The sequence below is a fragment of the Siphateles boraxobius genome, unplaced genomic scaffold (assembly GCF_051911475.1).
Source record: "Siphateles boraxobius isolate OS27281-9 unplaced genomic scaffold, OSU_SipBor_1 1, whole genome shotgun sequence".
Taxonomy (NCBI): Eukaryota; Metazoa; Chordata; class Actinopteri; order Cypriniformes; family Leuciscidae; genus Siphateles; species Siphateles boraxobius.
This window is the reverse complement of record NW_027508699.1, coordinates 17963883-18092500: the sequence shown is the minus strand read 5'-3', so window position 1 is coordinate 18092500 and position 128618 is coordinate 17963883. Positions and strand designations below refer to the sequence as shown.

Genomic DNA, 128618 nt, shown 5'->3' with positions numbered 1-128618 from the left:
TATTTTCTCCTTTGAGTTGTCTTCTATTCTAAGCCTTGTGATTCCTCTAAACAGCCCACAAAGCAGTTTATAGCTGATAGGTCTAAGATAACATGGTGGAGGCTGCAGGAATGGAGATATTCCAGTTTGACTCCCAGAGGGGTTGTTGGAGAAAAACAAAGTGAGAAAGCTCACTGTCAAATGGAAGATCACACTGCTAGGAGGTGCTTTGATGTGTTTCCATTTGCTTCCAGGAATGATTTTGTGGACGGCTCAGATTTTCACAGATTTGTACAGACTTGCCTATGACTGCTTCATTCATTCACACCTGCAATCAAGTAGTTACATGTCCACAACATGCATGTTTCCCATTGAGTCACTGTCTGAGCTGGAAATACCCTACTATCAGTCGAATCAAGAGGTGAATGTGTGGATTGCTCAATATCATAACAAGGGAGCAAATAAACTTTTCCTAGTTATTTTAAACATCATTCTATTTGACTTGCGCTCTTTCATTGGAAATCTGGTGCTTGATCTCAACGTACAGTCCAACCTGACGGATTAAACATTCCTATCAACTAACTCTATGCAATTCCACCCATGTCCATGAATTCAGTAGATGTTTTATTGGAAAAAAGTATCACAACCTTCTCCGTCTGCTCAGATAATGATAGTTTTTACACTACCAGTCAAAAGTTATTTTTCAAAAAATAATTTTTAATGTTTTTGAAATCAGTCTTTTATATTGATATCACCAAGGCTGCATTTATTTGATTACAGTAAAATGGTAATATTGTGAAATATTGTTACAATTGAAATGAACTGTTTTCTTTTTAAATATATACTCAAATGCAATGTGTTCCTGTGTTGGCAAAGCTGAATTTTCAAGCATCATTACTCCAATCTTCAGGGTCACATGATCCTTCAGAAATCATTCTGATATGCTGATTTATGGTGTCAGATGTACTTAAGAGCCTCTGTGTGTGAACATGTTTTTTGTTTCTTTAGAAATACCCCTAAAATTAATTTTCTCGCCACTGAATAAAAGTAACTTGACAGAAGGCCAAAAGAACAGCCTGAACAGATAAACTAAAGAACTGTGTCCTGAGAAAGCACAACTAACTTTTCATATGCTTAAATACACAAAGTTGATCTTCTCGCTCTGGTTATTGTATTCTTGTGTCAACATGTCTGCATACCTTTCGGATTGGGTCACACCTTTTGACACCTTTTCTCTGTTAAGGTGACATCACTGCTTAGCCTCTCTGTAGTAATACAGGGCTTTATGTTGCCATAGATTTCCTTCGACCACAACAACTGGACCATTTTCATTACAAGATTTTTTTGTTGGTGAAAACCTGAGCGCTCGTAGCTGTTGTGAAAGCCCCGGTGGACAAAAGCGGAACTGCAGCTGCTGTATTAAATGGCTCTTTTTTCTCTTTTCACTTTTGATCCCTGAGCTCACACATTCCGATCATTCCAGGCGCGCTCAGTTATTTATGAGAGGAGAGCGCGCGCCTACCAGCTCATAACCCAACCAGACCCGAACGCGCGCGCACAAAAAAACGAGGAGATAAAACACAAACAGAAGATATAAATTGGATTAGGCTACTTGGATTATTATTACACATGCCATTAACAGAATCCGTGTGGAATGAAAGTGTTAGTTGGTAAGTTGTTCTTCAATGTTCGTTCTACTACAGACATGGAGTTTAATGGTCATAGCAACGAACCCGTTAAATAGTGCATTTATTGGCAGAAAACACGAAAATATGTAACGTTAACTTTAAATGTGACGCCGATAAATCTGAAAGGCTTGGAGGATGATCCATGAAACGAAAATGTTTCATGTTATGACGTTTAATTAGGTTGGCACGTGTTATAGGAATAATGAATATTACATTGTGCTCCCTTTAGTGCGCTACCTTTCTATTGGGATGAAAACTAGTTATTAGCCCTATATTTTAATAGTTGTTGGTAAAGTTGCGTTGTGTTGGTTTTATTTTAGAAATTGTATTGTTTAAAAAATGGTTTGTAATAAAAAATTATTGAGTTATGTTCCAATATTAAACTTGTAGCCCTAATTATTTATAAATAATACAAATAGCTCTATTACAATGATAATAATAATTTCAATAAATTCAAATATACTGTAAAAAGTGTATCTAAAACATGTATCTATTGTCTTTAGCGTAACTCAATATAGTTATTAATAATATTATTTGACTTAGCCTAAGTAAAACCAGTTAAATCAGATGTTACAAAAAAAATAAATACGATTTATTTTGTTACTGTTGATTAAATATGTGCTCGTTGCACTTTCTGTAAACTGAAAAAAAATATTTTAAACATGGTTATTTTCTTTCTTTCTGTCTTTCTTTCTTTCTTTCTTTCTTTCTTTCTTTCTTTCTGTTCAACTGTAATATGTCTATATGGAATTTTAAAAATCATAATCATTTGTTGAATGGGTCTCTTGCCCTCTAGGTCCAGTTCAGTTCATAAATACACATCTTCATCAAATAAAATGAGAGGTGAAGAGGCATCTGGGACTGTCCTGCACAGACTAATCCAAGAGCAGCTTCGCTATGGAAACCCCACAGACGCCCGCACACTCCTTGCCATCCAGCAGCAGGCCCTGCGACGAGGAGGAGGTGTTGGAGCTGGCAGCGGAGGGGCTTGTTCTCCACAATCTTCATCTGAGAGCCTCAGCCAGGAGGAGCCCCAGTCTCCTCAGCTCTCTGCCCGCCAAGAACCCCAAGGCCAGGAGCACCAGGTTGACTACCAGCACTCTGAGAACTACACAACACACCCACACCATGGCGAGGAGCTGCCTACCTATGAACAAGCCAAGGCCCAGTCTCAGTTTTTGGCCTCCCAGTGGTGCCAACCGCACAGGGGCTGCTCACTAGAGGATAGTGTAACAAGGCAGATGCCCCGTGAGGAAGAAGACAGCTGGGACCCGAAGCGAGGCCACGCAAGGTCACTGAGTGAGCGGCCTCTGCAGTTTTCAATGGAGCACAATAAAATGCCTGCAACATGTTCTGCCAGTTACCCTCAGATACATGGATATCATGCAAACCAGCACTTACAATATAGCCAGCAAGGACTGGAGTACAATAAGCAGGTGGCTTATACTGAGTACCCCTTTCCACTGCAACAAGCCACGGAGTATGAACAGTGCTACAAGAAACCACCACCATTTCATTCCCAGCACAACAGGTAGAGAGGGCCAGAACAATTACACTTAACCACAGTGACACATTATATGCATTTTCCTGCAATTCTGACGTACTTTATTGGTTTAGTCATTATGACTAACAGTCTGTTGGCTGATGCTATGGCTGAGTATGCAATATGGTACATGCTTTTGTAGTTTGTCTTCTAACTATACTAACACACTGAGATAAACTAAATCCCATTGTTTAGTTTTTCATCAAACATGATGATTTTTACCTTGCTCTACTTCCAGACTTCAAACACCAGAAGTTTGCCATAGATTCTCCACATCTCCCCCTGCTGGCAGGGAGGTCGCAGCTTGCAGTCGCATTCAACTGGAAATGCTCATGAATGAGAATAAGAGACTAAGACAGGAGCTAGAGGGACACACTGAGAAGGCCCTCAGAATTCAGAAGGTAAAAGACCCTGACATTTTTAGCTGTACTGTAAATACGGTAAATACAGATCTTAATGGGACACCCATCTGAAGATAACAGGGTTTACTTTTTTAAAAAAAGGCTGTTTACAACAGGTTATATAATAACACTATTTCGCTGAATACAAATCTGAATACAGATCTGTATGGGACATCTGTCTGAAAAGAACATATATACAAATACAAATATTTATTATAATATATAATTAATATTTCGCACACACATATAGATACTATATTTATATACCAGAGAGTGATGACAACTATAAAATAGCTTTCTATTTCACTTTGGCTAAATTCCAAAAGGCCATGAAGTGTTTCCAGTGGATTACATCAGAGCAGTTAAGCTGTTGCTCACTCCGAAAGAATGATAATTACACAGGTTTGAGCATTTACCCATCAGGCCACTGCCTTGTGTAAACATGCCTGGGATGATGGAGTCATGGTTAATGCATCCTGGTCTTTCCATATGGCACTCCTGAACAGCTTCTTTGTTCTCTGCCCTTAATCACAACCAGGGACATTGCTAACCATCTTTGAGTATTTCTGAGGCCATCATTGTCCGACGGACACATCTGACATGCCATTTAATTGTCTTTTTATTCTTTCCGCCAGCTGGAACAAGAGATCGAAAGGATCTCAGAGGCCTACGACACTCTGATGAAGGGCTGTGCAAAAAGAGAAACTCTAGAGCAAGCACTAAGAAACAAGCTGATGGCTGAGATCAAGAGGCTGCAGCATTCAAGCATTCAAGCGGCAAAAGAAGCCGAAGCTGCTGACCAGAACCAGCATGTTATTGAGAAGCTCCTTCTGCAGAGTGAGTTCATGAACACGGCCACATTAAACCTCATTACTGTTTCACATGCTCTGGATACTTCTTAACCCAGAGTTGCACTACAAATGTGAGATTTGTTTTTCTGTTGAGTCATTTTGCTTAAAGAGGGAATGTGTTTCCAATTAGAGCGTTCCAACACAGGAATTTCAGTCACGTAACAGCAGATGAATAATCAGAAAAGAGGATTAAATGTCAGATGTGACCTTAGCTTTGTGGGGGAGAATGCCTGGGGACAGTTAACCACTGCCAAACACTGTCAATGCTCTCGTTTGATCCACATTGACAATTAACAAAATGTTCTGCTCAGCCTCACTTCCTGTTTGCTGAAAGTTGTTAGAGGCGGGGACGGTGATGAGTTTTGCAGTGATTGGTGGGAAATAAACAGAACAATCTGAAGCTCTGAGATTGTGGGTCAAAGGGAGAGTGGGTCGCTTCTCCTCCCCTCTGCATTCCTTGACCGCTTGCGTAAATGAGGCACTCCGGACTTTGCGATTGAATTCCTCTTGTTATGAGCAGGAAGTCAATGGGGAGTGGTGCTGGAGAGGGCCTGCATAAACATTCCTTCAGCCTCTTTCTCACGTCCTCAGATAAATGCTTATGCCTGTTATTACTGGACATAATGGCTTAGTATGTACAGAAAACATTAATGCAACATACATTGCCTTCAAGGCAATCATTTCCTCAGTTCATGCATTCCTACTAAGTTTGTCAAAAGGTCACCACCACTTACGAAATTGCACACAACAGAGAAATAATAATAATATAATACAACTTAATATAATATAATATATAATATAACAGCTGTAGAACATTTAGTATTTTAGTATAATTTTTTATACTATAATATTTTTTAATTAGTCCTTACGTCAATATTTTTAGTGTAAATTTTAGTAATTTTGTTATGTTCTTTATGTGTTATGTGCACAGAAAAACCGCCACTTTTTTATACCAAATAATACCCATGGACGTACTTAAACTTGGCATGTGGGGGCCATAAATTGGATTTCTTTGACTCTCTAAGCATCTGACCTGCTAATATCAATTTAATTTACAAACACAGATCTCAATTTTTTTGTTCTCTAACAGATGAAGAACAGCAGCTGCAGTGTGCGCGTCTGGAGCAAGAGGTTCAGCATCTGCGAAACGATGCGGAGAGCCAGCAGCGCAGGAGCGAGGCCCTGGAGAGCACCCTGAGGTCCACACAGACACGCAGCCTGCAGCTGTGGACGGAGCTGCAGAGGAAGAGAGCGTACGTGGAGAAGGTTGAGCGTTTGCAAGGGGCTCTGGCTCAGCTGCAGTCAACATGCGAGAAACGAGAAGGGTTGGAAATGCGCCTTAGGACACGGCTAGAGCAGGAACTGCGGAGCCTCCGAAATCAGCAGGTACTGAGACAAAACGGTGCTTTGTTTTTTTTATTTTTAACTGTTCAGATGTGACTTAGCATTGTTTGTCAGGGCTATTTCCTTCCAGGGAAGCTAAAAATAGCTTGAGACTTCAAATCGGTAGCCTATATCACAATTATCTTACACTTTCTTTTTCTTTTTCCACAGCGGCAGCCTCAGCCAGTTGGAGGAGCATCCGATGTGAGTGTGTCCACAATGCAGGAGCTTCTGCGGGAAAAAGAAGAGCACATTTTGTCCCTGGAGGCTGACAAGATGCGCTGGGAGCAGAAATACCTGGAGGAGAAGACCATGAGAGAGTTTGCGATGGATGCCGCCGCCACCGCTGCAGCTCAGAGGTAAAATAGGAGTTCGGTGTCAAATTCTTCAGAAAATATTGAGTTTAGAAGCAATTTCTTATTGTTTTCTTCATGTGCTTCATAGAGACGCAACCATCATCAACCATTCGCCCTGTCATTCCTTCATTGAAGAGCTTCCATCTTCTGAGCACAGAAACCAGGAAGTAGAAATCAGGTAAGAGAATCACACTCAGTGCATCTAAAATTAAATTTCAGTTATGTTTAATGAACCATTTTGGATTGAAAGATTGTTTAGGACTCATAAGTTCCATATTTTGTCAGGATCCGTGCCCTGTACACCCAAATCCTGGAGAAGGACACAATGATTAGCATCCTGAAGCAGAAGCTGCAGCAGGAGCAGAAGGGAGAGTCAGGTGACTTCCGCCCAGCTACAACTGAGCCTTCCATCCCCATCTCTCATTCAACGGTCACACACATGGCCCAAGGCAAAGGTTTGTGTCTGAGTGCTAACATTAACATTATGGTGCACTGCTAATTAACCTTACCAGTTAAGCTTTTACTAGTTAGGTTAGTGTCTGATTAATATTAGCAAAGCTTTTGCTAGGTAAGTTACTAGCTTTTACTTGCTAGGTTCTTGTCTGACTGACATTAGTGTTAGCATTTACTAGGTAAGCTTTTACTAGTTACTAGTTAAGCTTTTAAACTAGGCCTCAAATACTCCAGCTACAGCCCTGATGATCTAAATAACTTAAGCATAGTGTTCACTGCTAGTTAGCATTTACTAGTTAAGAGTCTGACTAGCAACAGTCTTCCCAGCTAGTTAGCGTTTACTAGTTAAGTTAGTGTCTGACTAATATTAGCATTAGCACTGTTAAGCATTGGGTTCTCAGATTGAAAAAATTAGCTGACTAAACTCTTATGAATCTTTTTTCCAGGGAAGAGTCAATCCAGTGACCAGGCGGCTGGTACGTCATTTTCCACTCTTACTCCTGTAGCAACCCGGAGACATACTGAGTCAGTCCTGTCAGAGAAACAGACAACAGATCAAGCCTCCTGCACAGAGCCCAACCCCAGTGAGTCAACTTTTAGTTGTTTCTGCATAATATGGAAAATGTAAAAGTAACTTAAAAATGACCATAAAAAAGCCCATTATTCATCTCAGAGTAAAAAATAAGCTAATTGAGAGACAAAGTTTAAAGTAAGAAATTAAGTCACATTGTGTGATAACTGCTTAATTTTTGTTACTGTTTTTCACAGATAGCATCCAGAAAGCATCATCTGCTGTGGACCTTTTTAAGGGCCTGGATGATGTGGCGGCTGATGCAGTGGAGATCTTCATTTGATGAAGAACACTTGGACAAGGCATGCAGGACAAACTGCCCTGCAAAATAAATACATCATACCTGTGTGATGAGGAGCTCTGGAAGATATTAAATGACACCACATCACTATACTGTTGTGAAGAAAGAGTCCAGCTTAATAACAGAGCAGCTCAAAATCTCATGTGAAAGAGGGAGCTGAGCTCTTGTCTTTAAAGTACATCTCCAGTCTGGTATGTTTTGACAGATTAGATAGTAAACTGCATTACATTTGCATTACACTTTTGCTTCTGGTGAGAATCCAGAAATTTTGGTATTTACAGCCATCCCGTACAGGAAGATGGGCACAAACTCCTAAATTGTCATTACTATTGCATTGTCCTTCCTCTCAGAAGACCTGTGGTAACTCCACCATATTCCAGTTCAATTGAGTTTCTTCTTGAGACGGAGGCCCTCGCATGTATATTTTCCACCCCAACTTTATTGATTGTTATAAGTGGTTAAATTTTTTTAATGTTTTTCAATTTATGGCTGCTACACCCTTCATCGAAGTTATTCTTTTACATTGCATGCTGTCACGTGCGAGATAAAAACCTTATTTAGACCTAAGAGAACTCTGTCAGAGAGAAAACCAGTTGTATTATATTACACATTTGAGTTCCTGTACTTTGTTTTTTAATGTGTTCGCTCTTAAATGGCACATTTGCTGGTCAAGGTGTCGTTTCAAATTAAATATTAATATATATTTTGTACAATTATTTTGTGTTGGGTTGGAATGTAATGTTGAAATGTTGAAAGAGCATTTCAGTTAAGTTGTGTAAACACATGACTAAGGGTTGACCTCTTCTATTTAATCCATGAAAGATGTGAATGTTCTGAAACATTTCATACATTTACAATAAAGCTATTAATATATAAAAATGTGTCTGTTGGTTTGTGAAGCCCTTGTGAAATATTTGTTGGTTCTCGCAAGTATGAACTACTGGATTTTATCCCATTTCGCACCTTCTCCATCACGTTATTCCGGGTTTTTACATACAGTCCGAGAAAGATGAGTAATTATAACTGAATGCCAGAGGGGCATTCCAGCTCTCATATTTCACCATAGAAAACCTCACACTATTTCCCTCAGGCTCACCTTTATCCGCATTTTAGACTCAGACTTCTGAGTCATTCAGACAAACATTCTGCTTTTGAGATACAATAGATAACTCGCTCAAAGCTGACTTAACCAACACCTGACTAACCCATCCAGCCTCCAATTCTGTGAATACTGACACTGACAGTCGACTCAATATTTCTTAGTGTAGTCGCATGCTTTTTAACATAGTGCTGATGTCACACTCTGTATCCAAATTTAGGACAAGGCTACTCTGTATTAGATGCATTGTTACGTTTTTAACTGATCTTTGTAAAAATGAATGAGAGGCATCTCAGACTTGCATTGCTCATGAGGAAGCTGTTTGTTGGTGATCTTACTGTAAGTCAGTTATTTAGATGGTGCCAAGGCATGCTAGCACTGAACTGTGTGAAAACTGGGCAGCTCACACATGCAATCCAGCATAATTTTGTATGTATATGTATTTGAACCAAGCCCTAAGCCTAAATGTTGTTAAATAATATTACACTTAAATATATAATTACATTGTATCAAGGACACCATAAACTAAATTGTGACCATAATTTGTAATGAAACAAAAATGGATCAAATGGAAAATGCCAAAATGAGGGATTTTCACTTTTGTTCTCAGACTTTTGAACATGTTAAAACCTCTCGAAAATGGACTTGTAAAAGAAGCCTCATAAATTAACTAATTATTGTCTTTATTACAAATGCCAATTTAAACATTTAAATAAAGTATTTGAAAGGGGAAGGTATGGTTTATGTTTTTAATAATACTTAAATTTAAATTTAAGAAGTCAATAGAAGGTTCAGAACTTTTAACAATATTTAGGGTGTAATGAGAGAGAAAACAACAACATTGATATCATCTAAAAGTAAGCTAAAGCTTGCCAATTTACAGGCTACAGTTCAAAAACTAGTCAAACTGCCCCCTTATAAATAGGGATACTTAAAAAGATACCGAAGGAAGCTAAAACTTTATAAGGTCGAGCAATATATTTGAGATTTTTCGGATTTAACATTAAAAAGAGTATTTATGAGAGTATGGTACAAGAAATAGAGGATATAAGCTCAAACCAAGTAAATTTACAATAAAGACAACCAATAAAGCAAACAAACAAATAAATATGTATCAAAAACATTAATAGCAGATTAATTTATTTTGCCAGAAAAATATTTTGTTAGGCTTTTTCTTCTAAATGCTTGAACAATTTCTCTAAAATTTTATTTAAACTACCCTAACTTACATCCATAACTGTAAAAAGATAAAAAGATAAAAAATTAAAATAAATAATAAATAAATATTTTCACAGGTTGAATTTCTTTAAGGAATGTCTAAAAGACATTTTAAATACATGTTCTTTCAAATTCAGTTCTTGAAACAGACATTCAACACAAAACAGTGTCATTAAAGACCAACATACTAGAACCATTGAAAGGTCAGACTTTTCTAAAAAAAATCTAAATATATAAAGTAGAAATAAATACAGTGATGGATTGTCATGTCTCAGAATCAGAACGTCTTAAGTACAGTTTATAAATCATAACAACATTGCCATTTAAACTTATAACAGAAAAAGAAAGGAAACAGTGGGGTAGTTCATGACCCTCGCATATACATTAACCATTATTCACATGTGCTTTCAATATTTGCTATAAACCGTCTCCCACCAAATAACAATTTAACAGGCAAATATGATGACGACACTGTGGCACTGGATCTTCATACCAACACAGGAACAAGCTTGGCTCCAGATGAGCTTATATATGCAGAGAAAATCCTCTTGGTTGGAATGAAAAGATTTCACCATTTCTATGGTGGTTAGAGCCTGTATGGGAACCGGGAAACATGTGATACACTGCCATTCATCTTGTTTATAAGCGCAGTGGAGGCCTTTTCCTCCTCACAGCCAGAAAAGCTGCCAACATTCTTTCGACTTTTGAGAAGCACTTGACGTTTTTTAACCTTGGGTTTCTTCCTCAACATGAACAAAATGGAGGGCCGTGGAGCATTTCAAGTTCAAAGGGCACATTCCTGATTTTTTTAATGATTTTTTTTAATCAAAGAAGTTGGGAACATTGGTGTTTGTCAAAAAAAATTAAAAAAATATTAGATGTTAGATTAATTTTGGGTCAGTCTAGTCAGGAACCAAACAATGTTGAAAACCAGATTAATTTGCAAACAAGCCCCGCGGTTTTCTAAAAGAAAAGGTTGTCCTGTTAGTCTTCTGACATGCTGGTTGGATGTTTTGTGCTCTCAGACAGTAGATTGATCACTTCAGCCGCACACGTTTCCAGCATTGATTGATGACTGGATGGAATAACCTTCAATTTGAACTCTGAATGATAGATCTGAAACATGCTGCAAGGCAAATGAATTAAAGCACCCTTGCCTTCATGTTTATACCACAATCTGAACCATACCTCGTGACTGCAGTAGTGCAATTGCAATGATGAAGAGCAGTAAAACCACAAGGAGCCACACATACTAAATGTGACTAAAGCTACCATTGTGTTTTCATGGTTAGGAATGACAACATTTCAAATGCTAGTCATGTGCATGGGTGCATTTTTCAGCTCCGCTGTCTTAATGTATCAGCATTTGGCCATGATTGCATTTGCTGCTATTTCTTTAGAGGAATGCACTAAAGCATTCCTTTATCAATTAAATGGCATGAGTAATGTGATAGTTCAGAACACAATGTAAGGCTTTCCAAAAACCTGCCTGTGTGAGGTCCCAAAACAAAACAGATTGAATCCACTCACTTTTTAATTATACTGAGCGATAAAGTAATGCACATAAGGAAGATATAGATAATTAATACAGGGGCTTTCAAACAGGGGTCCGGGGCCATAAATGGGAGCTATGGTGCCCATAGAAAAACTTCTCCCCTCGAGAAAAAAATATTTTAGAAAATGTATTTTATAAGGCTGTGAAAGTTAATGAATGTAAAATATCAGTTTAGTTCAATAATGTTTAACACGATTACTGAATTTAAAGTTGTGGGCAACTTTACAGGCCTTTTTTTAAAGGGATAGTTCACACAAAAATGAAAATTAGCCCATGATTTACTCACCCTCAAGTCATAGGTGTATATGACATTCTTCTTTCAGACAAATACAATCAGAGTTATATATAAAAAAAATGCCCTGGCTCTTCCAAGCTTTATAATGGCAGTGAATGGCTGTTTCTGTTTTGAAGTCCATAGAAGTGCATCCATCCATCATAAAAGTGCTCCACACGGCTCCGGGGGGTTAATAAAGGCCTTCTGAAGCAAAGCGATGCATTTGTGATTTTTTTAAAATGTTCATGTTTGAAAAGCTAGTCAAATTCTAGCTTGCGGCCAAACGCAGTCTACTGAAGGCTGATTTGTACTTCTGCGTCGGACCCACACCGGAGCCTCTATGCTCTAAGCTACGTGTTGGTTTTCATTTATACTTCTGCGTCATTGTCTGCGTTGAGGTGCAATTACACATGCAGAGGGAGCATGTGAATCCTCAGGGAGGGGTTATAGCAGACCAATCACAACACTTGCCGGTCCGTGTAGAATTAACGTGTTGCTACATTTTTGGAGAGGTGCACGTCAGGGTACGCGTGCTAGACAGAGCCTACGACGTAGCTACGGCGTGAGTTCGACCCAGAAGTATAAATTGGGCTTTACACCTAAAGCGCTACTTACGCAACTTATGACGTCAGAAGTAGCGTAGTGCGTCATGGCTTAGCGTACATATTAACCCCCCGGAGCTGTGTGGAGCACTTTTATGGACTCCAAAACAAGACATTTTTTTATATAACTCCCGATTGTATTCGTCTGAAAGAAGAATGTCAAATATACACCTATGAGGACTTGAGGGTGAGTAAATCATGGGCTTATTTTCATTTTTGGGTGAACTATCACTTTAAAATCCTTGTTTCATGTTCTGCAAATCCTTTCTATTTTTAAGAAGGGTCTGCTGACTGATACAACTGCTCCATAACTGCTCATAAACATAAGGTTTCAACAGTAAAAGCTCCAGACGTCAGATTTCAGATGTCAGCCTGGGTTAGTGAGTCTCCATGACATTGTGATATCAAGAACATGTTTCTAATAACATAAGGCTCATGTCAGTTAGAGAAAATGAAGCTCGTGGCTACAGAGAAATTTATACATTTCATTTGTTTTTTTTTTATCTCTCCCAAAGTGAAGTGTTGTGTTTCTGACGTCTCTTTCACTAGCCCAGGGTCCTGTGTTTTTATTTGGTAATAGTGAGCACATGGCAAAGAGTGCGTCAGGCCAAAAACCATGCTCTCGATTACCATGATTGCTGTGGAGTATTCATGCAGGATTTTCCCGTTTTAGCACAAGGCTTTCTTTCAGTTTCATGGAAAGTCTGAATTGCTGGTCAAGAGGCCAGGGGTAGAGAAAGGCACACTAAGATATTTTTGGTTTATTGGAAGAATGGCAAGAGAGGCTGTGAAAATCCCAAAAGCCATTGCATGTTTCTGTGGATTTGGAAAGAAAAAAGCAACTTTAATGTTCTATTCTGTGTCTTAACTAATTTAACAGTACTGTGAGGTTAACTAAAGTATGTTAACCTAAATCTTGCTGTTCAAAATCATAATGCTATACATTCATTGTGAGCAGTCTGACCAACATGCATAACAAAAATCCCTAAGAGTAAAATGAAACATCCCTGTAAGCACTTTAAAACAGTTGTGTCATGAGAAAAGAAATAGAAATGTACACAACCATTCAAAAGTTTGAGGTTAGGCAGAATTTTTAAAGCTTTTTAAAAGGAATTAATGCTTTTATTTAACAAAGATGCATTAAAATGATCAAAAGTGACAGTAAAGACTTTTCTAACGTTACAAAAGACATTGATAATAATAATAAATGTTTCTTATATTAATCAGTATATTAGAATGATTTCTGAAGGATCATGTGACACTGAAGACTGGAGTAATGATGCTGAAAATTCAGCTTTGACATCACAGGAATAAATAAAATACATTTAAATACAAAACAGTTAATTTAAATTTTAACAATAAACAAAGAGCTTGTTCAAAAACATTTTAAAATCTTGTCAACCCAAAACTTTTGAACAGTAGTGTAAAATGCCCTATATTTCATATTTTAAACCATCGAGAGTCAAATATTTCATATCTGATAAAATATGACCCATGTGTCTAGTGTGCAAAGAGACTTAATTATAAGCTATTTCTAAGAGTAACCAAACTACAAATACTACAAACTGCAAAATAGGAATCCCTCATTACACTGAGAACATATGTAAACATTATTTATTATTAATTAGAAATTGCTCAAAGTCACCATTCACTGACAATTAAATTCAAAACCAATTAGAATTTTACATTTTATTGTTAAATACAGTTGTTCCTACAAAGCAGTATTAGATAGATTAGAATTAAACTAAAAATACTGCCACCTAGTGTAACATTGCAAGGCAAAGTCAACGAAAAGGTGGAATATTGAAATAATAATAAATATTCAAGCCTATAAATTTATTATTTAAAACATATAAATGCACATAGAAGAAACAACAAGCAAAAACATGATTTAAAAAGCTGATTCACTGACAGATCTATAGTGACTTAGATATTAAAAAGTGATTTCCTACAGTAATCATAAATGTTAATTTTACTTACAGAGTACATCAAAATTACCAAAAACAAATCTATAGTAGAATTATTATGGTAAAGAAAAAAAATAAAGAAATACGCTACCAAAAATGATCATACTACATGGTGATTCAAGAGAACAATTGATTTCTGGGCCGCACCACTGCTATCTCCTTCATATACATGTTCTTGTAAGAGGACAGGAGATCGCTTATTTTATAACCCTGAAAGGAACAAACAGCCAGAGAGGATATTAACATACAAGCAGTGTGACACTTGCTGTAGTTGTGTGCGTGTGTGTGTGTGCTATATTTACCAGTGAGGTCTCACAGAGCAGAGTGTTGCCCTGCACTAGATTGCCAATGGTCATGTGAAAATAGGTGCTTCCGCTAGACCAGGAAGTGATCTTACTGAATAGATGCATCACAAGCACTTCCTGCAAGCAAGCCAGCCAAAACACTTTTCAACATCACACGCCACACAATGCTAAGGCGAGCTGTACATTATAGTTGTATTATGTATATACAGACAGATTGGTACCTTTGTCTTAGGGTTGATTAGGCTAACTCCTTGTTTGCTAATTGATATCATGATGACACCGGGGTAACTCTTCTCAGATGTTTGCTGGGAACAAAAGTACAGTCAGTATCAAGAAAACAACCTCCTTTTTAGCAAGCAGGTTTATTTTTAGTGTTGCTCTGGTTACCTTTACTTCGAAGAAAGCACATCCAAAGGTAGGCCACTGTGAGATGGTCTTCAGGAACTGGAGTTTGGCTTCCTCTATAGTTATGCCTGCCTGCTTGTTGTATGCATTGATCATGTGCTGCAAACCAAAGGCCAAAATCATTTATCATGATGTTAGGGTCAGGAGGTACTAAAATATATTATTAATTAACTTTTTATAGAGTACATACTGAAGCAACATCACTTACGAGTTTCCTCTCAGTTAGGATTCTTACCAAAGCTGCATTTATTTATTTGAAAAATACAGTTAAATAGTAATAGTAATAAGTTTTCTATTTTAATATCTCAAAATGTAATTTATTCCTGTGATGGCAAAGTTGAACTTTCAGAGTCCTCAGTGTCACATGATCCTTCAGAAATCATTCTAATATAAAATCTTACTGATCCTAAACTCTTGAAAGGTAGTGTGTGTTTATGTACACTTCACTGAGGTTTGAAACAAAGTCAAAATGCATAGAGCCATATATTTAAAAATGTATTCAGTAAATAAGAGGCATGAGGATCACCTTTTTCCAGTCCTCAGGAGTCATGATCCTCTGCTGATCAGCTGGCACTAGATCTTTCAGCATTTTAGGGATCATGACAAACTGTGACTTATCCGTGTCAATCTGAGTACGCAACAGCAGTCCTGCCAGACTCATCATGTCTTCCTTAGACACACTGTGATAACCCCGCAAATATTTCGGCAATTCCTAGGAAAATAAAAAAGACAGTTGCGCAAGGCACACTGCATAATAGAGTGCCACAGGAATGAGTCCTAAATTCCTGCACTTCTGTGCATAATATTTTTTTTTTTTTAAAGAATGTTGGTAACCAGACAGTGGCCGACACCCTTTTTGTTTTCCCAATATGGAAGTCAATGGGTGCCGTCAACTGTTTGATTACCAACATTCTTTAAAATATATTTTTTTGTGTTCAGCAGAAGAATGAAACTCATACAGGTTTGGAACAACATGAGGGTTAGATAATGACGACACAATCTTCATTTTTGGGTGAACTTTCTCTTTAAGCTTCAAAATCCATAAAAGCTGTTCAATTGTGATGAACAAAATGTGTGAGAATCATAAACTTCTGCTAGTCACAGCTTATTTTCCAAACGAAAAATCCTTTTGGCTTATTGTCGAAGGAAACAGGGTGATGCTAACTTCTGGGTTTGCCTACAAAATTACCTCATCTCTGCAGCACTCTATTCAGTTACACAGACATTTACTATACTGTAAGGTAGGTTACATTTATGTTGTTATAGAGTTCTGCAGTCAGTATCTGACTTAACCAGATCAGGTATGATCAGATTAACAACATACCTGAGGAAAGTGGAACGTTAGGTCAGCGGTTAGATCTTTCCCCGGGATCACGTTAAACCAGAGCTTCCTCATGAATAGCACCAGGTAAGGGACAATAGTTGGAGCAGCTGAATTCAGGATCAATGTTTATCACAGTGAGAGTCTGATTATAACACACACCTGAATATATATTGGATTAATTACAGTATTTAGCATGTTAGCATATACAGCTCACCCTCCTTGATTTTCTTTCCTTTTTTGGCGACATCTGTGAGTTGCCTGAGGTTGTCAAAAAAGTACTCTTCAGAATCCAGACTTTCTACCTGAAAGTATTATATGCAACACACAAAGATTAGCATGGACCTAAAAAATCACCTTCAGAAAAAAAAAGAAAGAAAAAGAAATCATATCTGAAACCTTATTGGCTGTTTTCACAAACAGACTGTATCCATCCGATGAGGAGAGGCGGAGGTCTTTGGAAATGTTGCGAATTAAATCTCTGATCCTTGTGGTGGTGGTCACCTCAAATATCTGAAATTAAAAAAAGAGTTTTTAAGGCGGATGAAAATAAGAATGTGTAAAATAGTTAAAACTGAAATGTTACTCCTTACTTCAGATGTATCGTTGGGAAAATGAACTTTATGGAAGATCTGAGTGCTGTTATTCTGAATGGCATCCACTTCCACCTGGTGAGGAGGCAACTTCCTTCCCTCGATGCTGTACGGGAAATTAAAAAATGCATTATAGTTCAACATCCGCCCTTCGTGTTTACAATAATCATACAATCTGTTTGAGTAGTAAAGTTGAACCTAAGCATAGCTTGCATCCTCTGCAAGCAGGTGGAAGCCAGTGGCTCTCTGGGTCTGGACTCCAGAAAACGCTGAGCATGCCTCAATAAAAACTGACTTGGAGGGAAGAGACCACAGCACAGCCACAACAGCTGCCAACCTCGCTCCATACTCAACCTTAGAGAAAAACAACACAGCAATTAAAACACACAGATAAAACAAATAAAGTGACATATCATATCTAGGTACTTAAAAGCAGTCGACAAACCCGTGTTTGTTATTAGTCATCTGCCTCATTATTTGGCAGTAGATCTCATCTCTTAGCTCGATGTGCGCTGTTGCTGGCCCAAAGATCTGGTTTGTTAGATCTATGGGTGTCCGCACATGCTTGACTGGATAATCTCCCATATATTTAAGGATAGGTAGAGACCATGTTAAAGAAAACAGCGAGCATCATTCATTCAAATTTACTGAGGTCACATGCAGTTAAGTCTTTATCACTTATAATTTACAAAATGCATAATCCGCTATTGTAGATATGTAAGTGGGAAGGATATCTGTGAAGGAGTCACAAGCGAGGTGGCAGAGCTCGGAGTTGCCCTGCAGGTTCCTGAGCAGAGGCTGTTTGAGAGGCTCTTTGCTTTTGGCCCACAGTTTCTCTTTGGCTCCTCCCTTGCCACGACCACCTTCCTTACCTGACTCCCTGTGAGCCATTGAAAAGAGGTACGTGATGACGTTATCACTTAAGGAGCTCTGACATGTTCTCAAAACTGGTAACTTACAAGTTGCTGCTTTTTTGGAGCAGTTTTCATTTATGTCAGTTGAGATGATTACAAACTGTACAATCGTCACCTGAAATAATCGAAAGAGAACTCCTTGAGCGACATGTGGGCGACTCTCTCTGTGCTCAGCTCCTCCTTCTGCGGCAACACTGGCATCACTGACTTTCTCCGTGCTGGGGTCAAATTCAGCAAATTCTAGAGGATAGAAACGACTCTATTTACATTTCTGTTCTTTACTTACAAAACAGCATATTTTGTCACTAAGAAAATAACCTCACTGATGGTTTTGTAAATAATTTCTAAATATTTTTAATGGTTGGAGGCTGGACCAAAGCTTAGTTGCTTTATTTTATTTGTATTTATCATTTTATACTCTCTCTTTAACTCTTGGAATTAAACTGTTAGATTTAAACAGTTTAAAATCTTTAAAGACATTTTAAAAACTTTAAAGGTACATTAATTATTTAAAGAAATTGACTTTAAAAATTTTCAACTGTCTTTACTTTACGCCATCAGGCGTCAAATACAGCGAGGAACAGCACAATGTCTGCTGGCCTTTCCATCATTTTTCTTTAGCTTTATTCTGGTATTTATTTCCAAGACAAAACCTCAAAACACTGGTAAAAAAAATGAATTCAATGATGGCCAGTGATAAGGAGTAATATCTTCGACAAATCAATGAGAAACAAGAGAAATCATGTTTACCAGTGTTTCTTCAGTAGGCCTAGTCAACATCGGTAGAATCAGAATAGAATCCAAGGAAACTGCTCCAGTTTGACTTGTCCTCTCATTCCTCGCTTTGATCCAGCCTTCTTCAATATTATATTCTCCATCCTTTATGATATACAGCACATCACCCCTTCTGAAGCTCAGGAATGTGGGATCCTCTGAAGGGAAGAAAAAAATCAGAAAGATAAATATCCAAGCACATTGACAATTTTAACGGTTAGAAGACCCCAAATTTACATAAGAGAGCTTCTTCAATAAGTGGAAACTTTGCCACATTGGATGGTTTTAAAGACAAAAATATTTTTACAAATATTTAAATTAAAAACTAAATTATAATAACTTTAACCCAATTTTCAGTATCTCATTTTTTACTTTACTAGCTGTTGTTTATTATCAATGTTATCAGAATTTCTACATGTGGTCTTGAACTCCACTCTGATTTTTAACTTTCCCTCTTTTCAAATTTTCTCCAAAAAGATAAAAATGTTATTAGCATTATATGTCATTACCATCACACATTATTTGTAAGGATTTTAAATAGTCAAAAGTGCTCCTACAATTGAAGAATCACCCTCATATGAAAATACTACAAGGAACACAATGAAGTAACCAATGTAAAAGAAGCACCTTGTCTGCTAAGGTCCTGTATTGCCACGACATACAGGGATCTCTCCTTAAGCCCTGAGATGAACATGTTGACCAGCTCCACAAATTCGTTTCCCTTCACAACCTTCAGCTCATACATCCCCTTTGGAGTTGTCAAACATACAATCCCACCAGACTTTTCATCGCTGTAGGAGACAGGTTAAGGAGGGAAGGAATAAAGGAAACAGAAATAGGAAAGAACTAAAAGGGGTTCATCTCACAAACTAGACTGGGAATCTGTAGAAATAGTATTTGGAGCATAATGCTCAGGTGTAATTAAGGTGCTTCTCCATTCAGAGTTATTTCTTACCCCAGCATTTCGATTCTTGACACCTCAGGATAAGAGAGCTGCAGAAATGCGGCTTCTGTCTCGTCCTGAAAGAAGACCCCTTTCCAGTTCACGACAGCTACAAACTGGTCTTGAGGCAGTGGGGGACCTGAATAAAATACAACAGTGAATTCCCAAATTCAATGCATTTAAGGGATAGTTCACCCAACAATAAAAATGGTCAACTTTTACTCGCCCTCATACCTCTAGAAACCTGTATGACTTCCGTGGGACGCAAAATTAATTCTAGCTGCTCTTCTAAAATTTCAGTCTGTTCCTTATACAAATCTCTAATATGGCTTCAGAAGACTTTTGCTTTTTTTTAAATTATCTTTACGGTCCTTGGTCCCCATCCACTTTCATAGAATAGAAAGAGCAGCATGAACTTTCTTCAAAAGCTCTCCTTTTGTGTTCCACAGAAGAAATAAAGTCATACAGGTTTGTAATGACATGAGGATAAGTAAAGACAACAAAATGTTCATTTTTGGATTAGCTACTCCTATGAGAACTTTTTTTTACCTGAAACCACGTTAACCTCATATAACTTGGAGAAATAGAGTGGCCACTTCTGCCGTGCATATTGGACGATCTCTGCTTTTACTTCATGGACAGGTGTAGTAGAGTTTATGTAAGGGCCCTGAGAAATTACACCGGATTACTGCTTGTTTTATATTCTCAAAATTAGCACTGTCGCCAAATCAAATTCTGTTGCAGCCAAATCAAACTATTGTGAACAATGGTATTTATAATAACATATGAATATACCTCTGTGTGCGCAGAATTGACCAACTGCACTAGTTTGACCAAAGACTTGTTCTCAATTATAGTCATGTTCATGCACTCACGAACAATCTTCTGGGCAGTTTCCAAACTGCTTTCAGAGCCATGCTGTATATAGTAATATTTGGCTGCGAGCTGCACATAATCATCCTCCTAGATCAAGATTATAGTTCAGCAACAGAGAATAAGTCACAAATCTCATTCATATTGAAATCATATATGCTATATGAACAGGTCAGGAACAGAGCCTGGACTGACCTTATCAGACAGATATTCTCCAAATTTGAGTCCATGGATGATCTGCCTATAGATGAGATCTGTGCTGACTTGGTCAGATGAACAGTCATGCCACGGAGTGAAGATCTCTTTGCGGAAGTAGAGGCGCCAAGGAGCGGACTGTTCCTCTCTCCCCTGCCTCTTTTCTTCCTGCTCACACATAGACACAGCGTCCAAGATGTGCTGACTGCCACTGCCTAGAGACCACATCTGCAGCAAGAAATGCATACATGAAGACTTTGTTTCCATTGCTTATTAGTTACATGTTACAATTACAAGTAAAGATTAATCTTGAAGCCATTTCGATGTTACAAACCTTCTCATTCATTGCAGCATATAGGGAGAAGCCGTAACTGTCCTGCAGGTTTATTTTCTGGATAACTGCCTTGCACACCTCTTTAGAAGTGCTGGCTGAGTCCACATGGAGGCTGATGCTTCTGCCATCCATCAGACCCACAACCACTACAATGGGGTTCTTGGTCTCCACAGACTGCAGTTACAGGAAAGAAGGGTTGGTCATGTTTAAGGTAAGGGGAGTATTCTTCATCATTTCAGAAAGAGGGATTGCCTACCTGTAGTTCAACCCAGCATGGCGGCTCATTTCTTTCTCCATTGGCTAAAGTCCTTCGCAGTCGCTCCGCACAGGCGGAGGAGTATTCACTTGGCCCATGGCGTATAAAGCTCTCCAGGTACTATGGTCAAAAGGTTGTGGAACATAACATATAACATTACATAATATAAAAAATCTAATAAAATAACAGCATAACATTAAATAGCACAAAACAGAACAGAAAACACCTAACATAACCTAACAACAACATAACATATGGCAACACATAACATAAAACGTAACAACAACACAAAACATTATGACAACATAACAAATATAACAACATAAAGCATAACATATAACATAAAATGACAACATTCAGTATCAACACAAAACAACAAAACATAACATATCAACAAACACAGCATGACATATAAAACAACAAAAAACGACAAATGATGACATCTAACACAACATAATATGACAATATGACACAACTAAACAATATAAAAACAACATATATCAGCATAACACGACATAACACAGCATGACAACACAACATAAAATGACATTTAACAACATAACAAACAACATATAACAGCAAATGCACACATAATAAAACAGCATTAAACAACATCCAACAGTATGACAACACGACATATAATAAACCTAACATAAAATATAACATTAAACAACATATGACTACAAAACATAACAGCATATGACAACACAACACATAATATACCATACCATATTTCACACGGCTTGATTGGTTGTTTGTGGCATTTGTAATAAGATTAAACTGTGTAACTGATCATGGTCCCAGAGAACTTATTTCTACATAGTTGTGCTATATCATATAATGCAGTAAAATATTCAGCAGAAATTATTGCAAAATAAACAAAACACTACTCCTCTGCTTCATATCAGTGTCCTGATCACCTTGTCAGGTTTATTTTGCAATAATGACTGGATAATTTCAGAACAAAAATCAAAACAGTATTTTATACCTTAGTGAGGCGGTCTGTAGGGGAAAAAATGCCCAGACAGATGGACAGAAGGATCCAGCCTCTGTTTACACTTTTGTGGTTCTTATTGTCTGTTAACTGCTTACAGATCTGACAGTAGATTTCATCTCTGAAAAAATATAGAAAGTCATAAAGATTATGTAACCATTATCTCTCTGTATGAGGAATGCAGTATATCACACATTATGAAGAATGTAAATGACCATTGGCCCCATCACATTAACCTTATATCTTGTCGTACAATGGCATATCCCACAATATTGTGTAATTTTTCCAAGGGTGTCATTGGACGATCAAAAGTTGGTCCCTCTCCAAACAGTACAACCTCTTCCTCCTGAACTGCCTCCATTTTAGGTTTTGGTACTTCTTCTGGCTGCAAATTACATCAGAATGGTTATTAAGAACCTGCTGTGATGCAGTTATTATGTTTTAGCTGCGGATAATGTTCAGTGTTGTACTCAGAAGTGTATACAACTTCACCTCTTCTTCAGGAATGGTTGAGGGCTTTCGTTTCCCTGTCCCCTTCTGCTGCTTCATTTTTTTCCTCAAAAATTTCTGCAATTACAAGACCAACAAAAAAAATAAACCCACAAATTTTTTTTTTTAATATAATGCTATAAGAAAATCACTAGTTACATACAGTATGTTGGGTAATTCAGTTTTGTTATTGTATGATATCTGTAACAGTATTTTGCTCCCTGTATTTATGGTCCCTTGGTTTGAATTTTTCCTTCTTTTTAAAAATGTAAATATACAATTTTTCCCCTCTGTATTCACATATTTATATTGTTATTTATATTATTTCCACCAGGACGCACCTTACCTGTTGCTCACATCTGGTTGTATGTGTGGTTGTCACCTTCTATGTATATACAGTAACACTTCTGTGTAACACATCTGATACATTATATGATAATGTCTATAGTCTATATTTTAAATATGTTTACATTAAAATATTTATAGCAATGTAATATATACTAATACCAAACCAGCACTAACCAGCATATTACATTATATGTTATAATATAGACAGGCTGGTCTTTCCAGCAGGTTAGGCAGTCGAGGTATAGGCTGTACATCTGGTAGGTGTACAGATAAAGAAGAAAGGTTTATTATGGTGTCTCGGTTGTTTACCTGATCTAATCCAACAAGGTTACTGAGTCGCCGTGCTTGTCTCTGACCGAGGTTCCTCTGAATAGGGTCGGCAATTGCAGAAATACGTTCTTGCTTCGGCTCTGGAAGATCTCCCATAAATCTTAGTATGATCCACCATACTGTCAAACTGGCCTGGAGGAGATAGGAAAAAAGCGGAGAGAAGACATAAGACAAGCGAATAAAAAGACACAGTTGACTATCAAGCCTCGCTTTAAATGGGGATGCTAATGAGAAGAGCACTTGCCAGAGTATCCCCTTCATCCTCATGGTAGAGCAGGGGTTTCCGCAGTCTCTGTTGGATATGTGAGTGGGTAGAAGATCCTTGGAAGTGTAGAGATGTAAATTTAGAGAAAGCGAACTCATCATCCTCAGCTTCATTCTCCTCCTCCACCTCTTTATCCTCTATTTCGTCTTCGCTGCTGTCTGGTAATGACATAGCCTTCCTCTCCATTACAGGGCTCTCTACTAGTTCAACCTCTTCTAACTTCGACGGCTCTGCCTCAAAATCCTAGAACATTAGGAACATATAGACAAAGTTAGCATTATCCTAGAAATAGCCTTATTTTGCATTCCTAAATCTCACACTGTACAGTATACAGTATTATCACTGATAGAATGTGTAGTATGCATTCATTGATTGTGTATTGACAATAAAATTTTGATCAGGAAGTGTTTGTTCCTGTCAAATACGTGTCCTTCATCTGCTGTCAAGATGACTCTAACCTCAAAACCCTCAGGAGCTTGGCCCTCTTGTCCGCCTAATGTACTCATGAAGCCAAAGAGATTCTCCACCATTTCCTCATCTTCCTTATTCTGGGAATCGGCAGCTTCCTCGTTTTTCCTGAGCAGCTCCTCTAGGCGTTGCTGAAGCTCCAGTGCTGCCAGTTCCTGAGCCTCTTTTTCTTGTGCAGTCAAAAACGCCTGAGACAGGACAAGGGTATGAATAAAAGCATAAAAAATGAAGTACACTACCAGTCAAAAGTTTGGAATAAATAAAAATTGTAATGTTTTTTTAAATAAGTCTCTCATGCTCACCAAGGCTGCATTTATTTGATGAAACAGTAAAATGAACAGAGTAAAACAGAAATATTGTGAAATATTAGTACAATTAAAAATAACTGTTGATATGTCTATATGAATAAATTTATTCCTGTGATGGCAAAGCTGAATTTTCAGCATCATTACTCCAGTCTTCAGTGTCCCGCGATCCTTCAGAAATCATTCTAATGCGCTAATTTGGGGCTCAGTTACTATAAATTATTATTGGTGCTCAATTATTAATAAAGGTTCTTATTATTATCAATGTTGAAAACAATTTTCGCTGCTTAATATTCTTTTGGAACCAGTGATATAGTACATTTGTTCAGGATTCTTTGATGAATAAAAAGTTCAAAAGAACAGCATTTATTTGAAATATAAATCTTATGTAACATTATAAATGTCTTTACTGTCACTTTTGATCAATTTAATCTTTTGATTAAATTCATGAAGTATGTGACAGTTCTGGAGTAACGGCTGATAAAAAAAAATCTGCTTTGCCATTATAGAAATAAATTACATTTTATAATATATTCAAATAGAAAACAGTTATTTTAAATTGTAATACTATTTCACAAATACTGTTTTAAATAAATCTTAATTATTCTAAACTTTTGACCGCTAGTGTGCAAATGTACTACAAAGAGGGTCCATTCCACTATAAACTCACATCTGATTTCATTCTCTTGAGGGTTTTCCTGGCCAGCAGTCCTCTGGTCTGAGCCTGCAGCAGAATCACTGCGTTTTTTTTACATTTCAGGTCCTTCCTGGCGAGGTAGCTACGGGTCTGTGTTTGTAGAGTAATGGCTGCAGCCCGTCTGCGCATATACTCCGAATGGAGCTGCCGACTGCGCACTTTCGCCTGCAGCCGAGCAAATCCATGCTTGAGCTAACAGAAAACAGATACGATGTGAGTCCTGTTTCACTAATTTTAACTGTATTCCTTACAGACATGAGATGTTCCTGCACAGCTTACTTTGCAAAAGCCTCTCCTGTCTCTGTGGCCACGCCAGTTTTTCTGCAAAACCAGAGCTGCCTTCCTCTTCTTTACAAAAGCTCCTCTGTATGTGGATGAAGAATGACTTAGTTTAATAAAGCTGGAAAACTGCACAAGAAACACTACGACAGTGGGGAACGGACCTGTCCTTGTGGGCAAGCATCACTCTTTGGATGATAAGTGCCTTCCTATAAAGCTCTTGCTCTCTCTCCATTTCTAGGAAGGAATCATGATGATCCTGCAGCAGGAAGAAAAGAAACACATGATGCAAGACAATGTGAACATTTATAGATACACTACCGTTCAAGTGTTTGGGGTCAACCTGTTTTTTTTATGTTATGCTCTTAATCTGTGATATGATCCTTCAGAAATCATTTTAATATGGTGAATTTAAGCATTATTACTATTATCAAGGTTGAAAACATTTGCGCTGCTTAATATTTTTTACACAATACATTTCTTTGATGAACAGAAAGAACAGCATTTACTTGAAATAAAAGTTTTTTACATTATAAATGTCTGTACTTTCACTTTTGATTATTTGAATGTATCCTTCCTAAATAAAGATTTAATTTATTTTCAAAAAATCGTACAGATCCCAAACTTTTGAACAGTGGTTTATGTATAATATAATACTAAAAATGGCAACAATGCCTTTAGAAAGCTGATTTAATATTACAAGGATCTTTACATATATTGATGTAAACTTCTTATAATACACTAGAGAAATATTATGCCAGAGGTACCCTGAGAAAGATTTTGTTTTTGCCAATCTTCCAGTCCTCTTCATCTTTGATCATAGCCCTGCAGATGGCAGCACAGCAGTTGGAAGGAGGCTCCTGATAAACAAATAACAGACATTTTATTTATCAAATTATGCCAACCTGGAACATTCATCCTGTTTACAGCTGAAGCGTGTAATTATTTTAGTTTCTCCTGTCAGTTTAATATGTGTAGACAATTATAAGTAAACCATTGCTAGATTGATTCCCATAAAGTGTAAACATTGCTCAGTTTTGAGCATCTCCACTAGCAGGCACACATTAGCATTGGCTCAACTAATGGTGTGAAGATAGGGGTAGGATTACTTGAATTTCTGACCAATGACAGATGGGAGAGTGTTTAGGGAAACCAGTTTGAGACGGGTTATTTATATTTACGTTTGGCTTATACTTGCACGCTAGTGGTGCAGAAATGACACACTTTGCATCAACATCATAAACACATTATTCCTAGCAACCAATAACAGCCATAACCCTAAATCTATATTTAAATCAATCCAATTTCTATTGGATAGAAATTAAAGGGGTGGTAAAACACGATTTCACTTTTCTAACTTTAGCTAGTGTGTAATGTTGCTGTTTGAGCATAAACAACATCTGCAAAGTTACAGCGCTCAAAGTTCAAAGCAAAGGGAGATATTTGCTTTTAAAAAATTCAATTTCTAAGGACTACAGCAAACAGCCGGTTTTGGACTACACAACATTCCTCCGGGTTTGCTGATGTCAGCATATCCCATTATTTACATAAACCCCTCCTCCGAGAATACTTAATAAGCGGGGCGAGGCCATTTTATATTGCTGTTTTGGAGATGAGTTGTCGCAATGCCGTCGAAACGCTGCTGTTATTTTCATCTGGATTGCAGGTCCACTTTGTTCAGCCTTCCTAGGGACGAGGGAGTTAGGGATCAATGGTTAAAATTTATTTTTAACTCAGTCCCTCATAATTATTACCCAAATCTCGCTCTCTGTGCGGCACATTTTATGGAGGAAAGCTTCCACAATCTTCGCGAGTTCAATGCAGGATTCGCACAAAGGCTTGTCCGGAAAGATGGAGCAGTTCCAACTTTAAAAAGCTTTTGTTTACAGGCCACAACCTGTAAGTATGATTTATTTTTCGTCGATGTGTTTTCCTGTAATAGTTTGTATTGTTAATTGTACGTTGTAGCAAGGAAGTAAACAAATGACAACTCTGTTTGGCTCTGCTGGTTTGTTAAATGCTAATTCATACTTAACGTTATCTGACAAACACCTAAGGTTACAAACTTTTTAATCTCAACAGCGAACTTGGAATTAGTGTAAATTTTTCTTTGATTAGAGCTTTTATGTTCATGTATGGAAGCTTGTTTCTGCCACTAAATAAATAAATAATAATAGCGACTTTTTATCTCGCAATTCTGACTTTATTTCTCAGAATTGCGAGATATAAAGTCAGAATTGTGTGATATAAAGTCGCAATTGCGTGTTATAAAGTCAGAATTGTGAGATATAAAGTCGCAATTGCGTGTTATAAAGTCAGAATTGCGAGAGAGAAAACTAAGAATTCAGACTTTTTTTTCTCGCAATTCGGACTTAATATCACGCAATTCTGACTTTATAACACATAATTGCGAGTTTATATCTTGCAATTCTGACATATTTTCTCAGAACTGTAAGATATAAACTCGCAATGGAAAAAAACTGACTTTTTTCCTCTCAGAATAGTTCATAACTCACAATTCTAACTTTATAACACGCAATTGCGACTTTATATCACGCAATTCTGACTTTATATCTCGCAATTCTGACTTTATAACACGCAATTGCAACTTTATATCACGCAATTCTGACTTTATATCTTGCAATTCTGACTTTATAACACTCAATTGCGACTTTATATCTCACAATTCTGACTTTATAACACGCAATTGCGACTTTATATATCACAATTCTGACTTTATAACACGCAATTGCGACTAGACGGTTAGCGAATCACAACACACTGGGCCAGCTAACCAATCTGAGCCCATTGCGTAGTTTTGAGGGACTGGCTTCATAGAACCAGGAAACCATCAGACCGTTTTTACAAGGAGGGGAAGAGCAGTGTACAATAAAGGTAAAATATACGAAAAATAATGCAATTTTAAAAAAACTAAGCATGAACACATGTTACAGTGCACCCCACAAATACAATCAAGCCTTCGAAAAACTGCGTTTTACCACCCCTTTAAGTTTTAGCTATGGATGTTAACACATAAAGCCTACTTAGACGCAAATTTAATCTACTTTCGACTATCACTTTATATTAAATAATTCACATATTTTGAGCATCACATCTGTAAATAATCATATTGTCTCATACAGTGTTGGGGTCACAATCTACAGACTTCAGGAGCACACGATAGCGCTGCAGGAAGTCTTTAAAGGTGTGCCGGATGGGGTATCCCAACTTGCGTATTCTAATGGTCTCCAGCATTCCAGAGTAGCGTAGTTGCTGCATGCAGAGCTCCCTGTCAAAATACTGACAAGGAAAACAAAAGAAAAACATGATTTGAAAAGGGTTCTGATGGCTACACAATACAAAACATGTAACTTATGGGATGTGATTTGATACCATGGCCTTCTTTTTGTCATTTGGTTTGAAGCAACGTATGAAGAAGGGCTGACAGAGAGACAGGGCCTTCATCAGAGCGTCCAGAGACTGGCGGAACTGGCCACTCAGAGTAGATACCTGCCGCCTCGGATCATTTAGTTGCTGTGTGACACAAAAGAGATGATTTATTAAAAATCTGTTGTCAATGTCAAGTCAACACTGTCAATCTGCTGCATAACTGTCCCATACACGTAATGAGTTATTCGGTGTCATGATGATTTTGTTGATTTTGTTAGCGTTTTTGACTAAGTTTGCATTCATCTCCTTCTCAAAGATCTGCTTGAGCAACTTGTTGGAAGATTTCCGAACCAGCTCCATGATGTCAATGCTCAGGGCATCTCTGTTCTTCTCCAAAAAACCTGAAAAAATACAGATCTTTCAGACCAGAAACAATTTGCTTTTAAAATAGCTACTGTGAAATGTTTTCAAGTAGTAAATTGTACCTTCACAGTCATAATAAACAAGCCCAGCAAAGTGCTGAACCCCAAAATGCATGCCATGTTTGCTCTTGGATGAGATGTACAGTTTGTTCCCATTGTGTTCTTGGTTCATTTTGTTTAACATTGTGGCATCTGTTCCCTGCATTGAAAAGAGGACAACATTGAGTGAGCACAGGCAAAATATCTATAAGTATATAAACCAGACCATGCAGCTTATGAAGCTGACCTTAGGGAAGTGGCTCTCCTCATCGATCAGAGCCAGTATGTTGAGAGGCTTAATGGCCAGCAGGTCCAGGGTTTTCTGGTTGTCACTGAAAGTAATGCGCTTCCATGAGATGCCTTCTTTACTATATTCATCCTGCTCCAGCTTAAAGATGTGACTCACAAAGAACTGCTGCAGGTGCTCATTGGCATAATTAATGCACAGCTGCTCAAAACTAAACAGTGGGCAAAAGCACAGAGAAAGTATATTTAAAGTATGGGTAGTGTCTAAATTTTACAACTACAGGCAAAAACTGATGTAAATGTAATGATTAAAAGTAAAAACACCATCCATCCATCTAACCAACCATCCATCCATCCATCCATCCATCCATCCATCCAATGAAATACAATTACCAAAGTACTTTAAACCCCTGCTGAGCAACCATGTTAATTTATCATAATATTTTGTAGTTTAAACTAATTACTAGTTTATTCAACAGACACTTACCTGTTCTGAGGAAAATTCTCAAATCCAAAAATGTCGAGCAGGCCAATGTACTTGCGCGTGTAAGAGGACTCATCAGTCTGTGGTTTGTGAATGGCGCCGTTTATTTTTGTGAACATCCAAACAAACAGCCGTCCGTACAGTGCCTGTCAGGGAGTATATGACAAACATTAACTGACATGTGCAACAACAATGAGCATAAAGGAAGCCTGAATGTCTGTTAGTTCTTTAAAAAAAAATTCTTTCAAAATATTAATTTTATTCCGCAGAGACACAATTATTCAAAAATGCAATTATTCAAAAGTGACTTTAGTATTGCTACAAAACAATTGTATTTCAAATTTCTGCCCTTTTGAGCTTTTTGTTCATCAAATAATCCTGAAAAAAATCACAGTGTTTTGGTTTACACAAAAACCTTACTAAAATATTATATTTAGCATTGCTAATAAGAATAAATATTTATTGAGCACCAAAGGATTATGTGACACTGAGGACTGGAGTAATGGCTCAGCTTTGCCATCAAAGGAATAAATTCCAATTTTTTAAAATTGTAATAATATTTCACTATATTACTGTTTTACTGAATGATTAATCAAATAAATACAGCCTTGGTGAGCAAAAGAGACTTCTTAAAAAACACACACAAAATAACACACGTTTGAACATTATATTGTACCTAATCCTGTATCTATGTTAAATCCCCCAAATGGGCTTTTGGATAAAAGCATGTGTGTACCTTGGAAAAAGCATCTCTGGTGTCTGTGGCCTGCTCTGAGCTGAGGGCTTTAGTGACTTTCTCTCTATTAGTCATGAAAGAGCGATGGGTTAGACTCTTTTCAAGAATTTCCTCTTCTACCTGCAAATTGATAGAAGGGCTGTCATCAAAAATATTCAGCAGCCAAATGTTTGATTGCATAAAAGATAGTAAGCTTGAAAATGATTTGAAGCTTTGAAAGTGCTAAATCAGAATTCGCTCTGTAGAAGCATTTGTACCTCCAACAACTTGGCAGTGACAGAAAAATTATTCGATGACTGAACGTCACAGCTGTCCATGTTATTCATTATAGTACCTGAAAAAAGATTATGAGCAAATCAGTCAACTTCAATTTATGGTATAATAAGCTACAATAACTTTTGTTAATGTGAAGATAGCATATTAATACTGTAACAGAAAGGTTATAGAAGCTAACTTTTAAAGTTGGTATTGCCCATATGGAGAATGGCAGCGAGTAATTTGAAGATTTCCCAGCAGTCCCTGTCTGAGAAAGTGAGGATCTTTAGAGCAGCACGAATCCGTCCGAACTCATCAGCATCGTCACGACCATCACATGTCAAACAATCACCCTAGACAACCATCAGAAGAGTCAGATATTGTACTTTATGCCACAGTCAATGCTTATTAATCTCAAAACCTTATATAGGAATCTGAATTAGATAGTAGGAGTGAATGTAACACTCAATGGATGCAACACCAGCAATTATATGATGTAGTTACAATTTATAATTATACATTTATATTCACTGCAAATATCTAAAACTTAGGGTTAAATATTTACTGAGTACATGAGCAAAGTGTTACAGTTACTCTCTGTTAAACATGAATTGAAGTGCTCACCTCAGTCAGGTACTTGAACTGTGATGCATTACCAAGGGAGAGAATCTTCTTCTGCTCACTTTGCATCCCAGATAACATACAATAGAAAATGTGGTAGTTCCTTTCCTGTGGTGCCTTAAAAAAATAATTGATACATTTAATTTCGAGGTTTTAATAATTAAAATGCAAGACTACAGTATTTATGAAATATTAAACATAATTTTCATGAGCAATTTCAGGCTATTTGAATCTAATGACGCTCATAAAAGCACACAGCCAATCAAAGGCTCTTGATGCTTGTTCTTCCTCACGTAGCGTGCAACTTGGTCTCACCTGTTGACAGACACGAGACTTCTCCAACAGGTACTGCTCCATGTGAGCTCCCTCTATAACACCCTGTTTATTAAAGAAAATCTCCACATATTTCCCAAATCTGCTGGAGTTATCATTGCGAATGGTTTTGGCATTCCCAAAGGCTGTAAGATATGAATAAGTGAGATGGCATTCTACGGAAAGGATTGAAATAAAAACAAGCATGTTCAGTGCTTACCCTCCAGGACAGGGTTGGCCTGTATGATCTGCTGCTCTATCCAGGAGTGCTGCCCGCTCACAGCAGCCAGGAACTGAAGAATCAGTTTAGTGCTTTCTGTCTTTCCTGCACCAGATTCTCCACTGACACACACAAACGTTTATTATTCATTCATTGTTTGCTATGATTTTTAAGGTCCTATTGACAACTGCTAAATTGATTGAGACTCTGCTACTTTCACATTTGTTATTTATATTTATTATATGATTGTAAGAAAAAACATAACCATTAATAATAATAAACAAACAAATTGCAAAAACAATGGAACAGAACAGAATAGAATAGAATAGAATAATTAAAGCCTTTCTATACCATTGAAATTGATAGCTGTTTACATTCACTGATTTTGGCACTAGCGAATATAATATAATATAATATAATATAATATAATATAATATAATATAATATAATATAATATAATATAATATAATATAATATAATATAATATAATATTATTATACTCAAAACCATTGAGTTGGATAGCTGTTTACATTCACTGTTTCTGGCATTAGTGCATATAATATAATATAATAGAATAGAATAGAATATAATAGAATAGAATAGAATAGATAAAATAGAATAGAATGACAGAATAACAAAACCATTCTACACCATTGAGTTAGATAGCTGTTTACATTCACTGTTTCTGGCATTAGTGCATATAATATAATATAATAGAATAGAATAGAATAGAATAGATAAAATAGAATAGAATGACAGAATAACAAAACCATTCTACACCATTGAGTTAGATAGCTGTTTACATTCACTGTTTCTGGCATTAGTGCATAGAATAGAATAGAATATAAAGTAGAATAGAATAGAATATAGAATAATTAACAAAGCCATTCTACACCATTGGGTTTGAAAGCGGTTTAAATTCACTATTTCTGACATTAGCGAATAGAATAGAATAGAACCATTCTACACCATCGGGTTTTATAGCTGTATACATTTACTGTTTGTGGCATTAGTGCATGCATAGCAGGGCTTGACATTAACTTTTTGAGGCACTTGTCCTTCGGACAAGTAAATTTATGTTTCACTTGTCCATGCACAAAAGTCACTTGTCCGGGTAAAGATTTATAATTTTATCTAGGGCTGCACGATTTGGGGACAATGTCATATTCCTATTATTGAGATCAATATTGCGGTTGTGATATGCGATTGCGATATAATAAACAAATGGTTTCATGAGTCAACTTGTTTGGTTCTAAACCAAATGCACACACAGATTAGTGATAATTCTGAAATTAGCAATAACAACTAAATGATTGATAACACCTATAATGATCAATAAGCCATTGATGTTTGGATAAAAATGAACTGTCTAACAGGTAGGACATATACAGAAATTGAATAAAGTTATCAAACAGTCTGCGCAGCATAAATTATAAATTATATATAGACTACTCCTTATTAAAGCTACACAAGTTCTTTAGTCAAGAGCAGTGAGTAATTTTCTCTGTTCCCTTTGTTCTTTCATTAACTTTACTGACGGAACACTTTATTGGTAGCTGGCCCTTGAAGAGCAGCCGCTGTGGACAGAGACGCGGATCTCACACGCGCTTCATTCTCTCACGAGTCACAACTCTTTATGTCCATCATAAGACTGCTCTTGTGTTATGAAGATACTCGACAAATGACATTTTGGCTTAATTGTGTGTGTTGATGTTCGTTCAAGCACGAAAGAGAACTGTATTCTGGCGCGCGGTCTGTGCATGCGCATCATACTGGTGCGCGTCTTTCTGCGAGTCACATTCAGGACATTCACAGGCCATTCACATTCAGGACATGTCTTCGTTTCAAATCTGTAAAATTAAATCTGTAAAATAGACGTAACGAGTGGCACATAACGTGAAGTAACATGGCATTTTATTTTGTTTGAAATTTAACTTGTCCGGTCGGACAACTAATTTTCTCTTCTACTTGTCCTACAAAAAATCCACTTGTCCCGGACAAGCGGACAAGCCTTAATGTCGAGCCCTGATGCATAGAATAGAATAGAATAAAATAGAACATAATACTTAAAGCCATTCTACAACATTGGGTTTGACGGCTGTTTACATTTACTGTTTTTTGCATTAGCGAATATAACCTAATATTTGCATTCTCTGTTTCAACTGCATTAGCCCAAGCAGAACTCTATTTTGTACATTGACCACAACACTCATACATTTTATGATGTGTGACTAAATGTAACAACATTCCTTTACAAAAGTAGCATATAGCCATTTTAAACTTCTACATTCTTAGATACTAAACATATAAAATTACTCCTTTCATAATACAGACGATAGATTCGATTCTCAATGTTCAAAAGAAAAAAACAAATATGTACCTAATAATGCAGCACTGGTTGCGCTTATTGCGGCACATGTTGAAGTAACAACTGTCAGCGATGGCAAAGATGTGTGGTGGGAGCTCGCCCAGCTTACGCCCGTGATACTGGTGCACCTGATCCGCTGTGTAGAGGGGCAGCATCTGATAGGGATTCATTGCCACAAGCACAGAGCCAATATAGGTCTAAAAAACACACACAGAAAAAATAAATAAATATATCACACAAGCTTATATAGAATTTAAATTAATTTAATGAATTAAAAAAGCCCTACATCATCACATTCCCTTCACCATACCTACAGATTGGCATGGTGTTATTTCTGTTAGCCGAATAGCTGGTTTGATTTGCGTTGAGAGAAGATCTTATGGAAAGGGACCCATGCCAGTCTCTAGGTATGGTGAAGGGAATGTGATGACGTGGGGATATTTTAATTCCAAAGGCCGAGGGAACTTTATCAGGATGCATAGTATCCTGGATCCATGAAATAACTGGCCTTTAAAAATAAAAATCTGCCGGCCTCTATGGGAATTTAACATAGGGGTGTACTGACTTATGCACCCTTTATTTTAAGGAAGAACATTTATTTATTTACGATACAAAGAAAACTGGTGTCCTTGGATTTTTCCTCATTTTTTAAATTAAGGCATTAAGATCAATTTCCAAAAGATGATTTTTTATTCCTCTTTTTAGTCAACTTTAGCATGGGTGTGTTCACTTATGCTAGGCACTGTATATATATATATATATATATATATATATATATATATATATATATATATATATATATACACACACACACACACTGGACTTCAGGCATTTTGGCATTTCCTTCTCCCCAGTCTTCCTCCAGACTCTGGCACCTTGATTTCCGAATGACATGCAAAATTTGCTTTCATCCGAAAAAAGTACTTTGGACCACTGAGCAACAGTCCAGTGCTGCTTCTCTGTAGCCCAGGTCAGGCGCTTCTGCCGCTGTTTCTGGTTCAAAAGTGGCTTGACCTGGGGAATGCGGCACCTGTAGCCCATTTCCGGCACACGCCTGTCCACGGTGGCTCTGGATGTTTCTACTCCAGACTCAGTCCACTGCTTCCGCAGGTCCCCCAAGGTCTGGAATCGGTCCTTCTCCACAATCTTCCTCAGGGTCCGGTCACCTCTTCTCGTTGTGCAGCGTTTTTTGCCACACTTTTTCCTTCCCACAGACTTCCCACTGAGGTGCCTTGATACAGCACTCTGGGAACAGCCTATTTGTTCAGAAATTTCTTTCTGTGTCTTACCCTCTTGCTTGAGGTTATCAATGATGGCCTTCTGGACAGCAGTCAGGTCGGCAGTCTTACCCATGATTGCGGTTTTGAGTAATGAAACAGGCTGGGAGTTTTTAAAAGCCTCAGGACTCTTTTGCAGGTGTTTAGAGTTAATTAGTTGATTCAGATGATTAGGTTAATAGCTCGTTTAGAGACCCTTTTCATGATATGCTAATTTTTTGAGATAGGAATTTTGGGTTTTCATGAGCTGTATGCCAAAATCATCAGTATTAAAACAATAAAAGACCTGAAATATTTCAGTTGGTGTGCAATGAATCTTAAATATATGAAAGTTTAATTTTTATCATTACATTATGGAAAATAATGAACTTTATCACAATATGCTAATTTTTTGAGAAGGACCTGTATATTTTTAAAAGGTACACACAGTATCATACGTATACATACAAAATACCATCATGGTAATACGCAGATGCAATAAACATTACTTTAAAAACAAAAGCTGTGTAGATCCTTAAGTACTTATTAACCCATACGAAAAATCTAAGAGGAAACAGCTATTTCAATCATAAACTATCAAATGTGAGCTGTCACACAGGGACTTCTGGGAATGTCAACTCACGTTTTTCACTGTAAATTATAAGATGACGTGTTCATTTTCACTTCTAAAAACTGTACATTGAACAGTATTTTACTGTAAAATTACACAAAATGTCCCAATAGCTCTAGTACAGATTTTCAACACATAAAGTAGGTGAACTTACTCTTAACCAATTAGAAGGTTTTTACCACAGCATTTTGTTCACAGTTAAAATTCAGATCAAATACTAAACTCAAATACTAATTTGGAAATACACTATATTTCATTTGATGATTACAGAGGCTAATCAGTTCATTTTTGTTATGCCATAAAGTAACATGAATCCACTCACATATATAAAACCCTGCCTGTGGCGCACCAGCAGATTTCTGAGTAAACCAGCTTCACTGAGGTCACCCAGTCTGATCATGTCATCCACACCCTCCACTGAGGTGGGGTGCATAGGCTTAAGACTGGCCCTCTCCCCCTCTGGGATGAGGCGCTCCTGAGAAAACCATCACAATACATGACATTTATATAATTAGACATGTGTAGATTAATTACAACACTAAAGAATGTGTTGTGATATAATCTCTCATTAGCATACAGGGGAGAACGGGGCAAGTTGTCACATTTTGACTCCAGTGAATATTTTCAGGGTATATTTATTTAATTCATTTTCTGTATAGACACTTATTTTTCAGTCTTGACCAAAAAATAAGTACAGTTAACAGTTAAAAAAATATATATAATGATTAATATTTATTGTTATTTATTTAATTTATTCAGCACATTTTGCTTCACAATTAGAAAAATGTAAAAATAGTAAAATGACCAGCAAAAGCACAACAAATATCTCCTCTTCTCAAGATTCTCTCAATAACGGTGCAAAAAATAATTTTACAGCTGAGATTTAATAATCTTCACTTACTAATTGAAAATTTTAGGCTATAATATTTAAAACACAAGTGACAATTTGATCCACAAGGCATTTATGAGAAATACCCTTGTCTTGACAACAAAAAAATATGATTATAGTGAAATTTTAGTTTGGAGGACAGAATTCAGAACAAAAGACCTAATTACTAAATTAAAGAGGGCCTTGAACTGAGTAATTGAAACCAGCATTTTAAAAGCCTCTGTAACAACTAGCCCGGTCTCTCCTTCCGTCATCATTTTTACCTTCCCTTCATCATCAACCAGGCAAAACTGTCCACTGTCTGAGATCTTCACACATCCTCCAATAGGGACCCCAATACTGGAGTCAATCCAGAAGTAGTCCCCCTAGATTCAGATCCACATTTTAAAACCAAACACTACCCACAACCAACTTAATGTTCACAAGAAAAACAAATGTCTTACTTCTGTAAAATAAATAAGTCATCACAGTGACAAAACGAGAAACAAATAAAATGAATCATAAAATGAATTACCTTTTTTAACATCACCATTTGACCAATCCTCTTTGTACCAAAGACATCGAATTAAAATTAAAAACTGAAAAAAAGACACTTAAATAAATATATTAACCGGTTGGAAATGTAACCCTCATCGAAGCATAAACGGCTAAAAACTATGACTTGTATGAAAGGCAATCTCTTTCATAAGTGGGGACAACACACCCTTGCTGACTAGTTCCAAGGAGGAGTTAAAAATCATATGCGTCTAATAATAATTTTTCCATCTGCTTGTGTGTCCGCAACAAGGAAGTGTCCCTAGTTTTCATCTCTTTATGGCCCCTAGACTTTGCTCCATCGTGTGCTGATTTTCACCATCAAGCAGTGAGGGCTGTGAAAGGACGTCATCACCGGTCTGAGAGTTTCACTCTTTAAGTTTCCAATGTGCTGAACTGCAAACAAAGCAAGCAGCGAATCACTAGTTAGACAAGGACTTCAAAAACCAAGAGATTCTTAGGGTTTTGAGACATTTGCATATGAAATCTGAAATTCCTGTTCATCTTATCAAACAAATCACCTACCCATTAACCACACACCACAAGTGCCTTTTGGACTTTTCACGCAAGAAGAAGATGGTACCAGAGGACAGTTTTATTATTTGAGTCAGAGCGGCTGTTAAGCAGTAAAACTGTGAGATTCTAGAGGATAGTTTCATGTACATAGTCACAGTGAACAGATACTAGCCTGCAATGTAATTGTTTGGGGCGTCATATAAGCAGTTGTTTTCTAAAGTGACGATGATGTTGCACGCATTGATTATGAAAACGTAGGAGCAGCCAGGAGGTTTCAAAGTACAGTTAAGGTCAACACAAATGCATCTTCACTTCCTGGAGGTTGACGGTATATTCAGTTTTTATAGGCCTTGAAAACAAAGGGCTTATCATAAAACAAGCTTCAGTACTGAGGCCGCCACTTAGATAAGTGTAATTAATTATAATGTTTAAGGAATAAGGATGGTAAGGTGTTACACTGCATTATTAGTCTCCATGGAGATAAGACTCAATCCAAAGCAGCTGGTTAACTCGAAAAACTATAAAAATTACTTAAGAAAGGTGGGAAAGGTATAAATTACTCTGAAGGTAGTCACACCCTACGAACCGATAACCATTACTTATCTAAATGCATTCAATACCAGGCCCTAGACAACCAGACGAGGAGCTTGATTTGGACAGTGACTTCATTAATAGATAAAACGCTTTTGCATTGTCAGAAAGGGAAAAACACAATAAGCAGCACCAGTTTTTCAGCTTTGCATTACAGGAAAAAATTACATTTTAAAAAATTTTCAAAATGAAAACAGTGCTTTGGTATTCTCAATATTACTGTTTTTCTTTGTGTTTGTTTAGTACATACTAACATTGCTGAATGTTTTGACCAGTCAGTAAATCATAAAATAATGTAAACGATTTCCAAATTAGCCTTATACAACTTTAACATGCAAGCCAACTGCTGTCTTTAAAAACTGTTAAACGTTTTCTTTTTAAAGTCACTTATGCTAGCCAAGGCTGCTTTCTTTTTTATAAAAACAGTTATATTGTGAAATATAATTACAAATAACTTTATTTAAAATTTTTATTTTCAAATGTAGAATCTTCTGATTTGGTACTCAAACATTTCTTATTCTCAATGTTTTTGTGTAAATGAATGATTTAAGCAAAAAACAAAAACAAAAAAACTGCATTTAAATAGAAATTAATTGTAACATCATAAACGCCTTAACTGTAACTTTTGATCAGCATCCTTGCTGAATAAAAGTATAAATTTCTTTAAAAACTGAATAAATAAAAACAGAAGTGAACAGAAGTATAAATGGTGGTAAAACCATGGTTTTGTGTAACCAGTGGCTTGATTTGGGGGGAGGGAATACACCAGTATCTAGATTACTGAGTGTTAAATTAGACTTTATAGAAAAAAAACACATCCACATACATGTAGAAAGTTTCTTTACTTTAGCAGTGGAGTGCAACATGAAATGTCATTCAAAATTAAACTGAGTGATCAAACAGTATACAACGCTTTATCTTTGCCACAAATGACACTGCTTCAAGCAACTTAACTGGACAAATAAACATAATATTGTTCATTTACTGAGACAGAAAAAAAAATGGAAGAGGGCTTATTTTTTATATTTATATATATACTTAGGTTTAACTTACCAATCTCTCCTTTAAATTCTGACGTCATAAATTTGACGTCATATCTGAACATGATTCTCACCACCCTGAATGCACAAATTAACCCCCCCCCACCACCCCTGACAAAAGAGCCAAACTAGAAAGCCAGTGCTTGCAAGACTGATGATAAATGGAAAAAATCCTCACAAATCGACAGACAGTGACGGGAGAACGTAATATGATTCAGACATTCAGACTCCATTTAACCTTCGCAGAAAATCTGCTTCCATCACACCAAACCCATGTTTTATGAGGCACACAGAAAGGCACAATACTCCATTTCACCAAAGCACCTTTAACGTTTCCCACAAATCATATGTGGTAAAATACTTCAGTCTTTGTTCCTTTAGGACAGCGAGGATGGTGTTGTTATGGCTTCTCAATTCTTATTGTTTCAAGTGCTACCATACAAAATGGAAACCTTTCGGTGTGAAGAACAGCCATTACGAAACACTGCCATCAGTCAAATGTCAATACCAGGTCATCCGTTCAAGGCACCCAAATGAAAAACTGGTGAATATAATATATAGACGTACAGCATTGCTTTTACTGATATCTGCTTATGTACAATTTTAAAATGGAATCTTCAACATCCAATGACTTCCCTAAAATGATCTCTTTGTGACCGAGTTGTCTTGTTTAAAAACAAACAAAAAAACGTTTTTTTTTATACGTTCCTATTTTACTGAAGATACAGTTAGAGATGCATGTTGTGGTTAATTTAACATTGTCGTTCCCTAGAGCTTCTATGTGTGCTGGGAGAGGAAGGGCTTGCCAGATAAAGACGTCTTGCCATCAGATCAGGACTCGAAGTGAATCTCTTCTGGTAGAGGCCGAGTGAGCCAGGGCAGTGTGCCTGCATGCTAGAGGTCATGTGCTCATGCTGAACCCAGTCCCAGTCCGTGTATCTCACGCTCTGTCCTTACGCTTCAGCTTATTGAGCTTCTTAGCGCTGCTGTTCTTGTTGAGCAGCTTCATGACACGCTCCTTGTGATCCAGCACCTTTAACATGGAATCACGGGCCTCAGTGATCTGGTCCATCACCAGCTTGCAGCGCTGCATGTTGCCCTATGCAGTGAAACAGTATTATGATTAACATCAATTGAGTAACTACCACTCAAACGTTTGGGGTCAGAACGATTTTTTATTTATTTATTTTTAAGAAATTAAGATGCATTAAATTGATCAAAACTGACAATAAAACATTTATGATGCAATTCAAGATTTCTATTTCAAATAAATGCTTAAACTTTGTTAAAAAAAAGTGTAAAAATAACTTAATAAAAAATACATATATTACGGTTTCCATAATATTAAGCTGCACAACCGTTTTCAACATTGATAATAATAAAAAATGTTTCTTGAGCAGCAAATCAGCATATTAGAATGATTTCTGAAGGATCATGTGACACTGAAGACTATGGAAGCTTGTTTCCGCCACAGAATAAAACATTTTAAAAGATAATTGCGACTTTTTATCTCACAATTGCGAGTTTACATCTGACTGAGAAAAAATTCAGAATTGTGAGATTACTTTTTTTATTTTTTTATTCTTTGGAGGAAACTGTGGTACATATTTTTAAAATTGACAAAATTTTAGTTTGCCTGAATGAGTAGACCAATAATCAGTATAGAAAATAAGAATATTAAGAAAAATTATTTTTTTATATATATAATGATAAGTAGTGATGCACAGATGTTCTGGTTCTGGTTATGACCAATAACCAATAAATAGGCCGATATTAAAAGAATACACTGTTCGGTCTAAATAAAACAAAATAAAACAAAATTAAAATTAATTGTTTTAAATGCTACAAGTCAACTTAAGCATCACACCATGTACAATATGAAAATGGATATTCATTTTGAGATTTGCTAAAGATTACATTTAACAAGGTTATTAAATTATTATACAATTTAAATTAATACATTTTCTGCTGTTTTAAAGATTAACTTTAAGTCAGCATTGCAATGACACAATACTGACTCATAGTAATCTAAATGTAAAAATAGAGGAAATAAGCATGTAATATCCAATATTGATCGATACAAATGAATAATAATAATTAAAAACAAAAAAACTCTAATATCAGATAACTAACATTGTACCAATATATTGTGCACATAATGATAGATCTCCACATGAAGCAAGCTAAAATTTGAATCTTGCTGATAACCTATTTCAAAGTGATCATGTGTGGTTAAAGGTGATCAGTGGCTCTCACCTGTATGAGCTCATTTATACGGTGAATATCATCATCTGCTCCGGCCTTCTTCTTCGGAACCAGGCCTTCCTGGAGAGTCGTCAGACGACTATAGACATCATGCTCCAGATTAGTCTGCAGGCAGGTGACAAAAACACATCCACTGTTTTGTCTGAATTAGTGCCAGTTAATGGTGAAGAATTAAAGCTTCAGAGAAAGTTTTACCAGCTGCATGAGCTGAGCTGCACAGAGGTGAATCTTCCAGCCCTGGGCTCTGCATGCCACTCCCTTCTGATTGGCCACATCCTGCAGGGTTCCCTTCTTGTCTTCTGATTGGATAGCACAAGCTGGTATTAATGAATGACTGATGACAGACTATATTTATTGTATTAATGCAAAATGGACAATGAGATATTGTGTGATGAGCCTAGACAGACCCTTGACACGGATGTCAGTGTATCTCTGAAAGTGGTGGTACGCTGCTTTCCAGGGGTTGCGGTAGTGGCGCAGCAGAGTGACCGGAGGCCGAACTCGGGTAGGAACATACCGAACTCCCTCTTCATCTGCAGTGAAACAGATACACTAAATTCTGGCATCAAAGGAGCCAAAATGTCTTGTACTGAAACTGAGTTTCTTAAAGTGAACACAAATCATTACACAACTTGTGATAAGTCAAAACTACAGCTAGTCGCACAATTGCTGCCATCAGAGCAACTGCAGAATCTAGTCATCTCCAGAACAACTTAAGAACTGCCAAGATGATTCTGATCTTTATCACTATGTTGGTTTATCGTATTCCAACAATATTATTACATTTGGCCCCTGTTCAATTATGTTACAACACCGTCACCATTGCCATTTCATAATGTACTACTTAGCACAAAGGTTAGTACACTACTGGACTTTCACAAGTAGAAGGCAGTAAGTTTTAAGATGTTTCATAGAGAAAGAAGTGAAACATTTTTTTGATTAATTTAAAAAAAAAGTTAAATTAAAATACAAAAAAACTGTGTTCAACTAATTCAAAAATATGAGGACAGAAATTTCATGGCAATCTTCCCCCAACAAGTAGTAGCCTTCTGCAATGTAGATTAAAATTAACTATTTTAATATTTTAATGATTTATTTAAATGATAAAACTACACTTTTAAAGATGTGAAATTAAATGTGAAATATCATGGTAGTATTTGCAGTTCTCTTCCTGTCCCCCGATTAAACCTGGTTTTCTCACAAGGATTTTTTTCTCCGTTTGTCACCAATGGAGTTTGGGTTCCTTGCCACTTTCGCCTTTTGGCTTGCTTAGTTTGGGACACTCAACATTCAGCAATATCATTGATTTGAATGCACTGACACTATCGGATGAGAACTGAACAGAACTGAGCTGGATCATTTTTCCTCCAGAGCTGCTTTATAGATGAATTGAACTCATTCCATAATTTATTAACTTTACAGTTATTGAACCGAACTGAATCAACACTTATTTCAGCTTCTGCTTATTATTTTTGTTTTTTAGAGCTTTTAGAGCTGCTTTTCAACAGAATTGAATTAATTGAATAATTGTTTTCCTGTTTATCCCAGTAAAACTGCTTTGAAACAATCTGTAGTATATAAAGCACTATATAAATAAAGGTAACTTGACTAGCGAATTTATGCCAATTCTATTTATTTATTTCAAAGAATAAAACATTGACCTATATATTAGAGGTCTGTATCAGAGTGTGGAGCAGGATGAGTTTTGAATTGCTGAGTGCGGCTGTGGGAGGGAAGATACTGATATCTGCACGGGAAGGGGGAGACAGCACGCAGAAGTCTGTAACTGGAGATATGAAGCATTGTGCCTGTGGAAATTAAGGGAAAAAAGCCTATAGACACCGGAACAAGACAGAATCGAACCAGACTGGGATTGATAAATCAGCCAATACCCTTTCCTAAGGGCTTTTGCAGGCGGGAAAGGGACAAAACATGAAAGTTTCGGGCGAGAGCGGGATAAAATCGAACATTTTTGGCAGAATCGGTAGATTATTAGTATTTGTTGTAGAGAATTTAAGTTATGTTGATTCTAACAATGTGAAATAATTAACCTGATTGTCCTAATTGTCAAAAAAAATCTCAATTATCGAACCTCAGATTCAAGAACCTTTTTAGATCTTGGTAACTCATCCTAACTTTCTAAAAACCATACAGAAGCTTACCAATGTATTCTTTAGGAGGGGACTTGCGTTTCTCTGCACGTAGGCTGAGGGGTTTGGGTGGGAATTTCTCCTCATCTGTGCTATTGGTCTCCATCATCTCGCTCTCCTCTGTGGAAATGATGTGCTGTTGCTTGCGGGGCTTCTTTCTGGGTGAGGCTCCCAGGGTGACGTCTGTAGCAGGGACGGCCAACATCTGTGCACCACTGTTTGGCCCTGATGCCACTGAGAGGGTTTGAGGTGAAAGACACTGCCTTATCAGTTAAATCAGTTGATACATACATTACATCGTTTTCTTTTCATTGTTTCAATTTATACACACTGTAGCACTGGGAAGAGTTTGTAAAATACAGGTTGAATAAATGAATCTCAATTTTAATATATAGGTTGACTACTAATGTAAAACCTTGTTTGCAAAAAGATCTCACCTGGTTTTGTAGTTTCAATAGGCTCCGCCTCTTGCTTAATATTCATCTCTGGAAGGGTGGAGCTGATGGCACATGCTGAAGTGGTGCTGGCTGCTGGCTGAGTGGGAGGGGCCACTACATTGGCCATGGAGGGGATTGGCGGGGTGATTGCCATGGCAGGGGGTATGGCTGATATCGCAGGAGTGGGTTGAGAGGGAGGCGTGGCTGACGTCAGGAGGGAGGGGAGAGGTTGAGAGACCAGCTGGGAGGGAGGTGGTCCCAAGTGTTGCGGTTGCTGTTCATTTCCCTGGCTAGGAATAGCCTCTATAGCTGCAGCTATTGATGGAACGAGGCTCATGTGGATGTCAGGTTTGGGCTTCACTCTGTCAGAGGGTTTGGAGATTTAGTGTTTATAAAGCTGAGCTGCAATTTAAGACCATGTGATACTACAAAGAGAAGGGTAAATGATCTCAAAATCAATTTGAATACTTCATACCCTGCAGGACGAGGTGATCCTGATGCACTCCTGATGTGTCCATCAATTCTAGAGGTTGTGGAGTCACTGAGATGACAAGGGATCAGGTTCTTCCTAACTGCAGCACTTTAAGAAACCAAAGAGACTGATTAATCTTGAGAATGTCAATTTTTCTTCTGAACAAATGTTAAACTACTAATTAAAATATAGAAGAACATAGTAGAAACATTTTACAGGAGATTCTCATCAGCATTGTCATTGTTAAATAAAACTAAACTATTAAAATAGTTTTAACACCGACTCTTAACACTGAACATGAAAAGTATAGGTCATAATTCACACCAAATTCAGAAAGGGAAAATAAAAAAATTATCTCTTAAGTAAAGAAAATAATGCCTATTTTAGTACCAAAATGTGGTAAAATTATTTTTTTCTTTGGGCCACTATCTTAATGATAATTAAGCAATTGCCTACATTCTTCTTCTGTAATGTGAGTGACAAAAGATTTAAATTGTTAAGTACAATTATCATTGTACAATCATTATTTATCATTGTGTCATTTGTTTATCATTTTATAAATCATTGTGTCTAGACAAGATGATTTTCATTAGTGCATTTAAGTAATGAAAACTTTTTTTTTGCATTACAGATATTAGTATTTGGGAAGAAAATTTCACAATGAAAAAAATATTCTAAAATATGATTTATTAATTATTGTTAGTAATTAGGACATCTCAATGAGATATACACTTGAGCAATACTGCCAAGAACATGACAATATTGAGTTTGTCATGTTTACCCTTCATGTGCAGGTTTTTTGCGTAGAATGCTGGGTCGAGGGGACGTCACAAGGGAGGGGGTTGCAGCGTTGGCACTCTGACTGTGCGTCTGGGCCACAGTGGTGGCAGGCTGACTGTTGTTGAACGGATTGCTAATAGAGTTAGCCACTAGAGTGGAACCATCGGCCAGTACAACTGAAGAAAAACACCATAGAAAGACACTCATCACTACTAATGTTTCACTTTAAGAAAGGTTTGTATGCAGTTGTTTGGTATAAACATGCAAAGAACTAAAGGTGGACCCTAATGTTAGATTCAGAACTGATCTGAGGCTCCTCACCTGAAGCTTTAGACTCTGTTGGGGGTTGTTGTTGGTTGATCGGTGTAGGCTGAATGCTTGTGGTGGTGATCTGGGCAGACGTATGGAGGCCCTGGGCTTGGATGGGAGTGGGCTGGATGCCCTGTGCTGCCATGGCACCTGGCTGAATGTTCTGAGTGTTGATCTGGGTGATGCGGTCCACCGTCATCAGCTGCATAGAGTTCAGATGAACTGCAGATGCAACTCCTACACTGGCTTGAGCAGGCATGGCTGCACTGGGCGCCTGTGCAGTAACTGTGTCCACACGACAAACAAATGTTAACAACCTAAAGCCAAAATGTACTAGTACCCACCAATTTCAAATCACGTTTCATGTGCAGGAAAATCATTTAGCTTGATCTAATATTAATGTAAGCACCACATGTTACCTGGGTAAGGGCGTATGGATGACACAGAGCTGGTGATAGGGGTGTAAGTGTGGGTCAGCGGATATGGTGCTGATGGGTAGGTAGGCAGAAAGTACTGAAACTGCACTGGAACAGATTGTCTGTGGGGAGCCATAAAACACCTTATTAAAAGCAGGGCAAACAGAATAAACCTGATCTGGAGATTGCCAGTTTGCGGCCAAAAACACATTTCAAATGTAAAGTAGGTGGAAAGGAGCATCATTTCTTCAATATATTGAATGGAAATGATTTATACCTGTTGTCATTGCGGTTCTCCATGGTTATGGGGTTGGGAGAGGAGCGATGACCAGAGATAGGGATGAGGTTGCCCCTTTCTCCAGTGTATTCAGACTGGATACGTGGTGATATGTGTGTGTTGGGCTGTGGAACGACTTTAGCTAAGAGTGACAGAGGGGGCAAAACCAACAGACAATTCCTTCAGGTAAAAATGTAACCATTTTACAAGCAAAATCTTCCTAGAAAACAATGCAAACAACTGCTCTGTTGCAAGTATATAAAGGCATCATAGTTAGGTTGTAGGCAGTGGTGCAGGTTTTCGATTATAACTATTTGTGTTTCTGCTAAAGTATCTGTTAAAAATATGCAAATAGTACATTTTTCCAGCATTCAACTAAAGTCACTTTAAAGAGCAAGTCGGTTCACTCTGCAAAGACAGTTGTTATGCCCCCAGGCAGATATTTCCAGCCATACAAGAACAGTTCATATCGGTTTGAATGGGGAAGGAATGAAATCAATTAGGGCTGCACGATATTGAAAAAAAGACATTTGCGATATTTTGTTTTACTGCTGAATGTTTAACGATATGAAAACAATTTTACCAGATGACTTGTATAGCTAGATTTGGAAAGAATTAATCATTCTAGAATGATTTGTGTGATTTTGCAGGGGAGTGCATCTGCATTAGAAAACTTTTTTGATTTGGACTTTTTTCTGCTGCACTATGATGACAAAAATCATAATTGTTGATTGTTTCTCTTGATCTTGTGATTGCGATTATTAATGTCATCAATTAGCAAGGCAAGGCAACTGCATGTCATATTCTTTAGGTTATAGAGGAGAGGGATCCTATCTTCAGGAGAGGGCCCTGTTTAAAATCAGTACAACTGCCGGACATAATGCGTCTTTTTGGTCACCGAGTACGTTTACACGACAACGATGCACTGAAATCTGAAAAGTTTTTCCTTTGTGTTTTTTGCGTACAGACGACAACGTTGTCAAAATGATCCCCGAAATGGACCCGCAAAAATTACTAAAATCTGGTGCCAGGCCAGTAGTTGGCATTGGCAATGTCACTTTGTAAAGAAACACTACGTGCCTATAGAATGAACAACTCGTAATATGCATGAGCATGACATCACTGTTCTCACAAATTCACGTTTTTGTAGTTTACGTGGAGAAAATAATGGTATCGTTTTCAAAAACTAACACTTTAAAAACGTTTTCAAAATGTTGTGTTTTCAAGCCCCCAAAACATCCAAAATGCAAATTTAGTTGAAAATTGTGTTGTGTAAACGGCCCCTAATATTATTTGGTAACAAACAGAACCACCAAACATGTTAAACTGGTGTTGCATCCCCAAGTTTTTCATTAAGTCACTAGGCGCCAAAATATTGCTATGGTTCCCACTGCCAGTCATTGCAATTTCGTCAGTGACACACACACGCAACTGCATTTAAATGCATGCGTCACTCCTGAAACTTTGCGGTCTGTACGTGGCCGTTGGTCCTCTTAGAAGCATGAAAAATAAAACTTGAATTTAAATTGTAAATGAATTATAAACAGAAAGCAAATAAAACGCGCTTCCTGTATAATCACTGAAGATGTCACTCATGTGAAAACTTTCGTTATACTAATCAATGAAGCGGACAGCACAGCACAAAGAACATCTGATTTACACCTTGTCTAAACTTTGTTGGTTACAAATCACAAAAATGCCAATTTGAGCAGATTTCATCTGTGCAGTGACTCATTTAAACACCTCTTATACGAGTCTTTCTGCAACCAAATCTACCTTTTCAGTGTTTTTCTTGCGTTCCTCGCTCATTTGACTGTGCACACGCTGAGCCTGCATGTCACTCACTAGCAACAAACTATGTTTTGTAAATAAAGTTTTTATCAACACACTCACCGCGCTCTCCCAGCTAATTAGGTGCTGAGACCCAAGTATCAATCCAAAAATGCAAAAAAGGTCTGCACTCTAAAAATCTTATATTGTAAATCGGAGATAGTTAGGAAACGTTTTGGCTCTGCCTTCGACAGTAAAAATATTTTATTGTAAACAATAATTTTCGACAGAGTGCAGACCTTTTTTGCATTTGTAAATAAATTTTTTAAATAATCTGTGTATCCAAGAACCTTTAAATCAGAGTTAGTTGTTATATCATTAAGGCTTCTCTTGTAGATTAGTCATGGAAAATGAAAACTGTGCAAGTTTTACTTTTGCTTTTTTTGTTTTAAGTTTACTTTACTGTGCCTATTGGTTTCACATTTGATCAGATTTGGCCTAGGATCAGAAGTATCTATTTGGATTTGCTCAAGTTTGTCTAAGAGCCATAGCTGGGTGCCGCGGACAGATGCCGACTGGCACTGCTGGAGTGCATACACTCATTGAAAACAATGTGTTTGAATATTTTAAACCATGGCACGACACAATATGGTGCTTCTCATTTGGAGTGCGACCCCATTTACAATATTAGATATTATAACCATATTTCTGTGGTAATAGAAAAAAGCAATCCCAAAGCAGATGAGCAAAAGGTAACTTACCCACAGGGATAGTGGATGTGGTCACTGCTGAGGCATGAGAGGAGTGGGAGGCCACCGTCATGGTGACAATGTTGCTACTGGATAATTGAGTGTGGGGGGTGGAGCCTTTAAAAAAGGTGTTAAAATAACATATCAGATCCTCAGTACTATAATACATCTGTAAACACAATAGTCTATGCGATGTGCATAGATGCTTCTGAATCACAGGTGTATAGAGTAGACTTATCACCTGTTGTAGAGGGTGATGGTGCAGTATTGGTGGCCTGAATTGGAGCCACTGTTGCGGCAGCAACAGGTGTCACAGTGCTGAAAATGGGTTTCTAAGACAGAGAAAAAAAGAGGTATAACTTTCCTTATGCTTAGTATTTTTTTTTATATATTTCCAAAAGGACAGGGCAGAATGCTTTCAACCTGTGCAGAGTGAGGAAGGGCTTTCTGAGCAGCAATGGCAGGGTGGGAGGGCAGGGTGATCCGCGTGGGTGTGTCGCGTGAGGGTGGAGGACGTTGGATACTCAAGGTCGCTTGGGGTGGGTGGATCGTCACCGCTGTACGACTAGAATCCAGAAAGACAAAACATTTTCTACAGTTCAACTACTATACATTCAGTGCATGTGCTTTATCTAAAGTGGATGCATCTTACCCGTGTACCATGTCTCCAGAGTGGGCAGCCACTGTGGTGATGACCGGAGACTGAGGTCTGGTGGCATTCACTGGAGCCACTGTAGGCAGAACAGCTGTAGAGGTAGTGACTATAGGCCTAGACTGTAACACAAACAGATATGCATGAAATGCATCAGGCTTTGTAAACAAATCAGTGTTTAAATAGATCCCAAAATGTGTTAGCTGTATTAACCTGAATAGGTTGATGGATAATGTGCTGAACTGTAGGCTGCCCCGTGGCGGAGCTCGGACCAGCTGCTGGTCTCAGCACTGTGGTTCCTTTGGAGCTTGACATCACAGCCGCAGCAGCCGCTCCTGCGATAACAAAACAAAATCAGTTAGTGCGCCAACACAAATTTGTTTGATATGAGATGCATATATCTGTAAACTCACCTCTGGGTAAATGGGAGGTGAAAGGATGCGGAGGAGCAGCGGAGGATCCGATCTGGAGCGCAGGGGCTCCACTGCGGATGATCTGCACGTTCGTCATTAGATGATGCAGGTTACCAGTGTGACCCTTATTGTGACCAAAACAATTAAAACCAAACTGAAGGTCACAGCAAGTCCAACACATGGGGAAATATGAGATCTTAACTGAGTCCTTTAATAAATTTTTTTCAGAATACATAAAATATATCGGATACTGTTTTTTGAAGAATGTGCATTAATTTAAATTAAATGTTTCTATGCAAATGTTTATCTAGGTAAATAATTATGAGAGAATAATGACAGAATTCAATAACTCCATAAATTATTAATAAAAAAAATAAAAAAATAAAAACACCAGCAACAAAATGCCACAGTGTGCCATATTTTATTATGTTTATTATATAACCAATTAACTTCTAATGCAGCAAAATTGAATTATATTTATCTAAAAGCATTACCAACCTGCTGACCACTGATGGTTGCCACAGGAATACCAGAGGCCTGTGTAGACTCCATGGTAGCGGTGATATGAGCAGGCACCTTAGACGGGAGGGTGAGGTGGCCCGGTGTTGACACAGGTGCTGGAGCTATCACACGGCTTGGCATGGCCGTCTTCAGGCCAGGCTGGAGTAAAGAGGAGAGTAATGTATGCAAATATTTGCCTTTTTACATTTGACATTTTCAGGGAGAAGTCAAGAGGGATTGAGGGGATTTTAAGCATCAAAGGCCCCAAACCCGTGTACCTTCTGAGGACCCTCAGTGAAGGCTAGGGAAAGGCCCTGTGGGAGGTGGGATGGTGCTGCCGACACAGAGACGGATGTGCCTGACTGGATGGGGAGGTGCTGAGGGAGAGGAGGGGGCAGAGTCGGAGCTATTCCGTGGGGTAAGGGATGAGTCTGGGGTTGGGGGTAGGGTCGCACCACTACAGTCTCCTGCTTGTCATCTCTGAACGCTGTGGCTCCACTGGACATCAGCTCACGCGGAGCATGATTAGAGTCTTCATGTCCTCCTTAATGAAACCACATTAAGTCAATATTGATGGTGTGAAGTGTTTAATGACTTGTTATACACTATATAATACAACTGTTTAAAAGTTTAGGGTCAACAAGAACACATTAAATTGATCAAAAGTGACAGTTAAGACATTAATAATGTTTCAAAAGATTTTTGTTTCAAATAAATGAAACCAAGTATTATGGTTTCCACTAAAATATTTAAGGGTTAGTTCACCCAAAAAATAAAATTCTGTCATTTTAATTACTCTCCCTCATGTCATTCCAAACGCGCAAGAAATTCGTTCATCTTTAAAATACAGATCTTTTTGCTGAAATCTGAGAGCTTTCTGTCCCTCCTTTGGCAGCTATTTAACAAAGAGATCATAAATATAATCCGAATTGTGAATTGAGCGGTTTAGTCCAAACCGAGAATGAGTGGACTAAATTGGACTAAATCAGAGAATGAACCGCATTGGTTCTTGATAAGCTCAAACGCGCTGTAAAACACGATAATGAACCTCACTGGTTCTTCCGAAAGCTCAAAAGTGCTGCGTAACACGAGAATGAACCTCATTGGCTCTCACACATCAAGCAAACATGCTTGGGCTTCCGTTTAACACAACTGATGTGTGAGTTGATGAATGTTTATATGTGAATAAAAGCCTAAATTCAATCCGTTTATCATATAAAGTGATCGTGTCTCTTCAGAAAATGTGGACTAAACCGCTCAATTAATATAGATTAGTTTTACAATCTCTTTGTGAACTTTTTGAAGCGTCAAAGTGGTAGTTGCTTGGCTGTCAATGGAGAGTACAGAAAGCTCTCAGATTTCATTTAAAAAGATCTTCATTTGTGTTTCGAAGATGAACAAAAGTCTTACTGGTTTGGATTGACATGAGGGTGAGTAATTAATGACCGAATTTTCTTTTTTTGTGTGAAGTGAACTAACCCTTTAAGGTGCACAACTGTTTTCAACATTGATAATGATAATTAATATTTCTTGAGCACTGGATCAACATATTCGAGTGATTAGATTGAAAAGCATAACAAACTTCTTTAAAAAAAACTTTTTACCGACCCCAAACATTTTAATGGTAATGTATATAAACTAACATTTATAATGATCTGTTAAGCATTAATTAACATTACAGAGGTGTTGGCATGAGACTCTGGTTTGTTTACTACTAGTTTGTATAAGTGCATCTTAAACCTGTATTCTTTTGACTTCCTGAAAGTCCTGTAGTGTTACTGCCTGGTGTTTGTCCTTGTCCCAGACCAGATGGCAGACCTGGACGTGGATACTGCTGAGAACTCATCTTCACGACCTCTCACGTTCTTACTGAAAAAGTACAACATAAAAAAGGACATAATGACGCGTGCAATAGAGATGATAAACGCGTTTACTTCGAACAAAGAGCACATCACACTGGCTGCAGAATAGTACTGGATTCTCTGCAATGCTCACACCACATGATCTACAAAAAATTCAGTCAATAGCTTTACCATGGGACAGCTTTTTCAGACGTTCATCTTGCATGCATTTTTATATTAACCAAATAATAATGACTATTAAAGTTTAAAAAAAAAAAAACCTGAAGGTATTTTCTACTACTATCAGGTAGCGATGCTTCTCGCATTAGTGTCATCTCATTCAAATACGGTAACAAGGGTTATGACAAGGGTAAATACCTTCAATTTAACGACACATTATAAAGTAAACTCGTTTAATCCTCTATTGTTTCTGGTCGCAGCTGACTGTAACATTAACGGTTGTCAGGACACTAAAACTAGTAGCTTTTGTTCCTAGATGAGCTGCTGAGTTTATCATGTAGATATGTTAAAAACATATTTGTAACGTTAGTCGAATTTAAAATACTGATTAGTACATAATCATATAATCGTTCTTTTAATGGTTTAAAAATGAGTTTTAGAAAACAATACAGTCACGGTTGCTAGTAGTTAGCCCAAAAAATCTTATGAGTCATTTCAACGAGACAACATTAATTATTTCTTTCAAATGCGCTTTAACTGTCGTAAACCCTACAACTGAAGAAATGTGCATACGTCGAATAAGTTATCCTAAAATCGTTGTTGCGTTTACAAATGCAAAATCCCAGCATTACCGTAAACACGACGCCCGCACTATCCATTCACTTCGTATCCCGGCAAGCAAATCAACCATTGGTATCAACTGGAATCTAGCTTCAGTCTGTCGCTTCCGGTCTCGATTTTCAAAACAAAAGTCCTTGAAGGTGGCACTGGTATGGTGCCTTAAAGGCATAGTTCACGCAAAAATGAAAATTCTGTCATCATTTACTCACCCTCAATTTGTTCCAAACATGTATGAATTTCTTTTTTATGCGGAACATAGATGATATTTTGAAGAATGTTTGTAACCAAATGGTTGTGGGGCATTGATTTCCATAGTATTTTTTTCCCAATACAAAGTCAATGGTGCCCCACCACACCTGTTTGGTTAGGCTGACATTCTTCAAAATATCGTCTTTTGTATTCAGCAGAACAAAAAAACTCATACAGGTTTGGAACAACTTGAGGGCGAGTAAATCATAATATTCATATATATGGCCTCCATAAACAATATATTACACTACTTATGACCCTAAACTGTCTCATTCCACATACCTCCACTTTATGTACTTAAGAAATATTTAGTGTCTTTGAAATCTCCAGTACAAACTATGGCATTTATGTAGTTAAACCCATTACAATTGTCTGTAACAGTTTAAATTAGGCTATTATTTGTTCATAACTGGAGGAATTTTTTGTCATTCATGTGTTTAAAATGTTGCTATAAATAATAGTTTGTCATTGACATGAGATTGAGGTGTACAACTTTTTAAATATTTTTTTTTCATCCCAAAATGCACAAATTGTAAGAATGACTCATCTAAAAAGGAAATCTATAAACACACATACTGATATAAACTAAATGGAGAATTAGCTTTAATCATGGTTCCACAATTTCAGCCTTCAGTGTACGGTAACCGTAATGTAATGCACATTGTTACATATTTACATAATACTGTAAAATGAACCCATTCCCCCGATAAGGCTATGCTATTACACTGAGAAGAAAGCACAACCAAGAGATCTACAAGAGGTTTCTAGCTTGTGCTTGATGGAATATGGGTTTGTATTGTATGGATTTATTAAGAGCATCTTCTGTATTCCTGAGAATAGCTGATAAAGCAAACATATAGGGTTGTGAAAGTTGTATGCATATTCCTGCAAGTGATAATTCATGTGTCAATCATGCACAAACAGGGATCACTGCTATTTACCCATGATGTAACATACGCCTGCCACAAAAGTTTCACTGAAAACATTGTTTACTTTATAGCCATACATTATTGAGAATCAAAAAGGGTAACTGGCAATCGACAATGAAGAATAACATGTCAAGCAGGTATGCTTTTCAAAAAGCAATGTCATCAGACGATACGTATCTGACACAAATACATTTTCACTTGTATAATACTTCAGGTGAACAGAAGACTCATTTTCCAATTGCACCATTGGAATACAGACAAACCCTTCCCCCTTCATTCTGTGTGCATATTCTCTCAAGTGATTGAATAATCAATAATATGACTTCAATAGACGCATTTAAAAACATTGACAAAAATCTGTACATTTTTGCAAGTCAATATTATGTATTTAAAAAAAAGGAGAAAATAATCATAAATATAGTTATCAGATAATTACAAAGCACTGAAGTGACCAGAAAAAGTGCACAGTTACTTAAATAAACTACAAAAAGAACTTTAAATGCTTAACAAATTGACCATGTTGTTGACCGTCAAAAAACAGAATAATGCACAAGACCTTCTCAGATCACACATGCAGAACGGCTTTATCAAGTGTTCTCTCGGGACAGGTATTAAACCGCCTTTAAAAGGGCTTTGAATGTCAATTTCAGGCATTTCAAATGTTGACGGATAATTTTTGGTCATCCCAAGACCAATGAGAGACTCACAAACAATTATAATCAAAAACATGACATTTTAAAAAGGCACTACAAAGGCAGATAGTTTTCCCCTTTAGCTGATCCGAGGGAGCATCTATCACCAAAGCTTGATAGTATTACTTTAATCCAACACATGGGGCAACAAAGCTATGCAGACACAAACAGTATGGCGATAATGTTTGATCGAGTTGGGCTCTTTCCATGTCACCACGCTGTGCTGAGTGGTAGACATGAGTGACAGGGTAGAGGGGACACAGTCTTTCAGTCATCGACCCTGCATAAAGGCCCAAGCGAGGGAAGCTGCAAAACCAGCTTTGGTGCAAAACCAGTCTTGAAATGTACCTACTTGTAATAAGGTATCTCATCCACTGTGCCTTTGCAGGATCTTGTCCATTTTGGACAGTATTGTGCCAACAGTTTGTTTCTTAGTGCAACGCGCAGTGCTGTTATTAGATAAACCCTGAATGCCGCCCATTCATGCCCCTGGTCCTTTTGTTTGCTTATATCTATTACAGTATAAAGTTTTTTTTTTGTTTGCTCGCTTTGTTTTTGTTCGTTTCCTGTGCATTTATATGTTGCTTTCAATTCCTTTCCCTCTACCCCAAGTCAGTTTGGAGGCCTCTCTCACACTTCTAAAAGAATCACGGCCAAGCAGCTTCCTTGTGTCATGTGGACGTGGCTTCCAGGTAGCTCTGGAGTTTACGTACAGTTGACTCGTCCAAGGAGAACAGGTCAAAGTCAAAGGTTGTATTTGTGATGTTGAAATGGCCAGTCTTCTCGATGAGGTTTACAATCTAAAAGACAAAGTAATGTGTCAATCAAAATCAGAAAACAGCAATCATTCCTGAAAGGTAACAAAAGTGTAGTGAGCCAAACATAAATCAGCTGTTTTCCAATGAGAGGCACTTTGGACTACCTAACATCATCAATAATTATATATTTCACAAACACTACCATTCAAAAGTTGTTGTTTTTTAATACGTTAATTCAGCATGTGTTAAATTGATCTTTAGACTTTTACATTGTTACAAAAGATTTCTATTTCAAATAATTATTTGGAACTTTCTCTTCACCAAAGAATCCTGAAAAAAATATAATGTTCCCAGCATTGATAATAATAAGAAATGTTTCTTAAATGCCAAATTTGCATATTAGAATGATTTCTGAAGGATCATGTGACTCTGAAGACTGGCGTAATGATGCTGGAAATTTCCATTCTTTGCCATCACATGAATAAATTACATTTTATAGTACATTCAAATAGAAGACAGTTATCTTAAATTGTAAAAATATTTCAAAATATAACAGTTGTAGTGTATTTTTGATCAAATAAATGCATCCTTGGTGAGCATAATAGACTTTTGTCAAAAACGTTTTAAAAATCTTAAACGGTAGTACTAGTGTAGGCTACGTTAATAATTTCTAACGTGTCCTGAAATAAGGCACTGATCAATCTTCAATGGAGGTTTGGTATAATGCGTGATGGTGATAGCATTTTTTTGAAAATGCACTCAAATACAGAAATAACTTATTATAACCTGCTGTAAAATATTCCTCTCTCTCAGAGCCATCAGTCTGCGATGGAGGTCCACAAGCTCCTCTGTATAAGCCTGTAATCAGATCACTCGTTTAAAACTTCCATTGTATTTGTATGTGCAATAAAAATCTGAACTTCAGCCACTGAGGAGAATAATTCAGTTATTTACCCTTCCTACCTTGTCGTATCCCCTCTTGAGCATCTTGTCACGGGTGCACGAGTCTGGGCTCTTTTTTCCTAACATCTGACAAAGAACACCAATGATTTTAAATCGAGAAATATGAACCTAATACAGTCTGAAGGTTCATCGCAATACAATCTTACCAATCTTACCTTGAGGTTTGCTGAGCTCAGTTTGGGTAGAGGTGAGGGGGCTTCCTGGCTGGGAGGTCGGGACTCCTCATTGCCATCACTCTCACTGTCCATGCTTAAACTGAAAAGGGGAAAATCATAATGAGCTTGTGAGAGGAATATAAATCGGATTCAATGTGTAACATGGTTATGGTAATATTAATGATGTGAATAGGGTGGACAAAATCCTTTTTGTCTGCATTTTTACTGTCAAGTATCCTTTTTAGTAAACATTTCAGTTATTCAAACAAGACCAAATTGGATCAAACACAAAGTGAATGGTACAAACCGAGAGTCCTGATTGGGTGGAGTCGTTTTCATGGGCGTCTCAACCTCAGAGCTGCTGTCATCATCAGAGCCTTCAGAGCGCATATCCTCTACCATGGAACGGAGCGTCCCTGGGAACAATCATTATTAACGATCATTAATGAGGCGACACACTACTGATCATTAAATTGACAATTCGTGATTAAACTCCAAGTACCTTGGCCTTGCTTCTGCGGTGGCTCAAAGTCAGAATCAGAGCTGGAGCTGGAGCTGGAACTTGATGGACTGGATGGAGCCGATTGCTAAAAAAAAAACATCCTTGAGCTTTATTACATTTGAATACATTCAAATCCCTGTTCTGCTGATGGAAAAACATAAACGTGCCTCTGATTTGGAAGAGGCTTCATCCTCAGAGTTCGATTCGTCAGAGTCGGGCTGCCTTTTCACTTCCTGCACCTCTGGTTTCATCTTGGGCCAGTGGCCTTTATCTTTCGGGGGTTTCTTCTCGGGGTACGTGGAGGGTGTTGTTGAGGTAATACGGGGGGAGTTGCTGCTGTAGCCTCCACTCACAGGCCCCTTCATGCCTTCGGAGCCCATCCTCTTCTGTTTCTTGGTACTAAGCTTTGGAGACTCTATGGCAGATGAGGGCCGCTTGCTCGGGGTTCTAGTGTCCAGCTGACCCCCTCCGCCTGTCACTGCTCCGCCACCTTTTGGAGACATGCCATCCATCTTGGACTCTCTAACCATAAGTTTGGGCTCTTTGAAGGCTGCTTTTGGTACCGGTTTCCCATCGTCTTTTCCTCTGCCATCCGGGACTTTTTTTGAAAAAGAGGACGAAGACTGGTCTCGTGAGGACTTGCTGCCCTCGCGGTCGCTCTCTCGGGACGTGGTCTTGCTCTCAGAGTCCTTTCGCGTGCGCTCTTTGTGTTCTTTGGTTGCCTTATGGGCTTTAAGACCTTTGCTGCTCCCACTTCCTCCATCTTTACTTGACTCCTACAAAGAAGGTTTTAAAAGACAGCTTGGAAACCACCCGATAAGCACTGTCGTTCCAAACCCATTAGACTTTCGTTCATCTTCAAAACACAACTGAAATTTTTTTTAATGTAAGCTTAGATGTTTCAATCTCTCCATTGAAAGTGCACTCCACCAAAATTTCTGATGCCTCAAAAAGTTGAATCGAGTGGTTTAATAATCAAATATGGTTAACTAAAGCTCAAATTAGAGGTCTGCATTCCTGCAATCCACAGAACTCGACAACTGAGTACGACATGGGACAGGTTTTGAATTGCTGAGTGCAGGAGGGAATCTACTGATTTGTGCCTAGAAATGTATTTTATGTTTTAAGGTACAGAATGTCATTCATCTATTGCACACCGAAAAAAAGGTTTACAGGCACAAGTTTGGATATTCTCAATGTTTTTCAGCTGTATGCGACAGAAACGGAAAGCACCTTCCTTTTTCCTGCTGCGACAAATGCAGCAAAGTGAGGTCTGAAGCGCCATGTCATGTGTGTGTGGGAACAGGACAAACTGCGTAGCTCTCTACCTGTGAGATTTTGCAGGTGGGAGCAGGACGAAACATAAAAATTGCGAATGTGACTCGGAAGAAATATAACTTATTTTTTAGCAGGAATCAATAAAAATAAGTTTTCGATCTCGCGTAGACCTCTAGCTCATACAAACACATTGGTTTTTCAGTGCTTTAAGTGGGCCGGTACGCGCCGGTACTCAGTACCGCCACTTCCAAATATAGCTCTTGAGCGTACTGCCACCTTTCCGTGCACCCAGAACGTGCTTTTAGCGTACCGGTACGCTCATTTGCACATCTGTTTTAATCCTTTGGCTGCGCTGCCGCTTTACAGAGCGCCCTTCACAATGCACGCTTCCTAATTCGTCCCACCGAGAGCAGAGACTACATTACCCATACACCCTTGAGTTTTAAGCGTTTTTCACGTTAAGCGTTTTAGAATGTCCCCGGAGAGGGAGTGTGAAACGCGCAACCATAGCTGCTCGGTTAAAATACAAATACAATGAACACTATGGTTATTATGTTTTATAAATTATTTTATGTACATTTTGTTCAAAATATTTTCAATACCCTTTTGCACATTTTATTTATGTTCAGTAGCTCCTTCTACAGTAGCTCTTTCTAAGGTTATTTTTTCCAATAACCTTTTGCACATTTTATTTAAGTTCAGTAGCTCTTTCTACTGTAGGTCTTTCTAAGGGTATTTTTTCCAATAACCTTTTGCACATTTTATTTATGTTCAGTAGCTCTTTCTACTGTAGCTCTTTCTAAGGTTATTTTTTCCAATAACCTTTTGCACATTTTAAGTTAAGTAGCTCTTTCTAAGGGTATTTTTTCCAATAACCTTTTGCACATTTTATTTAAGTTCAGTAGCTCTTTCTACTGTAGGTCTTTCTAAGGGTATTTTTTCAATACCCTTTTGCACATTTTATTTATGTTCAGTAGCTCTTTCTAGCTCAAGCAGATCCATAAACTAATAAAAGGATTTATTATTTTTTATAAGGTCGTCTGTTGACTGCTGTATATAAAAGTCAGCAAAAAATAAATAAATAAATAAACAATAATAATTGAGTACCGGCACCTCTTTTGGGCCACTTAAAGCACTGGTTTTCATGCATCAAGCAAGCACGTTTCAGCTTCCGTGTAGCATATTGGTTGTGCTCTATGTATGTGCACTGATCAATGTTTATATGTGAATAAAAGCCTAAATTAAATCTGTTCATCATAATAAAGCGATCGTGTCTCTACAAAATAATTGAACTGCTCATCATATATCAATCCACTCACATGGATTACATTTACTATCTCTTTATTAACCTTTTTGAAGGGTTACATTTTTGGGTGAATGGAATGAAATCTCTCAGGTTTCATTAAAAATATCTTCATTTGTGTACTGACGATGAACGAAAGTCTTACGGGCTTGAAATGACTTGAGGGTGAGTAATTAATCAACTATCCCTTGAAGCAAAAACGTTCTTTTTTGTCCAAATGAGCAAAATATTGCACATTTTAAAAATTAAACCTTAAGGCCCAGTTTCACAGATAGGGTTTAGATTAAGCCAGGATTAGGCCTTAGTCCGAATTAGGGCATTCAAGTAGCTTTTATAAACGTGCCCTAGAAAATAAACATTACTGGTGTGCATCCTGAGAAAAAACAATGGCACTGACATATTTTAAGATATAAGGTGCAAGTTGCTTTCAGTTTAAACAGCTCAAACATACCGGGACTATCTTAAGCAATTTGTCTGTGAAACTGGGGGTAAGACTATCAACCTTAAACACTTTAAATAGATTTAGTAAACAATTTAAATAATATTTGAAATAATGTAATATAACTCTTTGACCAAAGGATGACTTTTTTACTAACCTTTACTGCATGAGAGGACTTGATCTTCTTGGGGTCTGAGAAGGCAGAGAGTGGAATAGTCGGCAGCATTGGATAATCTGGACTGGGTCTTGGCATCATCTCCACTCCCTCAGGAACAACTATAGCCTGAGAAAAGAACAACACCCCAATGGAAAGAGAGAGAGAGTCTGTTAAAAAGAGCTGATTATAGAGGTTCAAAAAAAGCAAGAACAAACAACCCCGCTCACCCCACCGGCCTTGACCAGCTTGCGCCGAAACTCGTGTGTGGGGTTGTTAAACGTAAGCTTCTCACAGCGCAGGTGATTGACAGGTGGGTTTCCCTCCAGGTTCAAGAAAAGATCATAATTAAAGCACACCTTTTTAGGCTCCTCCTGTTATTGAAGAGACAAGCATGTTTAGGATTCACAGATAAAATAAAAATGTTGAGTTGAACGTCAGTATTAAACCCAAACCTCAATCTAGCAGAGTGGGAAACATTTACATTAAAGTGAAGTCAATATAAGGTCCTTGGTAGATTACGTTAGAGGAAACGAGAGAAAATTGAAAAGAAATAATCCACTACAAATTCTGGAAAAGTAAGTATACAAAATGATAGCAATATGAAACGTAATTAAGTCTTACAGTGAAATACAAATTCACATTTTCTTACCATTTATACCTTCTCCAATTTCTCTGTTGCCGTTCAACAGCTTCATGTCAATTCTCTGTTAGCTCCCAGTGCAAACACTGAGTTCACCTAGTAGTGTGACCTTTACCAAATTGCAAAACTCTTACTCACAACGTGTTTTCCGATACAGGCAACAAACTGCTTAAATATGACATATCTAAAAAGACCGAGCACAACAATCTGACAGACTTTTCATGTCTTTTGCCTGAAATACCAGTTATTCATATCAAAAGAAATGAAATGCAGATACTGCTGTAGATAAGGGGTGATGTGTTTACCTTGTTTTTGAAATAGACCTCTATGGGCATGAGGAAACCAGCATATCCAGACTCTTCCACTTTATATGGGGGCTCTTTACAAACTGTGAAAAAAAAAGAAAAATACTTAGTTAATGTTTAGCTATATATTTTTCAATCTACACTGAAACAGAAATATGAAACCAGAATCACTGTGTACATGTACATACTAAAATAAGGTCAAGGGTGCTTTTCTTTGCCACTACTCTCACCATGGAATTGCAAAAATAAAAATTTTTTCCAAACAGGTTTCTGAAACACTCCTAAAATCAGGTAGCCACACCCCAAATTCACGCCATTGGTCAAGCCAGAGGTTGACATATCACACGACTCATACAAACTGGGAGATAATTTTAAAACACCCCAGAGAAAGTGTTAACACTTTTTGAGAATGTTACATCAAATAAGGACACACTTCACCATTAAATACAACACCTGGCAAAAACTGAATCGCCACACTTAAAGGACGTACATCCATTTTGTTTTACTTTGTACAAATAAACAAATCACAGATATGACACAAATCAATTTAGTTAATAGCTGAAAAATCTGCCTATGTAAAACATACAAGAAACAAATTATATTTGCCATATAGTTTACCAGAAAATGTAGAGAGAAAAAAAAAGAATCACACAATGTTGAAGAAAAAAATGATAGAATCACCTTGCAATTTGCATTTCTAAAGCAAATACCGGTTAAACTTTATTTAAAGATGTCCGTGTTACAATACATTTAAGTACTGAGTAATATTAATTAACCACATGCAACTAAACCAATCCATAAACCTAAGTGCATGTAATTATGCATAATATACTGTTGTTATTATTACATTAATTACATTTACATGTAACATATGTAACAAGGACAATACAATAAAGTGTTACCCAAATACCTATTGACAAGCAGTTAAAAAGAGTGCTTACAAGTCAAGTCACATTTATATAGCGCTTTATACGATACAGATCGTCGAAGAAGCTTCACAGTAATAAACAGGAAATTCATCAATTAGCAGCTCTACAGAAGACAGTAGTGTCATTATTCAGCTCAGTCAGTTCAGTTGTTGATTCAGTTCAGTTCAATAACAGACCTTATCAAGCTGTTGGGCATGGCTAATTGAAAGGAAACATGGCCCCAACACAAGAGTTGTCAACTGAAACAATGGAAAGAAGGAAATCCAACACAGAATGTAGCAAAAGAAGTGTGGTGATTGCGTAATTTTTGCCAGGGTTGGTCATGTTTCAATACTAGTTAATATAGTTGCTATAAGATTACTTTCGTATTATACTAGATCTTAGGACTTCACATGCTGTAACTACACAAAGTATTTTAACAGCATGAGTTCCTAAAAGGGCAGATTTAACACAACAGAATATGGGTGTAAACACCAGCCATTTCCTTGATCCTGATTGAAAGGGACCTTAACCTACATCTCTGTGAGTATAAAGTTACAGGGTTATGAAGTAGACTCAAAATATAACCTGCCTCTCTTGGGTTTTGGGAAGCTTTCGTGAAGGCGGAAGACAACTCTCTCCACAAAGTGCTGGATGTCACATGCCTCTGGGCCCCGAACAAACACCATCCAGTCATGTGTGAAGCCCTCGTTAGTGACTTTCTTCCTTAACTGGGCTCTGTGTCCCAGCTCCAGTTTCACCTGCACAGTGCACTGAAATAAGAGGAAAAAAGACCAGAAGACTAAACGCCGTTTTCTATTCCGGGTGCACACAACAACAATAATAAGCACTGCTGAATTGCAATATTTGAGCAGTGAGTGACATATACACCTGAGTGAGACTGAGGGTGTATTCAAACTTCTTGTTCGGTTCGCTTGGTTAGATTTGGTCGGGACCAAAAAAAAAAAAATACATTTAGTCCTGGTCCGCTTCGTGTTCAGATTGGCATTTTTATCAACGAACCAAAAATGTCATAGGGATAGTACATTCAAAACCTGATTGGTCTGCTTTTATGACGTATTGCATATTTAGAGACAGAACTGAGAATTGAGTATCCAAAACAATGCTGTGTGCTGGCCTAAAACTGAGAACTCATGAAGAGCTTAGAAAATGTGTGAAATAGTCAAAACAGAATCAGGAATCCCTCCACCACACACACAAATGAAGATTTGTATTGTGGTCCCCACTGTTTTCAGAGGTCTCGGCCTGCTTGTTTTGGATGGCCGCGTTCACACTTATTCAATTGAACCGCACTAACAGAGCAATTGCACCAGGGTTCGTTTTAATCGAGCCAAACATGCTAAGTGTGAACATCTTAAAAAGGACGAATTGGTCTACTTCTCAACACTACTGTCAACACTACACTTCATATCTGCGAGAAATCAACCTGCTTTCTCTCTCTGACAGCTGCAGATGGAAACTCACAGTTCTGTGACATTGTTCACAAGCATGATGGTTTATTGTTTACAGCTTTTCTTGGTATGAAATTAATGTTAGAATTGTACGCGTTAGCTCAGTGGTTAATAAATTCCTTGCCAAATGTTGAATGAGTTTGCATCCTATCATGCCTAAAGCATTTTTTTTTCCAGTTATTGCAAATACAAAACTACACAAGCAGTGCATGTCACAAATAATTAGGTAAAAAATGAAAAGTTCAAAACAAAGGTTGGCTTTAGGCTGGTTTGAAAGGGCCTGGCCAAAAAGTTTGAAGACATTTTAAATGCTTGACATTTTTTAAGGTTTTTAAGACTGAAGCAGCTTTAGACAGATTGACAGACAGACATAGATAGATAGATAGATAGATAGATAGATAGATAGATAGATAGATGGTTTTAGAGTCAGACAGAAAGAACAATGTAATGGTGGTTGATCAAAATCCCATGGTTTTAATTTTAATTATTTAAAAATAACACTTTTAAAACAAACCCTTATGCCAATATAATATGGAATGCAATTAACAATTTAAATTGGATTCAAATGGACGGCTACAGTATACAGCAAATGATTAGCTAAATCAAACCAATTAGAGCACAGGAATTTTGCATATCTAATGAGCTGTCAGTCTTGCATTTAGCGTACTCAAGAGACTTCTGAAATGTTTTATATATATATATTGGAAAACGTCAGATCCTGTTGAATTAATTAAGTGTAATTATTTGTAATTCAATGGAAGAATTGTCTCATGATGACTGTCTCAATACCTAGGTAGCCCCCCTGCTAGACAGGTTTGGCCATGGGAGCGTTCGAACGATCGCGCGCGCCTGTGACGCCCACGAATACTGTCTATGTAGGCAGCTCACTAGGTTTTGAGACAGACTCCGGACTAGCCGGACAGCTAGTAAGTGTTGGAACTCAAGAATTCATCTGTCCTATAAGCCAAATGCTGAGGTTTATAAAAAGACAGATTGGTTTCTGCGAGCACATTTTCGTCACGATTTAAATTTACACAAAACACTGATGTAATTTCGCGGGTTTCCTGCTTTAAGCCTCGTACCATTGACTAGCTGGCTAAGTTAGCATCCTGACCATCTTCAGAAAAAACGTTGTCCTCGCTTCTTTCACTACAAATACATTAATGATAAAAGCATGCGTATGTCTCTCTAATGGCTGTGTGGCAGTGTCAGTAAAGTCTTATTACCATGTTCTCCATTGTTGCCTATGTTCCGGTGGTATAGTTTATTTACAAAAGCGTTGAAGTAGATTGAATGTGCATCCTCGCTCTTACACATCTGATGGAGTGTGAAGGGAGAAACTAAACAGTTTGAACAAATGGCCGCGACACTGACAGTTTTTAAAATAAAAGTAGAATGGCTTTTATCTACCTGTGTTACATCTACTTTAATTATTTGCTTAAACACTATGCATATAAAGTTACTCCACCCTTTACTGTAAAATGTACGGAAAGGTTTTCATTAACTTTCTTTCTTGAAGTTCTAGAAAGTATTTTTAAAAGACAAATTTAATTACACTACATAAGTGAAATTATACAATTTATAAACAGAATATTAAATACTTAAAACAAATTCCAATGAGATTATATTAAAATGAGATAAACTCGCATCACAATTTTAAACATTTTCCTAACAGGTTTTATTTGCAGGTAGTAAACACTACAGAAACAACTGTTTTTAATTCTTACACAATAACAAGTGGAGATTTATTTTGATAAACATGAATGCTGTTCTGGATACTGTATGAATACAACATCCTGCAAATAGATAATGTATGTGACATAATAGTACAACATTACACATTTTATGCAATTCCAAATTATTTAATGAAAACTAACAAGATTTATTGTAACCCTAGATTACTGACAAATGCTTACTGAAGACAAGACATGCAGAACTTAGTGCTAATTGTTATAATGACATATCCAGACCAATAGAGATTATTGAAGTCCATACGGACAGTCAAATGAAACCGCTGAGTTGCATATATAAAAAGCTATAACAAAAGTTATTTGTCAATCATCAGGTTTCGTGTCTCATTTCATGCTAGAGTTGTGTATAAGTTGAGTTCTCAGTGTGCAATGAAGTCTTAGCCAGTAAAGAAGCAGTGCCAATCTCTGTATCTGTAAAATGCACAGAAGGTTTAGTCTGGTGAGATGATGTCACTATATTGTGTAATTATTTTCAAAACACCAAATGCCGGAATACACTACACTACTTAAAATCTGAACAGATTTTAAAACACCACGCATCATTACCAGACTTTCAAGTCACTCCGAACACAACAAACTTCTAAAACTTCCTCCTGTTTGATATCTTCCGACTGGATGCAATCAGAGTAAAGCTAAATAAAAAATAATAGCCTGTGCCCAATATGCACTACATGACTTTCTGTGAAATCTGTCAACTCTGACAGCCCAAAATCTGCAGGCTGGCTGACTTTGGGCATCTAGGGTAAACTTGACTGGAAATCGGGGCAAAACAATCTGTGCAAAAGTCGTGGAGTGTTTTCCAGCCTTAACCCAATGAATTGCATTCATTATAAGGTTTATAATCACACATTGAAGTAGGGAATCATACCAGGATCACTGTTCACTTTGCCCCCCGGGTTCTTGTGCTGGCCCTCAATGTGAGCAGTCATCTCCCCCCGGTCTGGGGTGCAGTGGCCACACTGTAGGCAGCTGTATCGCCCTCTTGTGTGTTCCCACAGGATGCGGCAGTTGAAGGACTGACCTGACAGATTTAATTAATGGGCGAGTCATTAAAAATCAAAACCAACTCAAAGATCATCATATTCATGGTTATACATTCATTGAGAATGTTTGTAGACAGAAACAGAAAACCTTCACCGGTTAAAGTAGCAGATAATTGCATGATTGACTTGAGCTGGAAAAAAACCTCCAATGATCACTGGCATCAGCTCATATACAAAAGCAATATTATTCACACAATCAAAATCATTAAACCCAGTTTAGACAGATGGAACATGGGCACAAAGGTGTTGGAATTAGCAAGTGCTCTCAACATCTCCGCACATGATCAACATGACACAGCACCATCTCTTGCCAGAAATGACCACCTGATTTTTGCAAAATGCAAATGGGAAGGGGGAAAAGTGAAGTAAAGGAACACCGGCCCTAAAAGCAGACTCTCGGATGTCTCATTACATGTTAGTGAAGCCCGTGGACATATGCATTTAGGGTCGGATGGGAGTGGACTGAATCGTGCAGCTAGATGGCACACCCAGGGAAACACTAAAACCGGTTAAAGCAGGGGAAGGGAAGGAGAATTAGCATCTAAAGTATCATTTGAGGGAAGATATCTGATTGTTCCCTCAAGCAATGTGTGTGTGGATTCTCTGTGCCTCACCTGGACTTCATCTCTACTTAAACTCTGACTGCTTGGAGAGTTCCATCTGTGCAAAAGGGGCCCGGGCGGTTCTGGCAGGACAGTGCAACATGACAAAACACAGTTCACTCAAAGTGGCCATGGCCAAGGCTTAGGCATTTCCCCCACAAGTGACTTAAAAATTCCCTTTCAAAAGGACTCACACCTGTTGATAAGCAGGTGAGATCAGTTGAGCAAACTGCAAAATACACAGGTGAACAGGGTCTAAAATGTAGGATGATTTAAGGAACACTGGGTCTCATTCACTAATAATTGCATGGATTATTCATACTTATGCACACAAGAGAACTTCTCATGGAAATTCTTCACCTGTTTTACAGCACGTGCACACGGAATTGTTGTTAACCTCATTCTAATGTTAATGAATATGGAATATTCTAAATGAGCGAATGCGTGCCAAAAGTTAGTAATTTGCATAAAACACACCCAAACCATCTTTTCCTTTACAGCACATATATACAAATAAAATTTGTGCGATTAAATATCTCAAATTTCATCTTAACACACTCTGTATATATGTACATAATATATATAATTATGTGTGATTTGAGGTTCTTATACTTTTTTAAAGAAATTTTTTTTTTTATGGGGGGTTGTATAAAAGTTATTGATTAATTCAGGTTTTCCTGGACAAATTTGTGCATACACATGGTTAGTGAATAAGACCCATTGTGAGCAATGACACTTCCTTTCAGTCGGCTTTCCTCACTCACAGAGGAAAGCTTTATGAGATCCATTCACCTTGGTTCTTCCTCCAGACTGCGTTTGATCCTGGCGATGATGGCAGGGGCGGTGAAGAGGGCAGACTGGGAGGACCAGACCTGGAAGACCTCTGCTGCTGCTGTAGGCCCGGATCTGGCAGGAAGGCTGGGTTAACAGGAGACAGAGTGGGTGGAAAAGGGCTGTAGGGGGATTCTGGTTTGCAAGGAAGATTTTGGTTTGAGGCGAGATTTAGAGTGGCAAGGAGCAAAGTTGCAGGGCCTGCAGGGGTTGGGTTAATGAAAGCACTGTTTTCTGGCATGTTTGCCAGTGTTGAATGTGTTGCCAAAGTGGGCATAGATGGCATAGACTCCATCTCCTCTGGCACATTCGAGGATAAGAGGGGTCCAGATGGTTCCATGTCACCAGAAGTGAGAGGAACACTGGCGGGCTCTGCGTCAGGTGCCATTCCAGGCTCTATCTTTATTGCAGCCTTGTTCTTAGCAACCTTGGCACAGGTCTGCAGGTGTTTGAGGAGAGTGCGATAAGAACGCAGTTTGGCCCTGCAGCTCTCGCACCTAAAGGACACAGACATAATGATAATGAGGAAGCATAAAGCTGAAACATAATATTAAAAATAAGTAAATCAATCCTAAAACAAAAAACATCAAATCAACAAAACAAATTTTTTTTTTTTTTTTAAATAAATTGTAAATTGGCTGCTGAAATTGAGAACATTTTTAAAGACATAGGGACTAAGTCCATTTGTGATAAGAGAACATCTATGGTAAATTGCTAAATGAGCTAGTTGGTTTATTTGATACTGAAACAATGGCAAGAAAGAGTGAAATGTTTGTTTGGTTGTTTTTAATGCCATGATGGATTATTTGGCTATTTTCATGGGGACAATCGTACATGTGCTATTCAAATTTATAAATAAGATATTCAAAATATTCATATTCAACTTGTTTCTACTAAAAATTGTACCCTGATAAAAACCTTTTAAAAGGTATCAACAAAGTAAAAAACTAAATTCTCAGAAGAGTGGAAATATTAAAAACAAATTTATAATATATCTTTAGTTTACTAATAAAGAAAGGAAGACTAAATGCAAAGCGGAACTCACAGGAAAAAATAGTTTGGCTTGTAATGGTGTCTCATATGTTCCATGAGCTGCTGCATGTTGTTGAATGAACCATCGCATCCTATATGAGAGCACAGGAAAGCTTTCCCTAAAGAATAAAGGAGAGTGCATTAGACACCAAATTGTTGATGTGACACTTTTCATGACTATAAATTAACTGATTAAATGATAACAAACAGCATTGCATCCATCAAGTGCACTAATAAAAAGGTCACAGGCATGTTGATGTTATACCTGGAAGAGACTGTGCAGTGTTCTTTTGATGGTCCTGAAGATGACTATTCAGTGCTTCTGGACTGTTGTAGGTCCTCTTGCACCCAAAAAACGAGCAGGACATTTGACAGCCTGGTGGAACATTGAGTGCTCCTTAAACTGGGCTATACAATGCATGAACATTGAAACAGATAATTAAAGCATAGTACTATTGACATACCTTCCATCGTGATTTCTTGACTTAGATTTGTAGTACTGTGATCGGTCCTTCAGACTAGATAAATGAGAAAAAAGTATGATATAGAACATTAATGTTCAAGCACACTTTCATTGAATGGCACGTAGTAAGTTCTAACGTGGGTGTATACGTCATAACAACAAAGAGTAGACATAAAGTAATTAGTAGACTGCATGCATTTGATCAATAGCAGTTTTTAAGCAATCCATTGACGTAACTGACAAAACTCTCATTAACTTAAACAATCAGGGACGTGCGCAGACAGCCAGCGGTCGCACGAGCTAACAGAAAACAACAACAACAACAAAACATCCCATTATCTGCTTGGAATAAATGTATACACGTGCAATTATTTATAGTGCACATTGATCATGACACTTACTATGAATGGATTTCGTGATGTTTTCAAAGCTTCTTTTAAAAAATAGATGTTAATTCAAATGAAATCGATTATTACCTAGCTAGATCGCATTTCCTGCCTGGCTACGTGCGATACGTTCATCTCCAAGTAAATATCGCGAGAACATACGTTCCCGTTCCCGTTCCAGTTCGTGTTGTTGCCTGATGATGACAGACAAGATGATTTCATTGTTTTCTATTCCTTTTTATTTTTGTAGCAGATTTTAGTTTTAGCTCATTCGTTATCCATGACATAGCGATTAATAAAATGACTTACAGCAATAATAATATTTAAAAACAAATCCTGCTCAGTCTGCAACGTTGTCGATAGAATAAATGCACTATGTTAGTGGGAGTGTAATTTTGGGGGTATATTCTATATAATGTGTGCAGCTCGTGGTTCTACTGTAATATCTAAGCTACTTGTTTCTCTAAAATACTCAATTACTTTGGCAGTCTGAAAGGTTTTCCTGTTATTGTATGTCTTCCTCTCTCTAGATGAGCAACTTGAAGGCTCCAAAATGTCATGGGAAATCCTATAATTGTTGACACAGCTTTTAGACAGGGAACATAAAGGAGACAAGTACAAGTCTGATACAGTTGCTTTCCAAGCTCAACATGTGAGGTTTGATGGTGTTTAACCTTATTTTGTTTGTTTGTTTGTTTGTTTGTAGAAATGTAGCTCAACCCTTTGAATTATAGCAGTGTAGGCTATTATTAATTTGATTCCAATACTTTTTTTTTCTCTTGACCATAGAGGGCACAAAATCTCATCTCTCGACACATTTAACGAATGACTATGCTCTTCTTATTTTATAATTTCATCTGAATATCATAATTTGTAATATTTAGTCAACCGAACCCGTTTGGTTATTTTATCTAATTTTGTGCCTGGAATAGTGATGGTGACGTATTATGTTGCGAATTTATTTTGAAACATTGCGGTATATTTAGATTTGAACGTAATTACCAGTAGATGGCTGTAGTGATCCACACATCATGCCTGCCTACAGATTAGCTGTTCTAATCCAAGATGAAATTGTTTAAAATGATTTAAATTACGTTAATAGTACACACAGTGATTGAAAACTCCTTCTCTGCCCAACAAATAGGCTACAGAACGTTCCCCTGCCCTGACGTTGGTATTTGGTTCCCGTTTGGTTATTTTTTACTTTAGAAAGTTGCAATCATCCGTTTTAAAAATATAACTCTTAACCACAGGAACCGTAACTGACTTAACACATTAAATACCTGAACATTGGGTTCTAAGGCAGTGATATTGCACCCTCAAGCAACTAGTACTGCCCTTTCCAAGGGTTTCTGTCTAAAGAATGAAATACTAAAAAATCTTTAAAAATACATTATCTACCATTAGATTATCAAATTTAGCCTATTGCAAAATATCTTAACAATTGATTATTTATAAATGAATCTGTAAAGTTTTGGCCACTAAAGTATTTTGAAGCTATATTTAAGACAAAAGTAATGATTAAACAAGGATTAGTTTAACTTTAGGAAAGGGTTAGAAACAGCTAGAAAATATATGTTGCCTCAAATGTGGTTTAAATGTATCCACTGTCCAGTAGATGGGGCAAGTCCACTGAATTTGTCCAATTTTGTATCTCAATAGATGACGTGAGAAAATGATAACCCGCCCCTGAAATGAATGTCCAATAGTGTTCTGAGTTTTTGATTCGACTTTCTTTCGATTGGATGTGGAATTTAGAGTGGGCGGAGTACATGATACAACCTTATATATACGCGGTGCTCTCTCAAGATTAGTTTACATTACAATTGACAAACACGTAGTAGCTGCGGTCTATTACACGGTGGGTTGGAGCAACGACGTGAACGCTGGCGCCTCACGTTTATTAACGGGGTAAGATGAAACCCTTTCCTCTGCCAATGAAATGATCCTGAGAATCTCTTTATAAATAAACTCCAGGCCATTACTTTCTGAATGCAACCACATACAACTCAGAGGTAGGTTACACGATCAGCTTGATTAAAAATAGCTACTCATGGCTTGTAAACTTATAACCAATTGTAAACGTACATAAGACATTCTCGATTTTAATAGCTATTTAATTCGTTTCTTTTGTTGCGTGTTAACTTTCTGATTGTGCTGACTCTTGAAATATGAAAATTACCAAGTCTGTACAAGAGCTTTTCTCTTAATTCTCTTGTGGTCATCTGTATTTCTGAGACTCCAGAATATCACTGGAATCTGAACCCATATTAATGCTGTTTTAGTCTGTCCTTGTATGCAGGAGTCATCTGTTGCGCGACCACCTTGAGGTGTTCAGATCAGAGGTGACAAATAATTGATTTAAATGACCCACTGCACAGATTTAGGCATCAAGCAGAACGTCATCATCTGACCATTCGAAAACATGGTGCAAAACAAAATCACGGAGATCACCGGATTCCATCGCTCCTTCAAGGTTGGTTACTTGTTGTTCTGACTTGCCAGAAAATGGTTTAATGGCCTGAATGAATGTGAAATTGCAAGCTTTAATTTGTGACACTTGACAGAAATTTTCCTGTCTTCATGTTCCCAGGGGCAAAACCCTTTCAAAACTGATGAATTCATAGATCTGGAATCCCATCTTTGCTCGTCCTTCAAGATAGACCAATCGCCAAGGCCTGGTACAGCTATTTTGCCTACTGTTTCAATAATATTGACCGTTATTATCAGTCTTAATGGTTTACGTAAACTCTGAGGAGGTAGAGATATGAGATATCTGCCCAAGAACTCATTGTGTGTTAGGCGAAGTTCATAATAGATAAGAGTGATGGACTTGGCACACAATTGTTTCTTTCTTTTTTTTCTTTTCTTTTTTTTAAAGACATGCCATCCAGCAAGCCCATCAATATCCCTGATGCCAAGAAAAGACATAAGAAGAAAAAAAGATGCAGAGCCACTGACAGTTTCTCTGGACGTTTTGAAGGCAAGCTTTATTTATTCTCAAGCCTGGAGTTAAGCTTCACTGTCAGTAGAGGGTAAATGTTAATTTTATTTTCTTTACAGATGTTTACAAACTGCAAAATGAGATTCTTGGTGAAGGGGCTTATGCTGTTGTACAGGCCTGCATCAATCTGATCACCAATAAAGAATATGCAGTTAAGGCAAGTATCAGCACCCTATGATGTTAAAACTGCACATTACTGTATCACGGTTCATGTGGCTATCAAATAATTGGTGTCTTATCTATGTGCAGGTTAAACTCCAGTTACAAAAGCAAAATACCTTCTTAAGCTGTACACTCCTTGCTTGTTTGTTGCTCTGATTTTGCTGTCACGATCCCAGATCGTAGCCAAACCAGTGCTTAAGGTAGATGACGAAGTGCTAAGTATAAGCAGTTAGCAATGTGATCTTAGTTGATCTTGTGACATCATTCATGATGACACCGTTTTAAAGCAAGTTTATGTGTTTGACCCTAGGTGTAGTGTATTGGTAAAGGAGGGGGGGGGGGGGGTGGTGGTGGTGGTGTGTAGGTGTATAGCTGTTCACATGGTTTTAAATGTGGCCAATGTCAGATTGCAGTGTGAACAGATCATGGACCTGGATTGACCCGTATGTGCAAAAGAATGATAAAAACATGTCACTCAGCACGGTGTCATGCGAAAGTAAACACTGAGGACATGCGATTACGCGTTTATTTATAGTGATCTGCCGTGGAAGCCAGCAAGTTTATGCTCAGGCAGGCAATATTAAAAGACAAGGATGCAAAAAAGTGCAGCGTTTTTAAAAATGTGCTGTCACTGTAACACTTGTGAGTTCTGACATATCACTGTCCTTCCACTGACTACCCTTTGCAATTGTCTTAACTTCTGTCTGATAGGTAAAATCTGACTCCCATGAGTGCAGAATTGTGGTGAATGTTGATATAGAGTGATGTAAAATTTCCATTTTGACTGTTCAGACTGAGGTCGCATTGCAAAGCATCTGACCGGTATCTGATTTAGGACCACATATAGAAGTGGCCCAAGTCGGAATCGTAAAGATCAGATTCCATTTGGTGTGCTGTTCCCTTGGTGATGAGAAAAACCGTCGAGTCACATAGGAGCGAAAAAAGTTGGCCCACATTTTCCTGCAGTCTGAACATATAGCTGTGTCCTGCCTTAAATGTAGTGTGTTAAATAAGAAAGGGGGTTTATGCAAGGACACATGGGTCTATTTTAATGCTTCAGCCCTCATCAGGAAATACCGGACACTAGCTTTGATTGACGGTTGTTTGAGCTTTGTTCATACAAGCGGTTTTGTGTGATGTGTGCTTCTCTCTGGAACATTGGCCTTCCAGCTACTGTGCTGCTGCTGTGAAACAAAAATAAATGACCACAGTGCCTATTCAGCAGAGAAACTTCCCCTTTTCAACTGTTGTTATTGTGAAGCAGGACATGTTATCTTTGAAAAAGCAGTGTGGTTTCTCGCTGTTTGACCTATAGTAGATGGAAAAGGTAATATAGAGGGTGCTAAATGAGGCATGTGCAGGATGTTCATGTGGCATTTCCTAGCAAATGTTCTGTAACTTACCAGTGAAAAGATAAAATTGAAAACAGCAGGTTCTCCACATAGCTGATGTCATGGAATATTGTTAAATTCCAAGAGTCCTATGAGCTGGTGGATGTTTGGATGTTGGAGAAAGTTTTGAAGTTTCCCCATTTAAATTATTTGTAATTTGCGTACCGTGAATCGTGTAAAATGTTTGGCTATGCTTAACTTTTTGAGTTACGGTGATTGTAATTTATACAGGGTCCATAGATTTTTAACCTGTAGATGAGCATTTACATGTTCTAAATGCCAAGGTAAATGGATTTTATTACAGTCAAAGAGACAGATGGCAAATAAACCAGTACATTGTTTAGTTAAGGGGGGCAACACATCTTGTAACCCCTAGCCCATTAGAAATGTACACTAACGTTCGAAAGGTATTCGGGATAGTAATTAGGAATAGGTATTCAAAAGGAAGTATTAATTTCTTTTCAGAAAAAAAGTTCAAGTATTTGCTAAATTGATTAAAAAGTGACTAAGACATTTGTTGGTTTAATTTAAAGTATTAATCCGCATTGTTTACAACAATAATACATTTTTCATGAGAAGCAAATCAGCATATTAGAATCAATGATTTCTGAAGGATCATGTGTGACACTAAAGACTGGAGTAATGATGCTGTTCGCCATCACAGTGTGTGTATGTATATGTATATATATATATATATATATATATATATATATATATAATATTATTAGACTATATAAAATAATATTTATATAACACAAAAAAACAATGTTAGATGTGATGTCAAATCGATTAATCGCTAATTTAATTAAATTCACTGCTATAGCTCCCTTATCACAACATTCCCAGTTGTTGTTGATGGCCACAATTGGTGGCATGGTAGGCTCTACTAAGGATTTTCATAATTTATGGTGCGTTCAAGTCCTCCTGGGAAGTTGGGAGTTGGGAAGTCATGTTTACGACCATGTAAGTTCATGTCACTTTTGTCAGAGCAATATGGTGGTGTACCTTTAACTACACAAAAAAACATGAAGGTTTTTAAACTTTCTAGTTAATGAAGAACAAAGACTGCATCACCATCAGGTGTTTTGCTTAGTTTTTAATTAAATTATGAAGCATATCTGTAAAATGTCAGTACACAGTTATATTACAATGCTATTATATATTGTGCAGGCATTTAGCTTATTTTGTTGTAAATAAATAAAGCCTTACTATGTCACTTCTAAATACTTTTAAAGGAGCCGTATGTAAGAATGTGGCCAAAACTGGTACTGCAATCACTTTCAAATTACTGTAGAGCGGTGTATCCCCTCCCCCTCATCCCTGACTCGAGGTTGCCAGATAGGCTGCAGGAACATAGGCTGCTACAAGAAGCTTTTTCTGTTAATAATTTTTATGCTTCAAATGAGAGATTTTGCAAAGTAATATCACAAAAATTTACTAATGGCAATTAACCAAATATAATCTTAAATTACGTGTCATTCTATTATTTTTGGCTGTAGAACTTGCATGATAAACAATAAGGGGGTGTGCTAATGTTGTTTTCCTCAGCGTCTCATAATGACAGCGAAAAGGGCTCTGATAATGCATTGCTAATGTTAGTAATGACGACTCGCCGTTTTTATTACCCAAACAATTCCTTACCTTTTCAATTCGATGACCCACCTGCTCCATATGAGCTAACGTAACGTTACTTTGCACGAACATGCATAACTTTGTTCGACTGTCATGAATATTTGAAACGTCCATTTACATCAAGTACAAGTTAGCCAAACATTGATGAATCTTACGTCTCCAGGAGAAAATTAGCAACGTTTGCATCTGTCTTCAAATTCTTCTCCGTTTTCAGCCGTCTCCATCTTTCAAAGGCATCTCCTATACAGATCCTTGTTTTATTTTTGACTTTTATGTCTAGTGACACATCAGGGCCATTTTATGATTAATTGAAATACATTTCTTACATACAGCTCCTTTAAGTATTGTGGTATTCTGCCACATTTCTCACTGATACACTTCCAACTCGTAAACTCTGGGCTTAAAGAAAATCCAGAGTTTCCCACTCATATGTACAACTTTTTGGTGGCGTTCAACTGGTAAATACGATATTTCCGACTTGACTTGAACGCACCATTACTCAACCCTTTGTTTGTGAAAAGGAACCTGCCACTGTTGTTCATCATACATGGTCTGGATGCCCTGAATGTTGTGAAACCTGATCATCGGTCTAGTCCGCTGGCTTGTAAAGCCTGATGACCATGTGGTGACCTGCTGAATTGGTGGTCTGAGATGTTCTTTTGTAGACAAGCAGTGTTCATCTGTGTGCTTGCTAATCTCCCACACATGCTGTGCGATCCACAAAGGGATACACAGAACTGTCGACTCGAGCTGAATACTGAGATGACGTGGGCATGTCTGAAAGTTGCCACTTAAGAGCAAATGTGTACTTAAAGGGCTGTCTCCAGGTAGCAAAACAGACTCATTGTGTTCTAACTTTGACTTGCAGAACTCTGTGTCCTTCCTTGGGTTTGTATTGGGTCATTAAGATGATGTTTTAATGTTATACAGATAATTGAGAAGAGCCGGGGCCACAGTCGGAGCCGTGTCTTCAGGGAGGTGGAAATGCTCTACCAGTGTCAGGGCCACAGGTATGGAAAGCCGCATGTGACACTATTGGTCCTTTCCCAAACATCCATAAGATACCTCGTTTTGGCCAGACTCTAAAATGGCTTTTAACCATCACAGAAATCTAATGCAACAGGCTAACTGGGTAAAAAAATAATTTAAAAATGGTGGACAAGGGGAGAGAAACTTAATTTAAAACTGTTAAACTAAAGTTTTAATTAAATAGCTTGGATGTAATTAGAAATTCATTTCTTTACCCAATGTTTATGTTGCGTATCTTTTCTTCTTGGAGTATTATGCGTTTAGCTTAGCAACATGCTGATGACAAACTTTTAAAATCAATTGTGGGGTTGAGTCTTACAACTGTTAAGATGCCTATGTAGATTGCAATACTGCTAATTAGGTTTTGGAACTAAGCTTGTGAAGCTCTTTAAAATCATTTTAGATACCATGTTACAATGCCTAATGTTAATATCTTTTCCCACCACAGAAACATTTTGGAACTGGTGGAATACTTTGAGGAGGAGGACAAATTTTATTTGGTCTTTGAAAAACTGAGAGGTGGTAAGTGTGTGGGTTTTATTTTTGGTTTTTGTTAAATATTTGTATTCAGCTAAGACGCATTAAATTGATCAAAAGTAAAGACATTTACAAAATTTGAATTAAATGCTGTTCTCTTGACATTTCTATTTTTAAGAACACTCAATTATGTATCACGGTTTTGTAACAAATAATTATAAATTTTACTTGAGCATCAAATCAGCATATTAGAATTACTCTGAAAGATATTAAACTTTTTAAAAGTTAAACTTCGAACTGTTGTCTATTCATCTGGTAAAGATTCTATAATATCAGCAAATTTTATGCATTAATTGATTTTCTCAGGTTCAATCTTGACCCACATACACCGAAGACAACACTTCAATGAGCAGGAAGCCAGCATAGTGGTGCAGGACATCGCCAGTGCTCTGGACTTCCTACATAACAAAGGTTGGGAACTTCAGTATTGATACAACAATGTCTTTATGCAGTCTATATATTACCAACATAGATGTTTATTCATTATGTCTTGTACTTTTTTCTAGGGATGGCACATCGAGACCTAAAGCCAGAGAACATCCTCTGTGAACATAGTGACAGGGTGAGTCTCTCTCTGTATACGAGGAGACATGAGACATCTGAGGAGAAAACACATGCACTGCATTTCTGACCAGATTTTTGATGAATATGTTGGGTACAGTAGCATTTTGTTTTTTGTTTTTCTTTGGGTTTTTTCTTTGAGCTTTTGAACAAAACATGAATTGACCCATAGGAGTACTCAATGCAACATTCTTAACTCCCTTCACTGACATTTAAAGGGTGTTATTTTCTTTTTCTTTTCTGTAGGTTTCTCCAGTGAAGATCTGTGATTTTGATTTGGGTAGTGGGATCAAACTGAATAGTGACAGCTCACCCATCTCCACCCCTGAACTCTTGACTCCAGTGAGTTTAACCCAGGAGGATATTGATCGACCAATATTTTTGATGGCCAATGCCGATACCTTATTTCAAAATCATATAGGCCGTCAGCCACTCTGCTTAATTTTTTTTTAAAGATGGTCAATGACATTTGAAAGTGAATCAATATGGAATAATAATTTGAACTCTAAAGTAAACAGATTTAGATTATTTAATGAGATTATACTATTTCATTAATACATTTTTTTTTATTATTATTAACATTTCAATTAAGAGCTGTGAGGCTCTTTTTTAGAACTTGTAAACACCCACAAATTGAGCTTATTTCCATATGAATGCATTGTCACCTACATTTCATCTGGTATAAGTGTACATAAATCAAGTTACTAGACATTATTTTTATTGCCACTGCACTGTTGTCCTTTAAAGCAATAACCATTATCTATGCTGTTCTTATTTTGATAAAGCCACATTCATCTCCCTCTTCTCACCACACCCTGGTGGTGAGCACTTTTTTCTTTTCTTTTTTTTTAACGGTCTATTTCTGATGTCTACAGACTCTGCAACTGGGTTGGTCAGCTTGGATGATGTACCCTTTCCATTTACTTTTTATTTATTTATTCATTTTATTTTTTTTATTTTAATCATAAATGCACCAGAATGTTCAGGGAGAAATCCATTGCATAGTTCTACATGGTTTTTACCTTTTGTATACCATAACTCACTTGAAACGTTGACTTTTCCATGAGGCATACCAGGTGAAAGAATCCCCCTAAAGAATGCTGTCATTTACTAAATCTCGTTGTTCCAAGACCATAGACTTTCGTTCATCTTCAAATCACGAATGGAGACATTTTTAATGAAACCTGAGATTTCGGAACCTTAAACATGCTTGAACAAAAGTCTTAGGTTTTTTTTTTCACCCACAACTGTGGTTTTGCTTGCTAGAATAATGACCAGGGAAAGTCCCTGGTTTTGCCAGAACTAAAGTCCTCTCATGCCATGATAACATTCCGTTCATAATCCATCTGAGAACATGTAGTTATTGAGACTGATGCAATGCTAGCGATAACTTGCAGTGATTGAGGTCACTGATATAAACAAGATGACTTAACGTCTTTGTGTACATCTCTTGCTAATCCTAACCCTGTAGCCTACATGTTGTCTGGAAACACTTTTTCCTTTATCTTAGTGTTATGTAAGGGCCCAGTCATGCTGAAAACAGAACCAGCTGGGCAATAAACTGACAATTGGGGATCATTGCTGGCCTCTCGGTTTGTTGAATCACAGTGCACAACTGTGTCCCTAGTGAAAAGGATCCAATTTCGTTTCCATAATCGAAGCTAATAAAAGATCACCTGATTGTTTAACCAATAGTTCTTTCTTCTGATTACAAAGGCATTGTCATAAAATCAACTGGCCCAAACCTCTTATGGTAAAAGCACAGTGGCATTTTATCACGGCACACTCCATTTTTGCCGGTTATCTCGTTTCCTTGAAAGTGATGCCCCTGACACCTTTACAGAGCTCTGATGGTTTGAGGGAACATGGGGTGTGCTTGTGAGGTTACCAAGGCTTGGGATTATTTTTGTCTGGGTCAGAGGGAAGGCAGTCCAGGCTGATTTTTAGGATGCTATTTGAGGACACATGGTCTCCTCCCCCCTCTGCATAATGTATTTAGCCTCCATTTGCATCAGTGATTCATGCAGTAGTAGTTGTGTAACAATCTTTTTTTTTTTTTACCAGACCGTTGCACTTCCATAAATATAAACTGGTCTCATTGTCCTGCTAAACTGCTAACCTGTTTTTTTTTTTTTTAGGTTAATGTGTTTTTGTCTGTTGCATTAATTAGTGCACCATTCAGGATGTCCGTTCGTATGTGTGTTATGTAACACTCAAGCAGGGTTGGGACTTGTTTATCCCCAGCCGGTATAGAGCGGCTTAAATCCTTTTTTTCCCCTCGAGCAGCAGCATTTTGGCCTAGTTTCCACATGACGCAGGGCAGACAGCAGCCTGTGGTCCCTGCTGGAACAGTTGTCCGCTGACGTGCCCAGGTCTGAATCGGATCAGGCCACCCCAGCTTAACTCGGAACAATGAACTTGATAATGCCTCTGCAGGTGAAAACAAACGGGAGCGGCCAAGCTAAGGGAGTGCTGACAGCTTGACAAATGATGTAGCCCTAGGTTGCTCACCTTGTAATTTGTTACCGTATATCAGAACTTGTTTGACCTAGGGACATGCTGATGGGACGTTGTAATGAGTGTATATGTCGAAAACATGAAGTGAAACAGAACTTGAGGCTGGATTGTTCCTCTCTTCTCTACCAAATAGTGTACTTGTGGCATTTAAAAACCATGTGGGAGATTTGTGGACTTTTTCTTTGCATGTCTGAGGACTTTTACAGTATGTACTAAAGCACTTTTTTAATTCCTACAGTGTGGCTCAGCTGAATACATGGCCCCTGAGGTGGTGGAAGCCTTTAATGAAGAAGCTAGCATCTACGACAAGCGTTGTGACCTGTGGAGCCTCGGCGTCATCCTCTACATCATGCTAAGCGGATACCCGCCCTTTGTGGGTCGCTGTGGAACAGACTGTGGTTGGGATTGGGGAGAGCCCTGCCAAGCCTGCCAGGTACACCACACATCTAGTTTGCTGGGAAATCGGGCAGTATCGAAAGTTCAAAACTTTCCGTGGAATTATAGTAGGAAAGACCTAGTAGGACCCAGTCTAGCCTTGTTTCGTAGTCGGTGCTTGATGGCGACCTTTTTATTTTTTTTACTTTTTATTTTTTTATAAACATTAGTTGGGCTAGTAGTTTGTGGTGAATCGAGAATTGTGAAATTTTACTGCTGTTACATTTTTGGTGTCGTAACAACTTTTTTTTTAAAGGGAAGAGCGATGAAATCAATGAATGAATCATTAGGGGCCAAGCACCGAAGGTGCGGAGGCACCTATTGTGTCTGTTCCGGTTCTTCTTTGACTGGGCGTCTATGGCAGCCCATTGAACCGCTTGCGGGAAAGTTGTGAAATTTGGCACACTGATAAAGGACAGTCTGAAAAGTCAATAGAGCAAATTTGGCGTCTCAAAATCAATCCCTCCAGCGCCACCACCTGTCCAAAGTTTCACTCCTATTAACTGTGCGTTCACACCGGACGCGAATAGCGCGTCAAATTCGCGTCTACCGCGTCTAGTTTGACGCTTGACCACTTTGTGTTAATTCGCGTGTCAATAGTGAAACTGACGCGCGTAAAAACAAAAGTTTGAAGCGAAATTTACGCGCGTCAGAATTGAAACCCGTTGGCGGCCATCTTTTTTATGTTGATCGAGCATTCATCGGAGAGTCACCCCTCTGTATTAGCTCTGGAGAGCAGAACGGCGGCGTAGGGGTAATCGTCGCCGTATTTGTGTCCATCAGACCCTTCGAAGGCGAACCCAGTGTGGCGAGTTTCACCATTGGCTCGCTCCAGGAGCTGCGCCTGGATGACGGCGGCTTTCAGCGGTACTTCCGCCTGTCCCGCGCCCAGCTTGATGACCTGTTGTCCCGCATCGGAGCGAGGAGCACCCTCGCCCTCATCCACCTAATCTGTCATTTATTTTTGTTTTGATGATAAATGGAGCCAGCCTCCAAAAGTGATTAATCTGTCCTGTGACTTCTCTCTCTCTCTTGAACAACACTGTCCAGACACGAACTTATGCAGTATGTTGGTTGTCTTTACATTAATAATATTTCATATATCTAGATATGGAATAAATAGCATTCAATACAAAATGAATATGTCTCATATATTGAAATCAAGTTTTATGTGATAAAATATTTGCTTTGTTGTGCATTAGAACCAGTCATATTACAAAATAATTTATTGAAGCCTCCAGATACTTAACCACATGACAGCAGCATGCAGCTAGGCTCCGGATTGGTTAACGCGGCGCGAATTGACGCAGAAGTTCAGATTTTTCAACTCGGGCGGCAGACGCGAATTCGCGTCAAACGCGTGAATGCACAAATAGCACTAACTAAATCATTTGCGCGTAACGCGCTTAACGCGTCAGCCGCTTAATTCGCGCCATTCGCGCGAACTTGACGCGCGAATGAGGCGAATTCGCATCTACCGCGCCGCGCTCTACGCCTCATTCGCGCCGCAGGAATTTTTTACGCGCGTAATGCGTCTTTGCATTGACTTAACATTGAAATCACTCGCGCCTGACACGCTATTCGCGTCCGGTGTGAACGCACCATTAGTCTAATAACTTTTGAACCATAATAATGGGTAGAAACAAAATTCTTCCTCTGATTCCTGAGCTCATGCCGATTCGATTGCATTCCATGACGTCATTTTACGTCATATAAATGTCCGCCATTTTGAATTGTCTAACAAACCTACTTTTGCGAACTCGTCCTAGACGGTTTGTCCGATTTGCACCAAAATTGAACCAGATCCAGGCAGTGCTGACAAAGTTATGGAATTCAAGTTGATTCGTCAAACCGCTCTCGAATACCACACAAATTAATTTTACGTAGTGCTTTCAAAAACAGACATAAGGCTGTATCTCCGCAACGCTTTATCGTATTCAGACCAAACTTGGTCCATGTCATCTGAGGCTAGCATGACCTGAGGCTACATGCTGCGTTTCGGCGCAGCGCCATCTACTGCTCCGGAGATACTAAAAATGCCTATCTTTGCTTATGTACTGAGCTATTTGTCCAAAAATCATAAAATTGGCCTCGTTAGATTCAGGGCGTCATGCCGAGTCGACTGATATCTAATTTTCCCAGGTCGGCCATTTTGGCTGTCGAATTATGTGCTAAAATGCTGTATTTTATGAACGCATGAACCAAATGTTACGAAACTCGGTATGGGTCATCAGTACGATGCTCTTAAGGAGCCTGAGAAGTTTCAAAACAGCGCCACCTAGTGGTAAAATTTAATTTTCAAATGCTTATAACTTTGGCTGTGGTTGACTGATTTTCACAGGAGTCATCTACTTGGGTTCCTGAATCCTTGCCGAGTCCAACGATACCACCCATGCTAGGCTTCGCCTTATGTTTTGTGAAGCGTTGTGATTTAGCGCTTAAAAAACATTTGCTAATATATTTTCGAAACCGTTAGTCCGATCGAGATGAATCCACCGTCAGAAGTTTGGAACCATAGCTGGTTAACTAGATACCAGTGCCCAAATGCCAAAATATTGATAGTAAGGGGTAGTAAAATTCAATCAGACGCGTGTCAGTATTTTTTGACATGTTTTTTCATATAAATGTCTAACTCCGAAGCGAATTGAGATTTTCACCAAATTAGGCAACACACATGTATGGGCTCATTCTGAGGACACATGAAAAAAATTGGGATTTTGCCTCATGGTGGCGCTATAATAGAACAAAACATGGAATTCCCATTGACTTCAATACAGTTTTGTGATGTAAAATGCTATACTTAACAAATGCATTGCTGTAACATTATGAAACTCAGAATTTGCCACCAGCAAAATCCCCTGAAGGTATTCAAAAGATTTTGAGACTGCGCCACCTGTTGGTCAAAAGTTATAATAAAATGTACAAAAATGCTAATAACTTTTGAATAAGGCCCCGTCCACACTACTGCGTTTTCGTTTAAAAACGGAGAATTAAAACGAAAACGATCTCCGTCCACACCAGCGTTTTAGCTGCGTATTAGAATTGATCTCCGTCCACATTAAAACGACTGAAAACTCGGATCACGTGACCATTCTCCAACACTGTGCATGCGCGTGCCGGTGTAAACAGGAAACGGATGGACTATTCCTCAGATTTGATGAGGAAGCAAGTAACGTTAGCTACCTCTGCAATGATTAGAAAATGTCGAAGACCAGAGATTTCTTTTCATGGACTGCCGCTGCACACGGGAATTGTCATAGATCGCTCGAATAATAGTTTGCCTCCGGCGCATGTAGGCAGTTATAGCATTGTAAAATGCAGAATTTGCTTGCAAAACAGCTGCTAACAAAGACATCAAAGTCAGTAACGCTTGTAATTCGTTATCCATGTTGCACTCACTAACATCAGCTACGTAGTCCAGGATGTTTTTGTTTGTTTTCTTCCGGTGACGGGACATGTGATGAGCCGAGCGTGACCTTCTACGTCATCGTTTCTAAACTCCTCCGTTTTGTCCCGTCTACACTAAAACGCCCTCCGGAGATTCAAAACGAAAAACGGAGCTGCAGCGTTTCTAAACTTCTCCGTTTTGGGTCTTCGTTTTTCCCGTTTTAGTGTGGACGGGAGGTCCAAACGTAGCAAAAGGTCTCCGTTTTTAAACTAAAACGCAGTAGTGTGGACGGGGCCTAAATCTGCCTATTAAAATGTCACAGGTCTTAATAGGTTCCTTGGGTCACTCTGAGAACATAGATAGGAAGTTCAGCCAAATACGGCAAACTTGGTGTCCGCCATCTTGATTTTTATTCAATACCTACTTTTTCAAACTCCTCCTAGACCGTTTGTCTGATTTTCACCAAAATCGAATCGTATCATCTCCAGACCGTGCCGACTAAAAGTTATGGATTTTGTGACGATAGACAAAACCGTTTTTGAATACCACAGCATCAAAGTTGAGGCATGCTGCCAAAATTACTATTCAGGCTTTATCTATGCAATGCTTTCACATTTTGACACAATTTTGTATGTGTCAGTCACCTCACTCTGATCACATCAGTTTTGTAACTGCGCCGCCTATTGGTCGAAAGTGATAATTCATTAAATCATATTTTTAGTTACTGTATGTGATTTTTCAGCCATTTTGCCTAAATTCATCTTAAAATGTCTTTAACTGCTCCTTGCTGTAGTTTGACTGAAACTCCCAGCCATGTTGGAATGTCTTGTTGGCTGCTTTTGCGCTTGGCCCCGGTAATTGCTGCTTGCAGCTATATTTTATTTTAGTAATTATTACTTTTGTGGCAGGGAAAAATAAAAATCTGAACCACTGGCTTGACTGTACAAAAAAAAACACTGATAATAATGATGTAACTACTTCACATTGGATGTTTAATACCATTCATTACAATTGGCCCACAGAGCATGCTGTTTGAGAGTATTCAGGAAGGCAAATATGAGTTTCCAGAGAAGGACTGGGCACACATCTCCCCTGCAGCCAAAGACCTCATCACCAAGCTGTTGGTTCAGGATGCCAAAGACCGCCTCAGTGCCGCCCAAGTGCTGCAGCACACATGGGTTAAAGGGGTACGTCCATTGCTTCCAATCTCTAGGACTTTGAAGACTTTAAGTTAACGTTGACTTGTACTTTGACTTATTTCTGTTGTCCTTCATTTTTAGTGTGCACCAAACACTGTGTCTGCATCCATACTCCATCAGAGGTGGGTAAAGTGCAGATTAAAGGCCCTGCATGAACCCACAGCAAAGTTGATTTTCACTCTTCTCTTAGGGGTATAAAATAAGTTTGAAATGTGTGAGTTTTGGAATACTGTTGCGAATGCCGTTTAGATGAATATGTAAAGCTTTTTTTTTTCATGTTTAATCTTTTAGTTTTTTTAAATTAGTAGCACACCTACTTGTACGTAAATGCAAAAGACCAAAGGTAGTTCGAATTGGTTTAACAGCTTCTCGGGAATTTCAAATTCTTAAACAATCTTCAAACAGATTATGTCACGAGTTTGTTTCATCAATTCTTCTATCAGGGCCTATAGCTATAATACAGTACATCAGGGCCTTAATACATTTCTGAATCCCATTATCCAGCAGGATTAGTTATGACTGTAAATACCAGATCATTTAATACTCATGCTATCCTGACCATCAATGTTTTTTCTACAGGGGCGGTAGCGCTCAGGACCTGACGTTCTTTGCAGGGCAGGCCGTAGCCATGAACCGGCAGCTGGCTGAGAGGGAAGAGAGCGAGGAGCAGCAGCAGCAGCTTGAGGAGTTCTCCTCCCCTCTTCTCTTCTCCAGCAGCTCCATGCTGCTGTCTCCACCCTCGAGGTCCAAGCTGGCCCGCCGCAGGAAGACCGCAGGCAGCCAGCACCAAGGGCCGGTGTGTGCTTCTGAACTGCGCCAGCTCCTTGCCCCACTTGTGCTCGTGGGCGACTGTGCCTGATCTCTACCACCTTTCCCAGCCCCCTATCACCCCTGACGACCTTTATCAGAATCTTCAAGTAGGCAGTGTGTTGACCTCTGCCCAATTACTTTGTGGGTCATAAGCTCTTGTGGGAAGGACTCATGTTTGTAGCACTTCAAGCACCTCCAAGGTCGCCTGCGCACAGTTTTGATTGGGTAAAATGTGGCTGGAAAAAGACTTGTTGATGTCTGAGAGTCCCTGGAATCTGTCAATATAACATTGTTTACGAAAAGCACGAGAATCAAAGGACTCAAGCTGCTTCCATTCCTTTACAGCTGGACCCCACAGAAGCCATTTAATTTCTAAGCATTACAATAACACTTTTGCTGTTTGCCTTTGCGCTCAAATGGGACCCCCAGCAGCCTAGTCTTTGCACTCATGCAGTCTTTGAGACTTACTTTTTCTTAGTAACTCACAAAGTGATAATGATGGCAAACTGACAGTGTAATTAAGCAGCAACTGTTGTTGGGACTTAAGTGGCAAATTAATTTATAATTCAAGTTATCCAGGGCAGGAATTGCAGCCATGTGCAGGGTTCTCTATCCTGAATTATCAAGAACCTTATTTACTTATTTCAATCCACTTTGTTACTGTACAAACACTTGTTTTCTGCCAAAAGCAAATCTGAGCAGTGATTTCTGCAGAAACCTCAGGATCTCTTTCTGAATGAACAACCAAAGCAGATTTTATAGCTGAAAGACCAATTCTATGTAAATTCTTTTGGTATTTAACATGTCTTGTCCTTGCACTGGAAAGTTCTGCTTTTCTTTTCAGGGAGGTAGCACAACTTCGGTACTTTGCCTCTAAGGAAAACAGGATTTGGTTCCATTATCACATTTCCACCCCATTTTCATTTCCTCTTTTGACCTGAAACGCCATGCAGTGCCATGGGGGTTTTGAGGAATTGACAGGTGCATTTTTAAGGCTCTGCAGCAAATTCTGAGAAGTCTAGCATTTGCATTTGCATTTCCAACTCCTTTTCCCCCATTCATTCAGTTAGTCATTGAACATTTCGTGTACACACGGGCTCTGTCAGTGACTCCATTCACTGTTTGAATAAAGGTGATTTTTTTTTTTTTTTTTTTCAAGAAAAGACCTTTAAGTCCTCTCTTAGCCTCCTTTTTGTGCTTGTAGACAAACATCTGAGAGAAAGGTAAAGAATAGATATGCAGAAAAACCTCCAGAAACCAATGTGCCGTGCTGCTATAATATTTTGCCCCCCGCCACCTTTTTTTATTTTTTGTTCTAGGAAGGGAGATTTTTTTTTTTTTTTTTTTTTTTTTTTTTTTTTTGCCTATTGGTTTTTAAAAGTCGTTTAACTTGTGTTATGAGAAAATGTGAGTCTCCCCCCCCCTTTTTTTTTTTTTGGTCCTCAGTAAATGCCTATATATATATGACATGACCAAAGGCTTTTTTCTTTTCTTCTAAAATATTACTTGTTAGCGATGTTCCAGATTTCCGATGACTGACACTTTATTGTTTTTCTCATACTGAAATTTTAACCTGGAAATATGTAGATCACCTGGGAAAAAAACACTTTCACTCTGAGTGAAGCAAAGCCTAACATTGAGGTTTTTGCTTTAAGTTAGTGGTTTGTCTTACAGGATGACATTTTCTTGAAATGCATATACAGTTGATTTCTTTTTTTTGTTTTTATTTTTTTTCATAGAAGCTCCCTCTACACATTTAAGGGACCAGTGGTGTACCTTTCGTGGTTATTCATGTATTTTCATGTGGGTGTATTTTTCTTTTTCTTCATCTGACCCAGGTGGGGGGTCAAATAAAGAACATGGAAATTTGTTCAACTACAGTGGTTACTTTTTTCTTGTAAAAGCACTCAAAATTGACCGCTTAAAGGTTATTATTCTACGACAAAAAGACAGCCTCATCAAAGTTGTTAAATTGTGTTCGTGGAACATCTGTCTATAAAGATGCTTTCATAATTTTTTTTTTTTTTTTGAAGGTTTAACTTTTAAAAGGTTTTTGTCCTCCCTCATTTCAGATAGATTGATATATGGACTTGGCATATATATATATGGGGGGGGGGTCTGTTTTTTTCACTGTCAACACACAATAGTGAAACTCAGTAATACATAGTTACAAACGAAAGGACAAATACAATAGAAAAAAAATATTACACATGAAATGACCAATTTGGCCTAATAGCCTTTCTATTAAGTTTCTATTTTGAATATACAGTTGTCATAACTGCTTACATTTGTACATGCTTTCAGCCTACATAGTGAGTCCTTCACCTAGAAAAACATGAAGAGATAATGTTGATGTATAATGGTTGGTGCATATGGATTTATTAACTGTTGGAACGAGGGGCTAGTTGTAACGCATTGTTTAAAACTTTTTAAAAGGTTGTTTAAAACGTTAATTTTTCATCAAATTTTTTGTGTTGATTTAAAATGAGATAAATTGATATTTTAATCTCCATTATGTTATTTAACAGTTGATATGGTTCTTTAATGCTTCGCTATATAGAACACGCTAGCAGTTGCACAGGTGGGGCATGTTGAAACAGTGTTACAATGTGCCCCTATTAGAACTATGCTATTCTATTCTATACTTTTATGAATTCTATTGAGAAACCATGAGAAAAAAGTGAATAAAGACCGAGTCAATGTTCAGATATTTTTCATTATGTTCTGAACTATGCTGTATAGCTGTTTTGTGATGTGTTTGTTGTCAAACACAAAAAATAGTTTACTCTTTAAAAAAATGCCATTATTTTACATGGAAAAGTGTATTTTATTAAGAAAATATTTTAGTTTGTCTTGTACATTTTTTATTTATTAGATCAGATAAACATTTTAAGCTGTCATATGGTCATGTTACAATGTGCCCCTCACATGTTGTCACATTTCACTTCCAAAATCAAGAAAAAAAGTAAACACTGTATTAATGAAAAAAAACACATAATTGTACTAGAGGTGTGAAATTAATGTGGGAAAAACTAAACTCTCTGAACCCCAAGTGAATTTACACAATCTGAGAAAGTCAGAAAGGTTGTGCCCCACTCTCCCCTACTCTCTGATACTGCAGGCCATGCTGACAAGACTGCAGAATGTCTTAACGAAAGTTTAAACGTTAAGGGCAAAAATAATCAGTGCCATTGTAAGAGTAAAAAACAAAAAGTATAATCTGATAAATATGGTTGACGATTAAAAATTGTATTTACTCGCATTTCTAAACAGGAATGAGCGTCGAGCTGTGTTGGGAAGAGTCAGTGTTGAAAAGAAACACGAGCTCCCTCACGTGTTGAAATGCCGACATTATTTTTTTCTAAACATTCATTTCACTGGTAAAAATCAGTTATAGCGAGGCAAAGGACAACATTTAGGCCCAACTCATTTGACTTTTTTTTTAAGGTGATGATGAAAATGTGAGACGCGATAATTAATTTTAGTTTAAAATTCAAATTGTCTATCCTAGAAGGGTAGAAAATTTATTAGAATATAAAATCAAGATGATAATAACAGCAGTTTAGATACACGTTTTCTTACAATTTTTTTTTATGAAGGGTACCTTATAGCCTACCGTCAACCAGATGGGAGACATTGAAAAGAATGATGGAAAGGATGCAATTGATCCAAATCACTATGCAATCAGATTTGTGAGAATTTGTATATATGGTTTTATTTATTTACTTTATTTACTTAGTAAAAATGCTGAGAGATAATGGCCAAGTTCACAAAGCTGTTTTGACTTTAGACACATCTGACATTAGACTTATAAACAACACGGAGAACTAGATAACATTTACAAATTCAGCACTGGAAGAATATTGAATTCTGTAGCATCCAAGAGAAAATTAACATTTATTGGAAAAATAATTTTTTCACAGAACTGACATAAATTCTGTTCATTTTTCAGTGCTTCTGACACACAGTTTTCAGCGCTGCAGTTATTGACCCGATGAGAAAAACCCCTGTCTTGAACAGCATGTACCATATCAGCACTGGATCCAAAATCCCTTTCAGAAACAGAAAAAACAACAACACATTAAGTAGACGCAAAAGATGGAGATTTAATTGTGATATGCACGAAATCTAAAATTGTGGGTCTGAGATTCACAGCTTACACTAGTAAAATAAAACAGTAAAGTTGTTATCATGAAATATTAGTGAAATGCCAAAAGTGATTGAAACTATCCAAGAAAAAGGCTAAAAACAGTAAAAACAGCTACAGAACTTTTTAACATTTTCTGAGTTGACATTTTCTGAATAGGCAAAATGAGTAAATATAATATAAAATAAATATAATATTACATTTAAAAATAATTTGTCTATTATAATTTATTTTGGGACCATATAAAAACTTTTGTTGTGCATGTAATTCTTTTTATTATTATAATTATTTTATTTTATTTATTTATTTTGCTAATGTTTGTTACAGGTTACAGGTCAGAGCATTTTCTTACCAGGACAATAGGAGAGTTAAACAATATTGTATTGTCAACAGACATTTCTACCAAACAGTAAATTAGATTTAGTTTATCCTGCATAGTGAGTGACCTGTATCACAATCCTTGATTAAGCCAATAAAGCAATTAAAATCAATTCTATAGGCTAATATGATTTATTTCAATAATCCAAATTGTTTACTGATGGATTAAGCCTCAGATAACTGGAGAAACTTACTTGATGGTGTAGAGCTTTGGTATGTGGTAGCCAGAGAGGATGATGTTTTATTTACAGTGGAGAATTTTGAAGGAAAATCACAGTCTGAATCACACACACAAAAAAAGGAAAAACATTCTTAGTTGAAAATTTTCTGTTTAAATTTGTTCAATGAGCTGACAGAATTTCACACTTACCTTCCACTTTTACATGAGCCCTGCTTATTGAATCCTTTGTTTGGCAGCTATATATTCCTGTATGATTATTATTTGCATTGTGAACATGTATAGAGAGTGTGATACTATTATACGAAGACTCTAGACTGTGCTTAAATTGTTGATCTTTCACCATTTCTACATGGTTTTGTGGTCCATGGCAAGCAAACTGACACATGAGGGTAAAGTCTTGACCGGAGCAAACGTTCTGCCCTCCACTTACACTGATGCTGGTCTGACAGCCACCTGAAAGAAAAAATTACAGACATGTAGCTCTCCAAATATACATAAAAAAAAGGTTACTATACGTACCTTTTCTGAAACTTACCACTTATATATGGAATCAACAGCAGCAAAATTAATTTCAGAAAGCACATGTTTGAACTGAACTGAGACCAACTGTTGAGATTCAAGTAGAAATAGACTTTGCAGAGAGCCAGGAACTCACATGTCATGAACAATAGGAAATTACTCAGGCTGTGGCTTTGTATTTTATCAGCTGATAATCAATTAGATATGTTCCAACAAAAAAAAATCCCTCAAATTAAAAGAATTTTGCAGGTTTGAATGAAAAGGTCATCTAAATGAAACATCACCTGCAAACAGTGCTGGCTCCAGGATTTTTTTCTTAGGGGTTATAAGGGGGGCTTCGCCCATGTCCAATACGTTCATCTTGTGACTCAACATCACAGTTCTCCCCCAGAAACCTAATTTGTTGTATGGAGGTTTCCGATTGAAAGAGTTTTTGGGGTTTTGAGTTTCAGGTGTAAGGATAGGTTTTAGGTGGGTTTCAGTATGTAGGTTCCAGATTAAAACGGTTCTTTAGGCATAAGGGAAGGTTTTAAGTGGGATTCAGTGTGGTCTGTCATAAAAAGAGAAATATAAGAAGTAAATGAAAAAGTATTAGGTGTGAGGGTTAAGACTTCTCAATGCTTCTTATTGTTTCAAAGTTAATGAGGAAGCACGGTTTTTCCCCCAATCCACTAATTTAATTGGTTAAGGTTACAGTAAATGCGTTTCCATTACAGATTTGCGCAAAAGTTTTGCAATATTTTCTAATTGTCTATAAAAAAATTTTATAAAAAAACGTTTTTTTTCTTTTCTCGTGCTTGAAATCATTCCAAAAATCATGCAATGGATGCTGGTTTAAGTATATCCCAGCCACCGCACTATCCATTATTTTTAATCAAAGTAGACGTAGGTGTGTTATCCAAGAAATCCAGATTAATTTTAAAACAATTATTTTTTTAGAAAAGTATTGATTCAATTTAAAGAAAGTATCGGCTCATTTTTAGGAAAAGTATCGATTCTTTTTGAAAAAGTAGCAAATCATTTTAAAGAAAGTGGCGATTCTTTTTGAGAAAATTAGCGATTCTTTTTAGGAAAAGTAGTGATTCTTTTTGAGAGAAGTAGCGATTAATTTTAAGAAAAGTAGCAATTTCTTTTTGAGAAAATTAGCAATTAATTTTAAGAAAAGTAGTGATTCATTCTGAGAAAGTAGTGATTCTTTTTGAGGAAAGTATCGATTCATTTTTAGGAAAAGTATCAATTAATTTTAAAGAAAGTATCGATTCTTTTTAAGAAAAGTAGCGATTAATTTTAAGAAAAGTATTAATTTCTCATTAAGAAAAGTATCAATTCATTTTGAGAAAAGATGCGATTCTTTTTTAAGAAAAGTATCAATTCTTTTTGGGCAAAGTATTTATTCAATTTAAAGATAGTATCGAATCTTTTTGAGAAATGTAGCTATTAATTTTAAGAAAAGTAGCGATTAATTTTAAAGAAAGTAGAAATTCTTTTTGAAAAAGTAGCGATTCAGTTTTTAAGAAAGTATCGATTCATTTTAAGAAAAGTAGAGATTCTTTTTGAGAAAAGTAGCGATTAATTTTAAAGGAAGAAACGTTTCATTTTAAAAAAAGTAGCGAATCTTTTTGAGGAAAGTATCGATTTTATTTAAAGATAGTATAGAATCTTTTTGAGAAATGTAGCGATTCATTTTAAGAAAAGTAGCGATTCTTTTTGAGAAAAGAATTGATTCAATTTAAAGATAGTGTCGAATCTTTTTGAGAAAAGTAGCCATTCAGTTTTTTTTAAAAAGTATCGATTCATTTTAAAGAAAGTATCGCTTCATTTTATGAAATGTAGCGATTATTTAGAAAAATTAGCGATTCAATTTAAAGAAAGTATCGATTCTATTTAAGAAAAGTAGTGATTAATTTTAATGGAAGAATCGTTTCATTTTAAGAAAAGTAGCGAATCTTTTTCAGGAAAGTATCGATTCTATTTAAAGATAGTATTGAACCTTTTTGAGAAATGTAGAGATTCACTTTAAGAAAAGTAGCTATTCATTTTTTAAAAAGTATCAATTAATTTTAAAGAATGTATCAATTCATTTTATGAAAAGTAGCGAATTTGTGTGGTGTTTATGACCTATACTAGGACCAGCCACCAGGGGGCCATCGAGACGCTTTGGCTTCACTTTTCAGCACTTGTGCCGCCTTGTTTCGAGTCTCGACGTCTCGACCGTAGACTGTAAAAAAAAACTAAAAAAAACTGTCTTGACAGAGCGATCTTGTCAATTATATTGATGGATGACCCAGAGGAATCTCTGACCAATAAGAGGGCAGTTGTACTCTCATGTGACTTGCATGAACACATTTTGGTAGTCTACACTTTGTTTTGCCTTATGAAAGCGAACCGTACCAAGATCTGCAACATTGTAACAAATTAGTCCCTGTTTCGGAACAAAGCAAACGATCTATAGGTGTGAAAACGTCCTAGAATATATTTAACATTTCAGTACTTAATGTGTTAAGATCATAGACTGTGAAAAAAATTAAGATACATAAAAAAACCGATATGATGTGCCTTTCATAAGGCTGCAGCATCTTTCTGTTACTGTCACTGGACGTTAAAATTTGAACCGTCGCTGCGGAAAAACGTATTTAACCCAACAGCCGGGTTATTAAGGATTATTACTAGAAATTACCCAACATTTTAGGAAAGTAACCCAACTTTTTTTTTTACTGTGTAACACATTGGCTATGTTTACTGTATCACGCTTTTATGCATTTATTTGATACAATTACAGTAAAACAGTAAAATCTTTTGAACGGTACTGTACGTCTACTTAAATAAATTATATATAAAATATAAATAAATAGTATTAAAAAAAATATCATAATTGAAGTGAGTTTTATATTTAACAGGTACTAAAACAAAATGTTGGGGACATGAAAATATGCAGCAATAATATGATTGAACTTTTCATCTATTCAAGTTTCTACGTCATCCGGTTAAGTTTCTCACGCAGTTGTACGTTGAATGAAACTGCGCATTATTATTTTTTTCCGAAGAGCTCGGAATTTTATGACCCAGTATTCTCCAAACCCAACTACGCAAGTTTTTCAACTTAGACTCACTGATGTGATCGTCGACAGCGGAGGAAACTCGCCAGCTGTACGGAGAGGCTTAAAGAGACATCAGCGAAGAGGGAGAAAAAATGATAATGGCTTCAAGGAATGAGCATTAAAACCGACAAAATGGGAATAGTTGTCGACTTTTAATACAGAGATATAGGTAAAAGTGTCTACTCTGTTGACAAACATTCCTCCTTGAACGATTTATGGAATATCACGTTACCGTGTACGTAATTTAGACCTATTTCGACTGTTCGGGATTAAGGAGTTGCCCGGTTAATGGTTGGCAACAATATCTATGTGCTTGTCAACAAATATTGCTTTGACGTATGTATAATGTTGATGTAGATAATAACAAGCTGTCTTTTACTTTCCATAAACCCGCTGGTGTTGTTGAATTAGTAACTCTCGTTAGCTCGCTGAAGCGCAGGCCACAGATCGTTAGCTTGTTTGGGCTAGTTAGCACGCTAGCCGTGTGTTCACTCATTTCTGTTGCTTAGTTGGCAACTCAGTAGCTAACTGACAACACTGGTTCGAGGATTCACACGAACGTCTCTTCATTTCTTCTTCACATTCGTGTCATGTAGTCTTACAAAGGGAACAGAATGTACCAAAATGTTTGGAGTTTTATCTTAGTAACGTTAACCCAAGTTTCTTTCTCATACTTTGGTGGCGAGCTGCATGAGGCTAGCAGGCACATTTGGACAGTTTTTTTCAGCAGGTTATTCCTTTAGACATCTACATATTTGAGACTGTGGCGTTATTTTATTTCTCTAGCGTAATAAGTATGGGTCATTCATAAGACATGCTGCTGAATCCAGAGAGAGAGCCAGTGTAACTGTTACAGGCCTGATTCATCACATTTGTTGGCATTGTAAAACAGTTTTGTTGTCGATGAATATAGATCAGGCCTGATCCGATAATAGACGGTGGATTAAAGTCTTAGCTGGACGGTTAACTTAATAAGTTTTAAAACATTTAATCATCGTTTCTAATACAGGTATCTTATTCTTGGATGTGGAATGAATGCTTTAAATAGACAGGCAGAAAGAAAAAACAAGTGTTCCTGTATTTTTACGTTGATATCACGTCTAATATTTGCTCATCCTAACAAAATTGTTTGATGTAACATTTCAAAAGTTTCATTGATAATTTGCGATATTACGATTACGATATAGCATTTAAGTGGATCCACTGTGAATGGATGATAAGGAACATTTTGTTGGAAAGTAATTTAGATGTTTTATGTTGCCTTAAGCTTTGAATATGTACTTGCCATCATTCATATCTATCTATCTATCTATCGTTCCATCTGTTGCTCTATCTGTCGTTTTATCATTCTATCACAGTGTAACCAATTAGTACCCTTAGTTTTGTTGCCTTATGACAAAATGTCTCTTGTAATGATGAGGAACTCAGTGAAAGATTCATCTTTCATCATTAATCAAGTTTCCTGGGCATGAACTCTTCCATTCGTTTTTTTAGGAGCCATTCTCTGTTGTTAAAAAAAACAGCCCATGGATGGCATCATCTATAACATCTGGTGAGGTGCCTCCCTGCTCTCAAAACGTAACCAAGACACTCGGTCCAAGATGACCCCAGCTCGTCTTCACACGACCTCAGGCCTCATCTCGAGCTCCTCAGGGATTCATTTTTAGAGCTGGAAGTCAGAAACGCTAGATAACATTTCCTGTAGGGAGATGGTCTCTGGTTTCGTGTCCCTTAAACCTTCAGAATCTAAATTGTGTGTTTCATAGAGACGGTGATAGTGCAATGCTGGCTTTTTCTTGTAATTCGTTATGTTAAAAGCTCCCTTGATAGTCACTAGAATGGAATGACGTGAGGGTGAGTAAATAATGACAGCATTGTAATTTTTGGGTGGACTGTTCTTTAAAAAGAGCGGTACAGTGTCTCTTCCTCACCACCATTGTAGAACAGGTGCCAAGAGAGTGCGGTTCTCTAAGTGTACTTTTAAGCAGTCTATTTAGCATTAATTGTGCCTTTTCTCTGCCCCAGATATTCTAAGGTGAGCCGCTGATGTGCCGCCTGTTTCCTCTAAACGCAAACTCTGGTATGCTCTGCATTCGCACTTGGACACAAGGAATGCCTAACCCTTTTCTTCAAAACCACCTGGAGGGGGTGCAGAGGATGGAAACCGATGCCAGACAGCGCCTCACTTTCACCAGCTAGGGTCGTGCGCATGTGTCCATCTCCTGAGGAACGTGCTCCTCTGCGGTTGGATTTAAGGAAGATTTCTGTATGATGTCTTCGTCCTGAATTGTATCACCCTTGGATTGTCAGCTATATATACCCCCCACCTCCACCCGGTCTATAAAAACAGTTCATGTCTAGTTTCATCTACATGTGTAGAGCCGTATTGTGGATAAGCTATTCCCTTCACCCTCTTTCTCACTGAATTCCTCTCCTCCATCCCATTCCCCGTACCCCTGTTGCGAGTTGTTTTGGTGGCTCTGTGATTTTATGGCAGCGGAGTAATCGTGGAGAGGCCGGGGTATCACAAGCTTATGGATTTTGATAAGAGAGGAGGAGGAAAAGGTGAGGCGGAGGAAGGAAAGAGAATGTCTAAGACTGGTGGGAGCAGGACAGGGCATGGGGGTGGCCGAGGCTCCGGGAGCAACACCGGGGTGCTTATGGTTGGCCCTAACTTCCGAGTGGGTAAAAAGATCGGCTGCGGAAACTTCGGCGAGCTTCGACTCGGGAAGAATCTTTACACTAATGAATATGTGGCCATTAAACTGGTAAGTGCCTCACAAAAAACAGTCAATATTGTGTTGAAATTTGGAATTAATGCTAAACCCTGAACTTCCACTGCTGCCTTTAGTGTGTGTGTGTGTGTGTGTTTGTGTGTGTGTGTGTGTGTGTGTGCGTGCGTGCGTGCGTGCGTGCTGTTAAAAACTTCCAAAAAGAAAAACACAGTTGTTTATAACCCTTAACAAACCACATTAGATTAATATGCAGTGCCTGTTCTCCTTTGTTCACCCAGTTCCTTCTGGAAAAAAATACCTTTTTACACACACTCATTACCATGTAATAACTTGTACTAGAGACAACAGTCATACAGCTTTTACTGGAACTAAATGAACAAAAGAACAGACACTGGAGTCTTGTACAAATACTTTTCATTATACAACAGATGTATCTGCATACAAATATGCAGAATGTCACAGGTGTTTTTTTTTTCACAAAACAATTCTTTTCTTGCAGTAACCTGTGGTGGGGAATGTACTCTGTTATTTAACAAAAGATTGACTCTTCAAGATGCATATTTCTCTGCCATTGTCACTTATTTTACAAGTGCGTGAACTTGCAAATAAGCATATTCATGTAAAAACATGAAGTGCTAAACAGGAATCCTTTGAGATGTGTTGGCGGGTTCAGTGTGGTAAAACATACTTTTATGCTGCAAGATGTATTTCTCCCAACTAATTAAAACATTTCGGATCATTCATTTTTTGGAAAAATTAATGATTTTATTCAGTAAGAAAGGACAAATTAAATTGAACAAAGGTGACCAAGGGTTTTTTAAATAAATGCACAACTGATTTCAACGTAGTTAATAAGAAATGATTCTTGAGCAGAAAATCAGTATATTAGAATGATTTCTGAAAGATCATGTGACACTGAAGACCCGAGTAATGATGCTGAAAATTCAGCTTTGCCTTCACAGGAATAAATTATATTTTAAAATGTATTTAGAAATTTAAAAGTTATTCTCAGTTTTTACTGTATTTTTGATCAAATAAATGCAGCAATTGTGAGCATTAGATCCTTCTTTCTAATCTTTCAGACCCCAATTTTATGATTGGTCAGTCACAGTGTGGAAATGGTGCCTGGCCTTCTCATTTAGAAGGACGTTCATATTTTTTTGGTTTGTTTCTATGCAAGCAATGCATAAACAATTTAAAAATTGCTTAGTTATGTATAGGTCTGTTGAAACACGCAGCTTTATGGAGATACTACAACATCAATTTCAGGTTTTCCTTTTGCTGTGACATGAAAGGTTGATACATACATGTGCCTTGTGGTACTGATTCTGTTAAACTAGAAAAATATCCTCTCTGAAGAAGCTACATAAAGGCTGTTTTATACAATTACTGGTACTAAATAAAGGGGTCTTGATGTTGCTCCTGATATGACCAATTATCAGTGTTGTTATTTAGTGCTGGAAATACATGTTAAAAGAGTAACACTGTTGCACTTCTCACTTTCCACTGCTGGGTATTTAATACATCCTGTGGCCTTTATGCAATCTGTTTTTATTTATTTATATATATATATATATATATATATATATATATATATATATATATATATATATATATATATATATTGTCTCTTTCATTCTGGCTCCTGCTTAGCAGCACACATGCTCAGAGCTGCTGATGCCACAGATGACTCAATCGTTGATCCTGCACTTAACCGAACGTACACATTCTATCACTTACATTATTTATGTAAAAACTAAATGGACCACCCTTAGTGATGACTACAATGCAGAGCAATATCCTAATGATAGAAGTCAGTCATGTAATTAGTAGTTTTGGCAACTTCCTTTAAATGGTTAAGGTACATTTACCATTGTTCTGCAAATTGTCATGGTCGAAATTGAGTAATTTAAATATTGCATATTGACCTTTTTTGCCTGTGAAATTTATTGATTGCTATGGTGATTCTAGTGATCCACTGCAATACGTAACCCAAAACACCCATAATAAGGACCACGTCAGTTATCTGACTATGGTTTACAGCTTTCATGCAAACCTGAAACCAATGTTTAAAACTGGCTTTTTACTTTTACTTAACATAAACGTCAAAACTTATGTTTTTGTTTTTTAATTTTACTCTTTTATAGGAACCAATCAAATCCAGAGCACCCCAACTCCACCTCGAGTACAGGTTTTACAAACAGTTGGGCAACTCGGGTAAGTAACAAGCTGTATTTCTATCCATTTTCCTTTTTACTTTAAATCTTACTGTTTAGCACACATATTCAGACCAGTTTTTTGTTGTAGAGCTTATGCTGTCCACATCCTATTTACAACCGTGAGTTTCTTTTAGCTCATCCTGTCCACATCCTCTTTTCAGCACAGAGGACGAATTTAATCAGCACAGGCTGTGGTTCCTGTGCATCGATTGCTCTACTTGCTGTGTCTTTTTTACACAACGTTTGATAAGACTTGCGGGAGAGAAAAAGGTTAACTTGTATTCAAAGATATGACAGGTTAACATATAGCTTATTTCAATTATATGATTTATTCAGAATGTGTTCATCACTAAAAGAATGTCATTATGTGTTTTGTCAGATCAGATAAAGCCTATGGTTGCTGGTTGAAGCGTTGCGTCTCTTACTACTGTTGATCTCTGTTCCCAGCATTAAAGGGATAGTTGCCCATGGGATAGTAGTTGGGATAGTAGCCCATGATTTATTCACCCTGAAGGCATCCTAGGTGTACAGGTCAAACTCAAAAAATTAGAATATCGTGCAAAAGTTTGTGTATTTCAGTAATTCATTTATTTATTAATTTCATGTAATATTCTAATTTTCCGAGATTTTGAATATGGGGTTTTCATAAGCTGTGAGCCATAATTATCAAAAGTATAACTTTTGCACGGTATTCAAATTTTTCGAGTTTCACCTGTATATGACATTATTCTTTCAGACTAATACAATCGAAGTTATATTAAAAAATGTCCTGGCTCTTCCAAGCTTTATAATGGGAATGAATGGATTTTTGTTTTTGGAAGTCCATCAAAGCGCATCCATCCCTGATAAAAGTACTCGAAACGGCTCAGGGGGGGGGGTTAATAAAGGCCTTCTGAAGTGAAGCAATGCGTTTGTGTAAGAAAAATATCCATATTTAAAACTTAATCGATTAAAATAACTAGCGTTCGGCAGACGGCCGTACGCAAGTTGACTTATGCCAAAAGAGTAACACTTGACAATGTATGATGTAGTAGGATGTATGAGTAGCATAAGCTTTAACGCCTCTCGTGGTTCAAACAAACAGGGCTGAGCAACTGCGTTCGTCATTACGTTGTGCGACTCAAGGGTTAGTCTTTCGCCATTTGCTGTTTTCATTTTTGGGTGAACTATCAGTTTAAGGCCTCAGACCCTTTTTATTCTGCTATGCGTTTTTCATGAGGAGAGCTTTAGAAAAACATGACACTGTGCTGAAGTTTCATTGTGAATCTAATTTTTGTGTGTGTTCGTCATTACTCGGGGACAGGGTTTTCTATTTGTGCTGATACAGTGTGACCAGGCCAGATTAAGGCTTGGTAATACAAAATAAAAATAAAATTATCTTGATATTTTCCAGCCTTTTAAAAAATATTTGATTCATATCTGTTTATAGCAATAGCAACTTTATTTATATAGCACAATTAAAACAACACAAGTTGACCAATGTGCTTTACAATGTGTCACAGATATTTTTTTTTGGTGACTGATGAAAAGCTATTGGAAACGGATGTTTTTTTAGTTGTCCTTTAAAATCCTGTAGAGTAGCAGCGTCTTTAATATGTTTAGGCAAACTGTTCCAAAGTTTAGGCACTGCTACAGCAAAAGCGTAATCTCCTTTTTTACTCGGATGTGTTCCAGGAATTTTGAGTAACTTCTGATCTGAATTATGAATTTGGTCCAAATAATTAAGAATTAGGCTTAAAGAGGTGTTTTTTTTGGGAGCCATTGTTGTAAACTAGATAGAATTTAGAAAAATAAAAAATTAAGCTTTTTTTTTTTACTAAAACAATTTAATGGCTGAAAACATTCACATGGAGACTTCATGTGAATATTATTGAGTGATGATAAATTATTTGTTCCACTTATTTATTGAAATGGACAATTTGAAAGAACTGATTAGCTTGAATGAATCAAACTTCTCAACTATGTCAGTGTTTCTGCTCCTGAGGTTTAAATTATAGGTGGTATTGAAATATCTTGTTTAAACATTGTCATACTGTAGTCGTGACACAAAAAAGTGTGCAGGAAACTAGTGTAGCAGTGTGGTCTTTTTAGGGTGTGTTGTGTTCACACTTGGCATGTTTGGCTCGATTAAAATGAACCCTGGTGCGATTGCTCTGTTAGTGCGGTTCAAAGCTGTAACCGCTGCCATCCAAAATCTGGTGCGCACCAAAACAAGCAGGCCGAGACCGGTGAAAAGATGTCTCGGTCTGCTTCTGAACAAACTCTGGTGCGGTTCGAATAATATATGAACGCAACACGGACCAAAGACGTGTAGACAAAACAAAAACAGGAAGACGAGACTCTAAAAAGGACAGAATGCTCAAGCATGTTTTTTCTCGTCATAGTGGCGATGTTGCCCATCACAGTTTGGTACAGGCATCAGAATTTCGTCTCCTCACAGCAGATCTTCATTTGTGTGTGTGACGGAGGTTTTCCTGACGCTGTTTTGACTCCTTTACACATTTTATAAGCCCTTAACGAATTCTCAGCTGGTCAAAATACTATCATATGCAGGCTACGCACATAAACGAGCGCATTTAGCCCAGCACACTACATTGTTTTGGATATTCATAAGTTCTGTCTCAAAATAGGCAGTACGTTATAAAAGCAGACCAATCAGGTTGTGAATGTATCCCTATGCCTTAAGGTTCGGTATCTTTAGGTTCGTTGACAATCAAAATCAAACACTATTAAAATCAAACGCGTATAAAAAGAATTGTGATATTCTTCATGTTCCAGTTAAACACATCGCCTAATAGATTTGAGAGTCCGTACCTTTTATCTGTTGCCCCATAAATGCCTATTATACACAAAAATGTAGTGTACCTCAATATGAAGCACTACTAAGTGCCGAACACCACATAACAAAATATTATTGTTCCCTGTCTTTAGGTAATCTTATTAATTCTTACCATTAAAATTAAAGCTGCTAAATTGCCAGTTTGTATTTATATTACTGAACTGAATTTTTCTAACTGCATATATATATGTGTGTGTGTGTTCAGAGGGTGTCCCTCAGGTGTACTACTTTGGGCCTTGTGGGAAATACAATGCCATGGTGCTGGAGCTGCTGGGCCCCAGTCTGGAGGACCTGTTTGACCTTTGCGACAGAACCTTTTCCCTAAAGACCGTCCTCATGATCGCAATTCAGCTGGTCTGTGTAATCGTTTACTCATGAGAGAGAAAGAAAGATGTTTAAACTAATAGATTTATTTTTTTAACACGACTTCTATCTCTATTACAGATCACACGGATGGAATATGTGCACACAAGAAGTCTGATCTACAGGGATGTAAAGCCTGAGAACTTCTTGGTGGGCCGGCCGGGGACCAAGAGGCAACATACAATCCACATCATCGACTTTGGGCTTGCCAAAGAATACATTGATCCTGAGACCAAAAAACACATCCCTTACAGGGAGCATAAGAGCTTAACTGGGACAGCTCGCTACATGAGCATCAACACACACCTGGGGAAGGGTAAGACCCGCAGACACGGGAAAGATTCACTCTGTCAGGGCTTAGGAAGGGTTATTAGAATTTCATGGGGGATAAAGACTAAAGTATGTCTTAAAACCTAGCTTAGCTGTTAGTGACACAAATCTGCTTGCTCAACCACAAAACTTAGATTTGTTTTGATTCTTATGCTAAATGCATAAAAAAATATAGTTGCTCAGTGAATTAAGACTCTTTGTCTGACTTAAGACAGGTTCCAGTGTACCTAGCTGTTTCATAATTTTTCATGTCTTTTTCTTGTAGAGCAAAGCAGACGGGACGATTTGGAGGCGCTGGGTCATATGTTTATGTACTTTCTACGGGGTAGTCTGCCCTGGCAAGGCTTAAAGGTATTGTAGTAGGTGGAGTGAAAAATGTTGATTTTAAGAGTTTGTTTCAAAAACTAAGATCGTGTGTTTGGAAGTTTTATTCTGTTACATTTATTTAAATATTTAAAGCACATATTATGGTATATATGAGAGATTAAAGCATTTTATCAGTTCTGTGCTGTTTTGTACTAATAAGAAGTACAAATCTATGGTAAGAATTTCCCCTCTGTTCAGTTCTCTCTTTTAACAGTATTTTGATGGTATCCTTCTGGTCGGAGAGTCTTATCTCACTCAGCTAATGTCTGACAAAATGACAGGCACCACTATCTGTCACTATCATGAAAAGTCAGCAGAATAACCAATAACTATACAGCCTTGATAAGCTGACCTATTTAGAAGACCCAAAAAAATATCGCAATGTGTTTGGTTACATCTTTATCTGGTTTTATAGTCTAAAGGGGAAAAATACTGAAATCTATGTGACCTTCCTTTTAAATGTCACATGCTAATCATAATTTAGCCTAGTACATGGTTCTCACTGTCATGGAAAATATGGAAATATCAGGAGAGAAAAAAACAACTCTTTTCATATTAATTTCAAACTTTATACAAGTACATTTTTCTGAGAGACTTAGCCCTCAAAAATTTTCCTTTGTACATTTTTTTTAATTCTTTTTTCAATCATGGATGACAGGAGAGGTCATGGAAATTCATTGGTTAAATTACTATAATGGTTGCACTGTATTTTATGGTATGTGCACTTGCAGTGTACTTACCCAAGAAAGTACCGAATAATATAAAATAACTACATGGGTTAAGGTTAGGTTTAGAGTTAGGTTCAGGGTTAGTACCTAATTAATACCAAGTTATGATAAGTATGCAGTATGTATATGCGGACTGTAAAATAAATTTCTAATACTATTAGTATAAAAGATGGCAATATATTGAACAAATGTCTTTATGGAATTCCCAAAATGTTCTAATATTTGTTCTGTCCCATTTTATTCATTAAGGCTGACACACTTAAGGAGCGCTATCAGAAAATTGGAGATACCAAAAGGGCAACTCCTATAGAAGTGCTCTGTGAGAGTTTCCCTGGTAAGCGAATTCTTTTCAAATGGCCACATATCTCGTGCATTCTTACCTCCGGTGCATTGTCTTAACTTTAACTTCATCTCACAGAAGAAATGGCCACCTACCTGCGCTACGTGCGGAGACTGGATTTCTTTGAAAAACCGGATTATGACTACTTGAGAAAGCTCTTTACAGACCTCTTTGACAGAAATGGCTATGTCTTTGACTATGAATATGACTGGGTCGGTAAGCCACTGGTAAGTCTGTTTGGATGTCGTGCCATAAACCGCTTGTATATGATGCAAGTACATGGATGTTGAGTTCCTATACATGTCTACGCAGCCGACTCCAATAGGACCCATGCCTAGTGATACACCTCTGCAAACCAGCAGCAGAGACAAAGCACAACCACAGACCAAAAACCAGGTGAGATACACCCTCATGCTGTTGACAGTGATGTAAAATACATGTTTGTGTAATAATACACATCCGTTTTCCTTTTTTTCTTTCTTTTGAAATGTTATAGTGTATGATCAAAGACCTATTATAAATGATTTAGCTTCATTGTTTGGAATCCCACTTTAAAATTAAAAAAGTTCAAATTGACAAATAAATATCCATATTTAAAATGTATTTATTATGAGTTTATTATTAATTTATTTTGCTAACAACTATTAATATATTTTTAATAATAATAATTTCTATTAATAATCATGTGTAAACTACGCTTTTTTCATTTAGTGGTTTGGTTTTAAAAATTAAATTTTAAATTTGCATTAAATGTTTTTTTTATTAATTATTTTGTTACATTTAGCTATTTTTAAACATTAGCAATTTTAAACATATTTGACAATTTGAAGAAATAAATTCCACTTACTATTGATTTCTTCATTTTCTAAAGTGATGTTTATTATATTTGAATATTGCACTTTTAATTTTAGTGGTAATTCCTTGTTCATGTAAAAGAGGAAGAATGAGACAAGAGTACCATTAAAGTACTAGTTTCCTTTTTTTTTCTTTTTTTTTCTTTGGTTATATGTGGTAAAACATTGCTTAATGCAGTGTAGTTTTTGAAATGTTATCTCAGTGTTTCATGACTCTTTATCCAATGTCAGCAGTATGGGGTAAATGTTTGTTTTCGCTCATCAACCGACCCTAGACAGCTTCCTGCAGACAGAGTAGACTTTTTTTCTAGACTGAAGATCTGTCATTTCCTCAAACGCTGAATGCAATTTTTTTAGTTGGTGGTATCTCACTGTCTTGGTCACAGTCCCTTTAAATCTCCGTTACATTATACGTTTTTATATGAGCTGTTTGTGAAAGATAAGAGCTTAGCTTTCCTCTCCATCGCTGCATGTCACATGCTCTTGTTTTTTCACTCACACTTTTATTTCCACCTCTATCCTGTTAGCTAGAGCAGTCTGCTTGTGCATGGAAGGCGTTCCTCTTTAAACTCGTTCTGTTCTTTTTTTCTTTACACCCTCACCTCCTTCAAAAACATCTCTTATGCCCTTTGCCACCCTCCCACCCCCTTTCCCCCATTGCTGTCATGCCAGTCTCCAGAACCTAAAGGAAGTGAGTCCCAGCCCACTCCCGTGACCAACAGGGAGCTCCTAGGGTCGCACCTCACGGCCGATAGGCTGGGGGGCTCTGTCCAGGTACTGGGTGTTTGCGCAGTACTGCATGCTGTTGGTGTCGATCTTCCTTTCTCTGTTCTCTAGTCTTTCTGTTTCTTTTAGTCCTGTCACTTGAGACGCCTCTGTCCATCTTCCAGCTGTAGACACTTGAATGGTCTCCTCTCTCCTCCGCCCTTGTCTAACACACATCACTTATCTAGTGACACACGCACCTAGTGACCTCAGTGTGAAAATACTGCTTATATTGTGTATAAGTAGTTAAGCAAGACAAATGGCTGTTTGCTTGTGTACATAGTTATCCAGGGTGTAACTCTTCTTTTATAATATGTTAGTGTAATAAGAATTCCAAAAACTCATTTTCCGCTTATTTCCATTATCTGAACAAGCACGGTTCTTTCATTTTACATCCCCCCCCCCCCCCCCCCCCTCCCCCTTCCTTTCTGTTTAACTGTCCTGGTTGGTGCTAAGCAACCTGATTTTGAACGGTTAATTATTAAAAATGGGTTACATAGCCCCAATCTGAGTTATATGGACTGTTAAATATGCAGGGCCAGTTAGACAAAATAAATCCCAGTGTGTACTCTGGTTTTTCTGTTATTACTCATCTTTGCCAGTCCATATTTAAAACACATTGCCTGCTACCTTAAATTAATCTTCAGGTTATGAGCTCGACCAATGGAGAAGTGAATACAGACGATCCTACGGCGGGACACTCTAACGCTCCCATAACTGCCCCTGCTGAGGTGGAGGTGGCCGATGATACAAAGTAAGGACAATTTAAAGACTCTCAAGTTGGCCAGTTGTTTTTAAAAGTACATGTTTGCATAATACACATCCTTAGGGTTCCCACGTGTCCTGGAAAACCTGGAAAATACACATCCTTAGGGTTCCCACGTGTCCTGGAAAACCTGGAAAATTGTTGACTAATTTTCCAGTCCTGTAAAATGTCAATTTGAAATGTCCTGGAAAATCTAATTGTTGTCCTGGAAAATGATATTGAAAAAAATGTTCTTGATGAAGAGTTTATCACTCCCTGAAAGTTAACGTTAGAAGCAGTGCTATGTGCAGGGACGCTGAGTTTTGACGTGAGAGAAGTATTTTGAATGATGATGTTTAGTCCCATATTGGCCCTTGCTGCAGTTAGCTAATGTTATTAACTACTCTAATGTTTGAGGCGAATGTCAACTGTTAAGCAGCAGCTACCTAACCTTATTACCATTAATTCTTAACTTGCCAACAAATTTTATATGTTATAATAATAAGCCAGGGGTTGGCACAGCAACCTACAGCAGAGACACAACCTGTTTTTAGTTCTGATTGTTGTCAAAAGTACTTTGATACCATGCAGATAATGAAATTTAGAAAATGTAATGATACCAGCTGATTACGGCTGACGGGCGACTATCATGCGCATTTGTGTGAGCGCTCTGTAAATAGAATCCTTCAATGCTCTTTACAATGTGTTTTGACAGCATTGAGCGTTGTAGCCGTTGTTGAGCAAATGAACGCAATGACCAACAAGAGGTGTTTAAGAAATCAGTCAGAACGCGCTCAATAGGGCTCGTGATTATAGAGGGAGCACTCTTTATTTGCCATCTGTACATAACCCATTCACAGTTTGAATGAAAGTTTTATTTTTAAAGCTGCTAAGCATACACTGCAAAGTTTCAGGAGGGACAACAATTTAAATGCAGGATTAAGTCCAATATTGTGTTGATTGACAGTAATAACCATATCAACAAATGAGACAAAAAAGTCTGATATGTCAAAATGGATGTGTGTAAATGCAGACTAACAGACCGGCCACTTGTTCTGTAAAACAAGTATGTAATGTATGTGTAATGTGTTTATTTGTTGTTCATTTTATTACTTTTCACCTAACCCATTTAAAACGATGTTTACTTAATTAAATATTTGAAGGCTACATGCTTATGCTTTAATGTGTTATTTACTTAATTATTATTAGCATTAATAATTCATTGACTTTGTTTAATATTTAAAGTCCCCCTGTTGTCAATAATTTTATCCTTTAAAACTCACCAAAATTACATATTTAAACATTTTCTCCTGTGAAAATAAATGTTCCATGCCTTAAAATAGCTTGAATGTAACTGAATTGCTTCATTTAGTATTTGCAGAACCATGAATATGCTAATTAGCCCTGCTTCAACTCACTCACATCAGCTTAGACTACCTGATCTACTCGATGGCTACACGATGGCAAGGAAATACTGCTTTAATTCAGCTATATATGTTTGAGAAACTGATTCCCTAGTGGAAGAACGATTTAAACAGCCTCATCTACAAGTTGATGTATCAGAATGCTTCTTATGGTATTGCTCTCTACAACGTCGGACAACGGTAATTTGATTAACCTTTGGCCTGTCTACGTTATCAAACAGCTAATAATGTGCTGCAAATGTTACACAAACCATGTTCCCGTTCGCCATCTCAGAGTCAGACAGCTGCCCTCATGAAAAATCGGGTAGATTTAGCTTGCTGATTTTCAATCAACATAAAAATATACCAGGATAACCTAGCTTCTCTTGAGACTCCTCTGCTTCAGAGAATAGTTAATGATATGCTAAAGCCCGCCCCCCTCGTTGCCGGGATTGGTTACAAGGTAGTCTGTGACTCTTTGGCTAACTGCGGTTTTAGGGAGAAAATACTCAGCAATGGTGTTGACTTAGGAATTTGCACATGCTTTGACATATTAAAAACACAACATAGACATATAAACATTAAGTATAATGTTAGACCTATAAACATGTAACACATTTGCTTTGAACTCTGCCTAACAAAAACCTCGACTAGACTGTAACAAGTTTGAGAATGAAGGGAGGAGATTGCAAAACTGTCTTTAACTCTATCGCTCATTTCAGGTGCTGTTGTTTTTTCAAGAGGAGGAAGAGGAAAGCGCTCCAGCGACACAAGTGAGGAGAAACATCTTTGAAACGTTAAGTCACTGGTGCGTTTAAAGAAAAAAAAAGCAAAGGACTTGGAGCTGAAACATGCAGCTCCATCCCTTTCTGTCTCTGCTCCACATCAGAACAGAAACTCACTGCCTCACTTTTGGCATCCGCTCAGAGGACACACCTCAGCACTCTGGGCTCTGATACTCTTTGTAAGGAAATGATTCAGTGGAACAAATAAATATATTTGTACAATGTGGGAAACCAGAAGAGACTAGTGGTCAGAAGTAAGATGATATATGTTATGTTACTTAAACCAGATGGACTGTTTAAACTTGTATTTTAGATGACATGCAAAACCATTATTTGAGAACTAAAAGACAACCAGACACACAGAAGACATCCGTTCACTTTGAAACACTGGCTGGATGAGTGAGTGATGTGCTCCATGATGTTTTTTTTTTTGTTTTGTTTTTATGGAATCAAAATAAGTGGGGAAAGACTGCTGACTGATATATGGAGAAACGTACATGGGAATCAGAAAAACCCATGTAAATTCTGTCTTTCCTTTTTGTTTTTGTAATTTAAAAAGTTGTTTTGAAGATCTGCTCTCCCTGAGTTGAACAGTTTTACCCATGTTGTAGAATGTGTGAAAATTTTTTAACCGCTCTTAGTGTTTCTTTATTTTCTCTTCATTGTTTTTTTACTTACTCTTTTTTTCCTGTCGATGTGGATGATGATGTTGTAGCACAGTGGCTGGTCTCAGGTACTGTGGGAGATGGAGAGAAATACATGGGATCTCTCCTCTGTGAATTGCACTTTTGAGGGAAAAAAGCAAACCGTTTGGCATTTCTGGCATTGACATTTACAGGAAGCAACAGAAATAAAGGCAGACGTGGGATCATTTTATACAGCAGGCTGGTCTCTCCCAAAGGGACAAAAGTGATGCTCTCAGTCAAAATTGTGCTTTTATTGTTTTTCGCATTAGATTAAGTTACCTGGGAATCATAGTTTGTGCCTTTCCAAGTAAAACATTTAACACTAATGTGTCCCTCTACGATTCCTATCCAGACGGGGTGTCCATGGCCCTCTCAGAGTGTTTGTTCTCTACGGTGCGCTCCATGCCAGTCTAATGGAGTCCGTTGGCATTTCTCACTATTGTAAAGTGTATCATAGCAAAGCTCCATTAAGACTTGAGTCTGTGGGTTTATACGCAGTAACAGAGGTTGCCAATCAGAGTGAGGATGTGTATTGATTTACATACCTATTAAATGTTGCTTTTCTTCTATGCCTCATAAGATGGTATATGTTGTGTCTGTGCACAATCACTGCATTGAGTTTATGGTTGTGGTTAATCCTTGCGGTTATTTCAATGGTAGTCAACATCACGTTATGAAACGCAGCCAGTTGCAGTTAGTCACCAGGTTGTGGTGCCATAGAACACATTTGCAGCTGCAGGGCAAGTGCCTTAAACACCGCTTAACCTGCGTAATACAATTCACTGAGTACACCTTGTCAGAATGGCATAAGAGCAGCTGGCTCACCCTTGTATTTTATATAGTGCTAGAATATGGAGCTAGAAATGTGTCTTTATTAAATGCGAGAAAATAAATGATCTGAGAGAAGAAAAAAAAGTTTGAGAGAAAAAGTTATCACACTGATAGCAAAAAAGCATTTCATGAGAGAAAAAAGAATATTTGAGAGAAAAAGTTTTCATACCAATAGCAAAAAATAATATTTGAGGCTAAAAAAAGTTTTGATGGAAAGGATTATCTCATAGAACATAAAAAAATATAAATTTAAAATTTTTAAAATTATTTCTGTGAAAAAAAATCTCTCAAAATATTACGAAAAAAAATCTCAAATATATATTTTTTGCTATCAGTGTGAAAACCTTTTCTCTCTAAAAAAGTGTTTCTCTCAAAACGCTTTTCTTTGCTCTCGATGCAATTTTTTGCTCTCGTGTCAGGATTTTGCTTTAGATGTGAAAATTGTGTCATGGGCGGGGCCACGTTCTTTTTTTCCTATTGGAAAGTTCCTATTGGCCAGTCGGGTGAGCATCGTCTTGTCTTAGGAGTCGAACTGAATCATTACACCATTGTTCGCGTTCGGTTCACCTAGATAGACGCCGCCTCTGCCTTAGTTGAACACGGACACTCCAATGTTTGGGTAAGATGATGACACACACACAACTCGATGGGTAGCTGGCTGAGCAAGTTCAGTATCACTGAAGATTAAGCATTAAAAAATAGCACTCATGCAAGTTTACCTAGCATGATGGCTAATTAATAATTAGCTTTACTAGCGATTAGCAAGCTAATAATATAATACACATTCATTCATGAATATGAGTGCTATTTTTAATGTTTAATCTTAAGTGATGCTGAACTTGCTCAGCCAGCTAACATCCAGTTGTGTTTGTCATCATCTTACCCAAACATTGGAGTGTTCGTGCTCAACTTAAAGCTTAGTTCGGGCCCAAAAATTCAAGCCCGACCCTACCCGGGCCCGTGCACGCTGTGTCCGAGCCCGGCCAGACACATTAACTATAATTATGAGCCCGAGCCCGATTTAAACCCGACCATTTTAATACGTGGGTCGTTATAACTGACGTTCTCAACTACTTTCTATGTTACTTTCTTCTCCTCTTTTCTGCACCTCCAAATACTTTCAAGTTAGCCTACGTGTCACCATCATACACATTAGCATAAATGCTCCTGATAAATTATGTGTTATTAAAGCATTAAGGCCGTGTGTCCACCAAACCGTTTTTAGCCGGCAGAAAACGCTGGACGCTCTACTGAAAACGCCTAGCTGTGGGCGCTTGATAGCGTTTTGGCAGCGCTGCGTTTTTTCAGTTGAGACGATTCGTTGCTATGATACAGAATATCCACAGCACAATTTACTTGTAACTGATTTCGCAGATAATTTTGTTTCATACAAAAAATTTATTTTTCATCCATTTTGTTCGGTTAGCTCTGCTGGTTGACGTCGTTGTACAGAAAGAATGTTGTGACAGTTGGTCGTGTGGTATTTGTCCCGCCCCTCCTCCACTGTGATTGGACGGCTGTGTAAAAAGTGACAGTGATGAGCGCAGCGTTTTACCCAAAGTTGAACATTTTTCAACTCTCGGCGACCAGTAAAAAACGCCGGGCGCTCAGCGCTTGAGCGTTAAATACACGCTCAGCGCCTCGTTACGCTCATGGCGTTTAAAAAACGCGGCGCTCCCATTGAAAACAATTGGAATTTTACGCCAGCTGCGTGAAAAAACGCTTTGGTGGACACACGGCCTAACACACAAACCACTGTTATAACATAAAATCAAGTGCATGGTTTGGCATGATTGAAAGTGCGCTCCCTTAAAAATTCCTAAAGCTGACATCAGTTCATCGCGATCTCACACATCTCTGTTATTATCAATGAAGCTGACTGCAGAATGAATCTTTCATAATATATACACTTTTTTATTTATAATTAGAGGATTTGCCAGCATACAGAATTCAGCACTGAACAAAAGTCCGTTTTGAGCAGTGAGGGGAGTCTATCTTAAATGCTTCTGATTGGCCATTGCGTCGAAGAAATCAGCACATATGTCTGTGATTGGCTACATCGCTCAACGCTGCAAACATGTTATAAAACGAACTCTGGCCTGTAAATCATTTGTATTTTGTTTTAGTTGTTCTTGTTGCTTTTCTGCAACAGATGAATAAAAATGTATTCGTTTTTATGTTTTATTCATAGATATTTCTAGTTTGCGGGAGTCCCACGAATCGTGTTATTTTCCCGGACCCCACACATACAGAGTGAGTGCATTACAGCCCGCGCCCGCGCTCGGCCATCAAATCTAATCCCGCGCCGCACTCTCGCCGCGTTGGGAGTGCACATCTCTAGATCAAAGGCCCGGCCTGGCCCGAGGATAGTGACGGGAAATATCCCCCCGACCTCGGGAAGAGAATCTAAACTCTTATGGCAGAGGCAGAGGCGGCATCTATCTAGGTGAACCGAACGCGAACAATGGTGTAATGATTCAGTTCGACTCCCAACACAAGCCGATGCTCACCCGACTGGCCAATAGGAACTTTCCAATAGGAAAAAAAGAACGTGGCCCCGCCCATGACACAATTTTCACAGCTAAAGCAAAATCCTGACACGAGAGCAAAAAATTGCATCGAGAGCAAAGAAAAGCGATTTGAGAGAAACACTTTTTTTTTTTGAGAAAATGTTTTCACACTGATAGCAAAAAATATATATTTGAGATTTTTTTTCAAAGTATTTTGAGAGAGATTTTTTTTCTCAGAAATAATTTTACAAATTTCAAATTTATATATTTTTTTAATGTTCTATGAGAAAATACTTTATCTCAAAACTTTTTTTAGTCTCAAATATTATTTTTTGCTATTGGTATGAAAACCTTTTCTCTCAAATATTCTTTTTTCTCTCATGAAATGCTTTTTTTCTATCAGTGTGATAACTTTTCCTCTCAAACTTTTTTTTCTTCTCTCAGATCATTTATTTTCTCGCATGTAATAAAGACACATTTCTAGCTCCATACTAGAACAGGATATTTTTATACCTCCAAATTACTTTTTCCCCCTTGCAGATAAAGCAGAGCTAGTCAATTATGACATCCTGTGATTATTCAATCATTAACCTCTTTAGAACAGACTGTCAAGAAACATGAATGAGCTGTTTTTAAATATGGTGTTAAACAGTGGCTCTCAACCAGTTATTCATGATTTACTGGATAAGGGTTAACCCTAAAAAAAGTTTTTTTTACCCTGGGGGATACAAACAATATGAGAGGCTGTAAAGGTTTAGGCCTCTTTTCTTGGTTTCATGTTGAATGGGTATTTGTTGTGAATGTTTAGATATAGTGACTTTGTTCATACATTCTTTGTCTAGCTCACAGCATTTAAAACAAAACATGGCCAGCTGTAGTGGGAAATCTACTCACCGTCAGATATGTTGTTATATTTCACATATTTACACTATTTGAAGGAGACTTGCAATTTTAAAAAGTTAAGCATTAGCTTATTACGTTTTTGTTTAAATTAAATTAATTTTTACATTTTTCATAATCTGTAAATGTTTGTATCTCAGAGGAAACGTTGCCCTTTTAGGGGTATAAAAATGGACTGGTCTATACTATAGTCTTAGACTCTAGTAAGTAATACTCTTAAGTGAAAATGTAATTTAAGTCATTTAAGTTACTAATCATTTAGTTAGATAGGAAGTGACAGTGTCAGGCAGTAGTTTTTCCACCTGAGACTTTGAGCACCGAGAGAGAGAGAGAGAGAGAGAAACACGGGAGGAATGCGGTATGTAGAGTGCTGCACGAACAGCAGGTGGTGATATTCGACAACTGCTCATACACTAGCAAACCCAAATACGTGAAACATTGTATTATTGTGAAAATAAGTGTAAACCCGCGATTCCTCATATTGATACGCGACTTCGTGAAAAAAAGATTAAAAAAAATCTGAAAGCGACTTTTACCGGACTCGCTTTTACAGAGCAGACGCCGATGATTGAGAGCGGGCGTGGCTTAATACGCACGTGATAACAACACGAATCGAAAATAACCAGACGCTATGCTATACTAGTTCTTTTGCACCAGACAAACTCAACATTAAGCATGCTGCATATGATCTTTAACAATATTTCATTTAAAAGTGTAAGTCTCAATCGATGAAAGAGAATGATGAAGTTTTATTTCGCGCCTCGTCCATCGTGACTTATTTGCGAAGTCAGCTGACCAAAACCATAGGAACTGCAGTTACAACTGTTATGGACCGAAAGCATTGACCTTCACACTAGACTCGTTCTCCGCAGTGAGGAAGCCGGCGCTGGAGAGGAAATTATGCAGAGGTGGATAAACGGAAATACACATCTTTAGCCGACTGGGAATTGACTGTTTCGCGTTAATCATGCCGGACTCCACAGAAGCCTCTTTACCCGCGGTCAGGCGTCTGAGTTACTCAGTGGGGCATTTTCTCAACGACCTGTGCGCCTCGATGTGGTTTACATACCTACTGGTGTTTTATCACTCAGTGCTGGGCTTTCAGAACACATATGCGGGTGTGTTGTTGTTAGTGGGGCAGATAGCGGATGGACTGTGTACACCACTAATCGGTTATGAGTCTGACAGGACACCCGGCTGTGGATCGTATGGGAAAAGAAAAACATGGCATTTAGTTGGTAAGTCCCCATGAAATCAAATGAACTCTTTGGTTTAATTTTTTTATTTTAAATTACACTATTGTAAATTAATTATCCGTACAGATCATCATTATCTTTTTGTATTCATGTACCCTCGTAATCTTTGATCAAATTAACTTTCCCTCCCTCTTGCAATTACATCAGTTCTCTGATGACGTATTTACTGACATACTCACGTGAGATCAGAGCAACAGCAACAACCATCCACAAGTCCCGCCCTACATATATTGAAAAAAATATCTAATCACATCTTCCGTTTCATGGTGGTAAAGGAAGAATTCATGCAAATGTTGTGCTGTCATCACCATTGTTGTTCCAAAGCTGTATGACTTTTTAAAACGGATGTCATTGCATATTTTGTAAATGATGACAGAATTATTTTTGGTGAACTGTCTTTTTAAGGTTTATTCAATGCATGTTATAAGATGATATACATTCTCATCTACTGTCTTTTACCCCATCTAGGGACCTTCAGCGTCCTCCTATCATTCCCTTTTATATTTAACCAGTGCCTGGGCTGTGATCCGAACACTCCACAGTGGGTCAGTCTCACCTACTTTACCCCCTTCATCGTCATCTTCCAGTTTGGATGGGCGGCCACCCAGATTTCCCATCTCTCCCTCATTCCCGAGCTGGTGTCTTGCGAGCATGAGAAAGTGGAGCTCACTGCATACAGGTAAACTCATGCAGCTCTGTGCTAATGATCAAACATTCTTATGTTGCTTGTTTGGAGGACTTTGCCTGCACTTACCGGTATGATGTTTTAACTTTTAATTGTATTTTGGTTGTATCCCTCAGGTATGCCTTTACGGTGATAGCCAACATCACAGTGTATGCAGTGGCCTGGTTGATGTTTCATTTTCAGACTCAGGACGGAGATGATCCTACCATTACAGAAAACCTTGGCCCTGTTGACATTCCCATTTTCAGAGTGAGTGATGAACTTTTATTGTGCTGAGGTGAAGTCTCTCTCATTTAATCCTGCATTACAAGACACCTAAATTTAAAGACCCTATAAAGTCAACATTTTTGTGAACTATATGCTAGTGTATTTCTAAAAGTAGAAGAAACTTTTGAAGTTATTGTGTGTGCACGTACAGGTATGTGCACAACAAGACCAAGAATCAAGACCAAAACCAGAAAAGAGACTCGATTTATATTTATGCAATATGAAAAAAAATAATGCCTTGCCTTTGCTAGCACCATGCTCTACTGTTTGAGCTGCCGGAAATTTCATTAAAAGTTAAATGACCCAAAACATTTCCCTTTGATGTTTCTCTAGATGAGTAGTAAAATGTTGTTTAATGTATGTAATCAACGGTTTATGGTTTTCAGTCTTTTCAGCCTTTGCTTCTGTTGACATTTACCTAGCATGTAGGCCTGGATAAAACAGCTCTGACAAGCTTAATGCAGAAATATCTTTTCACACACAGAATCTAAGTCTTGTAGTGGTGTGCATTGGGGCTCTGTTCTCGGTGCTGTTTCACCTGGGCACACGGGAGAAGGGCGCACGTCCCAGTCGGGAGGAGGATGGCTCTAGTCCTGGTGAGCGCCAGTCACTTCTTCACAACGCCACTGTGGCCCCTCCCACTAATCCACTGCAGTGGCAGCATTGGCTGAGACAGCCATCATTCTACCAGGTTAGTAGCCAGTACTCATGTTACTCTTCACTGGGATGGCGTTTAATTCCCAGCTTTTGTGAATAATCTGAATAGCGGGTTGAAACACAATGTTATCACTTAATCCCAGTGGTGTGAAATCTTCAGGAAACAGTATTTAGTAACTGTCTGTTATAACTGACTTTAACATCTTTAAACCCTGTTCTATTCAGGTTGCTGTGCTTTATATGTCCACCAGACTGATAGTGAACCTGTCACAAACATATATTTCCATGTATCTCACCTACACACTACTGCTGCCAAAGGTGCGACAACTAATACTTCCTTTTACACCCAGATTAGCATCAGCAACAAAAGCATTGAAGGAAATAGATGGTAATCTCTTTTTGACATTCTGTCTTCCAGAAGTACATAGCCACCATTCCACTGGTCATGTTCCTGAGTGGCTTTGCTTCCTCATTTATCATGAAACCTCTCAGCAAGCTAATAGGCAAATGTGTGAGTATGAGTTTGCATTTCTGTCTTTTGATTGATTTATAAGCCATAATGACTCTTCCCATTATTGGAAGTGATTAGCAATACCAGTCATTATTGCTGTGTCATATACTTTACGTGTGATCATATTTATGAGTTGAGCACACATGAATGCCACCATAAATTACATTATTCATTATTATTATAAGTCATATCAATTAATCTTGAGGCCCCCAGTTGAGAACCTTGCTCTAAGACTGTTCTCGCCCATCCAAATTTCAAAGAATCATCTGAAAATGAATTAAAGGAAAAACTATTCACTTGACAATTTCATGTACGGTATTGGAAGTTGATACAATATGATTTATACTAAAGTTTCCTTGTTTCTTATTGATAGATGACCTATTTTTTGGGACTGTTGCTGATTCTGGTGTTCTCCTATTGGGTGCTGCTGGACACACACATGGGAGAAAGGGTGTACGGGGCAGCGGTCCTGCTAGGGGTGGGGTCTGGCACCATCCTGGTGATGTCTCTTGCCATGACGGCTGAACTCATAGGAGATCAGACAGTAAGTGTTGATATCAATCAGTCTCGAGGAACTGAAAACGTACAGTAACCGCTTCAAGCAGTTGTTTTATTTAGTGTATAGTAAACGCTAACAACTTTAACAGAAACAAAAGTGAACCAGTTAGAAAAGCAGATGTTTGCAGAAGTGAAAAAGGCATGTGCTTCAATGGGGCTAGTTTCAGAAGTGTTAAAATAGTTGCAGGAAACTAAAATTTGTTTTTCAAGAAGTTTTCAAGTTTCTGAAATGACTTTTCGTTTCCTCCTGACAGCAAAGCGGGGCTTTTGTTTACGGAGCTATGAGCTTCACAGACAAGGTGGCTAATGGCCTTGGAGTCATGATCATTCAGGCGCTACACCCCTGCCGGTAAGTGTGTAGTTGAATGCATCGATGCATACTAGAATGTAAAGTGAGAAAGTAAGAAAAACTGTTATAATGGCGTAATTGGATTTTTAGAGTGAAATTTAATTATAATATATATTTTTAATTGAAAGTGTTTCTGTGTGTGATTTCTCTCATTCAGCACAATGGTATGCTGTCCGGACTGCGTGTGGTATTACCACTATGTCATGGTCATCGTCACTGGTGGAGTGGCCATTTTAGCAGCACTGAGCCTCTCCGCGGTCCTTATCTGGCCTATAAAGATTGTGCGCTGTAAGAAACTCGACTAAACTATAATTGATGTCTGTCTCACTTGTTTCATAAATGCACTTCCTCTTTTTAATAGTGTTACTCAATAACATCCTCACCTCATGACTGACATGACTGTTTTGTATTTCAGTATCTAAGCGAGATCATAAGAACAGTTCAATAAACAGCAAAGACTTTAAGGGTGAGGGCCCCATGTCAGCATCTGAAATAACAATTAGGAATCTGAGCTAAATGACTTTCTCCTCAAAATACAATCAGAAACATCAGTCATCCACCTTTAAATTAAAGGGGTCATATCATGAGGTCTTGATCTTTTGAGATAAAGGATTGTAAGAAATGTCAATTCATATAAATAAGATTTATTCCCAATAGTTTTTCTCTAATAACAAAGTGCTTTGATGCAGTTATTCTAAGCAAATCCATGCCAAACCCCAGAAGAACTAATGATAAAATGTGGGAAAAGTTTGCCAAACCTTGTGTATTTGAAGGTGAAGATGGAAAATGCTCATAAAAAGCTAAAATATTATATTAGTGGATCTTATTTTCATAATAAAAAATGTGATATGACCCCTTTAAAATTTTATTTTATATATGTTTATTTCATACTTATACACTACCGTTCAAAGGTTTGGGGTCTGTAATAATTTTTTGGGATTTTGCAGTCTTTAATGCTCACCAAGGCTGCATTAATTTGATCAATAAAGCAACAACAGTAATATTGTGAAGTATTATTTTAAATAACTGTTTTCTATTGTAATGTATATTAAAATGTAATTTATTCATGTGATGGCAAAGCTAAATTTTCAGCATCATTACTCCAGTCTTCAGTGTCACATGATCTTTTTGGTTTTGTTTTTTGTTTTTGGATTCTTTGATAAATTGAAATTTCAGAAGAAGAGCATTCATTTGAAATTTAAATCTTTTGTAACAACATAAATGTTTTTACTGTCAATTTTGATCAGTTTAATTGCCCTTGGTGAATAGAAGTATTAAATTCTTGAAACGGACTCACCCCAATCTTTTGAACAATGGTGTACACATGAAGTTTTACATGTAATATCTAATGTTTGTATTGGTTTTGTAGATCTGCCTGAGGTGACTGGTCTTATGGGGAGTGATAGAGAGGGCTCCGAGAGCTCTGAAGAGCCTTCAGTCGACTGAACGCGCAGCAGAATAATCTTTCACACTGACAATATTGGCTAATTAAGTCAATAAAGCGGTCACATCTTAACACATTTCTACAATACAGGTTCACTACAAGACAAGGATGTTGTGAGTGCATTTTTAGACGTGATTAGTTAATATCGCTCATCTTTTCTATCATGGTTTCTTAATTTTTAGTTCTCACTTAAACCAGCAGTCTTTATAGACTGACACTTTATAAAGGGACTTACTTTTTATAATGCACATTATATCATGTTTATTATTTCAGAATTGTTTTTTTTAATGATTATAAATTTAGTTCAGTTATTTAAATCAAGCCTATGAAAATAAGGGAATTTATTTATGTACCTGCCATGAAGGCCAATGCAAGACGGCGCACATTTTATGATGGATGCATCATTCCAGATAACACTTAAAATGAATCCATCTATCTTTTCCATAAGGGAATTCATGAAAAAGGGAAGAATTGATACTTTACATCAGGGATATAAAGCCATGTGTTGTCATTTCAAGGCACATGTTCTGGTGTGAGATATGTGGGGTTTTGCTGTTAGGGACCAGAGAGCCAATGATGTGCATTTTCCCCTATAACCATTCTTGTATATTTTTATATATACTGTATATGTATAATTATGGTTTTCATATGCAAGACAATTGTGTCTGACATGTGTTCTGTTCATATGATTTACTGAACAGAATAAATGTTCTTTGTGAACAAAAATCTCTATCATTGTAACCTGTCTTTGAAAGTAGTTACTCATTTGCAGGAATGCAGTGTCAGTGTGAGTAGATGTAACATGATCATCTGGTCAGCTGATTTTGCGTGATGCTTAAGGTGGGACTTTAAACACTCAAAATAACTCATTAAAGCTGACGCTCAGATGTAGCTGAAATGAATTAAATCTATTCTATTATAGTGGAAGGGAATCAGCAAAGCCAGAATGTTTATAAAAAGAAAATATTTGTATTTTATTATCTTTGACGTCTTGTTTAAATTGACTTTTACATAAAAGTGTTTATATCTAAATTATACAGTGTCAGTGATAATTAATAGGATGTACAAAAACAAAACCAAGTAATAAAGACTGTATATTGCAGATCTGTTAAGAAATTAATATACTTCTATTCTACAAGGAGGCATTAAATAGTTTAGACGCATTTAACTAATGTTACAAAAAACGTTTTTTAACGTTCTATCCATTGAAGAATCTTGAAAATTATAGTTTATAATTATATAGTAATAAAATTAATTTATAGTAATAAAATATATTAAAATAGAAAACAGTTTTTTGTAAATTGTAACAATATTTTACATTATTGCTGTTTTTGCTGTTGTAGGAGCCAAATGTAATGATTGTTCAACCACTAGATGGCAGTGTGCACCAGTGGTGTAGGTGTGGTCACCTGTTAATAATATCATGTGATATTTAAACTTCCCCGGGTTGTATCAATAGACATAATACATATACAATGATGTATGTAATGGTTCTGTGCACGATGCCAGGGTGCTGAAGAACAGCCCTGTACACCGCCTGTTTCCACCTGCAGGAAAGTGCATCCTTGGAGATGGTGGGTATCCCTGCCTGAGTGCGCCCATCTGCCTGATGACCCCATACACAGAGAGCCTGTACAGAATGCCGTACAGGGCCGCTACAACAGGAAGCATTCTCGTGCACAGAACATTGTTGAGAGGACCTTCGTGATGCTAAAAACACGCTGGCGTTCCATTTTTTTCAAGGCCCTGGAAGTCAGTCCTGCTTTTGTGCCAGATGTCGTTGCATGCTGCACAGTGCTCCACAACCTCTGTCTGTTCATCCATAAGTTGCGGAGGATGACGATGGCCCACCTGAACCTCGCAACACAGAAGCCAGCACAGGAGAGCACGTGCGGGACAATCTAGCTGCAGCGGTGTCTGCACCAGGCAACTGTGTGCCTGCTTCTTATGACCACAATTACCAGGTTAACAACAAACTACAAACCGTTCTTGTTCTCAGATTTTGATTGTTCCAGCTTGTTTATGTTAGTTATGATGTACATAGTTAGGTGTGTGTGTGTGTGTGTGTGTGTGTGTGTGTGTGGGGGGGGGGGGGGGGGGGGGGGGGGGGGGGGCGGTGTGATGCGTACTGGCTTACAGCTCACTGCCGCTGGACAAAGCCTCTCCATCACCAAGACTCCTGTCGGGCCTCCTCGCGGCTGCACATGATAACTGTGGATGTTGCAGACCCAGGCTAATCGACAGGGGATCTCGGAGCTACAGTGGTCCCTTGTAGGCAAGGCAAGGCAAGTTTATTTATATAGCACATTTCATACACAATGGTAATTCAAAGTGCTTTACATAGAAGAAATTAAAATAATCAAAAGAAATCAGAATAATTAAAACAGTTTAGAATAAAAAATAAAATTAAATACAGTACAAACAGTCGGACGAACAGTGGCACAGTGCTCATTCAGTAAATGCACAGCTAAAAAGGTATGCGTTCACCTTGAGAACCTCATCTTTGTTTCCAAACGCAATGACTTCAGTTTTGTCTTTGTTTAACTGAAGAAAGGTTTGGCACATCCAACTGTTTACTTCATCAATGCATTTGCACAGGGAGTCAATGGGGCTGTAATCGTTAGGCGATAGGGCTAAGTAGAGCTGTGTGTCGTCTGCATAGCTGTGGTAAGCGATTTGGTTCTTTCTCATTATTTGGCTCAGTGGGAGCATATACAGGTTGGATAGGAGTGACGCAAGAATTGTGCCTTGAGGGACTCCGCATGTCAAGGATGTCCACTCAGACTTGGTCTCCTATACTCAGTGCTTTAAGTGGCCCAAAAGAGGTGCCAGTACTCTATTATTATTTATTTATTTTATTTTTTTTGCTGACTTTTATATACAGCAGTCAACAGACGACCTTATAAAAGAAAAATAATAAATCCTTTTATTAGTTTATGGATCTGCTTGAGCTAGAAAGAGCTACTGAACATAAATAAAATGTGCAAAAGGGTATTGAAAAAATACCATTAGAAAGACCTACAGTAGAAAGAGCTACTGAACTTAAATAAAATGTGCAAAAGGTTATTGGAAAAAATAACCTTAGAAAGAGCTACTGTAGAAAGAGCTACTGAACATAAATAAAATGTGCAAAAGGGTATTGAAAAATGTTTGAACAAAATGTACATAAAATAAATTATAAAACATAATAACCATAGTGTTCATTGTATTTGTATTTTAACCGAGCAGCTATGGTTGCGCGTTTCACACTCCCTCTCCGGGGACATTCTAAAACGCTTAACGTGGCTTTTAATATCACTGCCTTAGTAGCCTACAGTGCCACGTTAAGCGTTTTCTTATAACGGTTTTCTATGGGAGGAAAACGCTTAATGTGTAATTAAACGCGTTGCGTTCATATTCTGGGCTCATCTGATTTTTTTATACATAGTATGGTTTATTAATATGATGTGTACCGAGTTTGGTCTTTCAATATCACTGTCTTAGTACAGTAAGCCACGTTAAGCGTTTTAGAATGTCCCCCTCTCGGGACCACGTTGGTTGACACTGACAGCGGCAAAAGCGACGCATGCGCTTTTCACTTGTAAAACTTAAGGGTGTATGGGTAATGTAGTCTCTGCTCTCGGTGGGACGAATTAGGAAGCGTGCATTGTGAAGGGCGCTCTGAAAAGCGGCAGCGCAGCCAAAGGATTAAAACAGATGTGCAAATGAGCCCATCATAACGCTAAAAGCACATTCTGGGTGCACGGAGAGGTGGCGGTACGCTCAAGAGCTATATTTGGTAGTGGCGGTACTGAGTACCGGCGCGTACCGGCCCACTTAAAGCACTGCCTATACTCACATAATAACCTCTCCCTACCAAGTATGACCTGAACCATTTTAGGACTTATCCAGATTGCTCTTTTTCAGTAGGGGCTTAACAACTGCAGTTTTCAGGAAGTTTGGAAAACTCCCAGAGAGAAGTGAGGCATTTACCACTTGTGGGAAGTAAACAGGTTGATGTTTTAAGGTGCTGTACGGTTTCCTTCGGTTACCCCAGCGCAACCCAAGGATGTGCTGATCACCTTTCTGATATTATTTATTTTCTCAGGGATGGAAGCAAATTCACTGCACTTGCTGTCTGAGAGCATTTCACTGGGAATCTGGCTTGGGGGGTTTGTCAGTCTCTCTACAGAAGCAAAAAGAGTGCGTGTGTTTAAGTTGCTGTTTATAATATTCAAGAAGAAAGTCTGTCTAGCTTTGCTTAGTTCCATATTGAAAGCATGGATGCTGTTTTTGTAGATGTTATAATGGACTACAAGTTTTGTCTTCCGCCACATGCGCTCTGTTTTTCTGCATTGTCTTTTCATATTTTGCACTGCTGTTGAGTTTCTCCAAGGTGCTTTTTGTCTGCCACTCTTCTTCCTGACTTTCACAGGAGCAATATCATCAATTACACTTATGACTTTTGAGTTAAAAGAATCAAGGAGAAAATCGACAGAGTCAGCAGATATGCTTGGTGATAAAGATATAGCCTTAATAAATAGTACACCAGTGTTCTCATTTAAGCATCTCTTCTTGACAGACACAGATCTAGCTTCAATGGCAGGAGAGATCAATATATCAAAGAAAATACAGAAATGATCAGACAGTGCTACATCCTTAATAACAATAGATGGAATGTTTAGACCCTTACTGTTAAGTAAATATAGAGTGTGTCCACGATTGTGTGTGGGACCATGTACATGCTGAGTCAGATCAAAAGCTTTTAAAACAGTTTTGATTTCTTTTGCCATATTGGTTTCTGCATTATCTATGTGAATGTTAAAATCTCCAGCAATGACAAAACAGTCAAACTCTGAGGCAATTGTTGATATCAGTTCTGTAAAGTCCTCAGCAAAGGCTGGAGAGTATTTTGGAGGCCTGTAAATAATGATAAGTAAAATGCGTGGAGCACCTTTTAACACAATACCCAGATATTCGAAAGACGGGTAATTCCCAAATGATATTTGCTTGCATTGATAGACATCTTTAAAAAGAGCAGCTAAACCCCCACCTCTTCTGACATCTCTCCAGACACTCATAAAAGTAAAGTTAGGAGGGGCTGTTTCATTGAGGACTGTTGCACTGTAACTGTCTTCTTGCCAAGTTTCATTTATCAACATAAAATCCAGGTTGTATGTGGTTAAGTCGTTGACTAGAAGTTATTTATTAAGTGAGCGGATGTTTAAAAGTGCTAACTTAACGGTTTTATTTTTTGTCCCCACAGCAATCTTAGTTTGGCGTGTAATAGGCACCAGATTAGATGGGTTTGCTGTACGGCTTTTGAAGGCCTTAGAATTTCTATCATGTATTTGAACCTCAATAGAGAAAGATACAGGCACACTGATATCTGTTGTTTTTGAGTCACCTAGAGCCGCTGGAGGAGGGTGTGGGCCCTGGCCTGGCGCTGTGGCAGAGGCCGAAGAGCTCTCACGGGTGGAGGGGCAGGGCGAGCTGGTCCTGCAGGCTTTGGTGGTTGCGGGGCCTGCTGTTTTTTGGTTGGTATCTGGGGGCTTGCAGCAAAAGAGTGGGATAGTCTGGTTCCAGCATACAACAGTTGTTCCGTTTTCTCTGAGAAGCACAGAAGTGGGGATGCTGGAGAGAGGGATAACGTGTCCGGTGAGAGGGGCTGTTGCTCTGGTGTTATTGGAGGCTGTAATATGCTGTCCTGATTTCCCTGGCTGTTCCAGAAAGTCGTCCTTGGGTGCTGAATCTTGTACACATGCTTCGAAAGAAACATATTGAATTATTTTAAAGTGATGCCCTACAAATGAGATTGCTAGTATCAAAGTCCCTTTAGATCTTTTTGAAACCTGTGAAGGTTACCTTACTGAAGCTGCTGAAGTTCATTTTCTTTCCTTATGATGACACTATAATAAAAATGATTTTAATAATTTTCCTTTTGGTGGTGCTTTAAGGTCTATTATACTACTTTATGCCAAAGTTATGTGATTTTGTTTTAAGCTTTGTATTCTGTATCCATTTAATCATCAATTATCCATTAAAGTTAAATACACAAAAATAAAGCAAATACATTTTAACAGTGTCTGGAGTGTGTGAGAATTTTTCTACAGTGCGGCACTCATATACAGACAACATATTTTTCAGATATACCTGCAATTTGCTTGTTTTAAAAACCATCTGGAATCTTCTACAAAATAAGGGCACACACAAAACACTTTAAAAATATTAATTACTCAATGCCACATATTAAGCACTTTACAACTGACAATCTAGATACTATAAATCCCTGAGAATTAAGTGTTTTGTAATAAAACTTGCTAAAACAGCATGACAAAATGAACTTACTAACAAATAAATGAAAAGAGAGTGTGTACCATTTGATTTCTTTATTAAAATTATTTTTTAGCAATTGTTTCTAATAGCTGAAGGAATCTTTCCTCTCTCTTTTGTCTCCCTTTCTCCCTCTCAAATTTCTCTGTCTCTTCTTCTCTTTCTCTGGCCTACTGTTCTAGTCTCTTATGCACTCATCGCTCTTTCTTTTCTTTCCTCTTTTTCCTCCTTTTCCTCCATCTCTCTCCATTGCCTCGATACATATTACATTTTCTAACACAATAGTATATAAACTGACAAAGTTGTACATTGTGTTTGACATTTTGAGGTATGGATGATGAGATTCAAAGAAGATTAAGTCAAGCAACCCAGGTGTCAGACATTAACCTTTAGTCTTTATGCACCTCCTGAACCGTGTCAGTGTCCCAAGTTAAGCTCAAGGCACAGCTGTGCCTTTGTCTCTTTAATGTGAAGGTATGGGAGATACTGTCAGGCTGATTGGATTAGCATTAATGCATTTGACTGACACTGTTATGTTGATGAGATCAGGGCTGGGGAAATTCCCGTAATGGGCTGACTCCTGTACTTAATTTACATGCTTTCAGATTGTCTCCACCTCTATGTAATCCCTCCCCCTTGAAAGGTATACATTTTACTGTGCTGAGCTATTGACTTAGACTTGGATGACTACACAGCGACGCACAGCGAGTTCTCAATAAAGAGTATCTTCTGCTTGAAAGATATCCCAACATCTCCAATAAAATACGTCATACGTCAGCATGACATCAGAGCAAGCCAGACCGCACTCGGACACATTTCTAACTGGCATGCATCTCGCGGTGATCACCGGTGATCGGTTCTGCGCAGATTAAAATAAAAATTTGGGCGTTGTTTTCCCGTTCTCCTCAGGGAACGAGGGTTACATACGTAACCGAGATGTTCTCTTTCGTTCAGTCACTTCGAGTTACGTCAGTCAAGTTAATCAAGCCACCTTGGCCGTCTTCCACTGTGCTGCGTAAGTCTGAGCTCCCTGTCGTGAGACTAGCACGGACGAAGGACTCCTACTTAACACAAGGTACACTGGGAAGCATATCTCAGTGGAAATATGCAACACAAAGCCCGAATGCAGGAGTTACAGAATACACATATGACCCGCGAGCGGGTAATATATGGAGAACACTGGGGTAACCAGCCCTGCAAGGTGGAATCTTTCAACCCCATGGGTGGCAAAGTGGCATGCCAAGGGAAAGACACACGCTCGGAGAGGCTTACAGTGGAAATACACACTTGGGGGTTGCCCAACGGGGGGGACCATGCACATGGAGGCACCTAGCCAACACGAAAGCTGCCGCATAACCCTGGCGTTGACGTCAACAGTGCTGGAGGAACTCAGGGCTTCTCCGAGAAGCTCAGCTGAGGAGAATATCACACGTATCCAGTCCGAGGAGTGGAATGAAGGGATGGCAACAAGCGGGTCCTATTACCGGCCACTGGGGGCGAGTACATGAGAGGAAACTGGCTCCACTCTGAGGTTGTAGAATCTCGCGAATGTGTTGGGTGTCGCCCAGCCTGCAGGTCTGCAGATGTCTGTTAGTGAGGCGCCATGCTCTAGAGCCCAAGAG

General features: G+C 37.8%; 8 protein-coding genes across 25 annotated transcripts; 4 read left to right on the top strand and 4 right to left on the bottom strand.

Moving 5' to 3' along the window:
* Positions 1-1240: 1240 nt before the first annotated feature.
* On the top strand, positions 1241-8405 carry amotl2b (angiomotin like 2b). The gene is made up of 10 exons (XM_077226093.1): positions 1241-1649; positions 2464-3198; positions 3449-3611; positions 4247-4448; positions 5553-5848; positions 6017-6204; positions 6290-6379; positions 6487-6656; positions 7101-7238; positions 7423-8405. Exons 1-10 carry the CDS (start codon positions 1609-1611, stop codon positions 7506-7508), a joined length of 2109 nt encoding a protein of 702 aa, XP_077082208.1. The 5' UTR covers positions 1241-1608; the 3' UTR covers positions 7509-8405.
* Positions 8406-13872: 5467 nt separating this feature from the next.
* Positions 13873-37840, bottom strand: myo7bb (myosin VIIBb). The gene is made up of 47 exons (XM_077226081.1): positions 37713-37840; positions 37462-37563; positions 36632-36784; positions 34435-34619; positions 32055-32176; positions 31838-31980; positions 31526-31639; positions 31101-31254; positions 30904-30980; positions 30647-30766; positions 29914-30056; positions 29428-29638; positions 29205-29340; positions 28951-29120; positions 28723-28863; positions 28471-28629; positions 26097-26189; positions 25494-25588; positions 25330-25414; positions 25024-25242; positions 24039-24236; positions 23560-23823; positions 23295-23447; positions 22641-22715; positions 22385-22533; positions 22143-22269; positions 21155-21274; positions 20899-21072; positions 20565-20792; positions 20292-20459; positions 20046-20163; positions 19509-19635; positions 19181-19344; positions 18530-18711; positions 17895-18019; positions 17600-17745; positions 17311-17464; positions 17064-17219; positions 16866-16971; positions 16672-16785; positions 16490-16577; positions 16276-16382; positions 15478-15663; positions 14934-15050; positions 14768-14851; positions 14544-14663; positions 13873-14451 (listed from the first exon to the last, which is right to left on the bottom strand). Exons 1-47 carry the CDS (start codon positions 37728-37730, stop codon positions 14359-14361), a joined length of 6483 nt encoding a protein of 2160 aa, XP_077082196.1. The 5' UTR covers positions 37731-37840; the 3' UTR covers positions 13873-14358.
* A 1822-nt stretch (positions 37841-39662) lies between these two features.
* Positions 39663-53820, bottom strand: sap130b (Sin3A-associated protein b). 3 transcript variants are annotated; one of them, XM_077226052.1, is made up of 21 exons: positions 53724-53820; positions 52811-52939; positions 51349-51614; positions 51068-51229; positions 50570-50693; positions 50370-50491; positions 50157-50278; positions 49928-50069; positions 49746-49836; positions 49517-49621; positions 46986-47127; positions 46712-46830; positions 46305-46577; positions 45985-46159; positions 45207-45311; positions 44732-45093; positions 44307-44528; positions 42552-42677; positions 42340-42443; positions 42136-42249; positions 39663-40978 (listed from the first exon to the last, which is right to left on the bottom strand). In XM_077226052.1, the coding sequence occupies exons 2-21, from the start codon at positions 52914-52916 to the stop codon at positions 40820-40822; spliced, it is 3141 nt and encodes a 1046-aa protein (XP_077082167.1). In that variant the 5' UTR covers positions 52917-52939; positions 53724-53820; the 3' UTR covers positions 39663-40819. The 3 variants fall into 3 exon arrangements, with proteins under 3 accessions (XP_077082167.1, XP_077082184.1, XP_077082175.1); XM_077226069.1 differs by lacking the exon at positions 53724-53820 and adding an exon at positions 53290-53375; XM_077226060.1 differs by lacking the exon at positions 53724-53820 and adding an exon at positions 53193-53320.
* Positions 53821-54542: 722 nt separating this feature from the next.
* mllt1b (MLLT1 super elongation complex subunit b) lies at positions 54543-65802 on the bottom strand. Of its 4 annotated transcripts, none has more exons than XM_077226015.1 (12): positions 65689-65802; positions 63583-63763; positions 62083-62165; positions 61365-61508; positions 61138-61263; positions 58128-58736; positions 57961-58045; positions 57766-57874; positions 57450-57558; positions 57295-57369; positions 57127-57198; positions 54543-56382 (listed from the first exon to the last, which is right to left on the bottom strand). In XM_077226015.1, the coding sequence occupies exons 1-12, from the start codon at positions 65698-65700 to the stop codon at positions 56254-56256; spliced, it is 1734 nt and encodes a 577-aa protein (XP_077082130.1). In that variant the 5' UTR covers positions 65701-65802; the 3' UTR covers positions 54543-56253. The 4 variants fall into 4 exon arrangements, with proteins under 4 accessions (XP_077082130.1, XP_077082146.1, XP_077082139.1 ...); XM_077226031.1 differs by having other exon boundaries at positions 57304-57369; XM_077226024.1 differs by having other exon boundaries at positions 57459-57558.
* Positions 65803-66116: 314 nt separating this feature from the next.
* On the bottom strand, positions 66117-70747 carry znf414 (zinc finger protein 414). Of its 5 annotated transcripts, none has more exons than XR_013203293.1 (8): positions 70586-70747; positions 70186-70239; positions 69987-70097; positions 69735-69840; positions 68651-69186; positions 67871-67941; positions 67082-67234; positions 66117-66624 (listed from the first exon to the last, which is right to left on the bottom strand). XR_013203293.1 is itself a non-coding variant. In XM_077225980.1 (7 exons), exons 2-7 carry the CDS (start codon positions 70190-70192, stop codon positions 66548-66550), a joined length of 990 nt encoding a protein of 329 aa, XP_077082095.1. In that variant the 5' UTR covers positions 70193-70239; positions 70586-70746; the 3' UTR covers positions 66117-66547. The 5 variants fall into 5 exon arrangements, 3 of the variants coding, with proteins under 3 accessions (XP_077082095.1, XP_077082105.1, XP_077082114.1); XR_013203294.1 differs by having other exon boundaries at positions 70661-70747; XM_077225980.1 differs by lacking the exon at positions 67871-67941 and having other exon boundaries at positions 70586-70746.
* A 1597-nt stretch (positions 70748-72344) lies between these two features.
* mknk2a (MAPK interacting serine/threonine kinase 2a) lies at positions 72345-89110 on the top strand. Its single transcript, XM_077225968.1, has 14 exons — positions 72345-72481; positions 72873-73046; positions 73164-73251; positions 73452-73553; positions 73634-73731; positions 77690-77769; positions 78237-78310; positions 78632-78736; positions 78832-78887; positions 79133-79228; positions 81642-81836; positions 86249-86413; positions 86507-86547; positions 87005-89110. Exons 2-14 carry the CDS (start codon positions 72996-72998, stop codon positions 87282-87284), a joined length of 1431 nt encoding a protein of 476 aa, XP_077082083.1. The 5' UTR covers positions 72345-72481; positions 72873-72995; the 3' UTR covers positions 87285-89110.
* A 6452-nt stretch (positions 89111-95562) lies between these two features.
* csnk1g2a (casein kinase 1, gamma 2a) lies at positions 95563-111292 on the top strand. 8 transcript variants are annotated; one of them, XM_077225911.1, is made up of 12 exons: positions 95563-95727; positions 97584-98326; positions 100441-100510; positions 103557-103705; positions 103796-104030; positions 104310-104395; positions 105388-105472; positions 105560-105705; positions 105791-105874; positions 107005-107106; positions 107745-107851; positions 109968-111292. In XM_077225911.1, exons 2-12 carry the CDS (start codon positions 98093-98095, stop codon positions 110020-110022), a joined length of 1353 nt encoding a protein of 450 aa, XP_077082026.1. In that variant the 5' UTR covers positions 95563-95727; positions 97584-98092; the 3' UTR covers positions 110023-111292. The 8 variants fall into 8 exon arrangements, with proteins under 8 accessions (XP_077082026.1, XP_077082063.1, XP_077082055.1 ...); XM_077225892.1 differs by having other exon boundaries at positions 95572-95727; positions 105557-105705; XM_077225918.1 differs by having other exon boundaries at positions 95615-95793.
* Positions 111293-115288: 3996 nt separating this feature from the next.
* mfsd12a (major facilitator superfamily domain containing 12a) lies at positions 115289-121414 on the top strand. Of its 2 annotated transcripts, XM_077225872.1 has the most exons (11): positions 115345-116195; positions 116682-116892; positions 117015-117147; positions 117650-117856; positions 118048-118140; positions 118241-118333; positions 118707-118877; positions 119146-119240; positions 119398-119528; positions 119656-119706; positions 120610-121414. In XM_077225872.1, exons 1-11 carry the CDS (start codon positions 115925-115927, stop codon positions 120684-120686), a joined length of 1533 nt encoding a protein of 510 aa, XP_077081987.1. In that variant the 5' UTR covers positions 115345-115924; the 3' UTR covers positions 120687-121414. The 2 variants fall into 2 exon arrangements, with proteins under 2 accessions (XP_077081994.1, XP_077081987.1); XM_077225879.1 differs by lacking the exon at positions 119656-119706 and having other exon boundaries at positions 115289-116195.
* Positions 121415-128618: the final 7204 nt, after the last annotated feature.

Coding starts and splice junctions, on each gene's coding strand:
- amotl2b (XM_077226093.1), top strand. CDS start 1,609: ATGCCATTAACAGAATCCGTGTGGAATGAAAGTGTTAGTTG. Junction 1,650..2,463: donor TGGAATGAAAGTGTTAGTTG/GTAAGTTGTTCT, acceptor CTTGCCCTCTAG/GTCCAGTTCAGTTCATAAAT. Junction 3,199..3,448: donor TTTCATTCCCAGCACAACAG/GTAGAGAGGGCC, acceptor CTCTACTTCCAG/ACTTCAAACACCAGAAGTTT.
- myo7bb (XM_077226081.1), bottom strand. Junction 30,981..31,100: donor GGGCAATACCAACTTTAAAA/GTTAGCTTCTAT, acceptor ATCTTTTTTCAG/GTACTATAATGAATAACATG. Junction 16,383..16,489: donor AGGAAAGAAAATCAAGGAGG/GTGAGCTGTATA, acceptor TCCTGAATTCAG/CTGCTCCAACTATTGTCCCT.
- sap130b (XM_077226052.1), bottom strand. CDS start 52,916: ATGAGTTCTCAGCAGTATCCACGTCCAGGTCTGCCATCTGGTCTGGGA. Junction 50,492..50,569: donor CACCTCCCATTTACCCAGAG/GTGAGTTTACAG, acceptor TTGTTATCGCAG/GAGCGGCTGCTGCGGCTGTG. Junction 44,529..44,731: donor TATTGAAACTACAAAACCAG/GTGAGATCTTTT, acceptor AAACCCTCTCAG/TGGCATCAGGGCCAAACAGT.
- mllt1b (XM_077226015.1), bottom strand. Junction 62,166..63,582: donor CTTCCCAAAACCCAAGAGAG/GCAGGTTATATT, acceptor TTTTTTTCACAG/TTTGTAAAGAGCCCCCATAT. Junction 58,046..58,127: donor AAGCCTCTTCCAAATCAGAG/GCACGTTTATGT, acceptor TTTTTTTTTTAG/CAATCGGCTCCATCCAGTCC.
- znf414 (XM_077225980.1), bottom strand. Junction 69,841..69,986: donor CACTGCACAGTCTCTTCCAG/GTATAACATCAA, acceptor TTTATTCTTTAG/GGAAAGCTTTCCTGTGCTCT. Junction 67,235..68,650: donor AGTCTGGAGGAAGAACCAAG/GTGAATGGATCT, acceptor TAAATCTGTCAG/GTCAGTCCTTCAACTGCCGC.
- mknk2a (XM_077225968.1), top strand. CDS start 72,996: ATGGTGCAAAACAAAATCACGGAGATCACCGGATTCCATCGCTCCTTC. Junction 78,737..78,831: donor GGACTTCCTACATAACAAAG/GTTGGGAACTTC, acceptor ACTTTTTTCTAG/GGATGGCACATCGAGACCTA. Junction 86,414..86,506: donor AGCACACATGGGTTAAAGGG/GTACGTCCATTG, acceptor CTTCATTTTTAG/TGTGCACCAAACACTGTGTC.
- csnk1g2a (XM_077225892.1), top strand. CDS start 98,093: ATGGATTTTGATAAGAGAGGAGGAGGAAAAGGTGAGGCGGAGGAAGGA. Junction 100,511..103,556: donor CAAACAGTTGGGCAACTCGG/GTAAGTAACAAG, acceptor GTGTGTGTTCAG/AGGGTGTCCCTCAGGTGTAC. Junction 103,706..103,795: donor TCATGATCGCAATTCAGCTG/GTCTGTGTAATC, acceptor TCTCTATTACAG/ATCACACGGATGGAATATGT.
- mfsd12a (XM_077225872.1), top strand. CDS start 115,925: ATGCCGGACTCCACAGAAGCCTCTTTACCCGCGGTCAGGCGTCTGAGT. Junction 116,196..116,681: donor AAAAACATGGCATTTAGTTG/GTAAGTCCCCAT, acceptor TACCCCATCTAG/GGACCTTCAGCGTCCTCCTA. Junction 116,893..117,014: donor GTGGAGCTCACTGCATACAG/GTAAACTCATGC, acceptor TGTATCCCTCAG/GTATGCCTTTACGGTGATAG.